General features: G+C 43.1%; 1 protein-coding gene across 1 annotated transcript; it reads left to right on the top strand.

Moving 5' to 3' along the window:
* Positions 1-33,943: 33,943 nt before the first annotated feature.
* KCMF1 (potassium channel modulatory factor 1) lies at positions 33,944-109,503 on the top strand. Its single transcript, XM_075861489.1, has 7 exons — positions 33,944-34,059; positions 84,142-84,309; positions 87,518-87,657; positions 89,662-89,763; positions 105,369-105,543; positions 106,910-107,192; positions 108,399-109,503. The coding sequence occupies exons 1-7, from the start codon at positions 34,044-34,046 to the stop codon at positions 108,658-108,660; spliced, it is 1,146 nt and encodes a 381-aa protein (XP_075717604.1). The 5' UTR covers positions 33,944-34,043; the 3' UTR covers positions 108,661-109,503.
* The last annotated feature ends 34,676 nt before the right edge of the window (positions 109,504-144,179 follow it).

The following is a 144,179-nucleotide window of genomic DNA, read 5'->3' as shown; positions in this document are numbered from 1 at the left end:
ATCCAATCCATTAAAGAAACCTCCTCCTCCAGTTCTAGTAGAGGGAGATATGGAGTTTGAGGTTCAGAGGATTGTGAATTCTAGAAGGGTCCGGGGTATTCTACAGTACTTGACACTGAAAGGGGTATGGGCCAGAAGAACGTACTTGGGTTCCTGGCCATTCAGTACACGCGAGTTGTTCGGTAAAAAAATGTCATTCGAAGTTTCCTTTAAAACCTAGGACAAGGCTTAAGGGCCCGGAGGTCCCTCGTAGAAGGGGGGGGGGGAAACACCTGCCAGGAAAACATCTGCTCCCTTAAGATCGCTATGACGACTTCTCTAGCTTCTGGGCAGTTCTTCTATTGCCTTGAGCCTATCTCTTTTCCCTGTCCATCTGCCAATCAGCTGTGGGGTTGTATTTATGCCTGTCTTTTCCACCTGTCCTTTGCTTGTGAATTTCCTCCTTTGATTTCTGATCAAGCTTCTGACATCACCTGCACTTCTGATTCTGGACCTCGTGTACACTGACCTCGGCTTGTCTCCCGTTTTACTCTCTGCTTACCGATTTTGATTATCCACCCCAGCCGGTTTTGACCTTTTGCTATTCCTGTTATCTGCTTGCCTTCTGTTTTGAACTCTCAGTTACCCTCTGGCTGTCTGGTTTCCAGCTCGAGTTTTCCTGCATTGCACCTCTCGCCACTGACTACCCTCTGCTAAGACAACCTAGGTTCTGAGCAGCAAAGTCCATCCCACCTTGCGGTCGGCTCTGGGGAACACCTCGGAGTAGCCTTATATGCTGTCGATCAGAGTGGTTGCAGATTTGAGGTTGTGGTTTACGTGCATGCTCTCTCCCAGCAGACTCCAGCATCCTTGAGGTAATCGCTAACATTTCAGCAGAATCCCCGGTCCGATCGGCAACGGGGATTCCGCTCTATCAGTAACCACTGACGTCACTTGACAGTGACGTTAAGGGCTTCCCCGAGCACAGCGCTTAAATTAGTGATGTGCCCTCTACTCCTCCACTCTGAACTAATTCTGAAGCAGGGAGCTGATGGTTCCTTGCTTCAGTATTGGGTTCAACTGTATCTGCATCCTGAGAACGCAGATACAGTGGACAGCGGGACATACCCCCGGCCGCCCACGACAGTGGGACACGGCCCAGAATCCCGGACTGTCCCGCTGAATCCGGGACGGTTGGGAGGTATTCTGAACCCCCAAAAGCTAGAATGGAGCAGCGGTTGTGCCTGCTGGTAATGTCTATAGGAATGATGGAAACAGCCGAGTGCTGTAAACCATTCACAATAATGAATGGCATAACATTATTGGATTGTTCAAGATCAGTATGGAAATACCAAATATGTATTTGTTTTTAACCCCTTCCCGCTGCAGCCATTTTTCAGATTTTCATTTTAATTTTTTCCTAGCCACATTCCAAATTTTTTTTTTTGTGGGACAATATGTAGATTTGGTAGTTAATGTAGTTAATGGTACCATTTTGGGGTGCATGAGAGTTTTTAATCACTTTTTATTACATTTTTTGTGGGAGATGAGGTGACTAAAAAACAGCGATTCTGGCATTTAACGTTCTTTATGGCATTCACTGTGCATGTTAAATGTTATGTTGTAATAGTTCTGACTTTTACGGATGCGGCGATACCAATTTTGTTTTTGATGAATTTTTTTTTACAATTAATTAGGGGGAAATGGGAAAGGGTATTTTTTTTTAACTTTCATTATTTTTTTGTACATAAAAAAAATTAAAAAATCTGTTAAAGTTTTTTTTTATTAGTACCAGCTATCGTTGTATCGCCAGCACTTTATACTGCAATAGTAATGTATTGCAGTATATCGTGTTTCTTACAGGCTTCTACTAAGCCCTTCCGGAGGCAGGGCTTAATAGGAGTACAAAGATGGCAGACCTGGGGGCCTTCATTAGGGCCCCAGTCTGCCATACCAACCATTGGCACCCTGTGATCGCATTGCAAGGGGGCAATGGACTGTTAGAGGGGGGTCGCCCTCCTCTTTCTAATGTTTTAAATACCATGGTTGCTATTGACTGCAGTATCTAAGGGGTTAAACTAGCGAGACCGACTCGAGCGCGATCCTGCTCATTACAGTGAAGTGTCAGCTGTAACATACAGCCGACCCCCGAATTGTATGGAGTGGGCTCAGCCTGGTAGCTTGCTCTATGCTTCCCCTAGTCGGCAATGACGTAGGTAACTGCGTATTTACTTTTATTGAATAAAACTAATTTTTTTTGCTTATTGTATTTCTTTGTGTTGCATTATTTTTTTGTAATCAAAATCTTTGTTTAATTATTTGTAACATAATTTTTACATCTTTGGGGACTTTTAAACTTTTTTTTAACTATAATATAATGCCATATATCTATATTACATTATTGCCTCTGCATATAAAATGTCACGCACCTGTAGGAGCGGATGTTGATCTACTGTATTTCTTTGGATTTGTGGGGGAAGTGTGGCATGAGTCGCCATGAAGCCTGGAGCACAAGTGCATAGGTTAAGACAGGTGCAAGTAACGAGCACTGGCCCTTTAAGAGGCTGGGAGCTGCACGTGTGCGTGACCAGTAGAGGAGAGATGCATCTGCCAAGAACAGCAGCAACTCAGAAGATTGGTTGAGGATAAGAGACTTGAGTAGGGAGACATGAAACAATTGGGTATGCGCAAAGATGCTGGAAGACACATTTTATAGCACACCAGATTGATCTGTTTCAAAACCGGTTTAGGACCCAGGAATCATGGAACAAGTTTGTAACAAGAAGTCTTGAGATGGATCTGCTTTGTGGAGAGGAAGACTTTATCTCCTGGCAAAAACTGAGGAGGAGAACAAAGCTTCTTGTCCGCATTCTTCTTAAGTCGGGATATGGCTTTACTTAAAGAACTCTTGGTTCTGTGCCAAATCTGAAAGGAGTCCATGAGAGTAGAATTGGCTGCAGGTTCAGTACCTCCATAGGCGAGGAGTAAGGAAGAGGCACACTGGAATGTTGTCCATACACATTGAAGAAAGGCGAAGCCTCAGTGGATTCTTCGGTGAATATTGTAGGCAAACTCCGCCCAAGGAAGAAGACTAGCTCAATTGTCCTCCCGAAAGGAGACTAAATTTCTAAGGAAACGCTCCAAAATCTGATTTATGCGCTCAAATTGACCGTTGAACCGTGGGTGGTAGGCAGAAGAAAGATTCAGTTTAACCTCCAACAAGCTCACAGAGCGCCCACCAAAACCTGGAAATAAATTCAACCCCCTCTGTCAGAAACTATGTGCTTTGGAAGCCCATGCAAGTGGAAAATGTACTTAATAAACAAGGAGGACAAGCAGGTTGCAGAAGGAAGCCCTGATAGTGGAATAAAGTGTGCCATTTTAGGGAAACTGTCCACAAGTACCTAGAGAACTGTACAATGGAGGAACTTGGTAATCCTGTTATGAAATCCATTGAGATATGGGTTCACGGAGAATGTGGGACTTGCAAAGGTAGTAACAAGCCTGCTGGTCTTTGGTGTAAGCCCTTGTTTTGGGCACAAGATGGAAAAGATACCATAGTCCTTAACATCTCAAGCCAAAGAGGGTGACAAATAATTACGGGAGATCCAAAATCTTTTGTATCCCCGAATGACGAGCAATTTTGGAGGAATGCCCCATGTAAGTATCGGCTTTCTGTGGAACGAAAAGCTTTCCTGGAGAAACATAACTGAGTGGGGCGGAACTGAAGGCAATATGGGACAGGGATTAATTATCTGTAGAATCAAAAGATTGGAATAAGGTTTCTACCTTCACATTCTTGAGCGCTGGGCGATAATGAAGGTAGAAGTCAAACCTGGAGAAAAACAGTGACCAGCAATACTAGCAGGGATTTAACTGGTGTGCAGTCTGCAAGTAAAGCAAATTTTTGTGGTCTGGTCCCCCTCCAGCAGGTGTCTTTACTCCTTCAAGTCCAGTTTGATAGCCAGTAGCTTATGGTCGCCGATACTGTAATTTTTCTCCGCAGGAGAGAAGGCCTTGGAAAAAAAAACACAGGTCAAAGTCTTTCCCTTAGTCCCTTTCTCTGAGTGCACTTCCCTAACTCCCACAGATTAAGCATTTACCTCCAGGAAGAAAGGCTTAGTGGTGTTGTGTCAATGAAGGAACGTGGCAGAGGAGAAAACTTGCGTTAACTCCAGAAAGGAAGCTTCAACCTCGGGAGTTCAGTTCTTTGCATTAAATCCCTTTTTTTGTGAGTCAGTAATGGGAGCAAACAGGGAAGAAAAATTAGGGATAAATTATTGATAATAATTGACAAAGCCCAGAAAGCGTTGGATGGCTTTCAAACCCTGGGGAAGAGGTCACTTCATTTCCACAGAGTGCTTGTCTGGATCCATCTAAAGACCTTTGTCAGTGATCACATATCCCAGGAAGGGCAAGCGAGTCTTCTCAAAAAGACATTTCTGTAAAGGATCTGCCAGACACAGCTTCTGTGTCGACGCCCGTGGTTAGTCAGTCTGCACCTGCTCCTAAGTCTGATAGAGTGACTCCTTCTTCTACCACTCAGGCTGCGAGGCTGAGGAGTGGGAGAGCCTATCACAGCCTGGCCAGACGGAGCTAGCTCCCGCCCTCTGTCTATTTATACCTTCATTTCCTGCTTCTTCTTTGCCTGTGATTCTGCTTGTTTCCTGGCTCTGCTGCTGCTGCTTGTACTATTTGTCCTCTGCTTCATATTGACCCTGGCTTTACTGACTACTCTCTTGCTCTGCGTTTGGTACCTCGTACACTCCTGGTTTGACTCGGCTCGTTCACTACTCTTGTAGCTCACGGTGTTGCCGTGGGCATCTGCCCCTTTTCCCTTAGCTTCTAGGCAGGGGCTGAGTGGCGGGTAGATTAGGGCTCACCTGTCTGTCTCCCTACCCCGTCATTACATAATCACAGGCAAAAGAGAAGCAGGAAATGAAGGTATAAATAGACAGAGGGCGGGAGCTAGCTCCGTCTGGCCAGGCTGTGATAGGCTCTCCCACTCCTCAGCCTCCCAGCCTGAGTGGTAGAAGAAGGAGTCACTCTATCAGACTTAGGAGCAGGTGCAGACTGAGAGGAGGAAACCTTGTCTAGGGTAGCCTGTCCTACCAAGGCACTGGAGTTTTTCTGGCTTCTGGACAGTCCCTCAAGGACAGTCAGTCCCTCAAGAAATTACTCTTGTCGCCACAGTAAAGGCATAGAATGTTGGTCCACCTGCATTGACATTCCACATTAGAGAGCTTGACCATTCACAGCTGCGAAGGTTCTTCATGGGAAACAAGTAAAGAAGTCTGTAAAGGCCTTTGAAGGTAGGTTCAAGCCTGGGAAAATGGCAAACTCGGTCAGATTCTCTCAACCTCTCATGGAACCTGATATCAATCTGATTAGCCATAGAAATTAGGTCATCCAGTCGTGGAAATTAGTGGCCAGCCAATTCATCTTAAATTGGCCTGCTGGTCCTTCCCAGAACAAGGTCACCATCGACTTGTTATTCCAATTTAGCTCCAAAACCAAAGTGAAAAATTTAATGGGATATATGCCCACTGTGGAGGTACTCTAATGTGGCCAGCCAATTCATCTTAAATTTGGCCTGATGAACCTTCCCAGAACATGGCCACTGTAACGTCTCTGGCCGCGGACCGTTGTTCTGACTTACCCTCTGATGGCCGCGGCCATGGACGTGTGAGTTCTCGGCGGCATCTCCCTCCTGAGAGACGCCGGCACTCACTTCCTGGTTCAGACACTGTCTCCCGCAGGGCGCGCGCACCCGCACGGCCTTAAAGGGCCAGTACGTGTTCAGTTGCAGTGAATCTGCAATTAGCCCAGAATGCTGCTGGACTATAAAAAGGGCTCTGCCCTCTTGTCATTGCCTGAGCGTTGTTGTGTTACCTAAAGTTTGTCTTGCAAGTAGTCTCCTAGTGTTTTCCAGTTCCCAGTGTTACCGGTTCCTGCTGCCTGTACCCTGTATCCTGTGCTACCGTGTGTAAAGGATCTGCCAGGCACTACGTCTGTGGAGACTCCCAGGGTTAATCAGTCGACACCTGAGGCCAGACCTCTTAGACTGACACCGGCTCCCACCAATCAGGGTGGCAGGCTCAGGAGTGGGAGAGCCTATCGCGGCCTGGTCAGTCAGAGTTAGCTCCGTCCCCTGTCCATTTATACCTGCAGTTTTCTCTTCCTCATTGCTTGTTATTCTTTTGGATTCCTGGCCCCACTGCTGCTTGCTCCAGCCTGCTTCTGCCGTGCTTCTGCCTTGCTGCAGTTCTCCTTGACTTGACTTGCTTTGCTTTGCCCCTGGCTTGCTTCTGTCTCCGTGCCCGCTCGGGTTACTCACTTCGTCCTGGTCCTGACTGTTCGTTCGCCGCTCCGTTTCCTCGTGGCGTTCCGTGGCTACTGCCCCTTCCCTTGCGTGTTCCCTGTTTGTTTTCCTGTGCACTTAGACAGCGTAGGGACCGCCGCCCAGTTGTACCTCGTCGCCTAGGGCGGGTCGTTGCAAGTAGGCAGGGACAGGGCGGTGGGTAGATTAGGGCTCACTTTCCCTTCACCTCCTTCCTGCCATCACAGAATAACAAGCCCTTACCTAGTCTACCATTTCTCCTACGCTGTCGCTATCATGGACCCCCTTGAGACCCTGACCCAGCAGATGCAGGGCCTCTCCCTACAGGTCCAGGCCCTGGCCCAAAGGGTTGGGCGCACCACCTCACCTCTAGAACCCGACCTCAAGTTACCTGACCGGTTTTCAGGGGACCGTAAGACGTTTCTCTCCTTCCGGGAGAGTTGCAGACTATATTTCCGCCTTAAGCCCCACTCCTCAGGTTCCGAGAACCAGCGGGTGGGTATCATCATATCCCGACTCCAGGAAGGGCCCCAAGAGTGGGCCTTCTCCTTGGCTCCTGACGCCCCTGAACTTTCCTCTGTTGATCGTTTTTTCTCTGCCCTCGGACTCATTTACGACGAGACTGACAGGACTGCTTTAGCCGAGAGTCAGTTGGTGACCTTACGTCAGGGTAGGAGACCGGTTGAGGAATACTGTTCTGATTTTAGGAAGTGGTGCGTAGCTTCTCAGTGGAACGATCCGGCCCTAAGGTGCCAGTTTAGGTTAGGATTATCTGACGCCCTGAAGGATCTGCTGGTTAGCTACCCCTCGTCTGACTCCCTTGACCAGGTTATGGCCCTAGCAGTACGACTTGACCGACGTCTCAGGGAACGTCAGCTAGAACGCTTCAGTGTGCTCCCCTCTGACTTTTCTGCGATCCCCCCCGAGGTCCCGCCTCCTCGCCCCTCCACGGAGGACTCGGAGGTACCTATGCAACTCGGGGCCTCCATGTCCCCTCGACAACGTAGGGAGTTTCGCAGAATGAACGGTCTCTGCTTCTACTGTGGGGACGACAAGCATCTACTGAACACCTGTCCCAGGCGCAAGAATAAGAAGCCGGAAAACTTCCGCGCCTAAGTGATCATCGGGGAGGTCACTTGGGCGCACAGGTATTTCCCGTTAATGTGAAACGCAATAAAATTTTGCTTCCCTTTCAGGTCTCGTTTGCTGGCCGGTCTGCCACGGGCAGTGCTTTCGTGGATTCTGGCTCATCTGCTAATATCATGTCTGTGGAATTTGCTATGTCTCTAAAGATGCCTTGTATTGATTTACCTTATCCTATCCCTGTAGTAGGAATCGACTCTACTCCCCTTGCTAATGGTTATTTTACTCAGCATACTCCTGTTTTTGAACTCCTGGTTGGCTCCATGCATTTGGAGCAGTGCTCTGTACTGGTAATGCAGGGATTATCGTCTGATCTGGTTTTAGGCCTTCCCTGGTTGCAGTTGCATAATCCCACGTTTGATTGGAATACTGGGGATCTCACCAAATGGGGTAATGAATGTCTTATGTCATGTCTTTCTGTTAACTCTATTTCTCCCCGGGAGGAGGTAAACACGCTTCCTGAGTTCGTTCAGGACTTCGCCGATGTGTTTTCTAAGGAGGCCTCCGAGGTGTTGCCCCCCCATAGAGATTACGATTGCGCTATCGATTTGGTGCCTGGTGCCAAGCTTCCTAAAGGTAGGATATTTAATCTTTCATGTCCTGAACGTGAAGCCATGAGGGTGTATATCCAGGAATGCCTGGCCAAGGGTTTCATTCGCCCCTCGACTTCTCCTGTAGGTGCTGGCTTCTTCTTCGTGGGGAAGAAGGATGGTGGTCTTAGGCCGTGCATTGATTATCGTAACCTGAATAAGGTCACTGTAAGGAACCAGTACCCACTTCCTTTGATTCCGGATCTTTTTAATCAGGTTCAGGGAGCCCAATGGTTTTCTAAGTTCGATCTACGGGGGGCATATAACCTTATCCGCATCAAAGAGGGGGATGAGTGGAAAACTGCGTTCAACACACCCGAGGGTCATTTCGAATACCTGGTCATGCCCTTTGGGTTGTGTAACGCCCCTGCTGTCTTCCAGAATTTTATTAATGAAATCCTGAGAGAGTACCTGGGTAATTTTCTTGTTGTGTACCTTGATGACATACTGGTGTTTTCCAAGGACTGGTCCTCTCACGTGGAGCATGTCAGGAAGGTGCTCCAGGTCCTTCGGGAGAATAATCTGTTTGCTAAGGCTGAAAAATGTGTCTTTGGGGTACAGGAGATACCATTTTTAGGGCAAATCCTCACTCCTCATGAATTCCGCATGGACCCTGCCAAGGTTCAAGCTGTGGCGGAATGGGTCCAACCTGCCTCCCTTAAGGCGTTACAGTGTTTTTTAGGGTTCGCCAACTATTACAGGAGATTTATTGCCAACTTCTCGGTCGTCGCTAAGCCTCTTACGGACCTTACCCGCAAGGGTGCTGATGTCCTCCATTGGCCCCCTGAGGCCGTCCAGGCCTTTGAGACTCTCAAGAAGTGCTTTATCTCGGCCCCCGTGCTGATTCAGCCCAACCAAGAGGAGCCATTTATTGTGGAGGTTGACGCTTCCGAGGTGGGAGTGGGGGCCGTCTTGTCCCAGGGTACCAGCTCCCTCACCCATCTCCGCCCCTGTGCTTACTTCTCTAGGAAGTTTTCGCCCACGGAGAGTAACTATGATATTGGCAACCGCGAACTTCTAGCCATTAAATGGGCTTTTGAGGAGTGGCGGCACTTCCTGGAGGGGGCCAGACACCAGGTAACGGTCCTTACGGATCACAAGAATCTGGTTTTCCTAGAATCGGCCCGGAGGCTTAATCCTAGACAAGCTCGGTGGGCACTATTCTTTACCAGATTTAATTTCTTGGTTACCTATAGGGCTGGGTCCAAGAATATTAAGGCTGATGCTCTGTCACGTAGTTTCATGGCCAATCCTCCTTCCGAGAAGGATCCCGCTTGTATTTTACCCCCTGGTATAATCATCTCTGCCACGGATTCTGATTTAGCTTCTGATATCGCGGCTGATCAGGGTGCAGCTCCCGGGAACGTCCCTGGGGACAAACTGTTTGTTCCCCTGCAATACCGGCTGAGGGTACTCAGGGAAAACCATGACTCCGCTCTATCTGGTCATCCTGGCATCTTGGGCACCAAACACCTCATTACCAGAAACTATTGGTGGCCTGGGTTGCCTAAAGATGTTAGGGCTTACGTCGCCGCTTGTGAGGTTTGCGCTAGGTCCAAAACACCTAGGTCCCGACCTGCGGGCCTACTACGTCCCTTGCCCATTCCCCAGAGACCTTGGACCCATATCTCCATGGATTTTATCACCGATTTGCCTCCATCTCAGGGCAAGTCGGTGGTGTGGGTGGTAGTCGACCGCTTCAGCAAGATGTGTCACTTTGTGCCCCTTAAGAAGCTACCTAACGCCAAGACGTTAGCTTCTTTGTTTGTGAAACACATCCTGCGTCTCCATGGGGCCCCAGTCAATATCGTTTCGGACAGAGGGGTACAATTTGTTTCCTTATTTTGGAGAGCCTTTTGTAAAAAGTTGGAGATTGATCTGTCCTTCTCCTCCGCCTTCCATCCCGAAACTAACGGCCAAACGGAAAGGACCAACCAATCCCTGGAACAATATTTAAGGTGTTTCATCTCTGACTGTCAATTCGATTGGGTCTCATTCCTTCCCCTTGCTGAATTTTCCCTGAATAACCGGGTCAGTAACTCGTCAGGGGTCTCCCCGTTTTTCTGTAATTTCGGGTTTAACCCAAGGTTCTCCTCCGTCTCCCCTGGTTGTTCCAATAATCCTGAGGTAGAGGATGTTCATCGGGAACTGTGCACTGTCTGGGCCCAGGTTCAGAAGAACCTAGAGGCGTCCCAGAGCGCACAAAAGATTCAGGCGGATAGTAGACGTTCTGCTAACCCCCGGTTTGTCGTCGGGGATTTGGTCTGGTTGTCGTCCAGGAACTTGCGCCTTAAGGTCCCGTCCAGGAAGTTTGCTCCCCGATTTATTGGGCCTTATAAGGTCATTGAAGTCCTCAACCCTGTATCCTTCCGTCTGGAGCTGCCCCCATCCTTCCGCATACACGACGTCTTTCATGCTTCCCTCCTTAAACGCTGCTCCCCGTCCTGGTCCCCCTCTAGGAAACCTCCTGTTCCCGTTCTCACCCCTGAGGGGGTGGAATTCGAGGTGGCCAAGATTGTGGACAGTAGGATGATCCAGGGCTCCCTCCAGTACCTGGTCCATTGGAGAGGATACGGGCCGGAGGAGAGGACTTGGGTACCTGCTCGAGATGTTCACGCTGGGGTATTGGTCAGGAGGTTCCACCTTCTCTTCCCCACTAAACCGGGTCCTCTTAGTAAGGGTCCGGTGGCCCCTCATAAAAGGGGGAGTACTGTAAAGGATCTGCCAGGCACTACGTCTGTGGAGACTCCCAGGGTTAATCAGTCGACACCTGAGGCCAGACCTCTTAGACTGACACCGGCTCCCACCAATCAGGGTGGCAGGCTCAGGAGTGGGAGAGCCTATCGCGGCCTGGTCAGTCAGAGTTAGCTCCGCCCCCTGTCCATTTATACCTGCAGTTTTCTCTTCCTCATTGCTTGTTATTCTTTTGGATTCCTGGCCCCACTGCTGCTTGCTCCAGCCTGCTTCTGCCGTGCTTCTGCCTTGCTGCAGTTCTCCTTGACTTGACTTGCTTTGCTTTGCCCCTGGCTTGCTTCTGTCTCCGTGCCCGCTCGGGTTACTCACTTCGTCCTGGTCCTGACTGTTCGTTCGCCGCTCCGTTTCCTCGTGGCGTTCCGTGGCTACTGCCCCTTCCCTTGCGTGTTCCCTGTTTGTTTTCCTGTGCACTTAGACAGCGTAGGGACCGCCGCCCAGTTGTACCTCGTCGCCTAGGGCGGGTCGTTGCAAGTAGGCAGGGACAGGGCGGTGGGTAGATTAGGGCTCACTTTCCCTTCACCTCCTTCCTGCCATCACACCGTGCCTCTGTGCCGTCTAGAGTTGAAGTCGTGTTGTGTCTTCCGCTGCATTTACTCTGTCACACCTACCGGGTGTCTGTCTGCTGCCGGAGCCTCATCTTAAGTCTGAATCACTGCTACTGTCTACATTGCCACTGGTACCCTTTCTGGACTACAGACATTGTATTGTACCTGGTTGGCCAGCTGCCTTCCCGCTACGCGGTACGGCCCAGTGGGTCCACACCCTGCATCGTGACAGTACGCTCAGGCCATGGACCCCGCTGGTCAATTCAAGGCCTTGTCGCCCTCCCAAGCCATGAAGGCGGACCTGCAGGATCTGCGAGCACGACAGGATCAACTTCTTGTGGCAGTAGACTCCATGGCACAGCAGCTAGGGACGCTAGCTGCTTCCTTCTCTGCTACTGTGCTCCTGTTCAAGCTCCTCCGATTGAACCTCCTGGCAGCTCCGGTTCTGATCCTCGATTCTCTCTGCCACTGCTACCTCGTTTCCATGGAGACGCAAGCGCATGCAGGAGATTTCTTAACCAGTGTCATATCCACTTCACCCTGCACGCCAGAGCATTTCCTTCAGACGGAGCCAGGATTGCCTTCATTATCTCCTTACTTGCAGGCAAAGTCCTGGCATGGGTGAACCCAATCTGGGAACGACAGGGACACGAGACACAAGATTTCCAGGGGTTCATGCGGTTATTCCGTACGGTGTTCGAGGAGCCTGGACGAGTCTCGTTGGCAGCCACTGCTATGCTGAACCTTCGCCAGGAGGACGCCTCCGTGGGTGAGTACACCATCTAGTTCCGGACCCTGGCAGGAGAACTGTCCTGGAACGAGGCATTGGTAGCTTCCTTCTGGCATGGCCTATCTTGCAAGATCAAGGACGAACTTGCTGCTCGGGATCTACCATCTACCTTGGACAACCTGATTCTACTTGCCACTCGAGTGGACATAAGGCTCAAAGAAAGATCTCAAGAAGTTCGATGAGAGACGGCTTCCTAGACTGGCGCCCAACTTCCAGAAACCCCTCTTGCCTTCTTCTACTGCTCCACCCGAGGTCCCAATGCAGGTGGACTGGCTTAAATTGTCAGTCCAGGAGAAACCGCGCAGGCGCACATCTCGGGACTCTGCTTATATTGCGGCCATGCTGGCCATGTCGTGCGTCTGTGTCCCCAGAAGCCAAAACACCCCAACGCCTAGGATTGGTTGGAGAAACAACCCTGGGCGATACAGCATTTAATAGAGAACTCTCCTCCAAACTGTTCATTCCTGTGACCATCATCGCTGGCGAGAGGCCCCATTCGGTCTCTGCCTACCTGGACTCTGGCTCTGCAGCCAATTTCATCTGCCAAGACCTTTTGGACCTGCTTCCCTTGCCCACTGTTCTGCTGGAAAGGCCGTTGACCATTGCCTCGGTAGATGGACTGCCGCTGCCTGACCCAATGTTTGTGACCAAGCCGTTGAGGCTTCAAGTGGAAGCCCTTTACTCCGAGCTCATCTCCCTGTTTGTCCTGCCGAAGGCCGTCAACCCCGTGCTGCTGGGTTTGCCTTGGCTCCGCCTACATGCCCCAGTCCTGGATTGGAACTCCGGAGAGGTTCTCCAGTGGGGCTCCAAGTGTCTCAACCGCTGTCTGGGGCATATGCATCCGCCTCATTCTCCTCCACATCAGTCATTGGCAGAATTGCCTCCTTGTTACTCTGTGTTTTCTGATGTCTTAGACAAGAAGGAAACAGAGATGTTGCCACCACATCGAGCGTATGATTGTCCTATCGACTTTGTTCCTGATTCGTTCCCTCCTCGCGGTAGAGTATAATCCTCTCTCCTTACCTGAGACCCAGTCAATGTCGGCCTACATTAAGGAGAATCTTGAGACGGGCTTCATACGTAAATCCTCATCCCCGGTCGGAGCCGGGTTTTTCTTTGTCAAGAAAAAAGATGGATCCCTTCAACCCTGCATTGACTACCGGGTTCTCAACCAGATCATGGTGAAGAACAGATACCCATTACCTTTGATCTCGGAACTGTTTGATCGCATACGGGGGGCAATTTTTTTTTCTAAACTGGACCTGCGGGGGGCCTACAATCTAATCCGGATTTGTCAAGGTGATGAGTGCTTTTAATATACGTGATGGGCACTACAAATACCTGGTTATGCCTTTTGGCCTGTGTAACGCCCCCGATGTGTTTCAAGAATTTGTCAATGACATTTTTCGTGATCTCCTCTGTCTGTGTTGTGGTGTATCTCGATGACATTTTGATTTTATTTCCCCAGATCCAGTAACTCATCAGAGACATATCCGCCAGGTTTTGCTTCGTTTAAGGGAGAATCATCTTTATGCCATGCTGGAGAAGTTCGTGTTTGAAAGAAAGTCTCTACCCTTCCTATATCCTCTCCAATCAGGGTCTCAAAATGGACCCTGAGAAGATAAAGGCTGTCCTGGAATGCCCACGCCCTCAAGGTTTAAGGGGCATATAATGCTTCCTGGGATTTGCCAACTTCTACCAGCTGTTCATTCCCAACTTCTCTTCTTTGACAGCTCCCATCTCTACTCTCACCAAAAAGGGCATGATTGCCAAGGAGTGGACTCCAGAATCATAAGCCACATTCAAAACCTTAAAAAGGGCCTTAACGTCAGCCTCTATTCTTCATCACCTTGATGTATCCCTACAGTTTTCCTTAGAGATGGACGCCTCCTCTGTTGGTGCTGGCGCACTTTTGTTCCAGAGAGGTTTGAAAGGCAAGACTGTGGTATGTGGCTACTACTACAAGCTTCTTTCTCCCGCAGAGCGCAACTACTCGATTGGGGATCGGGAGTTACTGGCCATCAAGCTGGCCCTGCAAGAATGGAGACACCTACTATAAGGCGCAGCTCATCCTATCCTGGTCTTCACGAACCACAAGAACCTGACGTATCTTCAGACAGCTCAACGGCTGAATCCTCGTCAAGCCAAGTGGTCGCTGTTCTTTGCTCGGTTCCAGTTTGAGCTCCACTACCGACAAGAATGTGAGGGCTGATCACAGCCCTTTAGTATTCAGGGAGGAAAATCTAAGCACCATAGTGAAAGACAAAAAGAAGATATCTCAAAACACATACCCTGCGGATTAGTAGCACCGCATCTGCTCTCAGTGTGGTAGTAAGACATATTAAGGTATGACCCGTGAGCTTAGCTAACAAAACAACCCAATCCAATATGTGGACAAGGAAACAAAAAACAAAGTAAAACAATCTAGGCCGCACCCGACAGTCCGACAGTGCAATCCTAGAAGGGAGGGAAATCTGCATCAACAAATAACAGACATGACCCCACCCTAGGCCATAATAATGAGAGAGCTCACCAGACCTAAATAGGAGGAGAAAAGAATGAAAAAAACAATTACAGCATATATCTGCCTCCATGAAGGCACCTCATATGCAACAAACTATATTTCACCAGTCTAAGTGAAAAACTGAATGAAATATACCGCATTCCAAATTATTATGCAAATTTTATTTTTCGCTGATTTTCCTAAATAGTTGGAGTATAATACGAATTTTATTGAACAAATCTCCTAATGATAACAGATTATTTTTTAGAAGTAAAAAACTCAAAATGCACTGTTTCAAATTATTATGCACAACAGAGATCAAAACATTTTAAAGGTTGTAAAGAGAACTAAAATGGTAATTTGTTGAATTTGCAGCATCAGGAGGTCATATTTACAGAAATCAAAAGCTCTTTCAATAAAAGAAACTTAACAGGCCAAGTTACATGTTAACATAGGACCCCTTCTTTGATATCACCTTCACAATTCTTGCATCCATTGAATTTGTGAGTATTTGGACAGTTTCTGATTTGAATATCTTTGCAGGATGTCAGAATAGCCTCCCAGAGCTTCTGTTTTGATATGAACTGCCTCCCACCCTCATAGATATTTTGCTTGAGGATGCTCCAAAGGTTCTCAATAGGGTTGAGGTCAGGGGAACATGGGGGCCACACAATGAGTTTCTCTCCTTTTATGCCCATAGCAGCCAATGACACAGAGGTATTCTTTGCAGCATGAGATGGTGCATTGTCATGCATGAAGATAATTTTGCTACGGAAGGCATGGTTCTTCTTTTTGTACCACGGAAGAAAGTGGTCAGTCATAAAATCTACGTACTTTGCAGTGGTCATTTTCACACAGTCAGGGAGCCTAAAGGGGCCTACCAGCTCTCTCCCCATGATTCCAGCCCAAAACATGACTCCGCCACCTCCTTGCTGACGTCGCAGCCTTGTTGGGACATGGTGGCCATTCACCAACCATCCACTACTCCATCCATCTGGACCATCCAGGGTTGCATGGCACTCATCAGTAAACAACACGGTTTGAAAATTAGTCTTCATGTATTTCTGAGCCCACTGCAACCGTTTCTGAATGTGAGCATTGTTTAGGGGTGGCCGAATAATAGCTTTATGCACAATTGCAAACCTCTGGAGGATCCTACACCTTCAGGTTCGCGGGACTCCAGAGGCACCAGCGGCTTCAAATACCTGTTTGCTGCTTTGCAATGGCATTTTAGCAGCTGCTCTCCTAATCCTATTAATTTGTCTGGCAGAAACCTTCCTCATTATGCCTTTATCTGAACGAACCCGTCTGTGCTCTGAATCAGCCACAAATCTTTTCACAGTACGATGATCACGCTTAAGTTTTCTTGAAATATCCAATGTTTTCATACCTTGCCCAAGGTATTGCACTATTTCACGCTTTTCGGCAGCAGAGAGATCCTTTTTCTTTCCCATATTGCTTGAAACCTGTGGCCTGCTTAATAATGTGGAATGTCCTTCTTAAGTAGTTTTCCTTTGATTGGGCACACCTGGAAAACTAATTAACACAGGTGTCTGAGATTGATTACAATGATCCAAAGAGCCCTAAGACACAATACCATCCATGAGTTTAATTGGAAAACTAATAATTTAATGTTTATGACACTTAAATCCAATGTGCATAATAATTTGGAACACGGTGTAGATAGCGCCACTGTAGCTCCCTGAAGGAGCGGAATCCCCATGTGGCCAGGGATTCCGCTCCTGGAGCGCTCCTTGAGGTCTCTGTCTATATATGGACAGTGACATCAGGGGAAACTCCTGAAGCGGAATCGCCGTCCACAGCCCTGCCGACGTTGTGACCATCGGTCGTCTGTGTCCATGACATCATTGGCTTCTCCTGGATTGGAATCCCTGTTCACAGCGGGGATTTCGCTTCAGTTTCCCCGGCCACATGGGGATTCCGCTCCTTCAGGGAGCTACAGTGGCGCTAGTAGATGGCAGAGCAGGGAGATACCTCCCTGCTCTGCTATAGTGCCGTCGCTACTGCTATAGCAGCAGCAGCGGCTGCTAATGGCGCCACCGCCCTCATGCCCGGTGTCGCCGCTAGCAGCCGCTTCAGCGGTAGCGACGGCCACTAAGTGAAGAAGCGCCCGGGCGACTGCCTAAGGCCGGCCCTGGGTGCAGTTAGCGAGTGGCACCTGACCCGCTTGTAGTTGCAACGGCGCAGGGATACACACACCCGCTGGCGCCCCTCTTGCAGTGTGGCGGCTGGCGCACTGTGCGACAGCACTGGTCGACCGTATCTAAGGCCGGCCATGTCTGTAGCAGACACTTTGACAGGGCTACTCAGTTGAACGAGAGGAATAGTAAATTTTTTGCAACTTGAAAATCCCAAATATTTGCCGCAGAACCACAATCTACGAAAGCCTGATCAGAAATACAAACATTATTAAACAATACATTAACAGGCAAAGGGATTTTTTGAGAAAATGTGGGGAAAAACCTGACTGCCCAGATGGCATTCCCGGGGACAATCTAGGCTCTGAAGTTTTCCGGAGCTGGAAGTTTGGAGCAGTTCTTGAGTGTCCCCGCAATAGAAACACTACCCTCTGCGTTTCCAGAAAAGTCTCCGTTCTTGAGAAGACATCGTGGAGCCCAACTGCATGGGCTCCTGTGCATCAGATGAAGGGATCTCAGCGCAGGGAAGGGGAGAGACCATTGCTGATTTTTCTTTTTTGCGCTCTCATAGACGTCGGTCAAGACACACAAAAGTCATGGTATCCTCTAAAGTCGAGGGCGGAGGGTAATTTACTAGGAGATCTTTCAAGGTTTCAGAAAGGCTCGGCGGAATTGACATCGGAGCGCTGCATCATTCCACTGTGAAGAGACGGACCACCGTCTAAATTCCGAACAGCAATCTTTGACAGGACACCGTCCCTGCCGGAGAGATAACAGATTGGCCTCAGCCACTGCAGTGATATCTGGTTCACCATATATTAAACCTAGGGCAGCAAAAAAGGTCTCAACCGAAAAAAAGTTCAGGAACATCAGGTCTCAATGAAAAGGCCTAGGTTTGAGGATCTCCCTGCAATATGGAAAAGACGAGACCAACTCGCTGCTGCTCAGTTCCAGAGGAAAAATGTCTTAGCCGAAAATACAAATTACAACTCTCATGAAAATTAATAAAAGACTTACGATCACCAGAAAAAATATCCGGAAAGCTCATTTCTGGTTCAACCGGAGTAGCAGCTGGAACGACTGCTTGGAGCTGTGCAGTCTCATGGTGTTCAATCTTTTTGGCAAGATCTTGTACCAGCTGAGTCAGACCGTGCATCTTTTCCACTAGGTTGTGCATGGGTTCCATAGTGGAAAGATAATTTTTTAAATGGCTTGTGAATATGTTATGGAATTATTAGTTGAGCAATTTCCCAGAGTGCAATTTATGGAATTGCTCTGTAAACGATTCCCCAAAGGCAGCTGGAGACCGTCTGGATAAAGCGTGCAGGTAATCTGCTACCTCAAGTCCGTCACTACTCTGACCAGCAGAGTCTAAGACTACTCTATGGTCTTCACCAGAGACAACCGCATGGCAGGTTGGATTTGGCTGCATAGAACCCAGGTTGCATTAACAGAATACAGTGTTGGACAGGAGGTGCAATGCAGGCAATACCAGAACGGAAACCAGAAGACAGAGGGTAACAGCAAACAGAGTACACAAGCAGGAGAACTGACCAGACTTAAATACTCCACCCTAGAATCTGATGGGAAGAAGACAGAGAAATGACATTGGCTCTGCAACTCAGACCAGAGCAAACCAGAAGCTAGGCTAGTAGTCATGACAATTTTAAAGAGACGGACGTTTCATAACAGCTGGTTTCCCACGGGACAGATACGCTGCGTAAAAACCACGCAGCGTATCCGACCTGGAACCCGCAGTACATTCCGTCCGAAAAACCGCAACACAATGTGGTGCGGTTTTTCGGACGGTATTTCTGCTACGGAAGAAAGCTCTTCATACTTACCCTCTCCCTCCTCTGATGTCCGCTCCTGCCTCTCTGGATGACGTTGCAGGCCATGTGATGCTGCAGCCTGTGATTGGCTGAAACGGTTACAAGGGATTCAGCGTCATCCCAGGAGGCCAGACTGCAGGAAGGAGGAGGGTATTCTGGGTAAGTATGTTTTTTTTTTCCATAGTTGCGGTTTATGCGGCGTAATCACTGCGAATACGCCGCAAAAGTCGCAACACTTGGCTTTCTGTTGCAGGTTTTGCATCCCCATTGAATTCAATGGGGAAAATCTGCAACGGAAAATCAACAAAAACGCAGCATATGTTGACATACTGCAGAATTAAATTCCGAACCTAAGGACAATTTATTAACGTTTACGCTGCTGTTTTTTTCCGCAGTGTGGGCATGAGATTTTCTAAATTTCATCCACCTTGCTGCTACTGTAAATGCTGCGGAATTTCAGCATAGAATTCCGTTGCGGAAATTCCGCAGCATTTACGCTACGTAGGAGCCCGGCCTAATTCCTCTAACAGAGGACTCACAAATCACAAATAATTTATCCCATCTGAATAGCAAATCAAATACTACCATCACAAAATATAGGCAGGATAACCAGTATAGTGCAAAATACAACATCTTTATTAGATACAAAACAAAATATAAAATGGAACAACAAACCCATGATGCAAGAGATCCCCACACGTAAAAACGAAACACCTCCTATAGAAAGAAATGCATAGGTAAATACAGCAAAGTGCAAGTGCCTGAACAATAAATGCAGCAGCCCTATACTGACGAGTGTCGCGTTAGGGAAAACAATTAGACTAGACAGGCACAAAACGGGGGACAGAATACAAAAGAGGGGGACCGTAATCCCCAACATGTGTTTCACCAATAACAGCGCTCAAAATGTCTGAATAATACTGCTATACAATTAAAGATTGGTAGTGGTCACAAGCATTGTCGGCAGGCCATCTGAGGTTGCCCCCTTATCTCAAAAATGCTTGAAATCATCTCATTGTAACTATGTGAAATCCTGCCTTTTACACTGTAAAAATATAGGCTTGAAAAGTACATTTTCAGGCCAGTCATAAGATACAAAGCATCAAACATTGCATGAAGGAAATAATTAGCTTTTGGCATTCTTTAATATGTTGTGTTTGCTGTATAAAATCTATTTGGGTCAAAGTCATGCTTTTCTAAGCATACATTTTGGAAAAAGCAATCACAAGTGAACATTTCAGTGTGCTGTAATAGTGTATTGCACTATACTATAAAAGCAAATGTCGGTTTGTCTGTCCTCTATAGGCATCCAAACGACTTAACCATTTCACCCCAAATTTGGAACATAGCTACATTGGGTTCCGGGAAGGCTTGCGTAAAGGTCCCGACCTTGCTTTTGTTCTCTGCTATCAGCCATAATCACAGGATTACAATCCAATACTATTAAAAATGAATACAGACATTCACGTTTTATCTGGCAGTAGATAATCCTAGATAATCTTAGATGGGAAGGTACAGTGGAGCAGATGCCCATATCAACCAATCAGATTACTGCTTTCATTATGAAAAGGGCCTTGGAAAAATAAGAGCTGGTATCTGATTGGTTGATATGGGCAACTGCCTCATTTTTCTTTTTACACCAGTTTAGATAAATCATCCCCAATTGCATCTTATTCTTTTTGGGCACATATTAAAGTTCTTAGTTATAAATCTTGAAGAGGACGGCAACTGCCAGCTGTTCTTCTTGGCTTTAGTGGGATCCTTTGGAGGAGTCTTAAAACATAAAACCAAGGCCAGTGGAGGTTTAAAGTCACTCTGGCTGTTAGATTTTGATTTCACGTTTCTGAAGTGTATTGCACATGGCCTCTAAACCAGACACTATACCTTTCAGGATCTAAACTTCGCAAATTTGAACTCAACTAAATTGGCAGAAAATCTCCAATGGCCAGGTGAAAAGCTGCATCACAAGCTGCAGAGATTCCTCAGCAAACTCTTGCCCGACTTTGAGCTGATCACATGCCTAATACTGCTGCTCGAGCTGCTGAAACTCCTCAGCAAACTCAGGCCCAGCTTTCTCAGCAACAGATCAGACAGGTGGCTCTCAGAAGCACAGATACTCCTGTCCAAACCCAGGCCAGAAAACAAGCTGATAGAGCAAATCATGTTGTTCAGCATGCTAATGAGTGGGCTTTCATGTACTATGCTGCTTTCAATTATGATCCAACCATAGCCTATGGCCAACATATATTGCTTGTAATTGTTAAAATGGAAATTCCATGTATTTTCTGTGGTGCCTTAAAGTTTTGCGAGGAACCAGGTATGTACTGCTCTGGAGGCAAGGTAGAGATACCACACTTGCCAACTCCCCCGTAGTCACTCAAGTCATTGCCAACATGCAATAGCCTTGAATCAGGAGATTTTCTTAGCAAAATACTTTATTTGGAGCAACTGAAGTCAGAGAGAGAGAGTGATTTCATGCCCACATTCAAGATACAAGGGCAGATATCCCATCAAATTAGATCTCTATGCCAGTATAGAGTCAGGAAAATGCACTCCTACTTCATGGGTGATGATCAGGTAGAGGCAAATACCCATCATGGAAATTTCCCAGCTACCAAGCAGGAAACAATACTTAAAGGAATAGTGTCGCCAGAAAAACATGTTTTTTTTTTTTTAATTAAACATTTAGTGTGTAGGTGATTAAACATTGTTCAAATTTTTTTTATTTTTTTCACGAGTCAGGAAATATTAGAAATTGGATTCAATTGGATTCAAATTTATAGTATTTACCATTTCTGGTCACTAGATGGAGCCATTCCCAAAATTGCAGCATTGCATGTGGTAAAGCAACCACATAGCTTTTCTGCTGCAAAATTGGGTAAAAAGCCCTCGCTCTAGTGAGCTCTCAGCATCCCCCCCTCCTTTATCCTGGCTAGTGCCGGGATAAACGAGGGGTTTGAACGGTCTAACCTCCTACACTGTGTGTCGCCATTTTTTGGGCTAACACACAGTGTAGTAGGTTTACATACAGTAGTAAACGTACACAAACACGAACATACATTGAAATCTCTTACCTGCTCCTGCCGCCGCGGCTCCCTCCGGCCCGTCCGCTCCGTCTGCTGCCGCTGGTCCAAGTGCACAAGTCCGGAAGCCGCGACCGGAAGTAGTAATCTTACTGTCCGGCCGCGACTTCCGGTCCACAGGAAAATGACGCCGGACGGCGCCAATTTCAAATTGGACTGTGTGGGAGCGGCGCATGCGCAGTTCCCACACAGACGGCGTACATTGAAGTGGATGGGACGGGAGCCGTTCGCAGTCCCTATGGGACTGTGGCTGCCGTATTCCATGTCTGTATGTGTCGTTAATCGACACACACAGAAATGGAACAAAAAATGGCAGCCCCCATAGGGAAGAAAAAGTGTAAAAATAAGAAAAAGTAAAACACAAACACACAAATAAATATAAACGTTTTTAATAAAGCACTAACATCTTTAACATATCAAAAAAAATTTTGTGATGACACTGTTCCTTTAAATTACAGGACATCCTACATCAGCATAATCCTTATGTCAATCTGTTTAAAGAGGCTCTGTCACTACATTATAAGTGGCCTATCTCCTACATAAGGAGATTGGCGCTATAATGTAGGTGACATGACACACACTGATAGCAACACCGCAGAAGAAATGCCTCCCGATCTGACCCCCCTAGACTTTTATCTTTGGGGTCATCTGAAGGCAATTGTCTATGTTGTGAAGATACGAGATGTGCAGCAACTGAAACTACGGATACTGGAAGCCTGTGCTAGCATTTCTTCTGCGGTGTTGCTATCAGTGTGTCAAGAGTGGGAGAAGAGGGTTGCATTGACAATCCAACACAATTGGCAGCACTTTGAACACATTTTATAAGTGGTCAGAAACTTGTAAATAACTCATGAAAGAATAAAGTAACGTTAAAACCAAGCACACCATTCTTTTTCTTGTGAAATTCTCGATAAGTTTGATGTGTCACATGACCCTCTTCCCATTGAAAAAACTAAAGTTGGATACAAAATGGCTGACTTCAAAATGGCCGCCATGGTCAACACCCGGCTTGAAAAGTTTCCCCCCTCCCATATACTAATGTGCCACAAACAGGAAGTTAATATCACCAACCATTCCCATTTTATTTAGGTGTATCCATATAAATGGCCCACCCTGTACTGCTGTATCAAGGGCATAGCTAGAAATAGCTGGGTCCCATAGCAAACTTTTAAATAGGCCCTCCCTAGATCATGAACATTTACCAGCTCCATGTGAAATTAGGGCAAAGGACACACTTTCCTGCCGATTAGCATTTAATTAAAGATACAACAAGGCTGCCAAGTGTGCCCTTACCCTTACAGGTTTAGAACTAACGTAAAAAAACAGTTAGGCACTGATATGGTAGAATTTTATTTATCACTTATTAATACCACTACACAAGGACCTAAATGATATCTCCACACCATGACCACATATTGTGTATCTACCACAAAGACCAATATAACCAATTATATCACCATACAGTGGTCACATACCAGGACTACACAGGCGCTCTGCAGAGTATAATCAAGTTATGAATATAGAAGAATGATATAAAGTGACTCACAGGTGACGTAGTCTCCGATTGGAGTCGGTCATTCTCCTTTTTCTCTCCATCCGAGCCAGGCTGCCATGATAACTTCTCCCAGCCACGACTCGTTTTTGCAGAGTTTGATGCCCAGATGTCTTTAGCTCTTCGCTTTACCAGCACATCCTCACCCTGTACAGAAACTAACCATCCAGCTGCCGCCTTTAACAATGTCCGAATGCTGCAAAAATAGTGCCACACAGATGGTGCCTCCAAAAATAATAGTGCCACATATAGTGCTATTAAAAATAACAGTGGCAAACAGCTAGTTTCGCATGCTGTAATAGTGCTTCCTTATTGCCCTACAGAGTAATAGTGCCCACTTTTGGCCTGACACAGTAATAGTGCCCCTTCATACCCCCCAGACTTTCATAGTGCCATCTTTGTGTGGCACATAGTAATAGTACACAGTAGTCATGCCCCCTTAGCTCCCAACTCACATTAATAATGCCTCCTTAGTGCCCCATGCAGTAATGATACCCTCTTAGTGCCTCCCTAACAGTAATGATGCCCACTTAGTGCCCCCCACAATCAGGATGCCCTCTTAGCTACCCACTCAGAGTAATAATGCCCCCTTAGTACCCTTCACACAGTAAGGATTCCCCTTAGTGTCCCCACATAGTAAGGATGCCCCCCATAAAGTAATGATGGCCCCTTTGTGCCCCCATACAAAAATATTGTCCCCTAAAGTAATACACACCTATTCCCACCATGTCACTGAATCGAGCCGGCTTGCGTCAGCTGATGGCTCCCTGCTCCACCATTGTACTGAACTGTATCTGCGTCCTAAGGGCGAAGATACAGTTGAAGGTGGTGCTGGACCATATGGCCTGTCATCCTGAGACCCTGCAGCAACCGGTATGGCTGCTACGGCGGTAATTACACCAACGAGCAGTATGCATGAGAAGGGCCTAGCTAAAGGCTCATGGGCCCCAATGCAAAAGTTCTTATTGGGCCCACCCTGCAAACTTTTCATGGCCGACGGTCCACAGCTTTCAGCTGCATCGCTGGGTCTCCTAAGTGACCCAACAATGCAGCACTAGCAGCCAGGGGCGCCACTAAGGACTTAAAATGTCAGGGGAAATAGCCCAAATACATATGTGTCCGCCCCAAAAAAATGTATGTGTGTATAGGAGACAGCATATCTATAGCACTACGACCCTATCAACTATGGATAGGATTAGATACATTGGCTCAGCAGACAGTATCACACAGGATAGGATTAGATACAGTGGCACAGCACACAGTATCACACATGATAGGCTTAGATACAGTGGCTCAGCAGACCGTATCACACATGATAGGATTAGATACACAGCTCAGCAGACAGTATCACACATGATACTATTAGATACAGCGGCTCAGCAGACAGTATCACACATGATAGGATTAGATATAAGGCCCAGCAGACAGTATCACACATGATAGGATTAGATACACAGCTCAGCAGACAGTATCACACATGATAGGATTAGAGATAGGGCCCAGCAGACAGTATCACACATGATGGGATAGATACAGTAGCTCAGCAGACAGTATCACACATGATAGGATTAGATTCAGCGGCTCAGCAGACAGTATCACACATGATAGGATTAGATATAAGGCCCAGCAAACAGTATCACACAAGATAGGATTAGATACACAGCTCAGCAGACAGTATCACACATGATAGGATTAGAGATAGGGCCCAGCAGACAGTATCACACATGATGGGATAGATACAGTAGCTCAGCAGACAGTATCACACATGATAGGATTAGATTCAGCGGCTCAGCAGACAGTATCACACATGATAGGATTAGATATAAGGCCCAGCATACAGTATCACACAAGATAGGATTAGATACACAGCTCAGCAGAAAGTATCACACGTGATAGGATTAGATACAGTGGCTCAGCAGTAGAGTATCACACATGATTGGATTAGATACAGTGGCTCAGCAGACAGTATCACACATGATTGGATTAGACACAGTAGCTCAGCAGACAATATCACACATGATAGGATTAGATACAGTAGCTCAGCAGACAGTATCACACATGATAGGATTAGATACAGTGGCTCAGCAGACAGTATCACACATGATAGGATTAGATACAGTGGCTCAGCAGACAGTATCACACATGACAGGATTAGATACACAGCTCAGCAGACAGTATCACACATGATTGGATTAGATATAGGGCCCAGCTCGCTGACATTGCGGCTCCAGTGCTGGACCCAGGAAAGGTAAGAATAATAATTGTTTTGCTTCTTTATGTGTTACTAATTATTTTTGTGTGTTGAGCACAACAGCTAGCTCCGATTCCTGCCATTAACCCCTTCGATGCAGCGATCCAATACAATTGCTGCATCTTAGTGGTTTGTAGCAAATCGTCAGCCTGCCATGCGATGCAAGGCTGGCGACTGCTACTATGGCAACAGGAGGCCTAACAACGGTCTTCTGTCTGCCATTACGGAAGCAGATTAGGCCCCGTCCAGAGGCGAAGCCTGATCGGCTTGCTGTCAGTGAACAACTGACAGTTCTAATACATTGCACTACATAGGTAGTGCAATGTATTAGAACATCAAACAAACAGTTGGAGCTTAAAGCAATACATATTTGGTATAGCTGCGACCGTAACGAACTGAACTATAAAAATATTATGTTATTTATCCCGCGCAATGAACGCCGTAAAAAAAACTAAAAAATACTGCCATAATTGCTGTTTTTTTGGTCACTTTGTCTTCCAAAAATTGGAATAAAAAGTGATCAAAACGTAGCATGTATCCAAAAATGGTACCTATAAAAACTATAACTCGTCTTCCAAAAAACAAGCCCTCATATAGCTCCGTTGACGAAAAAACTTGTTGTTGTAAAACATAAAAACTGCTATAAATTAGGTATCGCCGGAATCGAACTGACCCGCAGAATAAAGTTAACATGTAATTTATTATGCGTGGTGAACGCTGTATGAAAAGAACTAAAAAAATATGCCAGAATTGCTGTTTTTTTGTCACCTTGCCTCACAAAAAAAACAGTGATCAAAAAGTCGCTTGTACCCCAAAATGGTACCAATAATAACTACAGCTCATCCCACAAAAAAACAGCCCTCATACCACTACGTCTATGAAAAAATAAAAGTAGTTAAGGCTCCAATAAGTCAGAAAGTCACCACCTGAAAGAACGATTAAAATATCTCTTTATTTGTTAAATTCTAAAACTGGCTCTTGAAGCCCAAAAATATCAAATACAGGCAAAAGCAAGTGGTCAGAGGTATGGGAGGCGTCGATGGGTGATAGGATGTGAATCCACCCATAGACCGCAATCTCTCCTTAGGTTATAAAGATTTCCTGAACCCTTGCCAAGAAGTAATCCAATAAGTCAGGAAATAAAAATATCCAGTTGTACAGTCCGAGGGGAACATTTCTTCTGTTTCAAGAGGCGAATTATCAAGGCACTAAAATTAGGGAACCAGAAAGGGGAGGGCCCAAATATATCTGCTGGAAGCGAGGGTGCCTGTATTATACCAGGACAACACTGCCCAGCAAAATTACCCAAACTGCAAAGGTGCGAAGTGTGGACCAAAAGGGGGATAAGTAAGGACATAATTTATCAGTGCGACACTGGCCTGTGCAGAAAGGATTGTGTCACAGCGTAACACACATATATGGATTATTTTCTTTACCTTGTTATTATACCACCTGACTATGCCCCTGATGTACTCTGCCCAGCTTACATTTGCCCCCACATTATAAACTGAAATACCAGTAAGACTCCAAACAAAACTACTACCAAGCAAAATCCACGCTCCAAAAGCCAAATGGAGCTACCTCCCTTCTGAACCCTACAGCGTGCCCAAACAGCTGTTTACTTCCACATATATGGCATCGCCATACCCGGGATAACCCTTTTAACAATTTTTGCGGTGTGTTTCTCCAGTGGCACAAGCTGGACACGACATATTTGCTACTGAAATGGCATATCTAGGGAAAAATTTTAATTTATTTTTTTGCCCCTTCCGCAGCGCAATCATTTATGGAAAAGACACGTGGGGTGAAAATGCTCACTACACCTCTTAATAAATGCCTTGAGGGGTGCAGTTTCCAAAATGGGGTCACTTGTCAGGGGTTTCTTTTATTATTTCACATCGGAGCCTCGGCAATTGTGAACCAATACTGTGTAAATCGCCAAATTAGGCCTCAATTTTACGTGGTACTCTTTCACTCCTGAGCCTGGTCGAATGCCCAGGCAAAAGATAAGGGCCACATGTGTTTCTAAAACCGGGAAACGCAGCATAATAATTAGAGAGCTGTCTTGTTATGGTGGCACAAGCTGGGCACCACATATTGGCAAATCTATTTTAAAAAAATCCCATTTTCATTCTGCAACATCGAGTGCACCCCAATTTCTGCCAAACACCTGCGGGGTTAACATGCTCACTACAACCCTAGGTGAATAACTTGAGGGGTGTTGTTTCCAAAATGGGGTCACTTCTGGGGGGATCCACTGTTTTGGTCCCACAGGGACTTTGTAAATAGCACCCAGAAACCAATCCAGCAAAATCTGTACTCCAAAAGCAAATGGTGCCTTCCCTTCTGAGCCATGCCGTGTGCCCAAACAGCAGTTTATGATCACGTGTGGTATATTGCCGTACTCGTGAGAAATTGCTTTACAAGTGTTGGGGTTCTTTTTTTCCTTTATTTGTTGAGAAAATGAAAACTTTTGAGCTAATACTACGTCTTATTGAAGAAAAAGGATTTTTTTTATTTTCACTACCCAATTCTAATAAAATCTATGAAACACCTGTGGGGTCAAAATGCTCACTACACCCCTAGATGAATTCTTCAAGGGGTGTAGTTTTGTGAATGGAGTCACTTTTGGGGAGTTTCCAATGTATTGATACCTTAGGGGCTTTGCAAAAGCGACATGGTGCAGATAAAACAATCCAGCAAAATCTGTACTCCAAAAGCCAAATGGCGCTCCTTCACTTCTGATCCCTGCCGTGTGCCCAAACAGCAGTTTATGACCACATATGGGGTATTTCCGTACTCCAGAGAAGTTGCTTTACAAATTCTGGGGTTCTTTTTTTCCTTTATTTGTTGAGAAAATGAAAAATTTTGAGCTAAAACTACGTCTTATTGGAAAAAAATTAGTTTTTTTATCTTCACTGCCCAATTCTAATAAAATCTATGAAACCCCTGTGGAGTCAAAATGCTCACTACACCCCTAGATCGATTCTTCAAGGGGTGTAGTGTCCCAAATGGAGTTACTTTTTTGGCACTTTCACTGTTTTGGTCCCTTAGGGGCTTTGCAAATGCGACATGGCCGCCGCAAACCATTCCTGCTAAATTTGAGCTAAAAAAAACAAATGCCGCTCTTTCCCTTATAGGCCCTGCCGTGTGTCCAAACAGCCGTTTATGACCACACGTGGGGTATTGTTTAACTCGGGAAAAATTGCTTTACAAATGTTGCGGTGCTTTTTCTCCTTTAGTCCTTGTGGAGATTTGAAAAAATTAGCAAAACCTAAATTTTCTTTGAAAGAATGTCGATTTTCATTTTCACAGCCTACTTCCAATAATTTCTGCAAAAAACCCGCAGGGTCAAAATGTTCACTATAACCTTAGATAATTTCCTCAAGGGGTGTAGTTGCCAAAATGGGCCCACTTTTGGGGGATTTCCACTGTTTTGACACCGCAAGAGCCCTTCAAATCGGACATGGTGCCTAAAATATTTTTTAATAGTCGCATGCACCCCATGAAAACTAGAATGAATTCCACAAGGGGTCTAGTTTCCAAAATAGGGTCACTTTTAAGGGGTTTCCCCTGTACTGGTATCTCAGAAGCTCTGCAATTGCAACATGGCGCTCCGAAACCAATCCAGCCAAATAGCGCTCCTGCCATTCTGAGCTCTGCCGTTTGTCCAACCAGAAGTTTCTGACCACATATGGGGTATTGCCGTAATCGGGAGAAATTGGTTTTCAAATCTTTGGGTTCTTTTTTTCTTTTATTTCTTGTAAAAATAAAAAATTTGCATGTTTTATCAGAAAAATAAGTGATTTTCAATTTCACAGCCTAATTCCACGAAATGCAGCAAAAAAACCTGTGGGGTCTAAATGCTCACTATATCCCTTGATAAATTCCTTGAGGGGGTGTAGTTTGCCAAATGGGGTCACTTTTGGGGGGTTTCTACTGTTTTGGCACCACAAGACCTCTTCAAACCTGATATGGTGCCTAAAATATAATCTAATAAAAAGGAGGCTCCAAAATCCACTACGTGCTCCTTTGCTTCTGAGGCCGGTGCTTCAGTCCAGTAGCACACAAGGGCCACATGTGGGATATTTCTAAAAACTGCAGAATCTGGGCAATAAATATTGAGTTGCATTTCTCTAGTAAAACTTTCTGTGTTACAAAGAAAATAGATTACAACTGAATTTCTGCAAAAAAAAATGAAATTTGAACATTTCACCTCTACTTTGCTTTAATTCCTGTGAAACGTCTAAAGGGTTAAGAAACTTTCTAAATGCTGTTTTGAATACTTTGAGGGGTGAAGCTTTTAAAATCTGGTGACTAATCGGGGGTTTCTAATATATAAGGCCCTCAAAGCCACTTCACAACTGAACTGGCCCCTGTAAAAATAGCCTTTTGAAATTTTCTTGAAAATGTGAGAAATTGCTGCTAAAGTTCAAAGTCTTGTAACGTCCTAGAAAAATAAAAGGATGTTCAAAAAATGATGCCGATCTAAAGTAGACATATGGAGGATGTTAATTAGCAACAATTTTGTGTGGTATTACTATCTGTCTTACAAGCAGATACATTTAAATTTAGAAAAATGCTAATTTTTGCATTTTTTTGCTAAATTTTGGTGTTTTTCACAATTAAATACTGAATGTATCGAGCAAATTTTATCACTAACATAAAGTCCAATGTGTCACGAGAAAACAATCTCAGAATCGCTTGGATAGGTGAAAGCATTCTGAAGTTATTACCACATAAAGTGACACGTCAGATTTGAAAAATGAGGCTCTGTCCTGAAGGTCAAAAGTGGCCAAAGAGGGAAGGGGTTAAAGGGAATGTGTCGCTAGAAAAATATTTTTTTTTATTAGTTAAACTGTTAGTCAATAAATGATTACACATTGTTCTAATTTTTTTCACAAGTCAGGAAATATTATAAATTAGATTCTAATTTATAACATTTCCATGTGCTCGTCACTAGAGGGAGCAATTCCCAAAATTGCAGCATTGCAATGTGGTAAAGCAACCTCATTGCTTTATGCTGCAAATTTGGTGTAGACACACACGCTCTAGTGTGCTCACACAATACCCCCTCCTTTCTCCTGGCTAGTGCCAGGAGAAAGGAGGGGGTTGAATGTTCAAACCTCCTACACTGTGTGCCGCCATTTTTTAAACGAATGCAGTGTAGGAGGATTAGATACAGTGTAATCACACAGTATAACACGCACAAACACAAACATAACTTACCTGCTCCTGCCGCCGCCGCTGCCTCCGCTCCTAGTCCTTGCTTCTGAACATATGGACGGAACCCGCGACCGGAAGTAGTCATCTTACTGTCCGGCCGCGGCTTTAGGGCCACATGAAATTGGCGTCAGATGTCGCTCGGCCAAAGACCTTCCTTTTGGACTGTGTGGGAGCGGCGCATGCGCCGTTCCCACACAGATGGCGTACGCTATAGTGAATGGAACGGCTCCCGTTCGCATTCACTATGGGGATGTACGTGCCATATTCCATCTCTGTATGTGTCGTTAATCGACACATACAGAGATGAAAAAAAATAAATGGCAGCCCAATTAATTTTAATAACATACTAAAATCAAAAGCATTTAAAACACCTGTCCTCTAAATACTCTCAAGATGCTGGGCACAACCATTTCAGAGGACAAGCAAATCTGGCCATAGACACCAAGATTTAGCTACAATAAGGCCGTTTTTACACAAGTGTAACACGGGCGCATTTCTGTGCCCATATTACAGCCTCAAATCCCGGGCTCACCGTGGGTCTAATGACTTGAGCTAAGTCTTAGGCCGCATTCAAACGGCTGTGTTCGTTCATACAGACCGCGCGTCGGCCATATTTCCTGGCACGACCACGGTTCAGGGAGCCGGGCTCCTAGCATCACAGTTATCTATGAAGCTAGGAGTCCCTGTCTAACTGCGGGAATACTGTCCCGTACTGAAAACATGACACCACTGAGTTATTACATGCGATGCTACCCTACAGAGGACCCGCCAGCCCATTTGCCTGACAACCCCCTAATGACGTTATTAGTAATGATGTTGCCCGACCTCACGCCTGAAGATTCATTAACAGAAATGGACCCTTAAGGTGATACACCATGCCTCCCGCATGGTCCACCTTTGCTCCCAGGTACAGCCTTCACATTGTCTGGCAGCAACGGGTCCCATTATCCTATTCATTTACATAGCCACCACCCCTTAACGCACACCTTTCCCCCCCATTATGACGTCACCACTCGTTATTTCCCCACATGCACATGATGTCATTGTGGGTGATGCCACCAAGAAAGTGACGTCAGCATCCACAATGTCATTTTGATAGACACACAACACTCCTCCACCTAAGATATTACCATCCATTCTGTGACCTTAAAGGAGCACTCCAGGGAATTTTTTCCCCCCCCTCCATCTTTAAACGGTTAGGTTGTGTCATTTTTCCTATAATCGATGGCTTTTAGCAGCTCCGTTCTGAACCGCCATTAGGTCATGTGACCCACACTGTGTGGACCGGAAGTCAGTCTCTATGCAAGCTTATGAGAGCCTCGTGTTTTTCATAGACTTGCAGAGACTAACCTCCAGTCCGCACAGCAGATGCTGTATGATTCTAAGTCACGTGATCGAACAGCGGACCGGAACAGAGTGGCTAACTTTGAAATAAAGCCAATAATATTGCACCTAGAATATTGAGCCATTGAGGTTATCATTTTAAAGCTAATATGCTGAGCTTTAGGCTGGATTCACACGAGCATGTTCGGTCCGTAATGGACGGAACGTATTTCGGCCGCAAGTCCCGGACCGAACACAGTGCAGGGAGCCGGGCTCCTAGCATCATAGTTATGTACGACGCTAGGAGTCCCTGCCTCTCTGCAGGACAACTGTCCCGTACTGTAATCATGTTTTCAGTATGGGACAGTAGTTCCACGGAGAGGCAGGGACTCCTAGCATCGTACATAAGTATGATGCTAGGAGCCCTGCTCCTGCCCTGTGTTCGGTCCGGGACTTGCGGCAGAAATACGTCTGTCAATTACGGGCGTAATGACCTCGTGTGAACATACCCTAATACTAAAGGGGTGAGAAGATCAGTAATTGAACATCTTATCACCACCCGCACCTTATCGGGGCATTTATCCACTGTGTGATGGTTTCTGGCATATGAATCTTGGAGATTTTCTATATATTTAATTCTGGTGGATATAAAAAATATGTGCATGTAGACATAGGCATAAGTGACATGTATGAACGCTGCACATCCTGAAATAACATTTTTTGTAGGTTTTGTGCTTCTCAGGCTCCATTAAGTTCAAACAAGGGATGGGAGAAAGAACTTTGTTTTACCTTGATTGATCTAGAGGAAGATTAACCCCTAACGACCGCCAATACGCCTTTTCACGGCGGCCATTAAGGGTACTTATACCAGAGGGCCGCCTTTTCATGGCGCTGTGTCATAAGCCCGGCACAGGTGTTGGGCGGTCTAAAGACAGCTGGACACCTGCTCTAACGGGCAGGATCGATTTCAACATCGATCTCACCCGTTTAACCCTAGATGCGGCGCTCAATAGCGAGCGCCGCATCCAAGTGGTTTTGGAGAGAGCTCCCTCTCTCACCCCACCAGCACCCTGCAATGGCAATCGCAGGGTGCCGATGGCTTCTATGGCAGCCGGGGGCCTACCAAAGGCCCCCAGGTCTGCTTGTAGTGGATGCCTGCTAGGCCATGCCTGAGGCATGACCTAGCAGGTGCCTGTCAGGTTTACACTGAGAGGCAATAATACGCTGCAATACAGAAGTATTGCAGTGTATTATAAAAGCGATCAGAAGATCGCATAGTGAAGTCCCCCCCCCCCAATGAGAGGCCGAGACTGTTGCGTCAAAAACGGGCAGGAGTAGAGAGCGTAGGACATTTATCAAAACCAGTGCAAGGCAGGAGTGGAGGAGTTGCCGGTAGCAACCACATTGTTATATAGGCCATTTTGAAAATGAAAGGAGCGACATGGTTGGTTGCCATGGGCAACAAATCACTTAACCTTTCACTAGCTTTAGTAAACCTTTGCCCTAGCTTTAACAAATCCTCTCATTCAATGTTATTTCTGATTAATTCAATAAAAAAAAGGTTGAAAAAAAACCCCCTACTATAATCAACTGTATATACAAGTGCGGCAGTCTTTGCAAAGACTATACACATATCCATGTGTTTTGTCTCCGCAGAGCTGCATATCTATATATACGTGTGTAAATATATGTACGACCTGCCATCCGCATATGACAGATGGATCCGTGTTTATTGTAGACGTATATCCATAGTTGAGCCCTGTATATGTGCGAGTATGGTAGAATAGTAGAGGCACACATGTGACTAGCGCCCCGTACAGGGAGGGAGACGCGTTGCCCGCAAGCACTCGGTTGCAGTGTCAGGCGGAGGAAGAGGAGGAGGGTGAGGAGGAAGCAGCACACACACACACTGCTCTCTCACTAGGAGGAGGAGTCGGAGCAGCAGCTGCAGCGGCGGCGGCCTGAGCGATAGGATGTCCCGACATGAAGGTGAGAGCCGAGGGGAGGACATTGGCGAGGAGCCGGTCTCCGTGCCCATCTCCAGGGTGTAGACACACGCAGGCAGAGGCACAGCCAGGGCCTTGCTTTATAGACACACTTAACACACTGCTCTGCTTCCAGGCCTGGGCCTCCTCCCCCCGGTGCAGCCGGCTCCTGTCCCCATGTCCGGGTGGCCTTGTGGTCGCGACATGTCGCCACGTCCTGTTCCTTCCTGTCTATGGCTGTCACCTTGTCAGGTGCCCACCTCGCACAGGGTCTGCTACTCCGCTGCACGGGGCCTTCCTTCCTTGCAGGCCGAGGCTTGAGGCCCGGCACCGGAGAGCGGTCGCCCCTGTGTCCCTGTACACACGTGTGGCGTCTGCCTCCGCTACATACATACTCGTGTAGATGTACGTGTGCTCGTCAGGTGACTGCCCGGTGGGGTGACTGGTGGCTGCGGAAAGGAGGGAGAGGCCCGGGAGGAGGGATTGCACTGTCATCCGAGGGAGGAGGGGAGCCATGTACACACCGGCACAGGAGCCTCTTCCTCACATCCATTACTGGTGTGTATACAAGTGCTGTGTGGGCCTCTATACATTCGTGCTGCAGGTGTACGGTCTATACCATTTTTGCTGGCTCTCCGTTGGCCCTTACGAAATACTGTGCCTGTCACCTGTGTCATGTGGATAAGCTTGTGGAGTCTGAGGTGTCAGGCAGGCGCCTCCATATACTACCCGTCCTGTATTACCACTGTCATAGCATTTCTCAAAGAGGTTGGTGTTGTCCATAGTGACCAATCAGACTGCAGCTCGCATTCTTCCGAGGCATGTTGAAAAATGAAAGCAGTGACCTGATTGGCTAATATGACAATACCTTCATTTTTCCTTTTCACCTAATGTTAACAGGGCACTCAGGCTGGCCATAGATGCGGCCATTAGAGTGTGAATGCATTTTTTAATGCCATCTTCAATATGGTTATGGTAGACTGTAAAGATCGCAATACACGTTAAATAACAGTCTGATGGACACTATATATGATCATCGGAATGTGCAAAGTTTCCACGGTGTAAGAATGAGGCCTAAAATTTAGGGGCCGATCAGGGTGGACAAAATACTAGAGCATGAATAGTGCATTGGCCTAATAAGCAACTTTCAAAGTCCATTTATAGGAAACCTTCTAAAACGTTGGCTACCGCAGCCATTTTCTAGAGGTATTGACTACTGTAGCTCCTGGAACTTGTCAGCCGTGGTTTAGATAATGTTATAAGAACCATCACCTACTTCTTATAATAAAAACCTTCAACCCAGTGCCAGCCAATGTTGTTATTGGAGATGAGCGGATTTTTCGTCCAGGTTAATCGATTTTTAAGACCATAATAGACCCTGTTTCTCCCATTGTGTTCTATGAACTGGTGTATGAGGTGAAGCGATTCACTCATCTCCGCTTGGTATGTATTTCTGATGGAGGAGAGTAATGTTGTCCGTTACAGTCTGACACCTGCAATACTGGAAAGACATGGTCGCTGTGCAAATCAATGCATTTCTTTTTGTAGTCAAACTTTGATTTGACAGTTACTTATAATCGATCTGTCAAGATAACACGTCTTGCTTATTTTTGATCTGATCCTTGTGATAGTTTGTTCCTGCGCTATTTGACATTGTGGCTGAGAGCAGCGCTGTATCTGGTAAAACTCCATCCACAATTGCAGCCCCTTCGTTCTTGTAATCCATAAGAATCCCAGCGTTCAGACCCTCCCCCCCCACCGATGACACGTTAAGATGTCATGAATATTTAAAGGTAAAAATGTGGATAACAAATCTCATGTCAGAAAATGTTATTGGTGGTGGACTGTGCCCTGTGAGTCTCCTCCGAGCGCTGTGCTCCTTACGTGTTTTCAGAACAGTCGCATTACACTCCGAAATATGCCTTGAAAACGCCTGCAAACAACTTACCGTTGTTTTCAATGGTTAAAATCTGGGTAGTGCATACGAAGCATAATTTTATGCCGCTGTTCGAAAAAACGTGGCGTAAATATACGCTTCTTAAAAAAGAAGTGTCACTTGGCAGATTTAGACCATCTCCTATGGGCAATGCCAAAAACGATTTAAAGAAACACGTAAAAAAAAAAAAGTTAATATGTTAAATACGCCTCAAACGCCTGGTTTTCAGAGGTTGTTTTTTCTCGTATTTATCTCATCTGCACAGAAGCAGTGTGAGGCCCTGTTCACACTGAGTTTTTTGCCGCGGAAACCACGGCAAAAAACTGCCGAAGTTGACTGCCATTGATTTCAATGGGAGGTGGAGGTGTTTTTTTACCACGAGCGGAAAAAAGAAGCGACATGCCCTATCTTGAGGCGGTTTCTGCCTTAAAAAGCCCATTGAAATCAATGGGAGACGGACTTAGTTTTGGATCTCTAAGTCTATGATCAGAAATTTCTAGTCATAGTATCCCTTTAAACAGAGTACAGATATACCTTCATTTTAAATGAACACTATTCAAACAACTTATGGAAATCCAATAGTCTACCTGATCTAAAATAACTTGGTCATTTACTTACTATTAAATCTAGTTATATTATCCACGCGAATTCTGTGTGAAGTTACTGCCACTAGGCGTCTCCCTTCCTGTAATCTACTGTGCACCCCCTGTTCTCAATCAAATTCCGTCCATGGTTAGGGCTGCAGACGGTGGGTGTGCTTCACTTCCTGCCAATAGAAGTCTGTAGAGAGCGAAATGGGGAGCAGGAGCGGATGGGGACACAGACGCCACATACAAGTCTATGCAGAGGGGAGGGGGAGCAGGAGGAAGGTGTAGGAGCAAAGAGAGGGAGACAGATACACTGCCCATACAAGTCTATACAGAGGGGAGGTGGAAGCAGGAGCAGAGTGAGAAAGACACTGGTGCGCTGGTAAGATTTATGTAACCAGTGCTGGATTCTCCGCTACAGTGCTCAGTACTACTGTGTAATGTCCTCCATGTTGCTGCTTCTTTTATTTATTTATATATATATATATATATATATATATATATATTTCTATAGAAGAGCAGGATTCTTCTCTGTGTGCTGTGTATAGAAGACATGATAGCCATTAGGCTCCACCCGCTAGCTGAGACCACTGAGAATTAGGCCTTGTTCACGCGGCGCTCAAAAAAGACGTGTAAATGCATCAAAAACGCTAGCGTTTTTGCAAATCACTTTTTAAAGTACAGGCATTTTGATGCGTTTTTGGGCGCGTAAATAGGACTCCCATTGACTATGGGAATTAGGTGCATTTTATGCACTAAGAATTGTCCTGATGCTGCTTCTTTTACACAACGTGTTTTTAAACGCATCATATGCACCAATGCGTTTTTGAATTGATGCCAATGGGAAGCTTAAAACGTGTTTTTGACGCATTTTCCGGCGAGAAAAACACGTAGAATGCTGTGTGAACAAGGCCTTAGAGGGAGAATCCGACCCCCCCCCACCCGAATTTCTCATGCATCATTCAGGCATCATCATCATCAGTCATCATCCGTTCATGACGTATACATTTAACATACACCATTACACTCTACGGTGGTGGATGCCACTGTTAAGGCATCTGTCACGGCCTGCGTATTTAAGGTATGACCAAAGCTTTTCCAGGCGTATATGTTAAACAGGCCAAAACGTGATGTGCACAGATCCTTAAAGGGGTTGTCCACTACCGGACAACTGATGACCTATCCACCGGATAGGTCATTAATATATCATTGGTGTGGGTCCGACGCCGGAAGCAGATGTCTCCGGCCACAGAATACCTGCCGTACTGCAGCTCTGCTCCTAGTCAAGTGAATAGGTGCAGATCTGCAGTTCTGCAGCACGGCCGCTATGCAATGTACAAAGCCAACTCCTTCTGGCTCCGTACACTGCATAGTGTGCAATGACATCCGGTGCCCGCTGGCAGCCGAAGCAACTGATCGGTGCGGGGCGCACCAATGATATATTGATGACCTGTCCGGTAGTGTACAACCCCTTTAATATGAGGGAACCCTTAGCTCTGCTTTAAAGCAGCAGAATATTCTGCACTATTTAGAGGCTGCATATCGTGACAGGTCCCCTGGGTATAGTATACCAAACTACATAAACAACCATATGCTGTTTCGTGTCATGGCCCAGTGCACCTGTCATGATAATGTACTGCCTTTAAAGAGAACCTTTCACCTCTCCATACATGTGCAGCATTATTTAGATAGCGGTGACGTCATATTTGGCGCCCGATATTTAAATAACCCCCAGAACTGTCAATCTGGCGTGTAATGGCAAGGAGGCGTGTTACTATAGCTGGGACACTGTCCAATCAGATACGGACAGTGTTACAGCAGGAGCGAGGATAGAGGAGAGAGTGCGCGCACGCTCTCACTTTTCAGCTGTCAAGATCAGTGTTCTGCCGAGCTGGCAAGGGGGCGTGTCACTGCTACGGACAGTGTAAGGCCTGATTCACACGAGCGCTGCGCATCTTGGATGTGAAAATCCCCCATAGATTAGAGTCTATGGAGGGATGCGCGAAGCGTTAAAAAATAGGACATGTCCTATTTTCTTACGGACCCTTCACACGGTCCGTTGAAACAACGGCCATGTGAACGGCCACATTGGATTATATAGGTCCGTGTGGCGGTCGTTGTTTCAATGGCCGGCATACGGACGTTTAATACGTTCGTGTAAATAAGGCCTAGAGCTGGAGAGAGGAGATGCGCGCTCCCCTCTCTTCAGCTCTAGCGAGAGATCAGTCTTGTGCTTTGTCTGCCGAACTGGCAAGGGGGCGTTCTGTGCTACGGACAGTGCAAGCGCTGGAGAGAGCGCGGGACCGTAGCAGTGGTAGTTCGGCCAGACCAGACTGATCTCTCGCAAGAACTGAAGAGAGGAGAGCGCGCATCTCCTCTCTCCGGCTCTTACACTGTCCGTAGCGGTGACAAGGGGGCGTGCCAGTTCGGCAGAAGACTGATCTTGACAGCTGAAGATCGTGAGCTGAAAACATGTTTTCAGTACGGGACAGTTTTCCCGCAGCGAGGCAGCGACTCCTAGCGTCATAGATGACGATAAGAGCCCGGCTCCCTGTAGTGTGCTCAGTCCGGGAAATACTGCCGACATACGGACCGTATATCGCGGACTGAACACGCTCGTGAGAATCCGGCCTAAATATAAGCTTTTATGTAAATTTAATGAAGATATTAACAATGAAGGGTTAGCTATTTTTATTTCAACATTATTAGGTGACATATGCTCTTGCTAAAATGGATGTCCCTAAGAAAGCGAAGGTAATGTGCTCTATCCTTCTCTACCAACTTGTAATTAAAACGGGCAGCACCCGCTCCTTTGTACCCATTCCAGCATTGTAATATGGATATAAAATGTTGTGGGCATCCTAGAATACGCAGACATATGCATGCCCTCATATCTTGTATTGTCAATCTGTGCGGTATACTGCATGGGTGCCATCTGAGATGTGCAGGTGGCTGAGCTGGGCACAGGGGTGTACAGAGACATAGGTCAGCTCTTATTACAGCACGGAGATATGTATATATTCCACCTGTATTACATGACTGAAACTCCCTGGGCTTAACCGTTTTCTGTCATTTTCCACATCGCAAATGTTTTACCCATCAGTTATCGGATTTTTAACTGTGCAGCATGTATGCGTGTGTGTCTATAGTAATCTACAATACCCCAATAGATTATATTAGTGACTGTGGTTGCATCCTATAAACAGACCCTTAAAGGGATATTCCAGTTTTTATTTTTGTAATTTGTTTATAGAATAAGGAAATCATGCATTTTTCCAATATACGTGTATTTCACATTCTACGCACATACATTTCTTATATCAGTGCAGTTGACCCGTTTCTGAACAGTAGAATGTTATATCCTATTGATTAGCCCTCGGTATTGCATCCATGGGTTAGGCCTCATGCCCACTTCAGTTTTTGCCTTCAGGGTGCTATCCGTTTTTTTCACGGATGGCACCCTGACCCATTCATTTCAATGGTCCCATGCACACTTCCGTTATTTTCACGGATCCGTTGTTCCGTTCCCTCAAAAGTATTGCATGTCCTACTTTTGTCAGTGATTCCGTTATCGTGGGGCCCATAGAAGTCTATGGGTCCGTGAAAAAAACGGACGGCACACCGAAGGCTTTCGTGTGCCGTCAGTATTTGATGGATTCGTTGCCCTAGCAACGGCAGGGCGTGCCAAAGTTCACAGACTACAGTACACATTCATTCCTGAAGATGAATGTTCACTGTTAACGGATCTGTGAAAAACGGAAGCACAACGTCCGTTTAAAACGGAAACACTGAACGGACACGGAGTACACACGGATACCTTAACGGACACACGGATCCGTAAAAACGGTGATGGAAGTGTGCGTGTGGCCTTACCTGTGTAAGACTAAGCAGGGTGTCATGCCAAACAAGGGGTTTAAAAATAAAAGCACTTCATGGTTCTGTAGAATCACGTAAATCTTCATAGCCAGTCAGCCGCTCTTAAAATGATCATGTGACATAACCCCCATTACTCAGAAACTAGAGTCACGTATTCCATCACTATTGATGACTTTTCAGCGGCTGAGAGGAACCATGTGATAAAGTACCGGGAAGTCGTTTTTTAGGCGCCTTGTTTGACACTTTTGGGGCACATGGTTAGTTTTTGTATTTGTACCCCCTAGTATAATATAATATAGAATTATTAGAGTATCCTATATGTGTGCTTATGTTAAAAGATCTGTCATGGACACATTACTTTATGTTGAGTCCATTATTTAAAGGGGTTTTTCCATCAGAAACTTTTATGACATATCCACATAAATGTCACCTCTGGGACCCGCACCTATCTCTAGAACGGGGCCCCCTAAACCCTGTTCTGCCGATCTGTGTTGTGGCAGAAGCCGGTGAATTCTGACCATGAATTAGGAAACGGCGTAGCTCGCATGCTCTGCTGCTTCCGTAACTGCCATTCACTACTATGTGACTTACGGAAAAGTTGCGTTGTTTTCGTAACTCCCGACCATGTAGTCAGGAAGTGGCCGGCGAGGCAGTGGGAGCAGAAAAAGGTAGAACGGGGTTAGGGGCCCGTTCTAGAGATAGGTGGGACCCATATCTATATGACATCCTGTGGATAGGTCATAAATGTCTCGGATGGTAAAAACCATTTAAATTCTTTATACAGGGAAAAAAAAGTAATTGGAATATGGTTAGGGGCTACTGCAGGAGCCAGGCAGTTCATGCACCTAGAAATGTATTGCTGTGACATAAGGCTACGTGCACACATTGCAGGAATTCCGCATCAAAATTGCAGCTAAACGCAGGTTATTATGCAGGTAAAATCTGCTCTTAATATTGCATTTTTAGGTGCAGGTTTTACATTTTGATGCAAAACAGATGCAGATTTTGTTTTGCTAATATTGGCGCTTTTTTTTTTTTTTTATAAACTTGTCAGCTACAATTCTACAGAAACGCAAGACCTATTGGCGTACTGTGGATTTTAGAATCCGCACCACAAGTCAATTTCTGTGCAGAAAAATTCTTCAACATGTAGATGAGATGACTTAAAATGTAATTCACTTTGCTGGTACCGTATTAAGCTGCAGATTTCTGTGCAGGAAATCCGAATGTAATACACATTGTGTGCATGTGGCCTTACTGTTTGAGTTATTTCCTATCTATAAAATGTTCTCCTTTCCTAAGCTGGCCTAACATTAGTGATGTCAGGCGGCCGTTTTCTGGATGACTTGTCATTCGGTCGTGGAGGTTGTAATTTTGGACCACAACTCCATAAGTTAATATGACAATTCGCCGGTCAATCTCTGCCTCGATCTGGGCTTCTGGTGATGCGATACAGATCTGTAGTTCGGCATGTACAACATTCCAAGGACTGGACCCGGCAATAACTGAAAAACATGGCAGAGCAACTTTTCCACAGATCTGTTGCTTCGGTCGGCGTCTGTCAGGCTCGTTCATGACAGTTGGCAGGAAATCGTGTAAATCTGCCTCTTGTGCCATCTAAAACCTCTAGTGTTGTCCCCTGATCTGGTTGACTTTCTGAATTAAATCAGTAGATTGGGTGTGATGTCATCCTGCTTGAAGTTGAGCGACAACGTGGGTGTGTAGCCTCCGCTGTATGGTTACATGGCTCCCGGGTTTTGCCAGCCCTTTATAGGGCCCGTGTAGGAAAGGGTAAAAGCATTTATGTGCTCCTCTTCTGTATGTCATGGCTAGATTTGATGCTGGGCCTAGTTGAAAGGCTCCTATATTTATTTTTTGTGCTGAGTAAAGCATGAATCACAGCTTTTAGTCCAACCCTGTCTCGTCCGTTTCTAAACATTTCCTGCTTGCTCCTTCCTCCTCTGCAAGTGTTTCTTAACTTCATAATGCGCCTTACTTTGTGTAAACGTTATTGAGAAGTCATTTCTGTGGCTGTCCATAATGTTGTCCAGGCAGGGGACGATTTTTCATATTGATCACCTATCTGCAGGATTTTTGTGTATGATTTTTGGGGCTCTGACACCAGGACCCCGCACCGATCAGCTGTTCCGGCTGCCTCCGGGCCCCGGAAGTTATGCAGTGATCGGTGCCGGAAGCAGATAGCTCCAGTCACTGTATTCCGGCCGTGCTGCAGAACTGCCGCTCTGTTCCTTTTTTAGTGAATAGGAGCAGAGCTGTAGTACTGCAGCACGACCGCTGTACAGTGACTGGAGCCATTTGCTTCCGGCACCGACTACTGCATAACTTCCGGTACCCGGAACAGCTGATCGGTGCGAACCCCCACCAATCACATACTGATGACCTGTGGATAGGTAATCAAGTTGAAAATTGTCCCCTGCCTGGACAACCCCTATAAAGTATAAAGGCAGCATAAGGGTATGTGCACACACACTAATTACGTCCGTAATTGACGGACGTATTTCGGCCGCAAGTCCCGGACCGAACACAGTGCAGGGAGCCGGGCTTCTAGCATCATAGTTATATACGATGCTAGGAGTCCCTGCCTCGCTGCAGGACAACTGTCCCGTACTGTAATCATGTTTTCAGTACGTGACAGTTGTCCTGCAGCGAGGCAGGGACTCCTAGCATCGTACATAACTATGATGCTAGGAGCCCGGCTCCCTGCACTGTGTTCGGTCCGGGACTTGCGGCCGAAATACGTCCGTCAATTACGGACGTAATTAGTGTGTGTGCACATACCCTAAATGTATACAGATTTGCTAGTTGCTGTATGTAAGCTGTCCGTGTTTTAAAAAAAACCATGAAGGTTCCCAGACCCTAAAATGTAAAAATAAACCTTTTCAATATAAATTACGTTATCGATTTCACATTGGACCTGTGAAGACGTGTCGCCCATAGTGAAGACACCTTAACGCAGTTGCAGATTGCTGTCGAGTGACGTGTTGTCAATTGCGTAGAGTAGGGTTGTCACGATACCAGAATTTGGACATCGATACCGATACTTCGTGTAGTATTGCGATTTTCGATGCCAAAACGATACTTTGCCAATAGTAATAAAATAAAAAAAAAGTTCTTCCGTTTTCTGATGTGAGGCGCGTGGTGTGATGATGAATTTTAGACGTGCCGCACATTAATAGTAATCCCATCACGTTTCTCAGTTATAATGGACAACATTGGGTTAATGTGTGAGGTACATGATGGTGTTAATTACTATGAGGGTATGTTCACACGAGGTCATTACGTCCGTAATTGACGGACGTATTTCGGCTGCAAGTCCTGGACCGAACACACTGCAGGGAGTCGGGCTCCTAGCATCATAGTTATGTACGACGCTCGGAGTCCCTGCCTCTCCATGGAACTACTGTCCCGTACTGAAAACATGATTACAGTACGGGACAGCTGTCCGTTAGCGAGGCAGGGACTCCTAGCATCGTACATAAGTATGATGCTAGGAGCCCGGCTCCCTGCAGTGTGTTCAGTCCGGGACTTGCGGCCGAAATACGTCCGTCAATTACAGACGTAATGACCTCGTGTGAACATACCCTTAATGTGAAGTACATGGAGGTTAAATTCATCACACCTCGTGCCTCACATTAATAAGTGAAAGAAAGCAGTTTTTATTTTTACAGCGTACACATCATAAATGACACGAAAAATTTGTTGTGCAGGTTATTACGAGCGCGCCAAAACCGAATATGTGCTTATGTATTGAGACTTTCATATTAGTGTTTATTGTAAACAATGTGTTGTGTTTTTTTTTTTTTTTTAATTTAACGTTACTTTGTTTTTACTTTTAAACGTTAATGTACTGGCATATATCTATGCCGTTAGAGCGGGGCTGTGGATGTGTAATACAGCCATTGCTCCACTCCTGGCAAGTGTGTGCGCGCGGTCAGCATGAGGTGATGCGGCCGGCTCTGCACTAATGAGAGAAAGGCAGTGGAAACAGAACATGGAGATGGTTTTGTAGTGCGCCCGCCATGTTCTGCCTTCAGTGGCGCTGCTCATTAGTGCAGCACTGGTGGCATCACATCATGCTGACCGCGCGCACACACACTTTCCAGGTGCGGGGCAATGGCTGTATCACACAGCTGCAGCCCCACTCTCATACATTCATGTCTTTCAATGTTAAGATGTGCGGCGGCACAGCTTAGTATCAAAATACATGAATTAATGGTATCGAACCATTTGAGGGTGCACGGCATCTAAATAGTATCGATATTTTGATGCATCGTGCATCCCTAGCGTAGAGTTGTAAAAAGAAAAAAAGTGGAACTTTGCAAATAAGTATTAGGCATCATTTACACGAGCGTAATATACGCGCGTGCTTTTCACGCGTGTCGTACGCACCTATATTAGACTATGGGGCAGTGCAGACAGTGCGTGAATTTTGCACAGCGCGAGTGCGTTGTGTAAAACTCACGACATGTCCTTTTTGCGCATCACGCACCCATTGAAGTCAATGGGTGCGTGAAAACCACGCAGGTCGCACGGAAGCACTTCCGTGCGAACTGCGTGATTCGCGCAACAGCTGTCAAACTGAACGTAAACAGAAAAGCACCACGTGCTTTTCTGTTTACAAACATAAAAACGGAGTGTCGTAATGATGGCGGCTGCGCGAAAATCACGCAGTCGCGCATCATACACTGATGACACACGCAGCTGTTAAGTGCCTTTTGCGCACGCAAAACGCAGCATTTTTTTGCGTTCGCAAAACGCACACACTTGTGTAAATCAGGCCTAATGGTTATTATTTCAACATTTTTGAGCCAGGGAACATTTAACCCCTTAGTGACCAGCCCATTTTAGGCCTTAATGACCAAGCTATTTTATTCGTTTTTCTATAGTCGCATTCAAAGAGCTATAACGTTTTTATTTTTTCGTCTACATAGCTGTATGAGGACTTGTTTTTTGCGGGATTAGTTGTGCTTTTTAATGGCACCATTTTTGGGTACATATAATTTTTATATTAACTTTTATTAACCTTTTTGGGGGGATTATAAAAAAAAACTGAAATTCCGCCATTGTTCTATGCGTTTTTAAATTGACGCCGTTCACTGTGCGACGTAATTAACATGTTACCTTTATTCTATGGGTCGGTACGATCACGGCGATACCACATATGTGGAGGTTTTTTTATGTTTTACGACTTTTGCACAATAAAAACACTTGAACCAAAATTATTTGTTTTTGCATCGTCGCTTTCCAAGAGCCGTAATTTTTTTATTTTTCCATCAATGTAGTGATTTTTTGGGCTTGTTTTCTGCGGGACAAGACGTAGTTTTGAATGGTACTGTTTTGGGGTACATGGGACTTATTGATTCATTTTTATTATGACTTTTTTGGGGGGCAATGGAAAAAAATTGCAATTTCGCCATAGTTTTTGGCGTTTTTTTTTTACGGTGTTCACTTTGCGGTTTAAATTACATGTTAACTTTATTAATGGAGTCATTACGGTCGCGGCGATACCACATATGTGTACTTTTTTTTTTTTTTTACACTTTTACTAAATAAAACCACTTTTTATGGAAAAAAATGGTTTTATTTATTTTTTTACTGTACTTTTTATTAATAATCTTTATTTCACTTTGATGACTGATTTTATTAGTCCCACTAGGGGACTTTACTGTGCGATATTCCGATCGCTGCTATAATGCTCTGGTATACTTCGTATACCAGAGCATTATTGCCTGTCAGTGTAAATCTGACAGGCAATCTGTTAGGACGTGCCTCCGGCGCGTCCTAACAGGCATATGTCCAGGGCAGACCTGGGGGCTTTTATCAGTCCCCCGGCTGCCATGACACCCCATCGGAGACCCGCGATTGCATTCGCGGGCCGCCGATGGGTGAGAGAGGGAGCGCACTCCCTCTGTAAACAAAGTTAAATGCCGCGGTCGCTATTGACGGCGGCATTTAACGGGTTAAACGGCCGCGATCGAGGTAAACTTCGATCGCGGGCGTTGGAGCAGGAGCTCAGCTGTCATCAGACAGCAGAGCCCCGGCACCAGCCTGCACGGGAGACCCGTGCAGGACTTAGACTAGGCTGACGTGAAAAGGCGTCAGCCTAGCCTAAAGCCCAGTAGTGAATGACGTTAAAAGGCGTATTAGTGGTCACTAAGGGGTTAAAGAGACCCTGTCGCCTCTCCTAACACGTGTGTTTGAGTGAATAATTGTATTCCTATGAAATTACAGTTCTGGAATATGTTGTTTTTTTTTGAATTTTGTGTTTTGCCAATACTCGGTTATTCCTCTTAGAACTATATGAATAAATTTAAAACTGGGTGTTACCATTCCCCCCGTCAAAGGGCGTGTCCCTACTAGGGTTGCTTGGTGCATCGAAATTTCGATGCCGTGCACCCTCAAATGGTTTAATACCGTTAATTCATGTATTTCGATACTAGCTGTGCTGCTACAAAGCTTTAGTATTGTAACACATGAATTTAGTTAGTGTGGTTGCGGCTGTGTAATACCGCCATTGCCCCGCTTTTGACAAGTGCATGCGTGGTCAGCATGATGTGATGGGGCCGACGCTGCACTAATGGGCGCCTGCACTGCAAATCACCCCCATGTTAGTGCAGCGCCGGCAGTATCACCTCATGCTGACCGCACGCGCACTGTTTGTCAAAAGTGGGGCAATGGCTATATTACACAGCCACAGCCCCACTATTCCCTTAAATGCGCAATCAAAGCTGACCGCAGCATTCAAGGGGAAAATAAGAAGGGGGGATGCCCCTTTCATCCACTCTAGATTCCCTGTGGAGCAATCTAGGGACATGCCATATATGGGCAGACAGCCATGGGTCCATTGAAGGACCCCAGGGCTGTCTGACCATATTTCCTCTTTACAGCCATGTGCAGGGGGCTTGATTATGTCCTAGTCATAATTACGGTCCGTGATTCCGAGCATGGGCGGCTGCGGACAGTCACCCGTATAAAGTATAGGAGCACGGTCCGTAAAATAAAAAAAAATAGGACGTCCTATTTTTTGAGGATGCTTTTTACAGCCCGGACACCTTCCCGTCAATATACAGGAAGGTGTTTCCGTGGGCAATAGAAATGAATGGATCTGTAGTCTGATCCACAATTACGGATCCGTAATTGCAGATCAAAGTTAGTCATGTGCATGGGGTCTATTGTATATTCTAACAACTTGCTGTGTACTATCAGTGCACAGGCTAATGTACTGGCATATAGATATATGCCTGTGTACTATCTGTATATAGATATATGCCAGTACATTAAAGTTTAAAAATAGAAGAGTAAAAAAGTAATGTTAAATAAAAGAAAAAAATAATACACCCATTTTTTACAATAAACATAAAAATAAGTCTCAATACATAAAATATACACATTCTTTATCGTTGCGATCGTAGTAATCTGTACAACAACATTTATAGTGTCCTTTATATGTGCACTGTAAAAAAATAAAATAAAATCTGCTTTTTTTTTTCCATTTATTAATGTGGTATTATGAATTTCCATGTGCCTCACATTAATAGTAATTAACCCCATCATGTACCTCACACATGAGAGGCTCTGTCACCACTTTATCTCCTACCTAATTTAATAGGCGCATTGATGTAGATAACAGTTTTGTTTTAGTTTTTTAAACGTTTATTTTTGACCAAGTTCTGATCATTTTTGTCCTAAATGCCCAACCTGAGCGTTTTTCTACTTTTCACCAAGTGGGCATTGCAAAAAAAAAAAAGTGTATGACGCGGACCAATCGGCGCCATACACTTCTTTTCATTCATGCCCAGCTTTATTCACAGCACAGCGTGATCTCGTGTATCATTGGTCAGCGTCCTACACTTTTCTTTACAACGCCCACTTGGTGAAAAGTAAAAAAAACGCCCAGTTAGGCATTTAGAGCAAGTCCGCATAAAACTATAAATGATCATAACTTGGTCAAAATTAAGTGTTTTTAAAAAACAAACAAAAATAAAGTTTTCTACATTAACCCCTTAATGACCAGCCTATTTTAGACCTTAATGACCAAGCTATTTTTTACGTTTTTCAATCGTCGAATTCCAAGAGCTATAACTTTTTTATTTTTGCTTCGACATAGCTGTATAAGGTCTTGTTTTTTGCGAGACAAGTTGTATTTTTTAATAGCACCATTTTGAGGTACATATTATTTGATGAACTTTTTTTGGGGGGGGGTAAAGATAGAAAAAAATCTGACATTTCGCCACTCTTTTTTTTGCGTCCTAAATCTACGCCGTTTACCATGTGGTATAAATAACACAATAACTTTATTCAGCGGGTTGTTACGATTGCAAAGATACCAGATTTGTATAGTTTTTGTATGTTTTACTACTTTTACACAGTAAAAACGCTTTTTTTTCAAAATTATTTGTTTTTGTGTCTCCATATTTGAAGAGCCGTAACGTTTTTATTTTTTCGCCGATGCAGTTGTATGAGGGCTTTTTTTTTGCGGGACGACTTGTAGTTTTTATTGGTACCATTTTGGAGTAGATGTGACTTTTTGATCACTTTTTATCACATTTTTTTTAAAGTCAGGATTCACAGAAAACAGCAAATTTTCTGTCGTTTTTTATTTAATTTTTTTACGGCGTTCACCGTGCGGGTTAACTAATGTAATAGCTTTATAGTCGGGGTCGTTACGGACGCGGCGATACCAAATATGTGTAACTTTTTTACTTTATTTTGGTTTTATAATAGTAAAGCATTTTGTAAGGGGAAAAAGGTGGGTTTTTCATTTTTTTTTCACATTTTTTTTTTATTAACTTTTTCTTAAACTTTTTTTTTAAACTTTTTTACTAGTCCCACTAGGGGACTTTAATATGCGATTCTGCGATCACTATTATAATACACTGCAATACTTCTGTATTGCAGTGTATTGTGCCTGTCCGTTTAAAACGGACAGGCATCTGTTAGGTCATGCCTCCGCAATAGCCTAGCAGGTATTCATTACATGCAGACCTGGGGGCCTTTATTAGGCCCCCGGCTGCCATGGGAGACACAGACACTCGGTGATCGTATCGTCGGGTGTCGGTGGGAGAGAGAGGAGCTCCCTCCCTCTCTCCAAAACCACTCAGATGCGGTGCTCGCTATTGAGCACAGCATCTGAGGGGTTAAACGGGTGAGATCGATACGAATATCGATCTCACCAGCAGAGCAGGGACGCTCCCAGCCCTCAGCTGCCTCTGGCAGCCGAGAGCAGGGAGATTTGACAGCTCCCTGCTCTGTTTACTTATTCCGATGCTGCGACGTAAAAAGTCTATGGCATCGGAATAAGGCCCGTTAGTGACCAACGTAAAAACACGATGGGTCGGTCACTAACGGGTTAAAGCACCTATTAGATTAGGTAGGAGATAGAGCAGTTATAAACTGCTGACCGAGCCTCTTTAACCCAATGTTGTCCATTGACTGTGAGAAACATGATGGGGTTAATTACTATTAATGTGAGGCGCATGGACGTTCAAAATTCATCACACCAGGTGCCTCATATCAGAAAATGGAAGAACTTTTTTTTATTATTGTTGGCAAAGTATCGTTTTGAGTATCGCAATACTACATGAAGTATCCGTATCGAAGTCCAAATACTGCTATGGTGACGTCCCTAGTCCCTACACAGTCTCACTTTCTCAGCACTGATTGGACATTGTCAGTTTGTGCAGGGATACACCCCCCAATACGTAATACCCGGTTCATAAATTTCTAGTAGGAATAACACAAGAACAGCCTGACTGAGTTTTTAGAAAAGATGCTCAAGAATTGTTGTTTCATGGGGGATACAGTTATTTACTAAAAGACCTGTCCGGAGAGGTGACCAGTCCTCTTCAATCAGGCTTGTTTTGGGAACCCTCTCTCAAGTGGATCAATGTATACCTAAGCATATGCACGTCATACAAAGACTAATAGATGCGCAATATCCATAGTCCTAGCACATTATGAAATAGTCTATATCACATAGTGTTTCTACATGATAAAAGCTTTGTGTTTTCTTATGTGTTGGTAACATGGTGTGTACGTTGTAGGGCTCATTCACATAGGTATATTGCCGATTCAGGTTGTATTGAGCCATAATAGGGTTTCCATAGAGGTTCATAAGCTCTGTACTGTACTTCTGTATGCCTCCGATTTCATAAGCAGGTGCCATGAAGCTAGTTGTGGTCCATTCATGGTCCATGAAAATTATAGAAGTGATTTATTAAATCAATATCAATGCATTCATACTCTGTATGTTTTTTGTTTATATATATATATATATATATATATATATATATATAATGTGTGTGTGTTTGGTATGTTGAGTGTTTGCTGCGGACTAAGTGTAAGCCCGGTGGTGGAAAATATTTGGAGATGATGTGACTTTAACAAGCAATTAGTTGGCTTGTGTTTGTAAAATAATTTAATTCATAAGTAAGATTCTGCGAGAGTAATAGCAGGGAAAAAGGGATGGGAGGAAACTTCCAGCTCCACGCTCCTGTGTTCCAATATCGCCCGGATCTTCCGCGACGGCACACGGTAGGTAATCGTAACAAAAGAAAGAGAGGATCCAGCGATGCGTGGTATAAGTGGGGAAACTCGGTTTCCACTTTATTGAAGTGTAAGCAGACAAAGCTTTACAGGACACCAGGAGGGATGACAAGGTGGTAAGAATGGCAGATAAATGAAAGCCTACGCGTTTCAAGCACTGGCCGTGATCTTAATCATGGCTGACTCGACTCAGCCATGATTAAGAGCACGGCCAGTGCTTGAAACGCGTAGGCTTTCATTTATCTGCCATTCTTACCACCTTGTCATCCCTCCTGGTGTCCTGTAAAGCTTTGTCTGCTTACACTTCAATAATGTGGAAACCGAGTTTCCCCACTTATACCACGCATCGCTGGATCCTCTCTTTCTTTTGTTAAGAATCTGCGAGGCTTGAAACGCATAAGCGTCATTCAATATGCCAACTAGGGATGCACGATTCATCGAAACTTCGATACTCTGCATCTCCAAACGGTTGGATACCGTTATTTCATGTATTTCGATACTTAGCTGTGCGGCCCCACAGCTCAGTATAGTAACACATGAATGTATGAGCGGTAGCTGCGGCTGTGTAATACAGCCATTGCCCCGCTCCTGAGTCCTGATAATAAGTGCGCGCCGTCAGGATGATGCGATGCGGCTGGCGCTGCACTAATGAGCGGCGGCACTGAAGACAGAACAAGGCGGGCGCACTACAAAACACCCCTATGTTCTGTCTTCAGTGCCTGCGGCTCCGCTCATTAATGCAGCGCCGACCGCATCTCTTCATGCTGACCGCACACGCACTTCCTGTCAGGAGCGGGGCAATGACTGCCGTTATTCCCGTGAATGCTGCGATCACAGCGGACTGCAGCATTCAGGGGAAAATGAGAAGAGGGGATGCCCCTTGGATCGTGTCTCAGGGAATTCCTGTGACGCAATTGAGGGACATACCATATATAGGCAGACAGCCCAGGGTCCATTGAAGGACCCCAGGGATGTCCTACCATATTTCCTGTTAGGGCATACTTAGGTATGTCCTAACAACTGCCTGTGTACTATTAGTGCACAGGCTAATGTACTGTCATATAAATATATGCCAGTACATTAAAGTTTAAAAATAAAGTAAAAACAAAGTAATGTTAATGTTAAATTAAAAAATACGCATACACCTTTTATACAATAAATGTTAAAATAAGTCTCAATACACAAAATATACACACATTCAGTATTGGTGTGGCCGTAATAACCTGCACAACTATATTTTTTTTTGCATCATTTATGATGTGTACGATGTAAAAAAAAAACAAAACTGCTTTCTATCACTTATTGTGGGGCACAAGGTGTGATGAATTTAACCTCCATGTGCCTCACATTAATAGTAATTAACCCCATCATGTACCTTACTTATTAACCCATTATGACTGAGAAACATGATGGGGTTAATTATTATTAATGTGAGGCACGTGGAGGTTAAATTCATCATCACACCACGCGCCTCACATCAGAAAATGGAAGAATTTTTTTTTATTATTACTGTTAGCAAAGAATCGCAATACTAAACGAAGTATTGGTATCGAAGTCCAAATTCTGGTGCCAACATTATTTTAAATGAAGAAATAAAAGCAGTTTTAATTTAAGTGGTGCTGGACTTTTCCTGAAAGACATTGGAGTTAGGCCTCATGCACACGGCCGTGATTTTCGGATCGGCTGGCAGCGGACTGCAAGCCGCCCGCAAATCGCGGGCAATGCACATGGCCGCGGTCATTATTTTCAATGAGCCCGGGCCATGCACAGACCGTAAAAACTACTAGAAAAGAATAGAGCCGCAATTCTCCCGTGGATTTTCGGGGGAATGGCGGCCGCAAAAGCACGTTCGTGTGCATGGGGCCTTAGTCTATGGCTTGTAGTTGTCCATGCGGCCCTCCCCTTATTATCTGGACACCGATGCAAATGTCAAACACCTCCTTGGGTGAGCTGCGTTTTATATTTATTATGTTTTATACATGCTACGTCAGACACACGAAGTCCGATTAGAGCTTGTACTGCAGTGCACTGAGGTGTCTGTATGGCTTTATATTAAAGGGTAGCTAAACGTTTAACAAACTTCTTACATGTCATAGTGACCTGTCAGAAGTTTTAATTAGTGGGGGTCCGAGCACGGAGACCCCCACCAATCGCTAAAGCGAAGCAGCTGAAGCGCTCGTGTTCGTGCTCAGCCGCTTCATTTCTGTTCGGCTTTTTCCGCAATTCAATGTATCGGAGGACGGACTCAATATAAAGTCTATAAGCCCATACTCCGATACATCGGATTTCCGGAAAAAAACGAACAGAAGCGGCTGAGCGCTCACTCGAGTGCTTCAGCTGCTTTGTTTTAACGATTGGTGGGGGTCTCCGTGCTTGGACCCCCACTAATCAAAACTTCTGACATGTCACTATGACATGGCAGAAGTTTGGTAAACATTTAAGGCTACACTTTAACGCTCCATGCACACGACCGTAAAAAATCTCCGTAATTGCGGACCGTAATACAGTCCATAATTGCGCACCCGCCCGGTTCTATTGGCCGCGGACACCTTTCCGTATCGCTACAGATAGGTGTCTGTGCTGTAGATCTGTGCCGTGAAATATGGAGCATGTCCCACTTTTCGTTTTTTACAGGCCATGCTCCCATACTTTGTATGGGAGCATGGCACGAAAATGCGGCCGGCCATTCCCGCAATCGCCTAAATTCTTCCTGCCATAGCCAATTAAAAAATTGTAATTCCCGTGTTTTTTTTATCTCCGCCTTCTAAGAGCTATAAGTTTCTTATTTTTCCATTGTTTTAGCCATAAGAGGGCTTGTCTTTTGCAGGACGAGTTGTAGTTTGTCATGGCAACATATAATCTACTAAAAGACAAAAATAAATAAATTATTGGGTGGAGTTCAAAATAAAACCACAATTCCTTTTGTTTTTACAGCGTTTCCCGCACTGGGAAAATGACCTGTTCTCTTAATCCTGCGTGTCAGTACGATTACGTTGATATTAAATCTATATAGTTTTTTTTTGGTTTAAAGAAAAAAAAAAAGTTTTGACATATTCTGAGACTCGTAACTCGTACTATGCTGCCATGTTATGATAGCTCTGAAGATTCACACGGTAATGGCTGAGCAGCACTTTTTGCAGTCCTATTTTGTGTCAACACTCACTTGCTTTGCCCCCCACCCCGCTTTGACATTGTGGAGTACTGTATTACAGACTCATTCTCTTGTAGGAGAATTGCTTGTTGGAATGGATATGATGCTTCACAGAAGCGGCACACGGTGTGCATGAGCCCTAAATACATACTTCTCCTTTTTGTTGTATCCACTTATTGTTTTGACTAAATAAGATGCATAGAAAATGGCACCGTGTAAACCTGGTCTTAGGCTATGTCACACGGCCGTTTTCAGAACAACACAGTTCTATGGGTATCTTCACATGGCTGTTTTTTTAACGGCCCCTGAATATTGGCTGTCAAAAAATAGGACATGTCCTATTTTTGTCCGTTTTCACTTGGACGGCTCCCATGGAAGTCAATGGATCCGTTTTTACCGTCAGTTTTCCAGGAAACAATTCTTGTAACGGCCGGTAAAAACTGATCTTGGCCGAGTACTTCCCGCACACGGCGCTACTTTGAGCGCTGAGCCTGGGGAAGCCCTTGACATTACTGTCCATATAAGGACAGTGACGTCAGGGCTTTCAACAATGGAATCCCTGGCAAGAGCATTGCAAGATCTCTGGCTGGGGACTCCAGTCTTGTAGATTGCACCCCCCCCTGCCTGAAGATAGCAACCCCCCCCCAACTTCCGTAGATAGCGCCACTGTAGCTCCCTGTAGTAGCAGAATCCCCAGGGCGTCACTATCAATTTATGGACAGTAACGTCAAGGTGTTACTCCTGGAGCGGAATCCTCAGCCCGCTCTGGCAGGGGATTACGCTCCTGGAGAAGCCCCCAGCATCACTATCCATATATAGATAGTGACGTCAAGGGGTTACTCCTGGAGCGCAATTCCCAGCCCGCTCTGGCAGGGGATTCCGCTCCTGGAGAAGCCCCCGGTGTCACTGTCCATATATGGACAATGATGTCAAAATGCCCATGAAGAACTGATCCGTTTTTAATGGCCATTTTTTTCCGCTGTCGTGTGAATGTGGCCTTAGGCCACAACGTAATTCTGTGCGGAGATTCCGCAGCATTTACAGTAGCAGCAAAGTGTATCCAATTTAGAAAGCGTTCCGCAGAGAAAACTTTGGTAAATTGACCTGCGGCGTGGATTTTGTGTGTTTTCTGTTGCAGGTTTTCCCCATTGAATTCAATGGGAATGTAAAACCTGTAACAAATAGCCAACTGTTGCGACTTTTGAGGCAGAATCCAGTCGGGAAAAATAAATCATACTTACCCAGAACTCTCTAATAGTTCGTCCAGCCCGGCCTCCAGAGATGACATTTCATCCCATGTGACTACTGCAGTGGTCACATGGGATGAAAGGTCATCCCAGGAGGCCAATCTTCAGGACGTCAGAGGGAGGAGTCGCCAGTATGTATGAACTTTTTTTTTTTTCTGTCTGCTTTCCGCAGCGGAAATTCCACCTGAAGAACCGCACCACAATGCGGTGCAGTTTTTTGAACGGAATGTGCTGTGGGTTCTAGTACGGTCACACCTTTGTAAAAAACCGCAACATTGCTAAAGCAATATGTGCAGCAAAAACGCACTATTTGCGGGAAAAGCTGTGGTTCTTCAGCGGTTTTACCTGTGAATTTAGTGTTAAGCATTGATTATAGTAAAGTATATGTGCATCTGCAGATTTCCAGCGGTTTCCACTGTGTTAACGCTGTATAAACCACAATAAAACTGTTACGTTATTTATACTTCCCGTTCAAGTCTATTGTCAAACACGCTGCGTTTCCGATATGAACCCACAGAATAAGGGCTTGTCCACACACAATGGAATTACCTGCAGAAAATTTCTACAGCAATTCCGTTGAAAGTAGCAGACTTTACGCGGTGGCAAAAACGCACCATTTCCTCCGTTTTTTACGGCAGAAAATGGTGCGTATATTGCAGAATTTTTCACAATGCTGGGAGATGGTGACATCTCCTATGAAAAACGCAGCAGTTCTGTCCACTTTCCGCAGCAGGAATTGACATGCTGTGGTCCGAAAATTTTGCCCCGCAGGTCAACTTCAGTTCGGAATTTTTACACAGCACATGGATTAAATTTGTTAAATCTCATCCACTATGCTGCTACTGTATTCTGCTGCTTTTTCCATCTGCAATTCTGGACGGAAAATGGCAGCAATTCCGCTGTGTGGGAACGAGCCCTAAATTGACGTGCTTCAAAATGTAAAGATACTGGCCGCTTAAATTTTCTGCACTTTTTTTCCCTCAACGTGTGGCTGAGATTTGCCAAATCTCATTCACTTTGCTGCTAATGTAAATGCTGCAGAATTTCTGTACGGAATTCCAGCAGAAATGTAATATTTTGTAGAAATGTAATATTTTGCCAATAACATACTTCTTGTTCATTTTGGGGGGTGGGGTGATATTTTAGGTATAAAAAATAATTTTTTGTTTGTTTTAAAACTATGTTAAATACAATCCGCTTTTTTAGAAATTAAATTGTGTTTTTCAGTTGCCTTCAAATTTTTTCTTTTGCAGCAGAATCACGTTTTGGTTTTTTAAAAAGGTATTTGTCCGACTTGTCTAGCCTTTAACATTACATGGCGGCCAATTCATCAAATGAATGGTCATCCACGTAATTCATAGATGGGCCTGTTCTGCCAGGGTTGGGAGGCCCTCTTAGGACTTATTTACACGACAGGGTCCCGACCGAGTCCGAGTGTCGGCCGATAAAATCGTCCGTTTTTCCCGGCCGGTTTGCATCTTTTTTTTTTTTGCATCCGTTCCGTGCCGGGCATATCTAGACAGTGACATCAGGGGCAACTCCTGAAGGGGAATCCCCATGTGGCCATTTGTGGACACTGAACGTTACTGGCTTCGCCTGGTGTGGAATCCCCGGTCACAGAGTGTTCGGGGATTCCGCTTCAGGAGTTTCCCCTGATGTCACTGACCATATATTGTCAGAGACATCAAGCGCTCTGCGATAGTGGCGTCGCTACAGCAGTAGCTGCAGCTGCTAGCGGCGCCATCGGCCATGGGGGGTGTCGCCGGGCCAGGGCGCTTTTAAAACAAGCAGGGGAAGGGAACCAGCGCAGTGCTCCTTTCGAACTGCTGTACACCTGGGCCCTGCCGCACAGTACCCCTGTATACAGCACCCCCACATTGTACAAACTTACCTCTAGCGTACAGCCATTCGTTCGAATGGCATAAACTCCTCCTCCTCACATGCACTCTGCGCTGTGAGGAGGGAGCGAGTGACGGTAGACACGGCCGTCACTCGGGACACATTCCGGTGATGGCCGTGTATTAACCGGCCCCATAGACTTCTATGGGAGCCGGCCGGCCGGGTGAACGGCCGAAAATAGGGCATGTCCCTTTTTTTGACGGCCGGTTTTCCCAACCCGTCAAAAAATCGGTCGTGTGAATAGCCCCATTAGGGGTCTATTATTCCTAATGCAGCCGGGTGACAGCCGTTTTATGAACGGCCGTCACCTGGCCGGGAAACCCTGTCGTGTGAATAATGGCTTAGAGCATAACTCCCTTCTGGCTCATAGAAGTGGGACGTTCCTTTTATGACGTTCATTTCCCCGAAAAGGGAAAACGAACAGGGTGTCCTTATGAAAAGTAGCAATAAAAGGAAATTCCACCAGCACACCCAAGCAATGCTCCACCGAACCCAAGGGGTTTACTCCAAGGTGCTCAGCAACAAATTAGGTCACTTGTAGCATAATCCAACAGTAGAGAAGAGAAAAGTTGCGGAACTCTCCAGGAATTTCTTAAAAGCACTTTACTTTATTGGTATCATTAAAAAGATACAGCGTGGTTGATCCTATGCACCGATAAGGCAACTACCATTTCACTCTTTCCATGCCTTATCGGTGTATAGGATCAACCACGCCGTATCTTTAATGATTTACGAATAGGGCTTGTCCACATGTAACAGAATTGCTGCAGGATATTTCTGCAGCAATTCCGTTGAAAGTAGCAGACATTCCGCTGCGGAAAAAAACGCACTATTTCCTGCAGTTTTTTTTACTGCAGTAAATGGTGCGTATTTTGCTGCGTTTTTCCCAATCCTGGGATATGGTGACATCTCCTCTGAATAACGCAGTAATTCAGTCCGCTTTCTCAGCAGGAATTGACACGCCGCGGTCTGAAAAATACGCACTGCAGGTGAATTTCTGGACAGAAATTTTACGCAGCGTGTGGATGAGGTTTGTTAAATCCCACCCACTTTGCTGCTACTGTATCCTGCTGCGTATTTTCCGTCTGCACTTCATAAAGTGAAGTGCTTTTAAGAAATTCCTTGGGAGTTCCACAACTTTTCTTTTCTCTACTGTTGGTTGTCTTTAAGAGACAATCCCTTTAAAGAGACTCTGTCACCACATTATAAGTGCCCTGTCTCCTACATAAGGAGATCGGCGCTGTAATGTAGGTGACAGTAATGCTTTTTATTTAAAAAAACGATCTATTTTTACCACGTTAGGAGCGATTTAAGTTTATGCTAATGAGCTTTCTTAATGCCCAAGTGGGCGTATTTTTACTTTCGACCAAGTGGGCGTTGTACAGAGGAGTGCATGACGCTGACCAATCGGCATCATGCACTCCTCGCCATTCATTTACACTGCACTAGCGATATAGATATATCGCTATGTGCAGCTACATACACAAGCCCTAACATTACTACAGTGTCCTGATAATGAATACACATGACCATCCAGCCTGGACGTCATGTGTACTCAGAATCCTGACACTTCTGAATCTTTTTTGTGAGATTCTGGCAAGTGAAACGAAATCTCGCGAGAATGTCTGAACGGCCCCATTGACTAACATAGGTCCGTGCGACACGTGTGATTTTCACGCACGTATCACGGACGTTAAACACGTTTGTGTGAATAAGGCCTAAGTTCCAACATGACAGGCAAGATATTCAGCAGAAATCTGTTGGGTGTTGGCCATCACAAAAGATTATTTGCATAATTTCATACAAAATGGTATAAATCAACCGAGTCTTTCAATTCTTTAGGCTGGTTTCACGCATTTTCAATAGCGTTTTTCACAGCAAGGTTTTTTTATTTAACTTTTTTTTTTTTTTTTTGGCGGCGATATGTTTGTTTAAAGTCTAAAGTACAATTTTGAGGATGTCTACATACAAAAGCATTTTGGTCTTTGGTGCATTTTCTGGATCAGTGGCATGTTTGTCAAAATGCTGCACGCTCTAGGTGTCGTTTTTCTCCATAGACTTCTCTATAGAACTTTGAAAGTGCCAAGAAAACAAGACAAATCTAAAAATGATTGTAAAAACACTATAGAAATACATGTTCCATTTTAAGGCAAGAATCACCCACAGGGGTTTTGATGCAGTTTTTTTAAGCCAAAGCCAGACGTGGATTCAAAAGGAAGGAAAGGCAGAGGTGTAGCTAGGTTCTTCTGCACCCGGGGCAAAGATTAAGATTGGCGGCGCCCCCCCCCCCCCCAACATCTCCTTCCCCCTCGCCATGTTTGCCTTCTCTACCAATCAATGAGGTGTAATTGTCTTTCCAAAATTTTTTCTATGTAACTTGAGCAATATAAAAATAACTTGAGCAATATAAAAATAAATTAAAGAGGCCACACACAGCCCCCTGTAGATAGCGCCACACACAGCCCCCCTTGTAGATAGCGCCACACACAGCCCCCCTTGTAGATAACGCCACACACAGCCCCCCCTTGTAGATAGCGCCACACACATCCATATATCATATATACTGTACATACATAAAGACAGATATTTAGACATACAGGCAAATATACATACACATATTCTGGAATACATACATACAGGTAAATCTCGCCGTGATAACTCTCTGAGTACAGATAATGTAGTAGATGTTACCTGCAGTCCTCATGCAGAGAAACACACACACGCACACACACGCTCACCATGTCTCCTTGCTGACAGGATCACAGATTTCTTTAAGGACGGGCTGTGGGCGGAGCTTCCTCCTATTCTTCTCGGCTGTTATTTACTCCGTGTGTGTAACAGCAGAGCACAGAGTAGAGGCAGAGCCCAGTGGCGCCCCCTACATGCTGGGAGGGTGCAGCACGGGAGTGGACCAGTCCAGCCCCCTGACCTGAGTCATCTGACCTCATGTCACTGACGTGAGGTCAGGTGACAGGTAAGGTAACTGGACTGGTCCTCTCCCTGGCCAACACAGACAGAACGCCGCTGCGTGATTTCCTGGCTCTTCCTAAAGCTTCTGCAGGTGTCCGACATACAGGGCGCCTATTATCAGCGATCAGCTGCTCTGCGGCGCCCCCCTTCCCTACCACCTAGTTGCGCCCGAGGCACATGCCCCGCCTGCCCCCCCTAGCTACGCCCCTGGGAAATGTATAAAGAAAAAACTGATGCATCCCCTTTCTTTTCTGTTTACTTTTGTGTTTGGCTCAAAAGATGCCAAAATCAACACAAAAAACTGCATCAAAACTATGTGTGAGATCCTGGCCTTAAAGAGCTGACATACTTCATGCAGTTTAAAACCTCAGACACAACTCCTGTGACGCCTTAATGAGTGCTTCCTAAGGCCGGGGTCACACAAGCATTTTCGGTCTGTAAAATACGGGCCGTATGTCTGCCGCATTTCCTGGACAGAACACACTTCAGGGAGCTGGGCTCATACCATCATAGTTATCTATGACGCTAGGAGTCGCTGTTAATTCCCTTCCTCATCATTCGGCACTTTCTTGTGGCGCAGGCGGCGCGATTACGTCATCGCGCCGCCTGCCTTGGTTCCGCTGGAGCAGGCCTGATCAGAAAAGAACAGGCCTGCATCAACTAAAACTTTATTGCTGAGCCCTGCGAATGCTAGTAACTCCTAGCGTGGGCACTCCTTTCTATCCGAAGGAGTCCCCGCACTAGGTTTATAATGGCGCACGCACCCGAGATGCACGGAAATTTTGGCTCATCTCAGGTGATCCTGCGCCTTTTATAAGGCTTAGTAACTAAGCAGTGACAACTCTAATCTGTCATTGGTTAGTTTACATCACATGGTCCCTGGTTATCTCAGTTCATTGGGCTACTTTGAATAGTTGGACAATGAACTGAGGAAACCGGCAAGGCGTAATTTGTTCCATAATAATAAACTGACATGATCAATAGTGGAGGAAATGGGCCCCGGTGTTTATTTGGGGGGCCGGGAGGTAATGTTAATGGGGTATCACTGAGCATTTATTTTAGGGTATGTCCACACATCGCGTAAACACACTGCGATTTTCGCGGCGGAAAGTCTGCTGGGCGTTAGCCCTAAAAGTGCCTAGGGCAGTACCAACTCTAAATACGGCCTTGCTGAAGGCAACCTATCATGCCCATACACAAGGCAGATGCGGCCTGTCATAACAACCCATTTGGAGCCCCTACTACTGTCTAACCGCTTAGATGCCGCAGTCAATATTGACCGTTATATGCTATATGCTACACCTTACACCCACTGCTGATGATGCAGTCTCCGCTGCTGAGCCTGCGGCTGTATGGTTCAGGGTGGAAGAGGCTTTTTATTTAATCAAAGAAATAGGGCTGTTTTTATTTTGAAGTCATGTCTGTTATGCGGGATTATAAATGAAAAAAGGTATCCATATAATGTTGCGGATAATAGTTTAGCACTGTAAGGCTTCGTTCACACCTACGTTGGAGGAGTACTGCGCTATTGTGTCCGGTAAAATTCCGGACTCCCTGACGGAACCTATTAAAGTCAATGGGTTCCGTCGGCCGCCGGCGGTGTCCGTTGTGCAATGGAACTCTTTCTTCCGTCGTTCCCTTGGTCTTCTCCTCTGAAGGAGCAGAACAACGGAATGTCACAACACAGATGTGTAAGAAGCCTAAAAAAAGATAATTCAGCCTTCAGTTTTAATTCTGTTTATTTTAGGAAATATTTTCAACTGTATAAATTGTACAAGGAAACATTCAAGAAAGAGCAGGGGGCCAAACTTTGGTAGTCATGTTTTCTGTAGTCACGGTAATGTATGTGCTCTGACCAGTGAAGTAGAATACTCCTGTTTTTAATTTTTTCAGTTGCTTGGTTCAAAGTTTTACTGGCAATTATTCCGCCAGCCGGCTTTGTCAAGTTCTCTGAAATGAACCCGACCAAATCAGTCACACGCCTGGTAGGACACGGGACCTTCTGACTGTAGAAAGATGACGCAGTGTGTACTGTACAGCTGGAAAAAGCATGGATGTCGTTTTAAAAGAAAATATATTTTAACGTGCAGTCACACGTGGCGTACTTGCCTCGTATATTTAAGGTAAAAAGTTTTACGCAACATAAAGGGGGTCTGCCTTCTCGGTTCCTGCTGCCTCCCGGGCCTAATCTTGATTACATGGTCGGATATTACGGAAACAGCGTAGCTCAGCGAGCTACGCTGTTTTCTTGTTTACATGGTCAGAAATTACGAAGTGGCCGGGGAGACAGTGGGAATCAAGAAAGGTAGAACGGGGTTTAGGGGGCCCCCTTCTAGTGATAGGTGTGGGACCCGCATCTGTGGATATGCCCTAAATGTCCCTGATGGGCAAACCCCTTTAATCCTATGGGAAAAAGATTCCGTAACTCTAGAGAGATTTATCAATTTCTCACGTTGCAGAATATTTTCTCCCATAGGATTACGAGGCAAATACGCCACGTGTGACTGCACCCTAAAGTCCTTACATACAATGGTTTTGAGTGTTAGCACTTGCTTACTGGTCCACACCAGCAGGCACTAAAGACAGACTGCTGACAGACCGAGGGAGACAATCCTTGTCCACACCCTGAAAACTCTCATGGCCGAGTACGCTGGAATGTATGTATCGCAAATCTCCAGCACAGGCACTGCTGGTGTGTGAAAATGGCTGAACTGGATCTCCTTGCTGGGACGATCATGTTGTGAAACGCTCCATAAAAGCTGTTTACAGCATGACCTTGTAGAACTCCAACAGGCAAGAATCATAGTTCTTTCTTGTGATTAGATTGGGGGAGACTTAAAGAGGCTCTGTCACCAGATTTTGCAACCCCTATCTGCTATTGCAGCAGATAGGCGCTGCAATGTAGATTACAGTAACGTTTTTATTTTTAAAAAACGAGCATTTTTGGCCAAGTTATGACCATTTTCGTATTTATGCAAATGAGGCTTGCAAAAGTACAACTGGGCGTGTTTAAAAGTACAAGTCCAAGTGGGCGTGTATTATGTGCGTACATCGGGGCGTGTTTACTACTTTTACTAGCTAGGCGTTCTGATGAGAAGTATCATCCACTTCTCTTCAGAACGCCCAGCTTCTGGCAGTGCAGATCTGTGACGTCACTCACAGGTCCTGCATCGTGTCGGCACCAGAGGCTACAGATGATTCTGCAGCAGCATCGGCGTTTGCAGGTAAGTCGATGTAGCTACTTACCTGCAAATGCTGATGCTGCTGCAGAATCTAGTGTAGCCTCTGGTGCCGACACGATGCAGGACCTGTGAGTGACGTCACAGTGCTGCACTGCCAGAAGCTGGGCGTTGTGAAGAGAAGTGGATGATACTTCTATACACAACGCCCAGCTAGTAATAGTAGTAAACACGCCCCGATGTACGCACATAATACACGCCCAGTTGTACTTTTACTTTTCAGCACGCCCAGTTGTACTTTAGCAAGCCTCATTTGCATAAATACGAAAATGGTTATAACTTGGCCAAAAATGCTCGTTTTTTAAAAATAAAAACGTTACGGTCATCTACATTGCAGCGCCTATCTGCTGCAATAGCAGATAGGGGCTGCAAAATCTGGTGACAGAGCCTCTTTAATAAGCAAAATGCTCTAGAATTCTGGCACAAATTGCGACAAACAGTGATGTTCGCCAAATTTATTATGTGTTTTATACAGTTTTTGCACCTTCAGGCTTTGAAAAGTGCCTCGAAAAAGGGGTGTTTCTGAAGCTCTGTCCATCTTTCCGTAAGGTTAAAACGCTTCATATGTCAGAAAATGTGGAGTAAGTGCATGGATAAATATCGCCCAATGCTTACTGAAATGTCCTAAACAAAATTTGTTTATTAATGGTTTGCAACCTGTTACTAACCAACTAACTAAAGAGAGACCAGGAAAATGTGAAAAAGTCTCCGTCACAAGGTTGGAACACAGGTGACAGATTTCTGTAATAGTACAGCTTCCCAGGCGTCATTGGTGCAGCTAACACTAGGTGGAAAATCTCGCACCCCGCTTATGCCGAATTTGCAAAATTTTCAGAGGTTTACTACCGTTCAGTAGGAATTCCCTATGAGGTCATACACTGAAATAACCATAATGGTATTTGTTTGCTTCTGACCATGGTTCCATAGAGCTCAGCGTTCTAACACGCATATCCACTAAGTGAAGGGTGTTTGGATGTAACTATTTCTTGAAACTACTGATGAACGAGTGGTTTGAAAAATTGTTGCGAATCACCGATGGACATTTTTTTGATTACAGTCAACTGCTAAATGCACCAGATTTCTGGCTCAAAAATTCTGGCAAAAAACTGGCATACATGGCTAGCACGTCACTCGAAGTTTTAAAAAGTGGCTAGAAAATGAGGTGTGGCTTATTAAAGTGGGCTTGGCTTAAAATATTCAAAAGTGCACCAAAATTTTGGCCTAAAGTAAAGCAGCCAAGAGGTAGCGTAGGGAAAAGAAAAAAGTCTAACATGACTAGCAAATCTTCCACCTGCCTTGTCTAGTTTTAAACGGTCTTTAAAAAATTAAGAACGAAATAGTAAATCTCCCCCATTTTAAATAATTTTTGTCAACATACAATTTTGCAGCCACCAGTTGGGTCGCCAACTCTAGGTGGTGAATGGGTTTTATTCCACTGTACTTTGGCCAAAAAATTAAAATAATCGAGGTTCTGTTTTAACTTTTTTTTTTTATTATTTGTATATAGTTTTGCGTTCTGTCAGAACTTGAAAATCCTAAAAGTCAGGCCGCATAAGGACTAAAGATGGTTGATTTCTGAATTCTACTTTTTTACTACACCAGCATTGTACAATCAGTGAGGTCTATTGATCTGTATAAACCACACAGGAGGGAGAAATAACCTAAAAGGTGTTGCCGCTGGTAATGAATCAATCATTCTACCGATTGCCACTAGAACAGATGGAAGACCAAGTGCTTTTTTCTGTAGCACGCTTCCCTTCGATCAGTGACTGTGAATCTTTCTGAGTAGATGAAGACTTAAAATCCTGAATGTATGTTTGGCAGCTAAAAGATATATTCGTAAGAGAATGATTGAGAAATGATTTGCCACGTAAGGAAATAAGCGACCACAACATCTAAGCTGTTAGAGGGCCCCCCCCTGCCACCCCATCGTGCCAATGGGTTGTCATGGCAGCTGTGGGCCTAATGAAGGCTCCCCCCCCCCAGCTCTGCTATCTTGTTCCACCTATTAAGCCCTGTAAAGAGGCGGGCCTTAATAGGAGAATGCTAAATGCGCAATACACTGCAAAACCATACAGTGATAGCTGAAATTGAGGATTTTTGTATGCTTCTAGAAAATGTTATGTTTTACTCAATGCAAATGTTTAAATATCAATTGAAAGAGAACTTAATGTGGAATTTAATAAAAAAAATTACAATTTGCTGTACAAAAAAAATGTATTCTTCAATCGTGATCAGTCTAAACTACAATCTGATATCTATTCGTAGGGTAGCCTTTTTTTAATTTTATTTATTTTTATTTTTAAAAACCGTATTACAATAAGATTTCATTGAGCTAGGTTTGTCACGATACCAGAATTTGGTATTTTGATCTCCACCGTTAGAGCGGGGCTGCGGCTGTGTAATACAGCCATTGCCCCCTACTGACAACAAGTGTGTGCACGGTCTGCGACCGGTACTGCACTAATGAGCGCAGGCACTGACGACAGAACATGGGGGTGTTTTGCAGTGCGCCTGCCATGTTCTGTCTTGAGTGCCAGCCCTCATTAGTGCGGCGCTGGTCTCATCACATCATGCTGACGGCGCGCACTTGTCAGGACTCAAGAGCGGGGCAGTGACTGTATCTCACAGCCGGAGACCCGCTCTTATACATTCATGTGTTACAATGCTAAGCTGTGTGGCCGCATAGCTTAGTATCGAAATACATGAATTAACGGTATCGAACCATTTCAGGGTGCACGGCATCTAAATAGTATCAAAGTTTCGATGCGTCGTGCAACCCTACGTTGAGCCAACAAGTGTTTGAAGCTCTTCCTTCGTATTCCGTGCTGCCAGAAAGCAATTATAGCCTGAATTCATTTCCTTTTATTTGATGGGCGCATTATTCGGTCAAGGTTTGTCAAACGGTGCCACAAGCCGTTAAAAAAAGTCCTGTTAAAAAAGAAATGATACATTTTTGGAAAAGAGATCCCTGATGGAATGTAGCAGGTTTTTTCCCACCATGATGTCAATGTATTTTCTTGCGTTCATCGTATTATCTGTTGACATGCAAAATCATAGTGCCTCAGGCAAACGACAGTGTGCGCAGGCCGGGTCCCGTCAGTGATCTGTGGACGTGTCCTATCTTTCCACGGATGGGCGCATCAGGTCAGTTTTTACTGACCTGATTCATCCGCTAAAGTGAATGGGTCTGTGAAAACGGGTGCCACTGCACTAAGACTTGTTGCTTCCACTGATCTTCTGTCCATTCAGTGTGTTCTTTTGCCCGTTAGTCGTTTCTGGGACTGCTGTAGATTCACATATGGCTTTTTTTCCCTCTGAAACCTTCCTCTTTGGCCTTGTTCACACACTGTGGATTTGCTGCAGATTTTGTATGCATCACTTAAGCCAAAACCAAAATGAAATCTAGGAGAGCAGACCTATAAGTCCTTTCCTTTACATAGTCTCTTTAGGTTCCGATCCCGATTTTGGCTTAAAAAATACTTCCAAAATCTGCTCTGTGTGACCAAGGCCTGCAACAAATGATGTCTTGGGCCCCATGCACACGAACGTAAAAACGCCCGTAATTACGTGCCCATAGACTTCTAATATCCACGCGTACCTCCCCGTATGCTTACGGGAAGGTGCCCGGGCCGTTGAAAAATATAGAACATGTCCTATTTTAGGCCGTAATTACGGCACGGGCAGGCCCATAGAAGTCTATGGGGCTCCCGTAATTATGGGTGACTACGTGTGTGCACCCGTAATTACGGGAGCGTTTCTAGGCGACTTCAGTGGATAGTCACTGTCCAGGGTGCTGAAAGAGTTAAACGATCGGAACTCTTTCAGCACCCTGGACAGTGATTTCCGATCACAATATAGATCAACGTGTAAAAAAAAGCTCATACTTACCCAGAACTCCCTGCTTCTTCCTCCAGTCCGGCCTCCTGGGATTACGTTTCAGCCCATATGACCGCTGCAGCCAATCACAGCCTGCAGCGGTCACATGGACTGCCGCGTCCTCCAGGGAGGTCGGGCTGGATGTCGAAAGAGGGACGCGTCACCAAGACAACGGCCAGGTAAGTATGAATTTCTTTTACTTTTACTACGAGAAGGGGCTGCCGATTAGTGCAGTGCAATTTTGCAGTGAAAACGTGCCCGTAAATACGGGTGGAATACTGGTGACACCGGACCCGTATTTACGGGCACGAGTCCGTAAATACTGGTGCAATACTGGTCGAATACGTGTGACCAAGGACCCGTATTTACGGGAGGAAAAAAATACATTCGTGTGCATGAGGCTTTAACCTAGCCTTAGTCCAAGTCTTCTGCATATCATCCTTGAACTGACAAAAACACAAGTTGCACCCAGTTCACTTTAGATGAAATTCTTCTGTCCTTGAGACTGTGTCTCTTTATTCTTCTGTCATCTACAGATTTGTTTTTTAGGGACTTTGTTTCCTTATAGTGTAAACAAAACCTTCATACTTCAAATTTAGTCATTGTCACACAGAGTTTTTTGCTGTGGAGACTGCGGCAAAAAACCACCGGAATTGCCTCTTATTGTTTTCAATGGGAGGTGGAGACATTTTTTTTTCCCCCATGAGCAAAAACAAAAAGCTCACGGGAAAAAGAAGCGACATGCCTTATCTTGAGGAGTTTTCCGCCTCAAAAGCCCCATTGAAATCTATGGGAGATGGAAATAAACGTGTTTTTTGCCGTGTGTTTTTGCCACGATTTGACTCGTTTTTTGGCAAAAAATGTGTACGGTTATTCCATCATTGAAGAAATAGCTGAAAAAACATATAAAACAAATGCGGCAAAATAACGCTTCGCAAACCGCGACAAAAACGTGTGTGGTGCAAACCACTTAAAAACGAACAAACCGGAGCTGATTTTTCCAGGCAGACTTTTCTGCCTGCAAAAAACTCTGTGTAAACATACCCTAAGGCTGGATTCACACGACCATGTTACGTCCGTAATGGACGGAACGTATTTCGGCCGCTAATCCCGGACCGAACACCGTGCAGGGAGCCGGGCTCCCAGCATCATAGTTATGTATGACGCTAGGAGTCCCTGCCTCGCTGCCGGACAACTGTCCCATACTGTAATCATGTTTTCAGTACGGGACAGTAGTTCCACGGAGAGGCAGGGACTCCTAGCGTCGTACATAACTATGATGCTAGGAGCCCGGCTCCCTGCACTGAGTTCGGTCCGGGACTTGCGGCTGAAATTCGTCTGTCAATTACGGACGCAATGTGCTCGTGTGAACCCAGCCTAAGGCCTCGTTCACACTGAGTTTTTTGCAGGAGGAAAATTCTGCCTCAAAATTCAGTTTGGGATTTTGTCCTTCCTGCACGTCGTTTGCCGCGATTTTCGCCGCGTCTTGGGAGTTCAGAGGCGTAAACACGCGTAGATAGGGCATGTCCCTTCTTTCTCCCGCGAGGCGGTTTTACCGCTCGTGGGAGAAAACCGCCCCCGCCTCCCATTGAAATCAATGGGAGGCATTTTCGCCCGCTTTTTGACGAGTTTTGCGGAGCGGTTTCCACTCCCAAAAAGCTTGTAAAAAAAACTCAGTGTGAACAAGGCCTTACTCGCCTTGCAAGTTCAGCATAGGAAAGACCAGATTCATGTAAGGCCTTGTAAACACGGCATGTATTCCGCATCAAAAACATGCTTTAAGCTTCCCATTAACATCAATGGGGAAACGCATTGTAGTGCATACGATGCTAGTTTTTTTACACTCGCGTGTTTAAAAAATGCGTTGTGTAAAAAAAAGCGTCAGGTTAATTCATGCCGAAAACATGTCTAATTTCTATAGTCAATGGGAGTATTGATTCTGCGGACATAAAACGCATCAGAAAATGCCTGTACTTTAAAAAGCGCTTTGCAAAAACGCTAGCGTTTTTGACACATTTACACGTCTGTTTTTTTGAGCACCGTGTGAACAAGGCCTTATACAACAATCCTGCTTTTTGTAGGTGTTCAATGAACTCTATTCTTTGTTGTCATCGCTCTATTATCTACACTAAAATTGAGGCGTCTATTAAATAATAGGCAATTCATTGATACAGTAATTATTTCCTGGCACCACGTAATACGAAGAGTTCACGTTACGGCTGAAATTACGGAGCTGTTTTCAGGAGTAATGGCATGTGCAGGCGCTTTTCGCTGCGTCCATTACGGACGTAATTGGAGCTGTTTTTCCATGTCCGTGTCAATGGAAAACGGCTCCAATTACGTCTCAAGAAGTGACAGACACTTCTTTGACGCTGGCGTTTTTTTTTTTTTTACGTAAAAATGACCGTCGGCACAGAACATCGTAAGACCCTTTCAAATGAATGGGTAGATGTTTGCCGACGCTTTGGAGCCCTATTTACGGACGTAATTCGAGGTTAAAACGCCCGAATTACGTCCGTAAATAGTGTGTGTGAACCCAGCCTTATAGATATCAGATTGTAGTGTAGCTTGATCATAATCAGTGGCCACCACTCTAATGTTGCAGTGTATTGTGCAAGCAATCTTTAGCGGGACTAAAAAAAAGTTTAAAACTTTATTAAACAAATTTATAAGAGGTATATTTAAAAAATTTTAAATTCACAAATTCGAAAAAAAAAATAAACCCTTTTCTCATTTATTTTCTGTCAAATAATGTAAATAAAACATAATAGAACCTGCCAGAATTGCTGGTTTTTGGTCACCTCGCCTCCCAAAATAAGGAACTTAAAGAGGCTCTGTCACCAGATTTTGCAACCCCTATCTGCTATTGCAGCAGATACCGTGTTTCCCCGATAGTAAGACACCCCCGATTGTAAGACGTATCGGGGGTTTCAGGGGGGTCGGCTAATATAAGCCGTACCCCGAAAGTAAGACATATGTCTTACTTTCGGGGAAACACGGGGGTATTGCCGCCTCCTGCCCACTTCCGCGCCGCCCCCCTCTCCATACGTCACCGCGCCGTCCCCTGCACTTGTCAATGCCGCCTCCTGCTTAAAATACGGTAATGCACACAGTATTAACTCCTTAACGCCGAAGGACGGATATATCCGTCCTCAGCAGCTGCTAGTTCGCGCAGGAGGACGGATATATCCGTCCTGTGATGGCGCGGGTACTGAGACTGTACCCACGCGATCAGCGGCAGGAGCACGGCTGTTATACACAGCCTGGCTCCTGCTGCAACTGCCGGAATCGAAGCGCGCGCCGATTCCGGCAGTTTAACCCATTAAATGCCGCTGTCAATAGTGACAGCGGCATTTAATGTGTTTGACAGAGGGGGGAGCTCCCTCTGTCACCCGATCGGCGCCCCCGCAAACAAATCGCGTGTCGCCGTCGGGTTTCCATGACAGCCGGGGGTCTAACAAAGACCCCCAGGTCTGCCTTCAGCATCTGCCTGTTAGGCGATGCCGGAGGCATGACCTAATAGGTTGCCTGTCAGTTTTACACTGACAGGCAATAATGCTTCCGTATACTAAGTATACCAAAGCATTATATATGCGATCGGCACATCGCATAGTGAAGTCCCCTGGTCGGACTAAAAAAAAAAATGTAAAACAGTTAAATAAAGTTTGTGAAAAAAATAATAAAAATAATTCGACAATTTTTTTCCAATATAAGACATACCCCGAAAGTAAGACATAGTGGGGCTTTTGGGGATAAAAAGAAAGTAAGACACTGTCTTACTTTCGGGGAAACACGGGTAGGCGCTGCAATGTAGATTACAGTAACGTTTTTTATTTTTTTAAAAACAAGCATTTTTGGCCAAGTTATGACCATTTTTATATTTATGTAGATGAGGCTTGCAAAAGTACAACTGGGCGTGTTTAAAGTAAAAGTAACAACTGGGCGTGTATTATGTTTGTTACATCGGGGCGTGTTTACTTATTTTACTAGCTGGGCGCTCTGACGAGAAGTATCATCCACTTCTCTTCGTTAACACCCAGCTTCTGGCAGTGCAGACACAGCGTGCTCTCGAGAGATCACGCTGTGACGTCACTCACTTCCTGCCCCAGGTCCTGCATCGTGTCGGACGAGCGAGGACACATCGGCACCAGAGGCTACAGTTGATTCTGCAGCAGCATCGGCGTTTGCAGGTAAGTAGCTACATCGACTTACCTGCAAACGCTGATGCTGCTTTTAAAAAAAAAACAAAAAACGTTACTCTTTAATCTACATTGCAGCGCCGATCTGCTGCAATAGGAGATAGGGTTTGCAAAATCTGGTGACAGAGCCTCTGTAAGTGATGATGAAGTCCTATGTACACCAAAATGGTAGCTTTATCCCCTTCCCGCTCCTGGACGTACTATTAAGGTAATGATGAGCTCATCGTTCGTGCTCCATGACCTAATAGTACATCTTGCACTAAACACAGCGCCGTTCCTGCTGGTCGCGTTCATGAGCTGTGAGAACGGCAGTTGTCACAGCTCCTTCAGCAAGGACCGATCACGGTGGTCCCCGCTGATTAACCCCTTAGAAGCTGCATTCAATAATGATCGCGGCTTCTTAGGGGTTAAAACACAGTCAACGTCCCGCTACATGATCGCGGGCACTGGTTGATATGGCAACCAATTTGCCATCTACGGAAGCCTAGACAAAAGCAGGGCCCACTATGCTTGCTGTCAGTGAGTAGCTGACAGTTCAAATACATGCATGTAGCGCAGTGTATTAGAATAGCGATCAAGGCCTCCTGCGTTCAAGTCCCCCCAGTGGGACCAAAAAAATAGTTTAAAGCGTAGCTAAACTTTCGCAAAAAAAAAAATATTTGAACTGCTATTATGTCCCTCTATGTGACTTCATTACTCCTAGCAATTATTTTCTCTTCAAAGTACCTTTTTTGCAGCTTTTTTTCTTGTGAAACCCTCCACATCTATTTTCTCACACTTCCTGGTTCTGGCCAGTTGCTAGGGGCCTGGCCGCCGCGTCACTCCGGGTAGGGAGGAGCTTAGTACTATTTACGTCCGGCATTTCACTCGGCTCGTGTTCGACCAGCTGACCAGTGTCGTACACGGGCCGTGTGAATGTAATGAGACACGCAATAGGTGTCTCCCGGCCATACAAATTCAATTTGGTGTGTTGAAATCACATCAGTGTACCCCTGATGAAGCACTGTGACAATAACGGTGCGGAAACGCGTAGGGACACGTGTTAGTGGCACGGATTGACCAGGTGTTATATCATAGTACAGACAGGGGGAATCGTTGGTTGGCAGCAATGGTGCTAACAATAACATAATAACCGCTCCTCCTCTGTCTGGTCTACCGTGCTTACGCCTTTATAGTACAATTGGCTATTCAGCCCTTATTTTAGTAAGGTTTTCTATAATAAAAATCAATTTTAATCGTTCATCTAGGCAGTGATATAATTCAACTCATTAAGTGAACGGATACCTATCGCATATCAATGCAACAATTGTTGCTTAACCCCTTCCCCCTGCTGGCATTCTGGGCCCTAATGTCCAAGCCATTTTTTAGATTTTTCCATTGTCACATTCGAAGAGCTGTAACTTTTTTATTTTTGCGTCGGCATAGCTGTATAAGGTCTTGTTTTTTGCGGGACGACTTGCAGTTTTTATTGGTACCATTTGAGAGTAGATGCGACTTTTTGATCACTTTCTATCACATTTTTTTAAAGTCAGGATTAACAGAAAACAGCAATTTTTCCATTGTTTTTTTATTTGATTTTTTACGGCGTTCACAGTGCGGGTTAAATAATGTAACAGCTTTATAGTCGGGGTCGTTACGGACGCGGCGATACCAAATATGTGTAACTTTTTTGCTTTATTGTAGTTTTTTTTAATAGTAAAGCATTTTGTAAGGGGAAAAGATGGGTTTTTCATTTTTTTTTTTTCACTTTTTTTTTTTATTAATTTTATTAAACTTTTTTTACTTTTTTACTAGTCCCACTAGGGGACTTCACTATCCTCCGATCGCTATTATAATACACTGCAATACTTTTGTATTGCAGTGTATTACTGCCTGTCCGTTTAAAACGGACAGGCATCTGCTAGGTCATGCCTGCGGCATGATCTAGCAGGCATTCGCTGCAGGCAGACCTGGGGGTCTTTATTAGACCCCCGGCTGCCATAGAAGACACAGACACTCGGCGATTTTATCGCCGGGTGTCAGTGAGATGAGAGGGAGCTCCCTCCCTCTCTCCAAAACCATTCAGATGCGGTGCTCGCTATTGTGCACCGCATCTGAAGGGTTAAACAGGTGAGATCGATACTAATATCGATCTCACCCGGCAGAGCAGGGACGCCCCCAGCCCTCAGCTGCTTCTGGCAGCTGAGAGCAGGGAGATTTCACGGCTCCCTGCTCTGTTTACTTTATTCTACAGCAGCGACGTAGTTTGGCGGCGCTCTAGAATAAAGCCCACTAATGACCGCCGTAAAAAGACGTATCGGCGGTCATTAAGGGGTTAAAGGGAATGTGTTGCCAGAAAAACATGTTTTTTTTTTTAAAATTAAACATTTAGTGTGTGGGTGATTAAACATTGTTCAAATTTTTTTTATTTTTTTCACGAGTCAGGAAATATTATAAATTAATTCTAATTTATAATACTACCCATTTTTGGTCACTAGATGGAGCTCTTCCCAAAATTGCAGCTTTGCAAAATTGGGTAAAAAGCCCTCGCTCTAGTGAGCTCTCAGCATCCCCCCTCCTTTATCCTGGCTAGTGCCGGGATAAACGAGGGGTTTGAACGGTGTAACCTCCTACACTGTGTCGCCATTTTTTGAGCTAACACACAGTGTAGTAGGTTTACATACAGTAGTAAACACACACAAACACGAACATACATTGAAATCTCTTACCTGCTCCTGCCGCCGCGGATCCCTCCGGCCCGTCCGCTCCGTTTGCTGCCGCTGGTCCAAGTGCACAAATCCGGAAGCCGCGACCGGAAGTAGTAATATTACTGTCCGGCCGCGACTTCCGGTCCACAGGAAAATGGCGCCGGACGGCGCCAATTTCGAATTGGACTGTGTGGGAGCGGCGCATGCGCAGTTCCCACACAGACGCCATACACTGAAGTCAATGGGACGGGAGCCGTTCGCAGTCCCTATGGGACTGTGGCTGCCATATTCCATGTCTGTATGTGTCGTTAATCGACACAGACAGAAATGGAACAAAAAATGGCAGCCCCCATAGGGAAGAAAAAGTGTAAAAATAAGAAAAAGTAAAACACAAACACACAAATGAATATAAACGTTTTTAATAAAGCACTAACATCTTTAACATATAAAAAAATAATTTGTGATGACACTGTTCCTTTAACGTCAATTCCATGTATGTAAACCTTCTACACTGTGTGTTAGCTCAAAAAATGGCGACACACAGTGTAGGAGATTTGACTGTTCAATCCCCTCGTTTCTCCCGGCACTAGCCAGGATAAAGGAGGGGGGGATTCTGAGAGCTCACTAGAGCGAGGGATTTTTTTCCAATTTTGCAGCATAAAGCAATGTGGTTGCTTTACCACATGCAATGCTGCAATTTTGGGAATTGCTCCATCTAGTGACCAGTGCTGGGAAATATTATAAATTCGAATCTAATTTATAATATTTCCTGACTCGTGAAAAAAATAAATAAAATTAGAACAATGTTTAATCACCTACACACTAATTGTTTAACTAAAAAAAAAAAAATACATTTTTTGCTAGCAACACATTCCCTTTAACTAATAAAAGTAAAGCTCGTGCTTTTTCCCTTATCCGTCCTTTATTACTTAAATAAATTCTATACATAATTGGTATTGCCATGTCCGTAACGGCCTCAACTACAAAAGTATTTAGTTATTTATCCCGCATGGGGAACGCCGTAAATGAAAATAATAATAAACCATATCAGAATGACTATTTTTTTGTCACTTCACCTCCTAAAAAATGTAATAAGTCACATATACCTAAAAATGATTCTGATCAAAACTACAGTTCGTTATGCAATAAACAAGTCCTCACACGACTTTCTTGATGGGAAAAATAAAAAAAAGTTCTGTCTCTTAGAATAAGGCAACACAAAAAGTAAATTATTTTTTATAATAAGTATTTTATTGTGCAAACGCCATAAGACATTAAAAAAACTATAAACATATGGTATCGCCGTAATCGTATCGCCCCGCAGAATAAAGCAAATATGTCATTTATAGAGCATGGTGAACGCTGTAAAGGTATAAAAGAACAATAGTAGAATTGCTGTTTGAAAACGACAATGAATTCCACAAGGGGTCTAGTTTCCAAAATAGGGTCACTTTTAAGGGGTTTCCCCTGTACTGGTAGCTCTGCAATTGCGACATGGCGCTCCAAAACCAATCCAGCCAAATAGCGCTCCTGTCATACTGAGCTCTGCCGTTTGTCCAACCAGAAGTTTCTGACCACATATGGTGTATTTCCGAAATTGGTTTTCAAATCTTTGGGTCCTTTTTCTCCTTTATTTCTTTTAAAAATTAAAAATTTGCATGTTTTTTTCTGAAAAATAAGGGATTTTCAATTTCACAGCCTAATTCCACGAAATGCAGCAAAAAACATGTGGGGTCTAAATGCTCACTATATCCCTCGATAAAGTCCTTGAGAGGTGTAGTTTGCCAAATGGGGTCACTTTTGGGGGGTTTCTACTGTTTTGGCACCACAAGACCTCTTCAAACCTGATATGGTGCCTAAAATATAATCTAATAAAAAGGAGGCTCCAAAATCCACTACGTGCTCCTTTGCTTCTGAGGCCGGTGCTTCAGTCCATAAGCACACTAGGGCCACATGTGGGATATTTCTAAAAACTGCAGAATCTAGGCAATAAATATTGAGTAGCGTATCTGTGGGTAAAACCTTCTGTTTTACAGAAAAAAATGGAATAACAAGGATTTTCTGTATAAAAAAAAAAACAATACATTTTGTAAATTTCACCTCTATTTTGCTCTAAATTCCTGTGAAACCCCTTAAAGGGTTAAGAAACTTTCTAAATGCTGTTTTGAATACTTTGAGGGGTCTAGTTTTTAAAATGGGGTGTTTTATGGGGGTTTCTAATATATAGGCCTCTCAAAGCCACTTCAGAACTGAACCTAAAAAGAAACTAAAAAGGCTTTTGAAATTTACTTCAAAATCTAAGAAATTGCTGCTTATGTTCTAAGCCTCGTAACGTCCTAGAAACATAAGTGTTTAAAAAATGATGCCAGCATATAGTAGACATATGGCAAATGTGAGCTACTCCCTATTTTGTGTGGAATTACTATCTGTCCTACAAGCAGATACATTTAAATTCAGAAAAATGTATATATTTTTTTCAAATTTTCTCAAAATTTTGCTATTTTTCACAACTAAACACTGAATATATCGACCAAATTTCACCACTAACCAAGTCCAATGTGTCATGAGAAAACAATCTCCGAACCGCTTGTATAAGGGTATGTTGACGCGGCCTATTTTTGGCCGTTTTCGGGCCGTAAACGGCCGAAAAATCGGAAGCTTCCGACGGAGCGTTTTTCGCTGTGTTTTTTTACGCGTAAAAAAACGCCCGCGAAAAAAGTGCAGGTCACTTCTTGGGACGTTTTTGGATCTGTTTTTCATTGACTGTCGAAAAAAGCTCCAAAAATAGCCGTAAAAAACGCAGCGAAAAACTCGCGAGTGGCACAAAAAACGTCTGAAAATCAGGAGCTGTTTTCTCTTAAAAACAGCACCGTATTTTCTGACGTTTTTGAGTTTGCGTGTGAACATACTCTAAGCATTTCGGAGTTATTACCACATAAAGTGAAATATGTCAGATTTGAAAGATGGGCTCTGAGCCTGAAGGCCAAAACTAGGCTGCGTCATTAAGGGGTTAAAAACTACAGATTGTCCCGCAAAAAGTAAGCCCTCACACAGCTCCGTAGACAGAAGAGTAAGGGTATGTTCACTCGCAAACTCAAAAACGTCAGAAAATACGGTACTGTTTTTAAGAGAAAACAGCTCCTGATTTTCAGACGTTTTTTTTAAGTTTTTCGCGGCCGTTATCTGCAGTTAAATGAATGGAGAGAAGTGTATGACGCTGATTGGTCAGCGTCATACACGTCTCTCCACAACGCCCACTTGGCCATATAGTAAAACACGCCCGGTTGTCCATTGAGAAGCTCATTAGCATAAAGCTAATATAGGTCATAACTCCGTCAAAAATGATCGTTTTTCTAAATAACAAACACTGCTGTAATCTACATTACAGCGCCGATCAGATTATGTACAATATAGACCACTTATAACGTGGTGACAGAGCCTCTTTAAGGCCACATGCACACTATGTATTAGGTGCGGATTTGCCGTGCAGATTTATCTGCAGCAAATCTGTATCGTTACACAATACCAGCAAAGTAAATGAGATTTCAAATCTCATCTACGAGTTGCAGAATTTTTCCGCACATAAATTGACTTGCGGTGTGTATCTTAAAATTTGCAGCATGTCAATTGATCTTGTGTTTCTGCTTGCAAATTTTATCTAACAAGTTTATAAGAACAGATGGACCAAATCCGCAGCATAAAACTGCACCTATTTCCGCATCAAAATGCAAAAAACACGCCAAAAATCACTATTGGGTACAGATCTTACCTGCGGAATTACCTGCGGTTTTGATGCGGATTGTTTGCACCAAATTCTGCAATGTGTGCATGTAGCCTAAGGTTAAAGAGGCTCTGTCACCAGATTTTGCAACCCCTATCTCCTATTGCAGCAGATCGGCGCTGCAATGGAGATAAGAGTAACGTTTTTTTTTTATTTTTAAAACGAGCATTTTTGGCCAAGTTATGACCATTTTTATATTTATGCAAATGAGGCTTTCTTAAGCACAACTGGGCGTGTTTAAAGTTAAAGTACAACTGGGCGTGTATTATGTGCGTACATCGGGGCGTTTTTACTTCTTTTACTAGCTGGGCGTTGTGAATGGGAGTGTATGATGCTGACGAATCAGCATCAGCCACTTCTCTTCACAACGCCCAGCTTCTGGCAGTGCACAGACACAGCGTGTTCTCGAGAGATCACGCTGTGACGTCACTCACTTCCTGCCCCAGGTCCTGCATCGTGTCGGACGAGCGAGGACACATCGGCACCAGAGGCTACAGTTGATTCTGCAGCAGCATCGGCGTTTGCAGGTAAGTCGATGTAGCTACTTACCTGCAAATGCTGATGCTGCTGCAGAATCAACTGTAGCCTCTGGTGCCGATGTGGCCGACACGATGCAGGACCTGGGGCAGGAAGTGAGTGACGTCACAGCGTGATCTCTCGAGAACACGGCTGTGTCTGCACTGCCAGAAGCTGGGCGTTCTGAAGAGAAGTGGATGATACTTCTATACACAACGCCCAGCTAGTAAAAGTAGTAAACACGCCCGATGTACAGACACATAATACACGCCCAGTTGTACTTTTACTTTAAACACGCCCAGTTGTACTTTTGCAAGCCTTATTTGCATAAATATAAAAATGGTCATAACTTGGCCAAAAATGCTCGTTTTAAAAATAAAAAACAAACGTTACTCTTATCTCCATTGCAGCGCCGATCTGCTGCAATAGCAGATAGGGGTTGCAAAATCTGGTGACAGAGCCTCTTTAAGTCCACACGGAGGTTTGAAAAATAAAAATCTGCCTCAAAATTCCTTTAGGATTTTTGAGATATTTTGAAATGCCAGCATTTTTGCCGCAATTTTTAGGCCAAACCCGCACACAAAAAAAAAACGCTTCAAATGAGTGGCACGTTTTTTTCCTGCCTCCCATTGATTGCTCCAAGATTGGGCATGCTCCTTTTTTTTCTTCCGCCTCTGCCTCCGTATGCCCATTTAAATCCATGATCGGAGATTCGGTGCATTTATCTGCATTGATTTTGACGCGATTTCAGCATCAAAATCGGCGGCAAAAAACGCACTGTGAACTGAGCCTGAACTGTACCATTGGTTAATAGACCTTGTCCCGCAAAAAACTCGTCTCATGCGGTTATTTTGACTGATAAATAAAAAAGTTATGGCTCTTGGAAGGTGGAAAAATGTAAAACGGTCTTAACCCTTAAGGGGATAAAGTAAGATTCAGGATTGTTTGCTGCTGTGGAGCTGGCCTGGACTTGTTTCCTTGCTCAGAGGTGTCATTATAGCAAGATCTTTTGTCTGTTACCAAGTTGCTTGTTTCCATGGTCTTGGCTGAAACAGACTCTACCTTCTGGTCAATATGTTAAGAAGCTATTCCTGTCCCACCAGGTCCAGAAACACGTCCGATACTTCACGTGCAGAATGGGAAGTGAAATCTATTTACATAATATCGAAATATTACTTTTAATAAAAAGATCCTATAAACCTCAAAATAAACTAATATACATTCGTTGGTTTTTTAATGTTTTCTCTTTTTCTATTTTAGGACCTGTTCACATCAGCATCGGGTTTCCATTCATGGGTTCCGTGTGACCTTTGTCGGAGGAACCGATGAACGGAATGCCAAATGGAAACCGTAGCTTCCGTTTGCATTACCATTGACTTCATTGGTAATTCTTCCGTTGCATTTGGTTTCCATTTGTTTCCGTTCCGTAAGGTTTCAGATTTTTTTTTAGCGGATACAATAGCGTAGTCAACTACGCTATTGTTTCCACGAAAAATATGGAACTGAAACCAATTGCAACGGAAGCATTACCATTAAAACGGAAGCTATGGTTTCAGATTGGCTTTCCGCTCATCGGTTCCTCCGACAAGATCGAACGGAACCCATAATCGGAAGCACTATGCTGGTGTGAACAGCATCTAAGCATCTTTTTCTTTTTTTTTTCTCCTCTTGTGTGTGGCTTTTTTGAATGCAGCTCCCACCAATGTGCAGTAACCTCTCTCAAGGCATCCACATTCAGAGGTGGTGGATACTGCAACAAATTACAGTAGAATACATGAAAACCTAATTCACATGTAGCAGAAAAAAATCTGTGTGGAATTCAAGGCATCATAGGCTATGATGTTAGGGAATTGCAAAGGGTAAATAAATTGGTATTTTCTGCAGACTTGCCGAAGGTAATTTCTGCCACATGCACATGTCCGTAATTACGGTCCCATTCATTTCTATGGCCGACGGACACCTTCCCGTAAGTCTACGGGAGGGTGTCCGTGCCGTAGAAACCGGCCGAAAAAAATAGGACATGTCCTATTTTCTTATTTTACGGACCGTGCTCCTATACTTTATACTGTAATTACGGGCACGGTTGTGTACATGGAGCCTTAGATGGAGGACGTGCAGCAAACTTGTTCAGTGCCCCTCGTAACAGTACTGACCGCAGTGATTTTACTTCTCTACACTCCTGCTGGTTTAAGATCTCCTTGTTACTAGGAAGTTTTTTCACCTATGAATTTTGGGTGCATCACCTACAAGATCTATTTTATGATTTATATATGTAGTTAATTTATAAATATTTCTACATTAAATTTAGAAGAAATGCATAGTATGTTGAGTAACCCTATAGGGAGGATGTCTAAGGCGTTATGCACGCGGCCGTATATTATCCGCAGTTGCGGATTTGATAGAACTGCTATTTTATGGGCCAATGCACACAGCCGTGTTTTCCACAGTCCGTGCATTGCCCGGACCGCAAAAAAAAAGGAAATGTCCTAATACGGTCCGCAATTGCGGTCCGGACTTAATAAAATGAGTGCACATCTTGTGTGCGCGCGGTCCGTGATTGCAGACGCCCCGCGGATGACGCTCCGCTGCCCGTCCATGCCTAAATCAAGGACTGTTCACATAGCTAGTGTGCAGGAGGCTTCAGTAAAACTAAAGCAATTGTATTATGCCTTTTATCTTTGTGTGTATTCATAAAAGTTAGTATTTAGTGATTTATTTATATTTATTGTGAGGACGCTGCAAATGGATTTATTCTTTCCAGGGAAAATAAATTTTTCCCCTCCGTTCTTGGGAACTATGGCATGATCTGGCATACTCTAAGCTTCTTAACTTACTCCCAGTAGTGCCAAATGCTATGTACCATTCCTCTTTTTAATGGTGCCACTACTTTGTTTAACAAGGCCAATGGTCAAATATACAAATATTCTATGCAATGGTGGTGGATATGCCAGATGGCAGGCATTCAGTTTGGGCATTTTTTGTTTCACAATGTTCTGTTTTATATGGAGTAGCTGGCGATTTGAAGATAAGCATCCGTTACTAAATCATGTAACCTGGGCAGTTTTGCTATGGGAGTTCAAGTTACAAGGGTTTATTACTGTAAACAATACATTCACGAGGCCTAAAGCCTTGTAATCTAACCCCTCAGCTAAGGTATTGGTTAGGCTCTGTTCACATCTGCGTTGTGGTCCCGTTCTGACGTTCCGTCAGAGCTTTCCGTCAGAGCGGGACAATGAGCAGACAAACTGACACCGACGGAAACCAATTTGTGTCTGCTCCGGGTCGACTACGTTATTGCTTCCGGCAAAACGACGGATATGATGCACAAAAGAGACAAACGGAAACCATGGGCACCGGATCCGTCACCGTTGAAATCAATGGTGATAGAAACGGAAACCTCTGGTTTCCGTCGGTGTCCATTTGTGTCTGCTCATGGTCCCGATCTGACGGAAAGCTCAGACGGAACGCAGATGTGAACAGAGCCTTAGTTGAACTCTTTCTACCCCATTTACGATTACCAATGGCACCAGGCAAGGCTGCCCATTGTCACATTTTTATCTTTGTACTATTTATGGAGAAAATTCGATCTTCCAGATTAAATGGGATTAGAAAATGCAATTAATCTCCTCCAACAGCGTATTATGACACTCTGTTTTTATGTTTGTAAAGCACGTGGTGCTTTTCTGTTTTCATTCATAGTTTTGACTACTGTAGCGCGCATAAAGCGCGGCACACGAAAGTGCGTCCGTGTGCCGTGCGCGGTTTTCACGCACCCATTGACTTCAATGGGTGCATGATGCGCGAAAAACTGACAAATATAGGACATGTCGTGAGTTTTACGCAGCGGACATATGCTGCGTGAAAATCCCTGCCAGTCTGAACGGCCCCATTGACTAACATAGGTCCGTGCGATGCGCGTGAAAATCACGCGCCTAGCACGGACCTATTATACGTTCGTCTGAATAAGCCCTGAGACTGCTTTTTTCCATATGACCAATTTGGACATATGTTCACACGCAAATGCAAAATACGTCTGAAATTACAGAGCTGTTTTCAGGCGAAAACAGCTCCTGAATTTCAGACGTGTTTTTCGCGGCATCTTTTACCGACGAAATTGGAGCTGTTTTTCATTGGAGTCTATGAAAGACGTCCCAAGAAGTGTCCTGCACTTCTTTGACGCGGGCGTATTTTTACTCGCCGTCTTTTGACAGCGACGCGTAAAATTACACCTCTTCTGAACAGAACATCGTAAGACCCATTGCAGGCAATGGGCGGATGTTTGCAGACGTATTGGAGCCGTCTTTTCAGGCGTAATTCGAGACATAAAACACCTGAATTACATTTGAAAATAGGTCGTGTGCATATACCCTTAAAGAGGCTCTGTCACCAGATTTTGCAACCCCTATCTGCTATTGCAGCAGATCGGCGCTGCAATGTAGATTACAGTAACGTTTTTATTTTTAAAAAACGAGCATTTTTGGCCAAGTTATGACCATTTTTGTAGTTATGCAAATGAGGCTTGCAAAAGTCCAAGTGGGTGTGTTTAAAAGTAAAAGTCCAAGTGGGCGTGTATTATGTGCGTACATCGGGGCGTTTTTAATACTTTCACTAGCTGGGCGCTCTGAAGAGAAGTAACATCCTCTTCTCTTCAGAACGCCCAGCTTCTGACAGTGCAGATCTGTGACGTCACTCACAGGTCCTGCATCGTGACGGCCACATCGGCACCAGAGGCTTCAGTTGATTCTGCAGCAGCATCAGCGTTTGCAGGTAAGTAGCTACATCGACTTACCTGCAAACGCCGATGCTGCTGCAGAATCAACTGTAGCCTCTGGTGCCGATGTGGCCGTCACGATGCAGGACCTGTGAGTGACGTCACAGATCTGCACTGTCAGAAGCTGGGCGTTCTGAAGAGAAGAGGATGTTACTTCTCTTCAGAGCGCCCAGCTAGTGAAAGTATTAAAAACGCCCCGATGTACGCACATAATACACGCCCACTTGGACTTTTACCTTTAAACACACCCACTTGGACTTTTGCAAGCCTCATTTGCATAACTACAAAAATGGTCATAACTTGGCCAAAAATGCTCGTTTTTTAAAAATAAAAACGTTACTGTAATCTACATTGCAGCGCCTATCTGCTGCAATAGCAGATAGGGGTTGCAAAATCTGGTGACAGAGCCTCTTTAATGTAATGGAGGAGGCGGGCTGTTTGGGATCACCCTCTATTTCCAGAGTGGGGAGCCCAGAACAGCAGCTGATCACGGGGTTACAGCAGTTCATGAGATCAGGTAATTGTCCACGAGGAAGCTTTCATATGAGAAAAGGACAATTCCTTTAACCCCTTCCCGACATTTGACGTATCCATACGTCATAGCCGGGTAGGGGAAATATGGAGTGAACCTGCTCCATACAATGCGGGTGTCGGCTGTATGTTACAGCCGACACTTCACAGTAACCAGCAGGATCGCGGTTGATTCTTTATTAGTTGTTTACATTTTCCTTTTGTTCTTAATTCTCTTTAAATGCCTGACCTAATTTGTTTGTATTTCATAGGTGTCAGCTGCGATGCATGTTTAAAAGGAAACTTCAGAGGCCGACGATACAAGTGCTTAATTTGCTACGACTACGACTTGTGTGCATCTTGCTATGAAAGTGGTGCAACAACGACAAGGCATACAACTGACCATCCAATGCAGTGCATATTGACAAGGGTAGACTTTGGTAAGAGTGATTTATTTTTCTTTTTTTCTTCTTTGTTGGAAATCCATCTATAGTTGGCTATTCCACTTTATTGCCTGGTTGTTTTTTGAAGGCACCAGAGGAGAGAACCACTTCATGTGGCTGAAACCGATGGCTGTGCATACCTAGTTTCTTTTGTTCAGGCTGTGGCTTCTACTGTATAAAGACTGGTTTACATGGGCATTTCTGCTCTTAATGAGCGGCGATCGATGACATCACAAGATGATCTGCATTCTTTAACAGACCCATTTACACGGGCCAATGATTTTTGTAACGAGACAATCGTTCGATACCTATCCGTTTGCATTATTGTCGGCAGCACATACCCTGTTTATACTTGGATATGTACTGCCGGCGATGATGATTTTATAGGCTGCATAAACGGTGATCAGCTGACGATCGAGCATATGCCCGTTTGTCGGCTGATCGCTGTCAAGTTTACAAGGGCTAATAATCAAGAACAAGCTTTGGTAAAAACACTTGTTCGGCCAGTTTTAGGCCCGTGTTAATGGGCCTTTACTCAGTTAATTTGTTCCTGGTGCTGCAAGGATTGTTGGGAGAGTAGGTTTATCCGGGTGGTCACATGGGCACCACCTGTAAAAACACCCATTGGATATTGCTCCTATGCTTGGATAGATAGGAGTTTACAGTTATATACAGGTCATGTTTTCAGCATTTAATTGGTATCGTATCGTACGGTTCAGAAATTGCCACGTGTTCTCTCTACGGGGTACCCTCAAACTGAGACCTGTTGGAGGTACTTGAGTACTCCAGTTGAGAAACCGTACTGTTTTATTACAGTAGGCTTAACCGCCCTTTGGCGGTTTTAATATTGGGTACATTTTGTAATATGTTATTACTTTGACGAGATATCACAGATTGAAGCTCCAGGCCGATTGTCTGCTACAATTATGTGTCTGTGTCCTAGACCAGAACCATTTGTCTGCAGAGACGTAACGTTTTGTCTGCCATTAACTAGTTTCGCTTGGATCTTTTTTTGGCTAAAATAGTTATGTACCGCTCAGTTTTTGGAGCAATGTGCTTTTACCCCTTGTGAGACTGTAAAGTTCAATAGAAACATTTAATAAAATCATTCAGTTTTATCTCATTGAACACCAAATATAACTTTTCCACACTCTCTAATTAATAATGTCTCAGATGCGCAAATAGCACATGTCCACTCCACTTCTTGACAATGTGACCCAGGACAGACAGTGGTTCTCTGAGCTTGTTGTCACGGTCATGGAATACACAGTACCAGCATTTTTGGTCTCGGCTGTCAGGGAGAAAGGAAAAGTGTTTTATCATGCAGATGCCTGCTGCACTGCTTCTATCCCGCATGAATCCAGCCTTACAATGCATTCGGAAAGTCTTCAGACCCTTTCACTTCTTTTGTTATGTTGAGGCCTTCTGCTAAAATGTAAAAAAAAAAAATCACGTTTTTCCCCATCATTCTGCACTCAATACCCCATAATGACAAGGTGAAAACCAGATTTTAGAAATTTTGGCAAATTTATTGAAAATTATTTTTTTTTTGCATGGACATAAGTATTCAGACCCTTTGCTACGCCACTTAAAATTTAGCTCTGGGGGCCTCTCATTTCTCTAGATCATCTTTGAAATGTTTCTACACATTGATTGGAGTCCACCTGTGGTAAATTCACTTTATTGGACAAGATTTGGAAAAACACACCCCTGTCTATATAAGGTCTCACAGATGACAATGCATATCAGAGCAAAAACCAAGCCATGAGGAAGAAAGAACTGCCTGTAGAGCTCAGAGACAGGACTGTGTGGAGGCACAGATCTGGAGAACGGTTAAAAAAAAATTCTGCACTGAAAGCTTCCAAGAGCACATTGGCCTCCATAATTATTAAATGGAAGAAGTTTGCAACCACCAGAATGCTTCCTAGAGCTGGCGGCCCCACCAAACGAAGTAATCAGGGAGAAGGGCCTTGGTAAGAGAGGTGTCCAAGAACCCAATGGTCACTCTGGCTGAGCTCCAAAGATCGTGTGTGCAGATGGGAGAAACTTCCAGAAGGTCAATCATCACTACAGCACTCCACCAATCTGGCCTTTATGGCAGAGTGGCCAGAACGAAGTCTCTCCTCAGTAAAAGGCCCATAAAAGCCCACCTGGAGTTTGCAATAAAGCATCTAAAGGACTCTGACTGTGAGAAACAAGATTCTGTGGTCTGAAACCAAGAATGAGCTTTTTGGCCTCAATTCTAAGGATATGTTCACACGCTGTGTTTTCAAGCGTAAATCCCCAGAAATATGCCTGAAATAACGCTAGCTTAACGCCTACAAACATCTGCCCATTGAATTCAATAGGAAAAACAGAGTTTCATTCAGGCGGGGCACGTTTTTACAACGTCGTTTTAAAAAAACGCGCTGTAAAAAGGAGCATGTCACTTCTTGAGTTGTTTTTCATTGAGTCAATGGAAAAACCGCTCCAGAAACGTCTAGAGAAAATGCCTCAAAAAGTTTTCAACTTAAAAAACGGCTGAAAATCGGGGTGTTTTTTCTAAAAACAGCGCCGTACTTTGTAGCCATTTTTGACTCAGTGTGTGAACATACCCTTAGCGTCATGTCTGGAGGAAACCAGGCACTGCTCATCTGCCCAATACCATCCCTACAGTGAAGCATGGGGGTGGCAGCATCATGCTGTAGAGGTAGTTTTCAGTGGCAGGGACAGGGAAACTGGTCAGGGTTGAGGGGAAGATGGATGGAGCAAAGTACAGGGATATTCTTAATGAAATCCAGAGTGCTCTGGACCTCAGACTGGGCCGAATGTTTAACCTCCATAAAGACCATGACCCTAAGCACACAGCCGGGACAACTCTGTGAATGTCCTTGAGTGGCCCAGCCAAAGCCCTGACTTCAACCCAATAGAACGTCTCTGGAGAGACTTGAAAATGGCTGTCCACCGATGGTGCCCAACTGCAGAGAAGAATGGCAGAAAATCCCCAAATTCTGGTGTGCAAACCCGATCGCTTCCAAAGGTGCATTAACTAAATCCTGGGTAAAGAAACCGAAGACTTTCCGAATGCATTGTGTGTGTGTGTGTATGTATGTATGTGTGTGTATGTATATATATATATATATAATTTCTCAGTATCCTGTTTTAAATATATTTGGACAGAATATATTTCTTAAGTTTCTATAGCACATCTCTCTTTTCTTCATAGATTTATACTATGGTGGGGAAGCGTTCTCTGTCGAGCAGCCACAGTCTTTTACTTGTCCTTATTGTGGTAAAATGGGTTATACTGAGACCTCTCTACAAGAACATGTGACTGCAGAACATGCAGAAACCTCAACAGAAGTGGTAAGTGAAAGCAGAATTGTGGGAATATCATAACACTGTTGCCTATTTCCAATTTGTAGCATCCCCGCTGGCTATGTAAGTACCTTCATTCCTGTCTTTTCTATTTTGCTTATATCATTTCTTACACGTTGCTTCTACTCTACAAGCAAATATTGCAATCCAGTAAGTAAATGGTTATGATTAATGTAGAGAACACAGTAAAGCAATGCATCAAATTCTGTGTGTGTCATTAGAAAGGAGATGGACTACGACTGCTGACTCTTGTGGCTCTAGTTTGAGTACCCATGGATGCTTGTCGACAAAGGACCCATCTATGTACAGTGACACACTATTATAGGCTTGTTCACCGTTTAGCTATAACCGTAAAACAGGTGAAGTGAATAACATTGATAATCTTGTTACAATGGCACCTCTTAAGGTGTGCGATATATTAGGCAGCAAATGAACAGTTCGTTCCTGAAGTTGATGTGTTGCGATGGGCCAGTGTAAAGGATACGAGTGACTTTAATAAGGGCTAAATTGTAATTCGAGACTGGGTCAGAGCATCTCCAAAACGGCAGGTCTTGTGGGGTGTTACCAAATGCAGTGGTTGGTATCTACCAAAAGTGGTCCAAAGACAACCGGTGTACTCGCAAAAGGCTCATTGATGCTCCCATCTGGTCCTATAACACAGAAGCACAAACGGCTGAAACTGTTAATGCTGGCTATGCCAGAAAGATGTCAGAACACTGCATTGCAGCTTGCTGTGTTTGGGGCTCCCTGTTCACCTTTTGAAGTTGCCTACAATGGACATGTGAGCATCAGAACTGGACCATGGAGCAATGGAAGAAGATGGTCTGATGAATCACATTTTGCATCATTTGGATGGTTGGATTAGTGTGCGTTGCTTACCCGGGGAAGAGCGCACCAGATGCAGTATGGGAAGAAAGCAGTGTACTGCTCTTGGCAATGTTCTGCTCGGAACCTAGGGGCCTGACGTTAATGTGGATGTTACTTTGGCATGTACCACCATCCTAAACATTTCTGCAGACCAAGTACACCCCTTCATAGCAACTGTATTCCTCGGCGGCAGTGGTATCTTTCAGCAGGATAACGCACCCTGCCACACTGCAAAAATTGTTCAGGAATGGTTTGTGGAACGTGACAGAGTTCCAGGTGTTACACCATACAGGATTTAAAGTGGTTACTTGGAGAGTTAAAAAAAAATAAAGTATAAAACGCAATGACACCCCATTATACATCGTCCCATTGGTTTTAAATTAGAAAATTGTGAAGATTTCATTTCTTACCTAACCCCTTTTGGGCGCCCACGCTGCCACTCAACTTCCTTCTATGAGGCGGGACTGAGTCTTTCAGCGCACACTGGATGATTACAAGTCCCGGCAGCCTCCATTTTCCGCTGCGCTGCTTCGTTCTTTGCCTCTCAGACTAGGCATGCGCTGCTAGGGAGTTACAAGATTGGGTATGCAGACGTGATGGCAAGCTATGCTTGGTTATACAGCAAAGCCTCCCCCACCTGTTAGTGTAGGGACGTCCTCACGTGACCGCAAGGGGCTGGCAATCTTCAGTACTGTTCACACAGAGTTTTTTGCAGGCAGATAAAATCTGCCTCAGAATTCATTCAGGAATTTTGATGCAGATTTTGACCAGCTTTTTTGTTGCTGTTTTCGCTGTGTTTTTCAACCACAGTTATTGACGCTAATGCAAGGACCGCAGGCAAAAAAATGCCGCGAAAACTCTCTCGGAAACTAGCGCCGCAGGTTTTTTCGGCATCCCATTGATGTCAATGGGAGGTCAGAGACGGAGCCGCGGCAAGAAAGGACATGTCGCCCGGGGGGAAAAACGCCTGTGCCTCCCATTGAAACCAAAAACCTTAAAACATTAGGCAGGTGGTTTTACTGTTATGGCTGAATGGTGTATGTGTCCTGCTTTGCTATACTGTTTTTTTTGTTTTGTTTGTTTTTTTAAGTGTCAAGTTCTATCTTTCTATTTGAATCTTCACAGATTTGCCCAATTTGTGCAGCGTTACCAGGGGGAGATCCAAATCACGTCACAGATGATTTTGCTGCCCATCTTACACTTGAACACAGAGCTCCCAGGGATCTAATATCCTTTTGATCTAACATTTTAAATATGTTTTTCTTACATTTGCATATTTTTCTGAAACTTGTCTGGTGTGTTTTATTTTTAATAAGAATTCATAGTGCAACACTATATTGAAATTCTTTGTCAAATTTTAAGAATCTGTTTACATCTGCATCGTGGCTTCCGTTCATAATTCTAGACACGGCGCTGTGTTGGATCGTGTCCAAACTGGGCTCAGTGACGGTTCCCACCATTTTCCAGCTAGAATATTGCTGCATACTGCACTGTTTTTACGGACGGAGGCCTTGAACCACCGAAGAGCAGTATGAACATGGCCTAAGTTTTGTTATTCCATCAATGCATTGGTTGTAATAGAAGTGAATAAGTGAAAAACATATATTGTGTAATGAAAAGTCTTGCAACTTTATAATATGCTTGTGTTTTTAATTCCTCATGATTTTCAAGACCTTCACTTGCTGTCAGTGATTGGGCAGTCATTTTTACATCCAGAGGCTAAGGCCCTGTTCACACAGAGTTCTTCGACGCGGAGTCGGTGCCAAAAAACGCCAGAAACTGCCTCCTATTGATTTCGATGGGAGGCGGGGTGGTTTTTTCCTAGTCTGGGTTTTAGCGACATTGCTCCTTCCCATGGTTCGATCTCTGACCTCCCATTGAAATCAATGGGGGACAAAGTTTTTCACAGCATTTTTTGCCCGCGGCAGAAAAAACACTTCAAAATCCGCAGCAAGAAAGTTCAGGCAGGTCAAAATTAGCACTTTTTTATTTTTCTGCCTGGAAAATACTCCGTGTGAACAGGGCCTTAGGCTGGGAATACTTAACCGGTTAAGGACTAGGCTGTTTTACAGCTAAATGACCAGAGCAAATTTCACAATTTTGCTATGCGCTTCTTTAGATGACTATAACTCTGCAGGTGAATAAAGTTCATCTTTGAATTTTACACTCTTTTTAAAGGACAGATAGGGCTTTGTTTTAGTGGCATTTGTCAGTATATATCATTTTTATTTTTTTCTCTAAAGTGGTCAAAATTGGAAAAAAATGCAAGAATTTAGCAAATGCGTCAGTTTAGGCTAGCATTTATCACACACAGTATGGACCACGGACAAAATTAATCTCCTCTCACATTCTTCCACTTCTCCCGTGCATGGGGATACCAAATATGTGTGCCTTATTCACTGTGCGGGCATGTGCCAGGGCTTGGCATAAAAGGAGGCTTTTTGGTCCAGGAATTCTGCATTTGACTTTATAGCAGCATACTGTTTTCTGGGGGGCCTAATGCTGCTGAAACATTAGAAACACCCCATAAATGACTTCATTCACACAAGTAGACCCCACAAGGTTTCCTTCAAGGGATTTATCATATTTTTAGACAGTCCAGTTTTCTTCTGAAAGTTTCTTGAATAAGATGGAACAAAATAAAATTAGCTTTTTTTTTAACAAATGCGTCAGTTTATGCTAGCTTTTTCACACACAGAATGAACCACGGACAAAATTCATCCAATTTCACATTCTGACACTTCTCCTGTGCATGGGGATACCAAATATGTGTGCCTTATTCACTGTGCGGGCATGTGCCAGGGCTTGGCATAAAAGGAGGCTTTTTGGCCTTTTCGGTACAGGAATTTTGCATTTGATTTTATAGAAGCATACTGTTTTCTGGGGGGCGTAATGCTGCTGAAACATTAGAATCACCCCATAAATTACTTCATTCACACAAGTAGACCCCACAAGGTTTCCTTCAAGGGGTTTATCATATTTTTAGCAAGTCCAGTTTTCTTCTGAAAGTTTCTTGAATAAGATGGATCAAAATAAAATTAGCAATTTTTTAGCAAATGCGTCAGTTTATACCAGCATTTTTCACACACGGTATAAACCACGGTCAAAATTAATCTCCGTTCACATTCTGCCACTTCTCCCGTGCATGGGGATACCAAATATGTGTGCCTTATTATCACATAGAGATGTAGGAGGGCGGACGATAGAAGAAGCTTATTTCACAAATCGCTTTTTTTCAAAGCTGTTTTTACAAAACTCAACAGAGTTTCTATAACACTTCCAAAATATCTGCTCTTGAAGCAGAAATCCCAAAATATTCATCTAGGGGTATAATGGGATTTATTTTTTTGGGTTTTCTAAAATAAGAAATTGCAGGTTTATGCAAATGGAGCTCTCCAGCAGATGAACTTTAGAAAACATCAAACATGACATCCACCCCCCACCCACCCATTCCCCCCCCTCACCCTTGGAGTAAAATCAGGGGAAAAATAAAAACCTAATGTAGGGCAAATATATTTTCAACGAATTAACTAAAATCTAATAATTCAGAACAGTGTGGTATTTTTTAAAACATGGCTCAATGCACAGGCCTGGTTGCGAGGGACATGAGGGACAGAAATATCGGGAATCTTTGCGGTGCCCGTCTTTTCTGCAGACGCGGCACTTTTTCTGGGGGTTGCTTCTGGTTGGTGTTGTGGGAATCCGACTGATGAAGTGTCTTTCAGTCAGTCGCGTGACATCCTCAGACTGGGGGCATTCTCGGGTGTCCTGAACATCAAAAATGAGGCCTTCAATAATTTTCTCCTGGAAATCCAGGTATGTGTCTCTGCCTCTGTTTTTTTTGTAGAGCACAAATGAATTGTGGATGGCCACCTGTAACAAATAAATGGCCACTTTTTTTGTACCAGGTTTTTGTTTTTGCTTTACTAAATAGGGCTGTAAAACCTGGTCGCTTAAATCCACCCCCCCCCCCCCATGTACTTGTTATATTCGGACACGCTCACTTGCTTGTGCTTGTCCGATGTTGCCCCTCTTTCCCTCACTGCCACTGTTCCTGCGGTATGAATCGTGCTTAGCACATACACATCTTTGCGATCCCTGAACTTGACCGCCAGCAATTCCTCAGATGCATAAGCACAGGAGTCCCCCTTTACCATGCGCTTCCCCACTAATTGCTGTGGAAAACCAATTCTGTTTTTGCGCATGGTACCACATGCCCCAGTCCTTGCAGCATGCAAATGCCTAAACAGGGGCACACTGGAATAAAAATTGTCGCAGTACAGGTGGTACCCCTTGTGAAGCAGAGGCTGCATTATCTCCTACACAATTTTGCTGCTGGTGGAAAGATCAGGGGGGCATCCAGGAACATTTATTGAGCGGTCCCGCCCTTCATAAATCCTGAAGGCGGTGGTATATCCTGACCCGCTTTCGCACAGTTTATAAAGCTTAACGCCATTACTTGCCCTTTTGGAAGGTAGATATTGGCGAAAGCTAAGTCTGCCATGGAAGTTGAGGAGGGATTCGTCCACACTTACATTCTGCTCAGGGGTGTAGAGTTGCAGAAATAAATTATTCAGGGAATTTATTAGCGGTCTTATTTTGAACAACCGATCCCGCTTTGCATCGGTACTTGGGGGGGCCTGTGCATTGTCGTTGAAGTGGAGGAACCTCATTATTGTCTCATAACGAGACCTGGGCATTACTGCAGAATATACTGGGGTGGCTTGGGCGGGTCTTGTTGACCAGTAAGACCTAATGGAGGGCTTTTTGACAATACCCATATTTAGGATGAGCCCCAATTTTTTTTTAATTCCTGCAAATTGGTGGGCGTCCAATCTCTGGCATGGGTGGATGAAGGTTTCTGCCTTATATATTGAGTGGCATATAAATTTGTTTCTTGGACAATCTGATTTAGGATGTCGTCCGTTATAAATAAATGAAAGTAATCCATTTGGACAAAATTTGTATTGTCCACGGTTATGCCAGGAGTGGCTGTAAATCCGTGGATTCTAGGCCCAAAAGATGGGGCAGGTGCCCATACAAAAGCCTGGACTGGAGGGACCAGGCTGTCCCGTGCTACAGCGCTACTTGGCCCTGCGCTTTCATGTTCTGCAGTTTCAACTGCATCAGGGACAACGTCCCCTGAAGATGAACCTGAAGTGACGCTGTCATCGTCACTGCCCAAAACAGGTTCCATCTCTGACGCCATCTCTGATGCGGTCTCCGACTCTGACCACAGCATGGCGTATGCCTCCTCGGCGCTAAACAACTTCCTCGCCATAACGTCACTAACACTAGCTAAACAAACTTTCTTTTTTAATAAAACACACAAACTAACTGCTATATATATCTACAGTACCGCTAACAAAAAAATAAACCGCTATTGCTATATATATTATATATATATATGTGGATATATATATAATTATATACTCCCTACCTGCCTATTCTAATAGAATAAAAGAAAGAAAGGTAGATAGATTGTATAGATAGATAGAAATCTATCTATACAGAGAATGTTTTAGAGTGTAACTGTATTTTTTTTCACTGTAATCTTCTGGCAGCAATTCTCTCGAGTCTCTTCTTCTCCTCAAACTGAAACAATGTTTGAGGAGAAGAAAAGAGGCAGGAGATTTACTGCCAGAAAAGTCAAAATAAAACAAATGTGGTCGCTGTGTTTTCACAGCGACCACATGTTCAGGGACCATCAGATTGGTCCCTGATACTCTGCCCAGAGCTGTTGGTAACAGCGTGCACACTGTTTTATACGCAGAAATGCATGTGATCGCTGTGATTGGTGATTGGTTGTCACAGCGATCACATGTTCAGGGGCCAAAGGATTGGCCCCTGACCTTCTGCCCAGTGCCCATGGCTGTTCGCAACAGCCAGGGCATAGAGCTGTGTGCACGCGATCGCGCGTGCAGTCTCTGAAGTGCCGCCGTAATTAGTCTATACGGCGGACTTCAGAGACCCTGACCGCTGGCCGTATAAATACAGCCAGCGGTCGGGAACCTGTTAAAGAGGGTCTGTCACCAGATTATAACTTGACTAACTGCTACATAATCTGATCGGCGCTGTAATGTAGATAATAGCAGTGGTTTTTATTTTGACAAATGATCATTTTTGAGCAAGTTATGAGCTAGTTTAGATTTATGCTAATGAGTTTCTCAATGGACAACTGGGCGTGTTTTTACTTTTTACCAACTGGGTGTTGTACAGAGGAGTGTATGACGCTGACTAATCAATGACCAATCAGCGTCATACACTTCTCATTCTTCCAGCCAAGCTTCTTTCACTGCACAATCACACTGGGCTGGAACAATGAGAAGTGTAGGTCACTGATTGGTCAGCCTCATACACTCCTCTGTACAACTTTTTACTTTTACTGTTTATGAGGAGTTTTTACTTGGTAAAAAGTAAAAACACGCCCAGTTGTCCATTGAGAAACTCATTAGCATATATCTAAACTAGCTCAAAAACAAACATAACTTGCTCAAAAATGATCGTTTTTCAAAATAAAAACCACTGCTGTTTTCTACATTACAGCGCCGATCAGATTATGTAGGAGATAGGGCACTTATAAGAGACATTAAAGAGGCTCTGTCACCAGATTATAACTGCCATATATTCTACCTAATCTAATAGGCACTTTAACCCCTTAGTGTCTAAGCCTGTTTTGGCCTTCAGGACCAGCCCCATTTTTGCAAATCTGACATGTCAATTTATGTGGTAATAACTCCAGAATGCTTTTGCCTATCCAAGCGATTCTGAGATTTGTTTTCTCGTGACATGTTGTACTTTATGATACTGAAAATTTTTTGTCGTTAAATTCAATATTTATTTGTAAGTAACGCCAAGATTTAGAGAAAATGAGCAAAAATGTGCATTTTTCTAAATTTAAATGTATTTACTTGTAAAACAGATAGTAATACCACACAAAATACTTACTAGTTTATATTTCCCATATGTGTACTTTGTTTGCGTCGTTTTTTGAACATTCTTTTATTTTTCTAGGACGTTACGAGGCTTAGAACTTTAGAAGCAATTTCTCATATTTTCCAGAAAATTTCAAAGGGCTATTTTTTCAGGGACCAGTTCAGTTCTGAAGTGGTTTTGAGGGCCTTATATATTAGAAAGTCCCCAGAAGTCACCCCATTTTGAAAACTGCACCCATCAAAGTATTCAAAACAGCATTCAGAAAGTGTTTTAACCCTTTATGCGTTTCACAGGAATTAAAGCCAAGTAAAGGTGAAATTTACAAATTTAATTTTTTTTCTTCGAAAATTCATTTGTAATAAAAAAAATTCTGTACCACAGAAGGTTTTACCCAAGAAATGCAACTCAATATTTATTGCCCAGATTCTGCAGTTTTTAGAAATATCCCACATGTGGCCCTAGTGTGATAATGGACTGAAACACAGGCCTCAGAAGCAAAGGAGCACCTAGTGGATTTTGGGGCCTCCTTTTTTTTAGAATATATTTTAGGCACCATGTCAGGTTTGAATAGGTCTTGTGGTACCAAAACAGTAAAGACCCCCAAAAAGTTACCCCATTTTGGAAACTATACCCCTCAAAGAATTTATCTATGGGTATAGTTAGCATTTTGAACCCACAGTTTTTTTGCTAAATTTTATTTGAATTAGTATGTGAAGATGAAAATCTTCTTTTTTTGTGAAAAAACTTAGACATTTTAAATTTTTACAAGGAATAAAGTAGAAAAAACACCCCAACATATGTAAAGCAATTTCTTCCGATTATAGCAATACCCCATATGTGGTAATAAACTGCTGTTTGGACCCACAGCAGGCCTCAGAAGAGGAGCAGCACCATTTGGATTTCTGATTTTGATGGAATAGTTTTCAGTGCCGTGTCGCGTTTGCAATGCACTGGAGGGATGAAAACCGTGGAAACCCCCCAATAGTGACCCCATTTTGGAAGCTACACCCCTTAAGGAATTTTTCTAGGGGTAAAGTTAGCATTTTGACCCCACAGTTGTTTTGCTGAATTCATTGGAATTAGTCTGTAAAGGTAAAAATCTACTTTTTTTCTGAAAAAAGGTAGCCATTTTTAATTTTTAAAGGAATAAAGGAGAAAAAGCACCCCAACATTTGTAAAACAATTTCTCCTGATTACGTAAATACCCCATATGTGGTAATAAACTGCTGTTTGGACCCACACCGGGGCTTAGAAGGGAAGGAGCGCTATTTGCCTTTTGGAGCTCAAATTTAGCTGGAATAGTTTTTGGGTGTCATGTCGGATTTGCAAAGCCCCTGAGAGACTGAAACAGTGGAAGCCCCCCAAAAGTAACCCCATTTGGGAAGCTACACCACTTAAGGAATCTATCTAGGGGTATACTGAGCATTTAGGCCCCACACGCCCCACACGTCTTTTGCAGAATTTATTAGAATTAGGGCGTGAAAATTAATATCAACATTATTTCCACTAAAATGTTGAATTTTTTTCAATTTCACAAAGGATAAAGGAGGAAATGCTCCCCAAATGCTCCCCAAAAGTAAAGCAATTTCTCCCGAGTACGGCTATACCCCACATGTGGTCATAAATGCTTTTTCATTAGAAAGTAATTAACCCTTTACGAACTGATTCATGTTTTGCTTTTTCGTTTTTCCTCCCCGCTTTCCGAGAGCCACAACTTTTTTATTTTTCTGTCAATAGAGTGGTGTGAGGGCGTATTTTTTGCGGGATGAGCTGTAGTTTTTATTGGTACCATTTTTTCGTACATAAGACTTTTTGAGCACTTTTTATTACATTTTTTGGTAGAGCCAGGGTGACCAAAAAACTGCGATTTTGCAGTTTAAAATTCTTTATTTTTCACGGCGTTCACCGTGTGAGTTAAATAATGGTATATTGTAATAGCTTGGACTTTTACGGACGCAGCTATACCAATTTTGTGTATTTTTTTAATTTTTTTACATTACTTTAGAGAAAAAATGTGAAAAGGGTTTCTTTTTGGACTTTAAATATTTATTAAATTTTTTCCACTAATAATAACTATTTACTTTTGTTTTTACATATTTTATAAGTCCCCCTGGGAGACTTGAACCAGCGATCGTTAGATCACTGGTAGAATACACTGCAATACTAATGTATTGCAGTATATTGTGATTTTTACAGGCTCCTGTAACAGCGTGATCGTTGTTTCTGTCCGTTAGTCACGGGTATCAGCTGTAATACACAGCTGACACCCGCAGCGTATGGCGCGGGCTCAGCGCGTGAGATGCTCCATATATCACCCCCCACACCACGACATGCTATTAAGTCATGGTGCGCAAAGGGTTTAATGCGCAGCGGATGGTGCAGAGTGAAAATTTTAATTTTCCACTGATGTCATTTTAGTGCACTATATGTTGTGCCCAGTTTGTGCCACAAATATCACATAAAATATTAACAGGGTTCTCCCGGGTATGGCGATGCCATATCAGTGGACGTAAACGGCTGTTTGGGCACGCTGTAGGGCTCAGAAGGGAGGGACGCCATTTGGCTTTTGGAGCGCATATTTTGCTTGGTAGTAGCTCTGGCGTTTTGCTGGTATTTCAGTTTATAATGTGGGGGCACATGTAGGCTGGGCAGAGTACATCAGGGTTATAATAAGCGGGTATAATAATGGGGTAAATAAAATATAGATATGTGGCCAGTGTCGCACTTATAAATGGCACCCGATCCTATCCGCTTTTGGAACGCTCTGTACATTTTACATCGCCATAATCTGGGAGCCGGAACTTTTTTAATTTTTTCACCACCGGAGCCGTGTGAGGGCTTATTTGTTGTGGGACAATCTGTAATTTTCATTGGTACCATGCGATTTTGTTGATCACTTTTTATTCAATTTTTCAGCAAGCCAGGTGACCAAAAACCATCAATTCTGACAATGATTTTTATTTATTTTTGACGGCGTTTACCCTGGACTATAAATGACTATTATACTTTAATCTGCGGGTTGGTACGATTACGGCGATACCATTTGTATATACGTTTTTTTATGTTTTGCATCGTTTGCGCAATAAAATAACTTATTTAGAAAATAAATTATTTATTGTGTCACCATATTCTGAGAGCCATAACTTTTTTACTTTTCAGTCAAAAAAAGCTTTGTAAGGGCTTGTTTTTTGCGGGACGGGTTGTAGTTTGTATCGGTACTATTTTGGCGTACGTGCGACTTTTTGATCACTTTTTATTACATATTTTGGGAGGGGTGGTGACCAAAAAAGTGATTCTGGCATAGTTTTTCGTTAATTTTTTTTGCGGTGTTCACCGTGCGGGAAAAATAATATTATAGTTTTACAGCGGAGGTCGTTACGAACGCGGTGATACCAAATATGTGTAATTTTTTTTTACGTATTCATTTTTTTTCCTATAATAAGTCTTTTATAATAGGAAAAAAAGCAGTTCTTGTTTATATCACTTATAACTTTTATTTTTACACTTTTTTTTAAAAACATTTTTATTCTTTTTTTTACTTTTTTCACTTGTCCCACTAGGGGACACTTGGACTTGCAGCTCTGATCGCTGCTGGAATACATTACACTACACACGTAGTGTAATGCATTCCAAATGTCATTGTGACGTAACAGTCACACTGACAGGAAGCCTAGGACGACCACCCTCCGGGGGGTCCTCATAGGCTTCTGTACATGGCAACCCGGAAGCCATTGTCTGGGTACCATCGCCAGCCCCCGGGGGCTGGCGATCGTCGCTAAACACCTTAATTGTGGCGTTCAAAATCGAGTGCCGCAATTAAGGGGTTAACTGCCGATATCAGCGTCGATGGGCCGCTGATCGGCAACGGGGAATGCAGGGCAGACACCCTACACAGTTAACCGCCGCTGCGGTGTAGCGCCGCGCGGCGGTTAACTTTCAAAGCACAGACGTAACTGCACGTCAAGGTGCGCAAACTTACTGCTCACCTTGACGTACAGTTACGTCATGGTGCGTTAAGGGGTTAATGTAGATAAGTAATGTGTTTTTTTTGTTTTGTTTTTCACGCTGTGCAGTGAAAGAAGCTGGGCTGGAACAATGAGAAGTGTATGACACTGATTGGTCACTGATTGGTCAGCGTCATACACTTCTCTTCACAACGCCCAGTTGGTAAAAAGTAAAAACACGCCCAGTTGTCTATTAACCCCTACCCGCACGAGGACGTAACTGTGCGTCATTGCGGGAGGTTACTTCCCGCACGAGGACGTACAGTTACTGAGTTTTTCCCGGTGCACACTGTCGGCGACAGTGTGGACCGGGAGGTCAGCTGTCGCCGACAGCTGACACTCCACTCTTGCCGACCAGGGGTCCTTTGCCGCTGATTTAGACGAATTAACCCCTTAAATTCGGCGATCTGTTTCAATCGCCGAATTTTGGGGGTTTCTAACATATCGGCAGACCCCGGTCCGAAATCGCGGGGTTTGCCGATAGTATGGCAAACGGAAGCCAAACGGAAGCCAAACAATGGCTTCCGTGTCTGCCATGGACGGAAGCCCATCAGGACCAACCTTCGTCTGGTCCTGATAGGCTTCCTGTCAGAGTGACAGGAAGTCACTGTGTCGTTCCCGATGCACACTGTTGGCGACAAGGTGTGCATCGGGAACTTGGAGATCAGCTGACACTCCAGTGTTGCCGATCATCGCCGCTGATTTTGGCAATTAACCCGTTACATGCGGGGCTCGATTGCGATCTCCGCATGTAGCGGGTTTGTAGCGCATCAGCAGCCCCCATGCAATCGTGGGGGCTTCTGATGCTTGTGATGGCACCCGGGGGCCAGACAACGGCCCCCGGGTCTGCCATGTATGTCAGCCTATGAGGATCAGCCTCTGCTAATCCTCGTAGACCAACTGTCAGAGTGACTGTGACGTCACACTGACAGTTGGAATACATTACACAACCTAGGTAGTGTAATGTATTCTAGCAGCGGTCAGAGCTGCAGGTCAAAAAAAATAGTGTGAAAAGTTAATAAACAAAAAAATAAAGTGTAAAAAGCAAAAAAAAAGTTAATGTTTTATAAAAGTGTAAAAATAAGTTTTTGTTTTCCTATAATAAGTCATTTATTATAGGTAAGAAATGAAACAGTTTAAAAAAAAAACAAAAAAAACCAGTACACATATTTGGTATCACCGTGTTCGTAACGACCCAAACTATGAAACTATAATGTTAATTTTTCCGCACGGTGAACGCCGTAAACGGAAAACTATGTCAGCATCGCTATTTTTTTGGTCACTACCCCTCCCAAGATATAGAATAAAAAGTGATCAAAAAGTCGCATTTACCCCAAAATAGTACCAATAAAAACTACAACCCGTACCGCAAAAAACAAGACCTCCCACAGCTTTTTTGACGAAAAAATAAAAGTTACGGCTCAGAATAGCGTGTCTCAGAAAATATATTATTTTATAGAAACGTAATTTTATTGTGCAAACACTGCAAAAGTAAAAAAAAACTATACACATATGGTATCGGCGTAATCGTACCAACCCGCAGAATAAAACTTAATTTATTGCGCACGGTGAACGCTGTAAGAAATAAAGAATTTAAAGCGCCAAAATCTTTTTTTTTTTTTTGGTCACCTTAGCTCTAAAAAAAAAAAGATCCTGTGGGGTCAAAATGCTCACTATACCCCTAGAAAAATTCCTTGAGGGGTGTAGTTTCCAAAATAGGGTCACTTTTGGGGGGTTTCCACTGTTTTGGTCCATCCGGGGCGTTGCAAACCCGACACGGCACTGAAAACAATCCAGCAAAATCTGCGCTCCAAAATCCAAAAGGCGCTCCTTCCCTCCTGAGCCTTGCTGTGGGTCCAAACATCCGTTTACGACCACAAATGGGGTATTGCTGTAATCGGGAGAAATTGCTTTACAAATGTTGGGGTGCTTTTTCTCCTTTATTCCTTGTAAAAATGAAAAAATTCTATGTTTCCACAAAAAAATAGGTGATTTTCATCTTCACAGACTAATTCCACTAAATTCTGCAAAAAAACTATGGGGTCAAAATGCTAACTATACCCCTAGAAAAATGCCTTGAGGGGTGTAGTTTCCAAAATGGGGTCACTTTTGGGGGGGTTTCGACTGTTTAGGTACCACAAGACCTCTTCAAACCTGACATGTTTCCTAAAATATATTCCTAAAAAAAGGAGGCCCCAAAATCCACTAGGTGCTCCTTTTCTTCTGAGACCTGTGCTTCAGTCCATTAGGACACTAGGGCCACATGTGGGATATTTCTAAAATCTGCAGAATCTGGGCAATAAATATTGAGTTGCGTTTCTCTGGTAAAACCTTCTGTGTTACAGATTTTTTTTTTTATTACAAATGAATTTCGGCAAAAAAAATTAAATTTGGAAATTTCACCTCTACTTTGCCTTAATTCCTGTGAAACGCCTAAAGGGTTCAAATACTTTCTGAATGTGGTTTTGAATACCTTGAAGGGTGCAGTTTTCAAAATGGGGTGATTTATGGGGACTTTCTAATATAGAAGGCCCTCAAAACCACTTCAGAACTGAACTGGTCCCTGAAAAAATGGCCTATTGAAATTTTATTGAAAATATGAGAAATTGCTGCTAAAGCATTGTAACGTCCTAGAAAAATAAAAGTACGTGAAAAAAAATGATGCAAACATAAAGTAGAAATATGGTAAATGTTAACTAGTAACTATTTTGTGTGGTATTACTATCTGTTTTACAAGCAAACACAGTTAAATTTAGAAAAATGGTAATTTTTGCACATTTTTGCTAAAATTTGAAGTTTTTCACAAATAAATATTGAATTGATCGACCAAATTTTTTCACTAACATAAAGTACAATATGTCACGAGAAAACAATCTCCGGAACGCTTTTACCTATCCAAGCGATTCTGAGTTATTACCACATAAAGTGACACATGTCAGATTTTAAAAAATCATCTGTGTCCACGAGGCCAAAGCAGGCTGTGTCCTAAAGGGGTTAAGAAACTAATTCGCATAAATCTGAAATTTTTGTTTATAACTTGGTCCAAAATTATCGTTTTTCAAAATAAAAACCACTGCTGTTATCTACATTACAGCGCCGATCAGATTATGTAGGAGATAGGGCACTTATAATCTGGTGACAGAGCCTCTTTAAAGGGAATGTGTCGCCAGCAAAACATGTTTTTTTTTTTATTTTGTTAAACAATTAGTGTATAGGTGATTAAACATTGTTCTAATTTTTTTTTTTTTTTCCACGAGTCAGGAAATATTATAAATTAGGATTCAATTGGATTCTAATTTATAATATTTCCCAATGCTGGTCACTAGATGGAGCCATTCCCAAAATTGCAGCATTGCATGTGGTAAAGCAACCACATTGCTTTATGCTGCAAAATTGGGTAAAAAGCCCTCGCTCTAGTGAGCTCTCAGCATCCCCCCCTCCTTTATCCTGGCTAGTGCCGGAAGAAACGAGGGGTTTGAACGGTCTAACCTCCTACACTGTGTGTCGCCATTTTTTGAGCGAACACACAGTGTAGAAGGTTTACATACAGTAGTAAACACACACTGAAACACGAACATACATAGAAATCACTTACCTGCTCCAGTCGCCGCCGCTCCCTCCGGTCCATCCGCTTCGTCTGCTGCCGCTGCTCCATGTGCACAAGTCCGGAAGCCGCGACCGGAAGTAGTAATCTTACTGTCCGGCCGCGACTTCCGGTCCACAGGAAAATGGCGCCGGACGGCGCGCATTTCAAATTGAACTGTGTGTGAGCGGCGCATGCGCCGTTCCCACACAGCGGCGTACATGTTAGTGGATGGAACGGGCCCCGTTCGCAGTCCCTACGGGACTGTGGCTGCCGTATTCCATGTCTGTATGTGTCGTTAATCGACACATACAGAAATGGAAAAAAAAATGGCAGCCCCCATAGGGAAGAAAAAGTGTACAAATAAGAAAAAGTAACACACAAACACACAAATTAATCCAAACGTTTTTAATAAAGCACTAACATCTTTAACATATTAAAAAAAAAAATTGTGGTGACACTGTTCCTTTAAATAAAGATTTTTATAATGTTCCAAAAAAAATTAAAAGTTCTAAAAACCCTCTTTTTAAAAAAAATTCCCTGATGGACGCCGTAAAAGCAAAACCCCCCAAAAAATTGTGTAATCTCTGTATTTTGCCCATTTCACCCCACAAATTTTTTTTTTTAGATTCCCACTACATTATGCGGTACAATAAATGGTGCAATAAAAAACTACAACTTGTCCCGCACAAAACAAGCCCTCATACGGCTATGTCGACGAAGGAATACAAAAGTTATGGCGTTTGGAAGGCGGGGAGGAAAAAAACTAAAATGAAAACCTCAAATTGGCCTGGTTTTTAAGGGGTTAATGGATACGTCATGACCGTTCATGCTGTATCCGTTAAAGCATTAAAGGGAACCTGTCACCAGAATTTCATTGAACGTTACTTATCCCTCACTGGCCACTGCTATAAAAAGTTAATTGCCGTTATCCCCTCTCTTAAACTCCTCCGTAAATAACGGTCTGGAAACATTTTGCGCCTTTTATCGTAATAATCCGGTGTCCCTTTGCGCACACACCAGAATAGGGCTTCAATGCACAAGAACGGGATTTGTTGTGCTGGGGGAAGGTAAGGAGCGGTCAATCAAAATAAAGGAGGCGGGGTAAACTCAAAGACTTGTGGAATGAAGATTTGACTCTTTTCAAACGAAGATATGATTCTTTTCTGCTCATTAGCATACGGTGTGGGAACACTAAAAAACTGAATATTAAACTACAGAGCCGACTAAGAAGACAATTCTAGTTTATATAGAAATGATTTTTCACCCACTACCACCTGGTATTGCTGGTTTAATAGGTGAAATCCCTTTAAGAACATTTATGACTACTGAACTAAAATTGTTTTCATCTCTTGTCAGTCTATTTTTAGTCTGCTAGTTGTAGTTCGCATTTTCAGGCACATAAAATAAAAAGCTGTGTTTGGCATAAAATAAGAAAAAAGCACCAATTCACCTTCCGGTCGGTCTCTGTTTACATCACTACTGGAATTATGTGCCATACCAATGCTTTTCCGGTGCTGCCAGTGATTGTCATGTGCTGTAAATACTGACATGACTGCTGTTGCCATTGATCGAAACCGCATATCATGATCATTGCAGTGATGTAAACTAAGAGGGACCTCTAGCCGATCGGCAAGGCATTTAAAAGGTGCGTAGGTGCTTTTATGTTTCTTTATGCCATAAGCAGCTAACATAGGGATATTTTATATACGATTTATAATGTACTGCTTGTGTTTATCAGCTAAAACAGTTGCTTAGACATTTATTATGCATACCTTAATGTTATGGCATAAGAACGTATAACCGAACACTGATCTCTCTACAGCCCAGGGTACAGTCATCTAGAAAACCCCAGGTCTTGTCTGTGTTAAAAGGGGGGGGAGGGAATGAATCCTGACTTAAAGGTGTTGTGCCAAGATTGACATTTATCACCTATCCACAGTCTAGGTTGATGTCCTGATCGTCAAGACTGGTGTTTGACGCCAATGCTAGCTTGGCCGAGAGTGACGTCAGTCCAGGCGGAATGGTAGTAATAACCGCTAACTCGCCACGACTTCTCAACCCTCCAGCACCACCCAGATGACCACAGGAAATGGATTTACGTACAGCGCATGACCAAATATAACTTCTTTTTTTCACAAATAGTACACCAGACAATTTCTACAGGGGCATGTCTGCAAAGCTATTTGGAAACCTAACAGCAGCAAGTTGTCCGTTTTAATTACGTAAAATCTGCTGACCGATTCCCTTTAGCTTCCATATATAATTTTTGTAGGATTATGACCTTGTTTCCCTTAACTGTTGCTTATGATGAATCCAGTGGCGTTCGACATGTACGAAGGATGTTTCACCCTGGCCGAGGTTTGGGTGGTCCACGAGCTCGCAGATCAAACATGCACTTTACTAGCAGTTCCACTGGAGGGCTTTCATCCTCACAGAGCTCATACTCACCAAGCAATAGGGAAGCCATGGATCCCATAGCTGGTATGTTATCTATCTTTTTAAATGGTTAAAACGAAAGCAAAAGTATATCAAGGAGAGCGGGGATCATGATGTTAGGTTAGAGATGGGGATGTTTTAACACTCACAACTAAGTCCTGTAATATGAAACGACTATTATCGTCATTTTAGGGGTGTCCTCCTTTAAAGAGTACATGTCACGTCCTCTGAAATATAAAATGCAGCGCTGTTTTATTTCCTGCTAGCCACCTGCGTTTCCCTGCAATTGGCCCTGATCGTTTCAGTGCCCTGTAAGAGTAGACGGTCAAGTGGGTGTATCCCTGCTCTGTGTCAATCTCGGTCACAGACGCTGAGCACTGGGGACAGCCCACTTGACAGTCTACTCTTAGAGGTCACCAAAACTAACGGGACTGATTGGAGAGGAAGTCGCGGGTGGCTGGCAGGAAAAGAAAATCGGCGCTGCAGTGTTTCGAAAGCTGAACAGCTGTTTTGTTTGTTTGTTATAGGATGTGACTTGTCCTTTTTAACTTCTCTCTAAACTGACACATCTCGAGATGTATGGCATGAGATGTTAAACAAACCTGTAAAAAGAAAGAAACTATGCTCTTGATAGATACCATTCGTTACCCATAGACTCCTATGTTAAAACAAAAAAACATACACGTTTTCTTTTAGCGAATGGCTGTGAGGCATGTCTCTGAAGGATGCCATTGCGGCGTTCAAATGGAAAGCGTTAGGACTTTATGGAGCGGGCTCACTGGCGGAGTACACTAGTGTGTAGGCTGTGTGTAACAACCGGCACTTCAATGTAGGGATCCCGCCCGTCCAACCCCTGAGGTGTCCATACAAACCAGAAGCTTGATTTTCCCCAGTACATTATATGGTACAATAAATGGTGCTGTGAAAAACTACAACTCGTCCCACAAAAAACAAGCCCTCATATGGCTATATCGAAGGAAAAATAAAGTTATGACTTTTGGAAGGTGGGGAGGAAAAAGCAAAAATTAATATCTGGAAAATGGCTGCAGAGGGAAGAGGTTAAACAGTGGGCAGTAAGCTCCCTTTAAGGGTGGCCAAAAGCAGCCAAAATGTCATCAAAGCGAAGTCTTTGCAGGGATTCGGAGCTCGCTAGTTGGAAAAAAAAAAATGGCATTGATGTTTTGGTACTATCTTTTTCATTGCTTCTCACCATCAGTCATATATAAATGTACACACACTAACTATATCAATCATTGCTAGTTGAAACTTACAAAAATACCTCCTACAATAAGTCTAGGAAACCATTCCCATTCAGAATCTACATTTTGCAAGGTAATAATCTGTGAAATTAGGATATTTGTATTAAACGTCATAAGATTATATGTTCATATTTTGTTTTCTTTTTATGTAGAGCTATTATCCCAATTATCTGGGGTGAGACGCTCAACGGGTGGTCAGCTTAACTCCTCGGGTCCTTCTGCCTCTCAGTTGCAACAGCTTCAGATGCAGTTACAGCTCGAGAGGCAGCAGGCACAGGCAGCACGGCAACAATTAGAAACGGCACGAAACGCAACTAGGCGCAACAATGCAAGTAGTGTAACCACCACCATCGCCCAATCCACAGCAGCAACCAACACATCCAACATGGAAAACAATCAGCAAACTATACAGAATTCACAGTTTCTCCTCACAAGGTAAGGCTTCTTTATAGACCACATGTATTGGGCATGGTTTTAAATCTCCCAGTATTCAGTAAACAAGTGCAGTTTCCCCCTTTGAAATTCTTCAAAAAAGATCCGCTGGCTTGTTAAAGGGGGTCAATCCTGGTGGCACATTCCCTTCAAAGGCAGATCTTTGGTCCAGGTGCTGGAAGGTCAGGCCTAAAGTGTCTATATAGAAACTCACATTACATCAGACCAGCTATACAGGCTTTGGGTTGGTCAATTGTATCCTCTTCATTTGGTCATTGTACTGTGTCCTTATATCCAGTCGGGTAACATAGAATTTCCAGGATTTTTATATGATCTAACATGGCCACACAATAGCAAAACCAGATTACAAATAAAACACATTCTTTATTACACCATTGCTCAAGATCTGTTTTAGGGTATGTGCACACGTAGCGTTTTCAGAGGTTTTTCGGGCCGTAAACGTTCCGAAAAAAGGCTGAAGAATGGGAAGCAGAACGCCTCCAAACATCTGCCCATTGATTTCAATGAGAAAAACAGCGTTCTCTTCCGACTGGGCGTTTTTTACACGGCCGTAAAAACCGCAAGTTGCTAAAAAAAAAAAAAAGGCTGAAAATCGGTATCGGTTTTCCCTTTGAAAACAGCTCTGTATTTTCAGACCGTTTTAATTTTGTGTTCGCACATACCCTATGTAATTGAAAGCGTTAGGCTCTGTTGACATGTGCACGGTGGTTTCGGTTTATGACGGAAACCGCACTACAGTGTCGTACAACAGATACCACCAACGCCAAATGAACCACATTGACTGGATTCGGTCGGTTTCTATTGTGGTATGCGTTGTTTTGGCAGGAAGAATAGTGCTGCATGCATAGCTATTCTACTCGCCAAAAATTATGGAATTTGGGCAAATATGAACAGTGCCTTCCCTTATATTTTTTTTTAATGTGTATAAAACAATCCGGTATAAAACCCCCTCATGCAGAACATCTAATAGACTTTGGCTGTAGCAACCAAGCAGGATGACTTCTTTCATTTTCTAATCCATCTTAACATGAAAGATGGATTCTGGTTGCTATGGGCAAATGCTCTGCCTCTTGTTTCCACTAGATTACCATGTGAACTGACCCTATTCATTGTCCATATGCAATCTGAAATTGTTACATTTTTCCACCTCTCATTTGATTGGATCTTGTTAATTTAACCCATTTGCAGGTTGAACGACCCTAAGATGACAGAAGCTGAGCGACAGTCATTAGAAAGTGAAAGGGCCGATCGTAGCCTATTCGTCCAAGAGCTGCTGCTTTCTACATTGATGCAGGAAGAAAGCTCCTCCTCCGATGAGGACGAGCGGGGAGAAATAGCCGATTTTGGGGCAATGGGTTGTGTAGATATAATGCCTTTAGATGTTGCTTTAGAAAACTTAAATCTAAAAGAGAGCAATAAAGGAAACGAGCCTCCGCCACCTCCTCTTTGATGACATCCCCCTTTGCAGACAATGTCCTCTGTGCTGTAACTGCCAATGAAAGTGGACAAACAACTATCTTTGGGTTTGTTTTGGTGATTGTAATTTCCGGTCTGTCACTCTTGTTACATTGTGTACATTCAAAAAAGAAAAAAAAAAATGTAAAAAAAAAAAAAAAAATTTGAAGAGACACAGAGGCAAATATATATGACAAAATCACGTAACTAATTTTTACTTCTAGCAGATATACATAGGTAGCAGTACCAGAGGCAGCTGTCTGCTTCCTGTACCTTGACGTACAAAAAAAAAAGCTCTCCTAATCTCCCACGTTCAAACTGAAAAAGGAAAACAAAGTATATGGAAAAATCTCTAATGAAGCTGCTGTGTGTATTTATGAATATTAATTAATAAAACTGCTTGGATGGTTTACCATAACTACTGCATGAGGTTTTTTGCAGCGTGCATGAGGTTTTAGTGACATTGTCATTAAGAAAAGTAAAACTGGCTTAAATTTTAAGACTATATTAAGCCATAAATCCCAAAGCTTTCCTAAACATTATTCAAAAGGTTACAGCACCTGACGACATGCAACGTTACCCTGGACTATTCTAGTGGATTGTGGCTTTGGATCTTTTGAATAATGTGTGACTGATTTATTTTATGCAATTTCTACACTGGCATTTACTAAATGTCTACTTGCCCTAAATCAAAAATATATACGTAAAAACAATTAGAATTTCCCACTGGATAGCGTTTGTTCCATGTCTGAGAAATTTTATTGGCTAGTGTAAACCAAATATTTGGTCTTCTCTAAAAGGACTCCTCTAAAATAAAGCTGTTAAAAAAAAAAAAGAAGGAACATATGCAAAAATAGATCCATCTCAATTGTTCTAGTCTTCGAAATGACATTACAGGTAACAACTCACTGTTAGAAATTGCACAATTTGTGATCCCTTAAACCAATCCAGTTCTGTGTTTAAAAGTTTTTGTTTGCTTATTTTTCTTTTATTTTTATGTGGTTGTTTTTTTAAGTAAAAAAAAAAAAACAAAACAAAAAGTTTTCAACTGTTCAACTTGTTTTATCCAGGTGTAGGCTGATTCCTTTAAATGCTGTTTAAAAACAAGTTAGCCCAGATTATGTTGTCTTCGTTTTAAAGAAGCCTTTTTTTCACTTTCTGAATCGTTTTTCTGAATTCTCTTATTTATGTATTTGCTTAATAGCTTGCAGAGACTTGTCCGCAGAAGGAGAGCTTAAGGATTCCGCCCCTCAGATTTTTGTCAATATACTATACGTAATTCCTAATGCTAATGTTAGCACTTTTTTATTTATTGTTACTTGATGATTATTCTTTCGGCAGCCTTTGATTAAAAATCATGCCACCTACATGCCTATACTATTAATCCTATTTGTAAAAATATGTACAGTGTTCTTTTTGTGCATAGACTTTCATAAAGGGCCTGACACAGTGGGTAACCGTTTTTGGTTTTCTTTTTAGTTTTGCAATGTAAAGTTAGAATATAAAGACAATAAAAAAAAAAAGAAGAGTACGCACAGCTTTCTGATGACTTTACAAATATACTATCACTTGATAATGTATGCGTTTGCTCCTCTCTTCCCTTTCCCTCACCTAATTTGGAATTGGACAGTTTTTGCAGCATCACATTGTGTACAATAAAAAAAATATATATAAAGAATTACAGTGGTGTATGTAAACAACAGTTACACTGAGTGTTAGTGCTCGTTTCCCTTCACTTTTGCCCCATTATTACGTATTTCTGCTCATTCTAGCACTTGAATGTTTTATCCCATCCATGAGAGGGTTATGGTGCTAAAAGGGTTAAGAGGAGATACCGCTTAGTTATTGTCGTTTAGACAAGGTTTTTTTTTCCGTTTCCTTTTTGTTTTATATTTTGTTGAGGATTTCTGAAAAAGACAAATTAATCCACCAAGTCTATTTAAGCTGTAGTCCTTTCAAACACATTCTGCACATTACAGCTATTCATTCGGTTCAATAAAGTATTTTCAAGACTGTTGCCCATGTGATTTTCTTTTCGATCCTTTGATCAAAAAACTTTGGCGGTGGCAGATTTTATAGGTGTTTTTGGCTTACCAGACAATTTGTTTCAAAGGATAAGAATGAAGGCTTCATTCTACTGACATAGTTATTAGTCTGATTTTCAGTTTACAACTTGTACTCAGTGAAATCTGACTTACAGCCTATAAAAAGCTTTGAAGCCTTGTTGTTTTTATGTAATGTATGTATTTGGGCATCCTAAAATATTTCTAATATAGTTTTATTAAAAATGTTATTTTGTTTTTGCGCTGCAGCTTCTAGGTATAAAATATACATAAAAGCTGCACAACGACCTTGTAAGCCGAATCTCAAGGTCAGCTGGGCTGACAGTGGCTCCTGTGTGCCGCTGTCAATATAAACCTAATACAGATCAAATCGAAGTCTATGAACATTTGATTAGTATTCGGGTTAGATTGTGTGTCAGGGACACACGAGCCGCTGTGAGCTGAGCCGTCAGTCCAGCTGACCAGACAGACTTGGCTTGCAAGGTCGTTGTGCAGCTTCTGTGCATAGTAGATTCATAGAAGCTACAGAGTAAAAAAGAAATATATTTTTTTACTAAAACGATTTTAGGAAAATGTTTAGGATGCCCAAATACATACGTTACATATAGCTTCAAAGGTCCTCATAGCCTTCAAAATGTTTTAAATGCACATTAATCATTTTCATGATTACTCATAATGGGGAAAGTGGAACTGCCTTTAAACCTACTGCAATGTGTGGGCACTGTTGGCTTTAAGTGACAACTGCTGCTCTATTAACTTCCCGTCCATGGCTCCTTTAGACGGCAGTACTATAGAAGGTTTTCACAAAGGGGCTCAATCATGGGGATAAATTTTTTTTTACTTTACGTGAGTTAGGTTGAAAATCAAGAAATATTTGTCAGCTGTTTTAGTAGTGATTTTGTTTTCTTTTTTTTGCCAAGCCATCTCAAATGGAGAAGTTGGGCCAGTAGAAGGGATCTAGAGGTCTACATAATGACACTCTTTCAGAGCTTGGAGGGATTACATACATAATACAAAGTTTTGAAATAATACATTTATGACCTATCATCAAGGCAAGACCTTTCCAATTCTCCAACAAATTATGTTTCTACTTCTTATAAGTTTTAGTATATTTATCCATTTTATTACTGTTGGTATAGAATGTGCAATCTCAACTGAATAATAATTTAGAGATGTGCGTAAACCTTACTTAGAGGGCTTGTCAAATATAAATAAACCATTTCTATGTATGCCCTTTTAGGAGAAAATATACATCATAGAAGAAAGTGGCACTCTTCTTCGGCCTCTCTTAGTCCCATAATGGAAAGCTCCTATAAAGAGGCTCTTACCCTGGTGGACTTAATGTGACCTCGTATAACATGGTTGCCTATTCATTTCGTTGGGCGCTGTGTAATATATTTCCTGTGGAGCGGCCACTGAAGGGAATTGAACGGCCATTCACTGCTATCCTTGGCAAGATTAGCTGATCACCTCCGGACAGAGAATTTCGTCCCACGACAAACAGATGATCACTGGGCTGGCTACAGAATGTGAAAGGGTTGTCCAGTTAGACAACCAAAACAACTGCCGAATTTGCGGTTTCACTGAACTTGGTGTTTCTAAATTAGCTCTAGTGGAATTAGTTTATGTAAATGCATGAATAATTGTGGTACTGTCAATCAGTATGTGAATTTTACACATGCTTCATTTCTTTAGATTTATTTTTTTGGTAAATATAAAACAGCAGGATTGCAGTAAAACAAATCTGCATCATCTTGTCTAAATCTAAGCAAGAGGACCGTTTCATTCAAAGCCGTTCATACCAGGGCACAATTTTTTGGTCATTAAAGTTATATAACCGTTTATCACAGATACATTTTGGTTCCTCGTAAGGTATTGTCTAGGAAAGCTATCCTTAAATGTTATTTGCCTTCTTAATACTTTTGTCTATTCAATACTTTTAAGGAAGAATTAATTATTAGGGAATTTAGGTGGAATGATTTCAGGTAACAAAGACGTATGAGCGGGGGTTGTGTGGAGTCCTCACGTAAGCAATTCTGTTAATGCAACTAAGCACTGATACTTGCTGGAGCTTGGCGCATATGGCTACTTATTATTGTCCAATCATATTGCAAAGTTTTAGTTTCATCAGTCTATAAGATTCTTTATACTCACATGTGTACAATGTTATTTTGGTGATATTGGGGATAAGCTTTGTAGTACTTTTTAGTACTGTAGTTATTTTTCATCTCTCTCTGCCCCTCTTAGGGTATGTTCACACGCAAACTCAAAAACGTCTGAAAATCCGGAGCTGTTTTCAAGCAAAAACAGCTCCTGATTTTCAGAAGTTTTTGTAACAACTCGCGTTTTTCGTGACCGTTATTAGAGCTTTTTTTCAATGGAGTCAATTAAAAACGTCCCAAAAAGTGTCCTGCACTTCTTTTTCGAGGGCCTCTTTTACGCGCCGTATTTTGACAGCGACGCGTAAAATTAAGCCTTGTGGGAACAGAACACCGTAAATCCCATTGCAAGCAATGGGCAGATGTTTGGAGGCGTAATGGTGCCGTTTTTTCAGGCGGAATTGGAGGCGTAAACGGCTCAAATTACGTCTGAAACCACTGCGTGTGAACATACCCTCGTTCAAACAGTTTTTTTTACGCGTTTTATACTTCGGAGTCCATGTAAAAAAAAAATCTCCAAATCTGCCTACAATTGATTTCAATGGAATCCGTTTTGGGTTTTTTTTAAATTTCAGGATGGATTATTTATTTTTTTGCTCGCTGAAAAATAGTGTCCTGCTCTATCTTGAGCAAATTGCGCTCTTAAACTTCTCATTAAAATAAATTGGAGGCAGAAAAAAAAAAACGTGCCGTGCGGCTAACGGTGGTTTTTTTAAATGTTTTTTTTAAGCCAAAACCAGACTTGGATCCAAGAGCGGAGACCCTTTTTAAGGTCTTTATATATTTCTTCGGTTTAGGTTTGGTTCCTGCTTTTGGCTTAAGAATTACATGCAAAATCTGCATCAAATCTGCACTGTGTGAACAAGGTGTAAGGATGAATTCACAGGCAGCTGTTTTATTACAGAAATTTCGTTGACTGTCCCATTTATCTGAATGGACTTTGGAATTGATTTTCCGTAGCAGTTATTTCTGCAACAAATCTGTCACGTGTGAATTCACCCTTAACTGCACCATGCCTTATCCTTGCAGATTTGCTGTATTTATTTTTCGCTATGGACCTCAATGGGGTAAAATTGTGGCATTGCTGGCGTGATCTTATTACACAGTGTTCAGTGAGGGTTTATTGATGAGTTTCTTTATAGTTAACACATGATTCTCAAGTATCTCCATAAGTGATTCTGCTGCCACCAAGTCACTATTGCTAAAGGGAACAGTACTTTGTGCCACTAAAACTGAGCTATCTCCCCAAGCATCTTACTAAAAATATGTAATATTCCACTTCTCATTAATTGCTCAACTGACCCAACCTGTAATGTTCATACAAGGATCTTCTTCCTGTGCATTTGTACCTGGTTTCGAATAATGTAAGTGATCGGGATAAATTATTCCTTAAAGGGGTATTTGAACTGACTACATTTGTGGCATAGCTGTAGGATATAAAATGTCATTTGTTGGAATACCTCTTTACATTAGTCTGTTACAAAAGTTAGAATTACTCTGACCAGAATTAATTTTTAGATGTTTATTGCTCTGGTACTTCCCACCTTTCACCTTTTTGAGTAACATCTTTTTTTTAAAAAACTGCACGGAATGAAACCAAAACAGCGAAAAGGTCATTTAAGATTCATTCCAAAAATAAAATTTATGTTCGCGATGTAGCCAGCGTTAGGTCTGATGCACAACCACTGTATAACGGCTCTGCACAACCTCCTACTGTACCTCCCTATACCTCTGATGTCAGGCGGGCTCCATCAAATGCTGTAGTATGAAACTATTCTATGTAATCTGGTGCTGTATGGAGGCCCCACATGGTGTACCTAAGGCTTTGTAGCCTGTAGCCAAAGGACTCCATATATCTCCACAAAGTCCATGTGCATAAGGCCTAAATCAAAGATGGAGCTTCATTTCAAATATGTAGGAAGATATACTTGTGTTTACAGGCAGCAAACACAAGGACAGTTGGTTGGACCATAAAACATCTCTAAAATCTAGCGCAGAACGTCCATCATGTGATGTGTATCTAGCTGGCCATACACATTAGATTGATGTTGGCCAATTTTGGCAGTCTAATATGTATGCGGGGGGCACCTCGAGGGTAGAAAGGATTTGGCACGTTGGATTTTTAACATGCCCAATACTTCATTCAGCTGGGAGGTCAGCTTAATTTTTTGCCTTGTTTTCTCTATACCTTGACTTTGAAAAATTAAAAACATCTGTGCCCCTTTTTCCTAAAACAGAGAATAACTACAGATATAGAGTGAATACTGTGTATATGGTCTTAAATTTATAGGTAGGATGATTATAGTTTAGGTAACCACAGGACACAATGGGTCACTGTGTTATGATTTATATAGCCGTGTCACCCACGACACATGCCACCAGCACTTCCACTAGCAGCAAGAGGAAGAATGCTGACAGACCCCAGCCCTGGATCATGAATTCTTCAGCAAAATTTATTTTTAACATGACATCTTTGGGGGGCTATAGGTGACTGTGCCTAGGTTAAGTTTCAGAAATTGCGCATTGTTCAATTAAGAGCTGTCCGGGACTAGTTTAAAGGCTATGTAAAATAAAATGTACTTTTTATTTAAACTTTTTGAGATGCAGCTGCTTTGTATCCTGCATTCAGAGCAGCTGTATCAAGCGCTGAGACCTGTATCTGTCAGGTCAGCGGGACTGACTGGTTCAGTGTCAACGGGTCCTGCATGTCCGATACCGATCAAATCTAAGTTTATAACTTAGATGTGATAGATTACAGGTGGATCCTGCATGTCAGACACGCAGGACCTGCTGACACTGAACCCGTCAGTCCCGCTGAGCTGACTTATTCAGGTTTCAGCGCAAGATACAGCTGCTCCATATACAGAATACAAAGCAGCTGTATCTCAAAAAGTAAAAATAATTTTTAATAAAAAGTAATTACAAAGTTGCACCAAATACACTGATACACATTTTTATTAAAAAATAAACTTCTTCAAAGGTGTACATAGCCTCTAAGTTACGTATTGAAAGCATTCTGTAGGATGATGAGATTTTCTAGTTTCACACCAGTCACCTGTTTTTTTTTTTTTTTTATTCAATCCACAATTATTAGCTCTAACTGCTGACATTTTTTATTATGGCTTTTTATTTTGACAAGACTTAGCCTTTGGAAGTGTTCTGTCTGCCTATAACTATCAGAAAGAGTAGAGCATAGGACTCCGTTCTACCTGGAAGCAGACCCAAGGGACACTTTATGAGCTACACAACCGTTTATGAATATGGAGCCACCTTCCATCCTTCCCTTACACATTTTTTCTGTCTTGATGTGTATTAGGCCTTATTCACGTGATCGTGATATACGGACCGCATGTCGGCCCCATTTCCCAGACCGAACACCGTTCAGGGAGCCGGGCACCTAGCATCATAGTTATGTATGACGCTAGTTGTCCCTGCCTCCCCACGGAAATAGTGTCCCGTACTGGACAGTATTCTCGCGGGGAGGCAGGGACACCTAGTGTCATACAGAACTATGATGCTAGGTGCCCGGCTCTCTGAACTGTGTTCGGTCCGTGTATCACAGACCGAACACGGTTGTGTGAATAAGGCCTAAAGATGTATTTACACTATGCGGTTTTGCTGCGTTTTATAACTGTGTGGCCGAAATTCATTTTTTGATGCGGTTTTCAGCCGCCTGCCATAAAACGCGGCAAAACTGACCGCACCGTGAGAATACACCCTAAGTGAATGTCCTCAATCTCTTTCATCTTTATCTAATACATTTAGATGTCATACCCAAAATAGTCCATACATCCTGTAAACACATATTTGAGTCCAAATAAAGTTGATATACTATATGAAGTATCCTAAGGGGGGGGGGGGGCGCATAGATTTTTCCTAAATCCTATAAAATATTCAACTTTCCATTTAGGATGCAGCTCTTTCTTGATCTCTCCTGTAGCTTCAGTGTATTATATGTGCAGTTTCAGAAATTACACTTTTATTCCCACATTCTCTATATGTGACCTGTCGACCTCGATCACTTGAATAGCTTTGCTGTAAATAATTCTGAACTAATATGTGTTTGTGTAAATCAGTATAGACTGTAAGCTCCCTGGGGCAGGGAACTGCCTTATGTCTCTTCAGTTCTCTGTGAATACACTTGTACTTACTTCCGTATTGTACATTACTCACTTTACTGTATTCCTGTAAATTTTGCTATATAAACTTGTACATACACCCATTACATAAACTATATTAAAAGCATATGAATTTTCCCTGTGGCTTTGTCCTCAGGTGGAGTGTTAGCAATTGGTATTCATGCTTGATTTTATTAGTCCATGTACGGAGGGCCAATAAACTATAGTAAACCTTTTTTACATGTGCAGTTGAATACAATCTATTGGTCCCTGTAATCGGCTATTCAGGCTGGAGAAAGACTGACCAATGTTATTCAATTACAGTGTACCTCTTGTTATCATTGCTGCTGTGTTATCCCACTACTAGGTCAACTGGATCGCCCACTCTTAAATTGTTGACAGATGCAGAAAAATCATTGCCCCATGATCGCTACTTTATCTTACGTATGCCTAATTCTGATATCTCCATACTTATGCCTATGAATGAGATGATAATAAGGTTAGCTTATTTAGTATACACTATGAAAACTGTTCAAGAAAACAAACCAAGAAAATATTTCAACTGTTAGTCAGTTCACATGGTGGATTTTGCTGGGCGTGTGCCGCGGCGGCATTATTCCTGCCATCAGCAGGAAGATTCCGAGATTCTTTTTCCCGCTAGTTGAAAATATAAGCTGGCTGGAAACAGAAGCGTCCGGCTTCCAATAAGATGGTGGAATTTTGCGTCTGATTCCCCTCCAAAAATAGCGCCATGTGAACATACCCTATTATGGATAGTTTAAATATAAAAATAAAAGAATATAAGCTTAACCAGTAGCCCACAGCTATAGGAGATGTTTTAAAGGGGTATTCTCGTCTTAAGCGTCTGAAATGCCATTCTTAATAAATTCCCCCCAAAGTGTTTAAAGGCTTTGTCTGATTTAGAAAACTCATTTTCAGATACATATTTGGGAATTTGGAAACCATAGAGGGAGGTCCCTCGTTCATAAGCACCATCAACTAGTCAGACCAACGACTGACTACAAAGAGAGTTTCTGCCTTAACCCCTTCAGGACTGAGCCTGTTTTGGCCTTCAGGATTATTTTCAAATCTGACGTGTTACTTTATGTGGTAACAACTTCGGAATGCTTTTACCTATCCAAGCGATTCTGAGATTGTTTTCTCGTGACATGTTGTACTTTGTTAGTGCAAAAATTTGGTCGATAAATTCGGTATTTATTTCTGAAAAATACCAACATTTTGCAAAAATTAGCATTTTTCTAAATAAACGTATCTGCTTGTAAAACCGATAGTAATACCACACAAAATAGTTACTAGTTAACATTTCCCATATGTCTACTTTATGTTTGCATCGTTTTTTGAACGTCCTTTTATTTTTCTAGGACGTTACAAGACTTATAACTTTAGCAGCAATTTCTCTTATTTTAAAGAAAATTTCAAAAGGCAATTTTTTCCAGTTCTGAAGTGGCTTTGAGGGCCTGAAATATTAGAAAATTCCAATAAATCACCCCATTTTGAAAACTGCACCCCTCTAGGTATTCAAATCAGCATTCACAAAGTGTTTTAACCCTTTAGGCGTTTCACAGGAATTAAAGCAAAGCAGATGTGAAATTCACAAATTGTATTTTTTTTGCCGAAATTCATTCTAATAAAAAAATGTGGTAACACAGAAGGTTTTACCCAAGAAATGCAACTCAATATTTTATTGCCCAGATTCTGCAGTTTTTAGAAATATCCCACATGGCCATAGTGTGCTAATGGACTGAAGCACAGGCCTCAGAAGCAAAGGAGCACCTAGGGGATTTTGGGTCTCCTTTTTTTTTAGAATATATTTTAGGCACCATGTCAGGTTTGAAGAGGTCTTGTGGTGCCAAAACAGTGGAAACACCCCAAAAGTTACCCCATTTTGGAAACTACACCCCTCAAGGATATTATCTAGAGGTATAGTTAGCGTTTTGACTACACAGGTTTTTCGCTAAATATTTTGGATTTAGTCTGTAAAAATGAAAAGACATAGACATTTTTAATATTTACAAGAAATAAAGGAAAAAAAGAACATTTGTAAAGCATTTTCTCCTGATTACGGCAATACCCCATATGTGGTAATAAACTGCTGATTGGACCCATGGCAGCGCTCAGAAGGGAAGGAGCGCCATTTGAGTTTTGGAGTACGGATCTTGCTGGATTGGTTTTCGGTGCCATGTCGCGTTTGTGACGCCCTAGAGGGACCAAAACAGTGGAAACCCCCAAAAGTGACCCCATTTTGGAAACACCCCTCAAGGAATTTTTCTAGGGGTATAGTCAGCATTTAGACCCCACGCATCTTTTGCAGAATTTATTCGAATTAGGCCGGAAAATGAATATAACAGTTTTTTCCACTAAATTGTTGAATTTTCTCATTTTCACAAGGGATAAAGGAGAAAAAAAAACAAAACAATTTTTGTAAAGCAATTTCTCCCAAGTACGGAAATACCCCACACGTGGTCATACGTTTTGTTTTTTTTCAATATAAATGAATTAACCCTTTCCGGACTGATCCATTTTTTTGCTTTCTTATTTTCGTTTTTCACTCCCCGCCTTCCAAGAGCCATAACTTTTTTCTTTTTCCGTCAGTAGAGCAGTGTGAGGGCTTATTTCTTGCGGGAGGAGCTGTCGTTTCTATTGACCCCATTTAAAGTACCATAAAATGTACTGGGAAACTAAAAAAAAAATTCTTTGCAGGCTGAAATTGGAAAAAAAATCTGATTCAATTTTTTGGGGGTTTTGTTTTTACAGCTTTCGCCGTGCGGTAAAAACGAACACTTTACTTTATTCTGTGGCTCAATACAATTACGGTGATACCAAATTTATATAGTTTTTTTTTAGATTGTACAAAGAAAAATCGTATTTGTTAAAATAAAAATTGTTTTGTTTCAAAACATTCTGAGAGCCGTAGCTTTTTTTTTTCCGCTTGATTGAGCGGTGGGAGGTCTTATTTTTTTGCGGGACGAGCTGTAGTTTTTATTGGTACCATATTTTTTGGTACATAAAAAGTGATGAAAAAGTTGTATTAAATTTTTTTTTGAGAGCTTAGGTGACAAAAAAACAAAACGATTTTGCCGGTTTCAATTATTTAAGCTTTTTACGGTGTTCACCGTGCGAGTTAAATAAGGGTATATTGTAATAGTTTGGCCTTTTACGGATGTAGCGATACCAATTTTGTTTATTTTTTTACATTACTTTAGAAGAAAAATGGGAAAAGGTTTTTTTTTTTTTAACTTTAAACTTTTTTCTTTCTCACTACTAATATCTTTAATTCTTCTACACATTTTATTAGTTCCCTTAGGAGACTTGAACCAGCGATTATTGGATCGCGGGTACAATATGCTGCAATACTAATATATTGCAGTAAATTGTTATTTTTACAGGCTTCTGTAACCGCACGATCGCTGTTCCTGTCCGTTAGTCTCGGGTGTCAGCTGTAAAACACAGCTGACACCTGCAGCGTATGGAGCAGGCTCAGCACGTGAGTCCGCTCCATACATCAACCCCCGCACCATGACGTGCTATTAAGTCAGTGCGCATAGGGGTTAATGCACAGCGGATGGTTCAAAGTGAATATTGCAATTTTCCACTCATATGCCATTTTAGTGCATAATATGGTGTGCCCAGTTTGTGCCACTGAAGATAAATACCTCATAAAACGTTAAGCGGGTTCTCCCGGGTATGGCGATGCCATATATGTGGACGCAAACTGCTGTTTGGGCATGCTGTAGGGCTCGGAAGGGAGGGAGCAACATTTTTCTTTTAGAGTGCAGATTTTGCTTGGTAGTAGTTGTTTGGGGTTTTACTTGTATTTCAGTTTATAATGTGGGGGCATATGTAATCTGCGGAGTACATCAGGGCATATGTAAGCTGTGCGGAGAACATCAGGGCATAATAAGAGGGTATAATAATGCGGTAAATAAATAATAATTCATAGATGTGTGACCAGTGTCGCACTGATAAATGGCGCCCGATTTTATCCGCTTATGGAACACTGCACATTTTGCATCGCAATATTCTGAGAGCCAGAACTTTTTTTATTTTTTCACCACCGGAGCTGTGTGAGGGCATATTTGTTGCGGGACAATCTGTAGTTTTAATTTCTACCATTTTGGGGTACACGCAATTTTTTGATCACTTTTTATTCAAGTTTTTTTGCAAGCCGGGTGATCAAAAACAAGCAATTCTGACAATGTTTTTTAGTTTATTTTTTTTGCGGCGTTCACCGTGCGCTATAAATGACAATTTTACTTTATTCTGCGGATTGGTACGATTACGGCGATACCATATGTATATAGTTTTTTTAAAATTTTTTGCAGCGTTTGCGCAGTAAAATCACTTTTTTTTATAAAATTTATTTTCTGTGTCACCATATTCTGACAGCCATAACTTTTTTATTTTTTAGTCAAAAAGGCTGTGTAATGGCTTGCTTTTCGCGAGACGGGTTGTTGTTTTTATTGGTACATACGACTTTTTATTCTCTATTTTGGGAAGGGTGGTGTTCATCGTGCGGGAAAAATATTTTAGTTTTATAGTTTGGATCGTTACGAACGCGGTGATACCACATATGTGTACTTTTTTTACCGTGTTCATTTTTTTTTTCCTATAATGAAAGTCTTATTATAGGAAAAAAAGCACTTTTTGTTCATATAATGTATAACTTAAAAATATTTTTATTACCTTTTTTTTTTTACTTGTCCCACTAGGGGACATTTAGACTTGCAGCTTTGATTGCTGCTAGAGTACATTACACTACCTACGTAGTGTAATGTATTCTAACTGTCATTGTGACGTGACAATTACACTGACTGGAAGCCTAGGAGGACCAGCCTCCGGCTGCTCCTCCTAAGCTTTCGTACATGGCAACCCGGAGGCCATTGTCTGGCCTCCGATTGCCACGACAAGCATCGGCCCCCAGGCTGCCGATGTGCTTCAAACCCCTTAAATGCGTCGATTATAATCGGTTGCCGCATTTATGGGGTTAATTGCCGAAATCCGCTTCGATGGTCCGCTGACCGGCAAGACTGGAGTGCCAGCTGTCGGGGACAGCTGTCCTCCTGATTCCCGGACACTGTCTGTTAGGACAGTATGCGCCAGGAACCGCCCCGCAACTGTACGTCCTGGTGCAGGAAGCAAGCCCTCTCCAGGACGTACAGTTGCGGCGCAGCGCGTGAAGAGGTTAAGAAAAATTGACATGTCTGTGCATTACACAGGCAGCCCACTGATTTCAATAGAAGGTGTGTAATACTTTTTTTTTCCCCTGTGGTGACTACAGGGAAATTGAACACTAGGTGTTGTGTTCCCCCATAGACCACAGCTAATCAGTGGATGCTGATTGTGGACACCTTTAATTAAAAATATAATAAAACCTATCATAATAGAAATAATGAAGACTGATGCAAATGGATGCTCTTAGGCCTCGTGCACACTTCAGTCTTTTTCTTCAGGGTGCTAGCCGTTTTTCTGATGGCTAGCACCCTGACCCATTCATTTCAATGGGGCCATGCACACTTCAGTTTTCTTGACGGTCCCGTTGTTCCGTTCCGAAAAAAGTAGAGAATGTCCTACTTTGGTCCGAGATTCCGTGACAGTTAGGCCCATGCAAGTCAATGGGGCCGTCAAAAAAACTGAAGGCACACGGAAGGCATCCGTGTGTGATGGAGCCGTTGCCTAGCAACGGGCGGGCAGAAGTCCATTACAGATATATTACACTAATCGGCAGCCACTTCTCTATCAATCACTGATAGAGAAAAGAGGCTGCTGATAAAAATAAAATAAAAAGCAGTTCATACGTACCCCTGTCGTTGTCTTGGTGACGAGTCCCTCTTCCTCCAGTCCGACCTTTCTGTATGATGCGGCAGTCCATGTGGCCGCTGCAGCCTGTGCGGTCACTGTCCAGGTTGCTGAAAGAGTTACCGCCGATCAGTGCAGCCCATTAACTCTTTCAGCACCCTGTACAGTGACTAGCGCTGAACAACCCTGATCTTTCAGCACTACCTGGACAGTACCATGCTCGGAAACACGGAGTGGACACGGGAGTGCACACGAAAATCACACGGCCGTCAAAAACGGTGATGGAAGTGTGAACGAGGCCTTAGGCCGAAACTGCCTCCTATGGATTTCAATGGGAGGCGGAGGCGTTTAGCCTCTCGTGGAGAAAAAACAGCATGTTCTTTCTTGCTGCGGTTCCACCTCTGACCTATTGAAATCAATGGGAGGCAGAGAAAGCATTTTTAACTGCGTTTTTTGCCCATGGGCAGAAAACGCAGCGAAGACCGCTGCAAGAATGTGCAGGCAGGTTAAAATCTGCCTCAAAATTCCTGAAGGAATTTTGAGGCAGATTTTTTCTGCCTGCATATTTGTCCATCTGAAAATCACGTGCGTCACACAGACCTATGTTAGTCTATGGGGTCGTTTAGACATTCCGTGATTTTCACGCAGCGCGTGTCCGCTGCGTAAAACTCACGACATGTCCTATACTTGGGTGTTTTTCGCTCATCACGCACCCATTGAAGTCAATGGGTGCGTGAAAATTGCACACAACACACGGAAGCACTTCCGTGTGTATCGCGTGATTCACGCTACAGTTGTTAAAAAAATGAAGGTAAAAATAAAAGCACCTCATTCATTGCAGTTTCTCAACCTCAAAACCGCGTGTCATATGGATGGTATATGCGTGAAAATCACGCAGCCACGCACTTATGACACACGTAACTGCAACGCTCGTGTGAATTTCACCTAAGTGTGAGAAAGTGTTTAAGTAAAACTCAGGGTATGTTCACACTGCTTATTTTAGCCAGTTTTTCGGGCCATAAACAGCAGAAAAATCAGAAGCAGAACGCCTCCAAACATCTGCCCATTGATTTCAATGGGAAAAACGGCAATTAGACACGTCGCACTTGTCCCAGAGGAAGCCGGAAGGGTGAAACCCAGGGTCGGGCGAGAGTGTTTCGCGTGCTGCCTAGAAATTTTAAAGATTTTTACTTACATTGATGCTTTTATTTCTTGTTACTTCTAGACATAAGATCCTTTTCCTACCAGGAGTTCTTTGAACGTCGAGTGATGATACAGAGCTCTGTGGGACTACAGGGATAAGAATTACTATCCACACCCTCATTGGATTGCGGACTGTCCACTGCATTTTTCTGGGAGAGTGTCCATACTGAATGATATTGGACTGTTACCAGTGCCGTCTGAGCGGTAAACGTAACTGTACTTTATATTGAAAAACAAACTGAAATCTTTTAGGGGGGAAAAATAAAGAACACAAATAATGTGGTTGCATAAATATGCACACCCTTAACCCCTTCAGGACCCAGCCTGTTTTGGCTTTCAGGACCCAGCCGATTTTTTTCAAATCTGACGTGTTACTTTATGTGGTAATAACGTTGGAATGCTTTTACCTATCCAAGCGATTCTGAGATTGTTTTCTCGTGACATGTTGTACTTTATGTTAGTGAAAACATTTTGTCGATAATTTTGGTATTTATTTCTGAAAAACACCACAATTTAGAAAAAATTTGCAAAAATTTGCATTTTTCTAAATTTAAACGTATCTGCTTGTAAAACAGATAGTAATACCATACAAAATATTTACTAGTTTACATTTCCCATATGTCTACTTTATGTTTGCATCGTTTTTCGAACGTCCTTTTATTTTTCTAGGACGTTACAAGACTTAGAACTTTAGCAGCAATTTCTCATATTTTAAAGAAAATTTCAAAAGGCCATTTTTTCAGGGACCAGTTCAGTTCTGAAGTGGCTTTGAGGGCCTTATATATTAGAAAATTCCCAGAAGTCACCCCATTTTGAAAACTTCACCCCTCAAGGTATTCGAATCAGCATTTACAAATTGTTTTAACCCTTTAGGCGTTTCACTGGAATTAAAGCAAAGTAGAGGTGAAATGTACACATTTTATTTTTTTTGCCGAAATTCATTTCTAATACAATGTTTTTTTTGTAACACAGAAGGTTTCACCAGAGAAATGCAACTCAATATGTATTGCCCAGATTCTGCAGTTTTTAGAAATATCCCACATGTGGCCCTAGTATGCTAATGGACTGAAACACAGGCCTCAGAAGCAAAGGAGCAGCTAGTGGATTTTGGGCCTCCTTTTTTTTAGAATATATTTTAGGCACCTTGTCAGGTTTGAAGAGGTCTTGTGGTGCCAAAACAGTGGAAACACCCCAAAAGTTACCCCATTTTGGAAACTACACCCCTCAAGGAATTTATAAATTTTTAATATTTACAAGAAATAATAAAGAAAATGCACCCCAACATTTGTAAAGCAATGTCTCCCGATTACGGCAATATCCCATATGTGGTAATAAACTGCTGATTGGACCCACAGCAAGGCTCAGAAGGGAAGGAGCGCCATTTGAATTTTGGAGCACGGATTTTGCTGGATTGGTTTTCGGTTCCATGTCGCGTTTGCAACCCCCTGGAGGGACCAAAACATGGGAATACCTCCAAAAGTGACCCCATTTTGGAAACTACACCTATCAAGGAATTTATCTACGGGTATAGTTAGCATTTTGACCACACGGGTTTTTTGCAAAATTTAGTGGAATTAGGCAGTGAAAATGAAAATCAACTTTTTTTCTGAAAAAGCATAGAAATTGTACATTTTTACAAGGAACAAAGGAAAAAAAGAACCACAACATTTGTAAAGCATTTTCTCCCGATTACGCCAATACTCCATATGTGGTACTAAACTGCTGATTGGACCCATGGCAGCGCTCAGAAGGAAAGGAGGGCCATTTGGATTTTGGAGCACGGATTTTGCTGGATTGTTTTTCGGTGCCATGCCGCCTTTGCAACGCCCTGGAGGGACCAAAACACTGGAAGCCCCCCAAGTTACCCCATTTTGGAAACACCCCTCAAGGAATTTTTCTAGGGGTATAGTGAGCATTTAGACCCCACGGGTCTTTTGCAGAATTTATTAGAATTAGGCGGAGAAAATTAATATCACAATTTTTTTCCACTAAAATGTTGAATTTTCTCATTTTCACAAGGGATAAAGGAGAAATAAACAACCAATTTTTGTAAAGCTATTTCTCCCGGGTACAGAAATATCCCATATGTGGTTATACATTTTTTTTTCATTAGAAATTAATTAACCCTTTCAGGACTGATCCATTTTTTGCTTTCCTATTTTAGTTTTTCACTACCCGCCTTCCAAGAGCCATAACTCTTTTCTTTTTCGTCAGTAGAGTGATGTGACGGCTTATTTCTTGCAGGAGGAATTGTAGTTTCTATTGACACCATTTAAAGTGCCATAAAAAGTACTGGGCAACTGAAAAAAAATCGGAAAATATAGTAATATAGGAAAAAAATCTGATTCCATTTTTTGGAGTTTTCGTTTTTACAGCTTTCGCCGTGCAGTAAAAACGAAAACTACAGCGATTTTGGCGATTTAAATTATTTAATTTTTCTACGGTGTTCACCGTACGAGTTAAATAATGGTATATTGTAATAGTTTGACCTTTTACAGACGTAGCGATATCAATTCTGTTTATTTTTTTACATTACTTTAGAAGAAATATGGGAAAAGGTTTTTTTTTTTAACTTTAAACTTTTTTCTTTCTCACTACTAATAACTTTAATTCTTCTACACATTTTATTAGTCCCCTTAGGGGACTTGTGCCAGCGATCATTGGATCGCGGGTACAATATTCTGCAATACTAATGTATTTTTACAGACTCCTGTAACAGCGCGATCGCTGTTCCTGTCCGTTAGTCCCGGGTGTCATCTGTAATACACAGCCGACATCCGCAGCGTATGGAGCGGGCTCAGCACGTGGGCCCGCCCCATACATCAACCCCCGCACCATGACGTGCTATTAAAGGAAAAGTGTCACCCAAAAAAAATTTTTAATATCAGTTTGATGTTAGTGTTTTATTAAAAACGTTTGTATTAATTTGTGTGTTTTGTGTGTTACTTTTTTTTATTTTTACACTTTTTCTTCCCTATGGGGGCTGCCATTTTTTTTTCCATTTCTGTATCTGTCGATTAACGACACATACAGACATGGAATACGGCAGCTCCAGTCCCATAGGGAATGCGAACGGGGCCCGTTCCATCCACTATGGTGTACGCCGTCTGTGTGGGAACGGCGCATGCGCCGCTCCCACACAGTCCAACTTGAAATGCGCGCCGTCCGGCGCCATTTTCCTGTGGACCGGAAGTCGCGGCCGGACAGTAAGGTTACTACTTCCGGTCGCGGCTTCCGGACTTGTGCACATGGAGCAGCGGCAGCAGACGGAGCGGACGGACCGGAGGGAGCGGCGGCGACTGGAGCAGGTAAGTGATTTCTATGTATGTTCGTGTTTCAGTGTGTGTTTACTAGTGTATGTTAACCTACTACACTGTGTGTTAGCTCAAAAAATGGCGACACACAGTGTAGGAAGTTAGACCGTTCAATCCCCTCGTTTCTCCCGGCACTAGCCAGGATAAAGGAGGGGGGGATTCTGAGAGCTCACTAGAGCGAGGGATTTTTTCCCAATTTTGCAGCATAAAGCAATGTGGTTGCTTTACCACATGCAATGCTGCAATTTTGGCAATTGCTCCATCTAGTGTCCAGCACTGGGAAATGTTATAAATTAGAATCCAATTGAATCCAATTTATAATATTTCCTGACTCGTGAAAAAAATAAAGAAAATTAGAACAATGTTTAATCACCCACACACTAATTGTTTAACTAAAAAAAAAATACATTTTTTGCTAACAACACATTCCCTTTAAGTCATAGTGCGCAATAATAATAATTCATAAATGTGTGGCCGGTGTCGCACTGATAAATGGCGCCCGATCTTGCATCGCCATATTCTGAGAGTCAGAACTTCTTTATTTTTTCACCACTGTAGCTGCGTGAGGGCTTATTTGTTGCGGGACAATCTGTACATTTCATTGGTTACCATTTTGGGGTACATGCGATTTTTTTTGATCACTTTTTATAAAAAATGTTTGCAAGCTGGGTGACCAAAAACAAGCAATTTTGACAATGTTTTTTAGTTTATATTTTGCGGCGTTCACCGTACACTATAAATGATAATTTTACTTTATTCTGCGGGTCGATACGATTACGGCGATACCATATGTATATAGTTTTTTTATGTTTTGCAGCGTTTGCGCAATAAAATCACTTTTTTATAAAATAATTCATTTTCTGTGTCACCATATTCTGAGAGCCGTAACTTTTTTATTTTTCAGTCAAAAAAGCTGTGTAAGGGCTTGTTTTTTGCGGGACGGGTTGTAGTTTTTATCGGTATTATTTTCGGGTACATGCAACTTTTTAATCACTTTTTATTCTCTATTTTGGGAAGAGTGGTGACCAAAAAATAGCGATTCTGGTGTAGTTTTTTATTGATTTTTTTTTGGGGTGTTCATCGTGCGGGAAAAATAACATTATAGTTTTATAGTTGGGGTCGTTATAAACGCGGTGATACCAGATATGTGTACTTTTTTAACGTGTTCATTTTTTTCCTATAATGAAAGACTTATTATAGGAAAAAAATGCAGTTTGTTTATATCACTTCTAACTTTTATTTTTACACTTTTTTAAAACATTTTTATTACTTTTTTTTACTTTTTTCACTTGTCCCACTAGGGGACACTTAGACTTGCAGCTTTGATCGCTGCTAGAGTACATTACACTACACACGTAGTGTAATGTACTCTAACTGTCATTGTGACGTGACAGTCACACTGACAGGAAGTCTCGGAGGACCTGCCGGAGGCTGCTCCTCCGAGGCATCCATACATGGCAACCCGGAGGTCATTGTCTGACCTCCGATTGCCACGACAAGCATCGGTAGCCCCCACGATCACTTTGTGTGGGCTGCCGATGTGCTTCAAACCACTTAAATGCGGCGACGGCAATCTGTCGCCGCATTTATGGGGTTAATTGCCGAAATCAGCGGCGATTGTCCGCTGACCGGCAAGGCTGGAGTGTTCACTGTCGGGGACAGCTGACCTCCCGGTTCCCGAATACTGTCCGTTAGGACAGTGTGTGCCGGGCACTGCTCCGCAACTGTACGTCCTGATGCGGGAACTAACCCCTCTTCAGGACGTACTATTGCGGAGCAGCGCGGGAAGAGGTTAAACTAATACTTTGTTGAATTACCCTTTGACTTTATGACAGCATTCCTTCATTTTGGGTAGAAGTCTATCAGCATGGCACACCTTGACTTGGCAATTGTTGCCCACTCTTCCTTGCAAAAGCGCTCCAAATCTGTCAGATTGCGAGGGCATCTCCTGTGTACAGCCCTCTTCAGATCACCCCACAGATTTTCAATGGGATTAAGGTCTGGGCCATTCTAAAACTTTGATCTTCTTCTGGTGAAGCCATTCTTTTGTTGATTTGGAGGTACAGTATGCTTTGGGTAGTTGTTGTGCTGAAAGATGAAATTCCACTTCATCTTCAGCTTTTTAGCAGAGGCCTGCAGGTTTTGTGCAAATATTGCCTGATATTTGGAACTGTTCATAATTCCCTCCACCTTGTCTAAAGCCCCAGCTGCAGAAAAATAGCCCCAAAGCATAATGCTGCCTCCCCCATCCTTCACTGTGGGTATGGTGTTCTTTTGGGGATGTGCAGTATTGGCTTTGCGACAAACATACCTTTTGGAATTATGGCCAAAAGTTCAACCTTGGTCTCCTCAGACCATAACACGTTTTCCCACATGCTTTTGGCAGACTTCATGTTGGTCTTTGCAAAACATAGTCGGGCTTGGATGCTTTACTTTGTTAGAAAAGGCTTCCGTCTTGCCAAGGGCAGTGGTCTGTTTGACGACGTCTATTACTAAGGCTGGGGCTTAGTGTTAGGTTAGCACTATCCCACATTATTACTAATTATTACGGTTTCCGGGCGGTGTCCCACTGTCCCGCTATCAACCCAATTCTGAAGCAGGGAACCATCAGCTCCCTGCTTCAGAATTAGTTCAGAGCGTAGGAGCAGGGGGAGCTGCTCCGCTCGCCGAGGACTCCCCGGGCACAGCGCTACTTTAAACGCTGTGCTCGGGGAAGCCATTGACGTTACTGTCCATATATGGACAGTGATGTCTGCTACTCCTGGAGCAGAATCCCCGGCCAGAGTTGGCAATGGGGAGTCTGCTCAAGGAGTTGCCACTGACGTCCCTGTCCATATATGGACAGTATCGTTAAGGGCTTCCCCAAGCACAGTGCTTAAAGTAGCGCCGTGCCCAGGGAGTCCTCGGCGAGCGGAGGAGCTCCCTCTGCTCCTCCGCTCTGAACTAATTCTGAAGCAGGGAGCTGATGGTTCCCTGCTTCAGAATTAGTGGCTACTCCTTGAGTGGAATCCCTGTTGCCGATTATCTGGCCGGGGATTTCGCTCCTAGAGGAAACCCCTGAGGTCTCTGTCCATATATGGGGCATTATACTGTATGGTGGCAGCTAGAGGGCATTATACTGTGTGGGGGCAGCTATCTGGTATTATACTTTATGGGAGGAGCATGATATTGTGTGGGCTGAATCGGGTGTGTTTAGGTGAGGATTGGGTGGGATTAGAGGCGTGGCTTAAAAGAAGAAAAAATTGTCGCGTATCGGTTGTCCCTCTTTGTGATACTTGAAAGTTGGGAGGTAAGGCTAAGCCCCAGCCTTAGTAATGGACGTCGTCAAACAGATATCTGCCATTACTAAGTCGCTAATAAAGTATTAAAAAAACAGAAACGTAAGAAAACATTTTTTTATTGAAATAAAAACTACCCCACACAACACTCTTTCACCATTTTATTTATATTAAAAACGTAAGTCATCGAAGTAGTCCAACGAATCTACAGTCACCAAACAAGGAGAAGTTATCAGTATGACATTTTTTTTTTTTTTAAATAGTTATAATTTTTTGGTTTCAATTTAGAAGTATGAATGATCCAACAGAGGTTGGCTACTTGGATTTCCTATGATTTTTTTGCAGATGGGGAGGGGGCGGAACCATTTAAATTTTCGCCTTAGGCAGCAGAAAAGCAGGAATCGGCCTGGGTATGTGATATATAGTGTTTGGGACTATATTTGGCAAACTATGGTCAATTAATATGTGGGCTTCTAAAATCAACAAAATAGAAGAGCTGGCAAGTTGGGAAAACAGCACACATGAAAAATCATTTCACATTGGCAACCCTGGCAATTATACTTCTCCTCTGCACCAAATGATTCTTACTAACGAACAATGTAAAAATTTCACCCTTCAAGTTTACTAATTCTAGGCTGACCCATATGGACATTTCAACCTATTCAATATCGCATGGACCAAATACTTACTTCTATGGACCTAGGAACTCCTTTTGTTGTACAACTATTTCCCTTCCCCCCTATAAGTTCTATAAGTTTACCTTATGGTATTATGATGTACCATTGTCCAGCTCTTACCAGAATTCTTTTACTTGACAGTATCCACATGATGCATCACAATCCTGAGTCTGCAAACCCGACATTAACCGCTACATGATGATTGTTATTCTAATGGACCTTTGTTCTCTCTTCAATGAAAAGATAACTGCTAATAAAAAATAAAAAAAAGTTATTTTTTTTATTGATGCCATTCTGTTGAGTAGTCTGGACTAAAAGGTGTAAGTTAATGTTTCTGTATTATAGAACAAAAATTTTTTATTATGCAGAACATAAAAAAATTATGTGCATTGTAATAAAAGCATGCTTCCTTTTATTCAGAAGCATTGGCTCTACCTTGTGGTATATTAAGGGAACTGCAGGGGCTCCGTCACCAGTTCATCATTTCCCTATCTCCTACCTAATATAATAGGTGCTTTAATGCTGATAAACGTTTTTTTAAACAAAAAAAACCAGTAGTTATTATTTCAGAAGTTACAGATGTAGCCGTCTTCATTTTGACTTTTAACGTATTAAATACACAGTGATAAAATCCTTTATCTTGACTTTTTCAATGACTTTTCAATGGCTTTTGTTGTGTGATATCCCGCTGCAGCAAGTCATTAGAGTCAAGATAAAGATGGCTACATCCGTATGTTCTTTTTTTATAGTTATGCTAATTCTCCCTCAATGGCCAACTGGGCGTTTTTTTCTTTTCACCATGTGGGCATTGTATAGAAAATTATATGATGCCAACCAATCATACACTTCTCTTCAGTCCAGCCCAGCGTGATTAACAGCCCAGTGTGATCTTAGCTAGAATCGCGAAGATCACGCTGTGACGTCACTTACTCATCGGAGCGACGGAAGACGGATCAGACATCGCCTCCAACCGTGCCAGGACGAATATCCTCCTCAGCAGCAGCTGTGGTGCTGATGCTGAGGAGGATGATCGTCCTGGCACGGCTGGAAGCGTGCCAAGAAGCCTGAAAGAGGTGGGTTTTTTTTCTCATAATTTCTTTAGCAGCTGGTGCGTGAAAAACACGGACACCACACGGATGACGTCCATGTGCTATCCGTTGTTTTCACGCACCCATTGACTTCAATGGGCTGCGTGGTGCGCAAAAACGTACAAAAATAGGACCTGCAGAAAAATAATGTGAAAAACAATTGCCCCATTGAATTACATAGGTCCGTGTGACAGCCGTTGTTTTAATCACAGCAAGAAATGAAGATGAGTACTCTATAGAACTCTTTCATTCCTAAAATCAGTCCCAGATCACCGGTGATCTTCTCACGTGTATCATTCAGATCATTTTCAAAGACGAACTAGCAGCCCGCGATCTTCCTTCCACCCTGTTTGCTCTTGTCCTGTTGGCCACTCGGGTCGAAATGAGGATCCAAGAACGTGCTCAGGAGGTTCGGCGGAGAGACGTTTTCACAGGCTGGGGCACCCTCGTTCCAGAGACCCCCTATTGCTTCCTTTTTTTAATGCACATAATTGTGTATTCTTTGTTATTCATATATATATATATTTCTCTATAGGTCTGCATTGGCATTGATAACGCCTCATCGACTATGGCTCAGGGCATCAATATTGATTTCTTTTGGAGGAAGTTGGATGATTCTGTAACAATATTATTACATTTTTGGTTTGGATATGCTAGTTTTGGCGTTTATATGTACAATTGTATGGCTGTGTTCACACAGAGTTTTTTGCAGGAGGAAAATTCCTCCTGCAAAAACTGCTCCAGACAGTTTTTGCACAGTGGTTTGACAAAAACTCGTTAAAACACTCGTTGAGGCATTTTTTTCCTCTTTCTGACTGATTGAAATGGGGTTTTGGAGGCGGAAACCGCCTCAAGATGGGTCATCACGCTTCTTTTTACCGCGTCGCGTTTTTTTTACTCGCGGTAAAAAACTCGTCCAACTCCCATTGAAATCAATGGGAGGCATTTTCAGGCGATTTTTGAGGAGTTTTGCGGCGCGGTTTCTGTGTCAAAAAAAACTCAGTGTGAACAGGGCCTATATGATATGCACTATGCGCTTTAAATAAATTAATATAATTTTTTATTATCACGTCAGCTTTTTCAAGGGGTCTTTTGAACCACATTGGTTCTTTGTTCACTATTTGACTCTTCAATTTGATGGGTCCTTATTCAATTTAATTTAATTTTATTAATTGTATGTTTTTTGTTTTTCTGCACAATTATGATTTAATATTTTTATACTTGTTATTTGTATGTTTGGCTATAGCGGCTGTATACATTTTGTGTATGTGACTAATGTTGTAGGAATATTGGCTATATTATGGCATAATATATATGTGTATATGCATGTTATTTTTACATGTAAGTATGGTTGGGTATGAATATGGTGATATGCATAAAGCAGTATAGACATGGGGATAAGCTGATATAATTATACTGTGCACATTATTTTCAGATTTTCTTTGAGCACGTGTGCTCTTTGAGCAGTGTCATATGTACACAGTGACGTCACTCACTCGTGTAGCGGAATCCCCGACCCTGTGGCTGGGGATTCCGCTACAGAAGAAGTGAGTGACCACACTGTCCATATATGGACACAGTGACGTCACTCACTTCTGAAGCGGAATCCCCGACCCTGTGGCTGGGGATTCTGCTACAGAAGAAGTGAGTGACCACACTGTCCATATATGGACACAGTGACGTCACTCACTTCTGAAGCGGAATCCCCGACCCTGTGGCTGGGGATTCTGCTACAGAAGAAGTGAGTGACCACACTGTCCATATATGGACACAGTGACTTCACTCACTTGTGAAGCGGAATCCCCGACCCTGTGGCCGGGGATTCCTCTCCAGGAGAAGTCAGTGACCATATATGGACATTGAAGTCAGTGACTTCTCCTGGAAGGGGGGGATCGGTGCAACCTACAAGGGGCTGTGTGGCATTACCTACAGGGGGCTGGGTGGCATTACCTACAGGGGGCTGTGTGGCATTACCTACCAGGGGGGCTGTGTGGCATTATCTACAGGGGGCTGGGTGGCATTACCTACAGGGGGCTGTGTGGCATTACCTACCAGGGGGGCTGTGTGGCATTACCTACCAGGGGGGCTGTGTGGCATTACCTACCAGGGGAACAGAATCGTAACGGATGCAAAACGGCCGGGGAAAAACGGCCCAAAACGGCGTGGGACTGTGTGTGGAGCTATCTACAGGGGTGCTGTATGTGGCGCTATCTACAGGGGGCTGTGTGTGGCATTATCTACAGGGTGCTGTATCTGATGCTATGTACAGGGGGCTGTATCTGGCGCTATGTACAGGGGGGCTGTGTCTGGCGCTATCTACAGGGGGCTGTATCTGACGCTATGTACAGGGGGGGCTGTGTGTGCAGCTATGTACAGGGGGCTGTGTGCGGCGCTATCTACAGGGGGCTGTGTGTGTAGCTATCTACAGGGGGGCTGTATCTGGCGCTATCTACAGGGGGGCTGTGTCTGGCACTATCTACAGGGGGCTGTGTGGAGCTATCTACAGGGGGGCTGTGTCTGGCACTATCTACAGGGGGCTGTGTGTGGAGCTATCTACAGGGGGGCTGTGTCTGGAGCTATGTATAGGGGGGCTGTGTGTGGAGCAATCTGTAGGGGGCTCTGGTGGATGATTTTTCCATTGACCTGTAGCAGAGTTACACAACTGGAAAAAAAAATCCCCATCGTGTAACTCTGTTACCTGTCAATTGAAAAATCATCCACCACAGGGTCTCCCTCTTGACTTTCATTGTTCTCAGCCGTTTGGTTTGTCCTGCAGTTGCTGCCGCCGTGATGAGCAAATGTTATACCCAAGATAGGAAAAGTAACACAAAGACGATATAACCGGATCCATAATATCTGTGATATCCAGACAGTCTAGAGATCCGCAGTGAGAATGTGCGCTTGTTATTTGCAGAAGGATCTGGCCGTGATTTGATGTGTTTATGGGCGTGGTTAGGGGGCGTGGCTTAAAAATGTCCCTCTTTTCTTAATTCAAAAGTTGGGAGGTATGCTATATTTGTGACAGATAAAAATCAGACCACATTTTATCAGTAATCAATGCCGAAATCCAGTGATTCCAAAAGACTCAATTACCTTTTCTTGCAACTGTAGTGGTGATTCCTGCTCAGGTCATCCCACCTATCCACTGGATCACAATTTTTGTGGGTGTGTAAACTAGGCGGTTGCTAGAAGTAGTTATAGTTTTCATTACAGACAAACTTTTAGTGGGTGTCAGTTGCACAAACTATCACTTACAAAACTTGATATTTTACACTGCCATTACTGCTGAACAAAAAAAATAGCTCTCCTCCAGATGGAAGAAAATAACTGTCTCTATTTTGCCACCTATAGATGACAACCTTGTAAGTCATGTCTGACCCTTTATAGAATCTTGAAACATGACTGGTTTGGCTTTTAAAAGCCAAACCAGATACACCCATCTTTAGACAGAACTGTTTTGCAGTTTTTGCTCCCCATCAGTACATTGTAGGGTTCTAGTTGGCTAAATGAGATACCTTTTGAAGGATGCTTTTCGAAGGTATTGATTTACGTTGAAGAGATCCAGAAGGTAGAGAGTCTGAAAGGGGTTTCCTGAAGAGAGAAAATGAATGTCCTTTCCTAGTAGTTTAACAAGTTACCCTATGTAACGTCTGTGGTCGCTGACCACGAACTCCTTCCATCCGGTCGACGCCCTTCTCTCCAGAGAAGATGTCTGCACATGCGGCCGTCCTGTTCCACAGTGACCACCAGGGTGCGCTCACGAGCTCAGTCCAGCCTTGGAGCACACACAGGTGTGAGAATGAGCTGATTGCTTCCCGAGCACCCTGGACTATAAGAAGGGCTCTGCCCCTTCCTGCTTTGCCTGAGCCTTGTTGTCGTTATCCTAGTATGTCTATGCAAATGGTCTCCTATGTGTTTTCCAGTTCCCAGTATTCCCCGTTCCTGCTACCTGTAACCTGTATTCCGTGCTATCCTGGTCAAGTGCCGTGTTGAGCTGAAGTCGTGCTGTGCTGTGTACCATGCCTGTCCTGCTACGCCACGCCTGGCGCCTGCCTGCTGCCTAGTCCCAGCCGAGCCTGTCTTGCTACTGTCTGAGCTACCACAGGTACACTATACGAACTATAGACTGTGACCTGTGTCCTGTTGGCCAGCTGCCATACCGTCAAGGCGGTACGGCTCAGTGGGTCCACATACCCAACGTGACACCCTACCTAATCAGAGTACTGCCCCTACTCAAGGTGAAACCCCGAACTTCAACTTAACTCTAGACGCCCTGTTAATGGCCATCTATCAGCGGTGACATGTCAGAACCTGGAACTTTGCAGTTGTTTTTGCTTTATCTTTTTGCAGCATTGGATACTATTTTGTGGTCCAATCTAAGTGCTGTTTTTTTGTTTTTTCCTGTTCTTACTGTGTGGTTATACACCACCTCACCTATTCGTTAGATTCTTTCAACAATCAATTGACTGGGCCATTAACAGGGTATCTAGGGTTGGGTTGGAGGTCGGGGGCACCACTTGAATAGGAGTGGTGCTCCAATTAGCTATGGTGACTTGTTAGGGTACATTAGGGTCTGTTTTTTGCTCTTTTATCACAACTATCACCCCCTTGAAAGGATAGTTCCTTTCTTTTTATCCTTAAGAGAGTAGTAAAGGTTGTGTTTTATTTTGAACTTATTTTGATCAGTTGGTTTTCTCTGTAATAAGACGTTTGTACAATAACCGCTGGCTACTATGTAGTCCACCAAAGCCTTTGCATCTATTTGGCTTTGTGAAACGTGTAACATGCCTAGCAAGTTATGGCAAATATGTCGTGCCATGTACACCATTTTGATACAAATTGGTGCAATTTGAAGTTTTTATCTCTATCACAGATGCATTATATTTTTATAGCACCAATGTATTCTGCAGTGCTGTACATAGATTGTGACCATACACATCAGTCCCTTTCACCAATGAGACTCACAATCTAATGTCACCATAACATGTCTACTTCATCAGACACATTTAAAGTTAAATATTTAATGGTTCCTTTCATTGCTTAACTCATAGGTTCAGGATTTTTACTATTATTACAGTGTAGGGCACAAAACCTTAGGGTCTGATTAAATGGTAGTAAGGCAATTTTGCACTTGCAAAAGTGACTCGTAAAATCTTTGTAATATCTTTGTGCATATAATTGTCCTTGTCACTTTACATTTCAACACATCCCTTCCATTTAAAACATACATTGCAGATAACTGTAGCAGTCTGTGCTGTATAAATACCAAGGAAAGCACATGATGGTTTAAGCATGAGCTGTGCATTCTAACACTTGATGGTAAGATCATAAGTTATGGTGTCAGTTTCACACACTTCTTAAATAGAATCCTTGTTCCTGCATTAGCAGACATTCTAAAAGTATCTGACCTACCTGCTCTTTCAGATTGTATCTTGAACATTCATTTACTTTAATTTAATGATGCTGAATGGAATGGCTGTCCTTTTAGGGGTTAATGTTCTGAACACAAAAACAATAGTGTTGGATGTGTGACTGTAAAGTCATCTAAATGATGACTTTGGTTGTGTCATCTGCAGCACAAAACAAATGTGATCAAGTGATATGACTGACTGGTGCAGTAGTGTGACTGCCTTGGCCGACATTCATTTCTCTTTGAGTTCGATTGTCACGCCAAAGCTGCAGTTAAGTGAATTATAAAGTGCTGTGGAATATGTTGGCACTGTTTAACCCCTTAATGACCAGCCTATTTTAGGCCTTAACCCCTTCAAGACACAGCCTGTTTTGGCCTTCAGGACACAGCCATTTTTTCCCAAATCTGACATGTTTCAATTTATGTGGTAATAACTTCGGAATGCTTTTACCTATCCAAGCGATTCTGAGATTGTTTTCTCGTGACAATTTGGACTTTATGTTACTGGCAAAATTTGCTCGATACATTAAGTATTTAATTGTGAAAAACACCAAAAGTTAGCGAAAAATTTCAAAAATTAGCATTTTTCTAAATTTATATGTATCTGCTTGTAAGACAGATAGTAATACCACACAAAATTGTTGCTAATTAACATCACCCATATGTCTACTTTAGATTGGCATCGTTTTTTGAACATCCTTTTATTTTTCTATGACATCACAAGGCTTAGAACTTTAGCAGCAATTTCTCACATTTTCAAGAAAATTTCAAAAGGCTATTTTTACAGGGGCCAGTTCAGTTGTGAAGTGGATTTTAGGGCGTTATATATTAGAAACCCTCGATAAGTCACCCCATTTTAAAAACTTCACCCCTCAAAGTATTCAAAACAGCATTTAGAAAGTTTCTTAACCCTTTAGATGTTTCACAGGAATTAAGGCAAAGTAGATGTGAAATTTTCAAATTTCTTTTTTTTTTTGCAGAAATTCATTTTTCATCTATTTTTTTTGTAACACAGAAAGTTTTACCAGAGAAATGCAACTCAATATTTATTGCCCAGATTCTGCACTTTTTAGAAATACCCCACATGTGGCCCTAGTGCACTTATTGACTGAAGCAAAGGAGCACCTAGAGGATTTTGGGGCCTCCTTTTTATTAGAAAATATTTTAGGCTCCATGTCGGGTCTGAAAGGCTCTTGCGGCACCAAAACAGTGGAAATCCCCCAAAAGTAACCCCATTTTGGAAACTATACCCCTTGAGGAAATTATCTAGGGGTATAGTGAGCATTTTGACCCCGCAGGTTTTTTGCAGAAAGTAGGCCGTGAAAATGAAAATCTACATTCTTTCAAAGAAAATGTAGGTTTAGCTAATTTTTTCTAATTTCCACAAGGACTAAAAGGAGAAAATGCACAACTACTTTTGTAAAGCAATTTCTCCCGAGTAAAACAATACCCCGCATGTGGTCATAAACGGCTGTTTGGACACACGGCGGAGCTTAGAAGGGAAAGAGCGCCATTTGGCTTTTGGAGCTCAAATTTAGCAGGAATGGTTTGCGGAGACCACGTCGCATTTGCAAAGCCCCTAAGGGACCAAAACAGTGAAAACACCAAAAACACCAAAAAAGTGACTACATTTAGGAAACTACACCCCTTGAAGAATCCATCTAGGGGTGTAGTGAGCATTTTGAACCCACAGGGGTTTCATAGATTTTATTAGAATTGGGTAGTGAAGATAAAAAAAAATCCTTTTTTCCTAATAAGACGTAGCTTTAGCTCAACATTTTTCATTTTCTCAACAAATAAAGGAATAAAAGAACCCCAACATTTGTAAAGCAACTTCTCTGAAGTACGGCAATACCCCATTTGTGGTCATAAACTGCTGTTTGAGCACACGGCAAGGATCAGAAGAGAAGGAGCGCCATTTGGCTTTTGGAGCACAGATTTTGCTGGATTGGTTTCTTGACACCATGTCACTTTTGCAAGGCTCCTAAGGTACCAGTACAGTGGAAACTCCCCAAAAGTGACTCAATTCACGAAACTACACCCCTTGAGGAATTCATCTAGGGGTGTAGTGAGCATTTTGACCCCACAGGTGTTTCATAGATTTTATTAGAATTGGGCAGTGAAAATAAAAAAAATCCTTTTTCTTCAATAAGACGTAGTTTTAGCTGAAAATGTTTCATATTCTCAACAAATAAATGAAAAAAAGCACCCCAACACTTGTAAAGCAACTTCTTCTGTGTACGTCAATGCCACATATGTGGTCATAAACGGCTGTTTGGGCACAGAGTAGGGCTCAGAAGGGAAGGAGCGCCATTTGGCTTTTGGAGTACAGATTTTGCTGGATTGGTTTCTGGTCGCTATGTCGCATTTGCAAAGTCCCTGTGGGACCGAAACAGTGGAAACCCCCCAGAAGTGACCCCATTTTTGAAACTACACCCCTCAAGGTGTAGTGAGCATATTAACCCCACAGGTGATTGGCAGAAATTGATGTGCACTCGATGTTGCACAGTGAAAATGGTTTTTCAATAGATATGCCAATATGTGGCACCCAGCTTGTGCCACTGGAGATACACACCCCAAAAATTGTTAAAAGGGTTCTCCCGGGTATGGCGATGCCATATATGTGGAAGTAAACTGCTGTTTGGGCACACGGTAGGGTTCAGAAGGGAGGTAGCGCCATTTGGCTTTTGAAGCGTGGATTTTGCTTGTAGTAGTTTTGTTTTGAGTCTTACTGGTGTTTCCGTTTATAATGTGGGGGTACATGTAAGGCGGGTGGAGTATATAAGGGGCATAGTCAGGTGGTATAGTGGGGTAAAAAAAAACAATAAAATAATTCATAGATGTGTGTTATGCTGTGACACAATCCTTTCTGCACAGGCTGGTGTCGCACTAATAAATGGTCCTTACTTATTCCCCTTTTGGTCCACACTCGGCACCTTTGAAGTTTGGGGAATTTTGCTGGGAAAGTGTTGTCCTGGTATAATATGGGCGCCCTCACTTCCAGCAGATATGTTTGGGCCCTCCCCTTCCTGGTTCCCTAATTTTAGGGGCCTTGATAATTCACTACTTGAAACAGAAGAAACGTTCCCCTCGGGCCGGCACAACTGCATATTTTTATTTCCTGGCTTATTGGTGCCTTGACTAATTTTATTTTTTCATAGACGTAGTGGTATGAGGGCTGTTTTTTTTTTGTGGGACGAGCTGTTGTTTTTATTGGGAGGCAAGGTGACCAAAAAACAGCAATTCTGGCATATTTTTTAGTTATTTTTATACAGCGTTCACCACGCATTATAAATTACATGTTAGCTTTATTGTGCGGGTCAGTCCGATTCCGGTGATACCTAATTTATAGCACTTTTTATGTTTTACAACTTTTTGCACAATAAAATAACTTTTGTAAAGAGAATGGATTTTTTCTGTCGCCAAGTTGTGAGAGCCATAACGGTTTTAATGTTTTCGTCGATGGAGCTGTGTGAGAGTTTGTTTTTAGCGAGATGAGTTATAGTTTTTATAGGTGCCATTTTTGGGTACATGCGACTTTTTGATCACTTTTTGATCACTTTTTATTTCAATTTTTGGAAGACAAAGTGACCAAAAAATAGCAACTATGTCAGTAATTAACATTATCATTTTTATAGTTAAGGTCGTTACGGTCGCAGCGATACCAAATATGTATGGCTTTATTATTTTTTTCAATAATAAATGACTTGATAAGGGAAAAAGGGTGATTGTGTTTTATTTTATTACTTGAAACTTTTATTGTATGTTTTACAACTTTTATTTTTACTTTTTTTACACTTTTTTTTTTTACACACTTATTTAGTCCCACTAGGGGACTTGAATGTCCAACTGTTTGTTTGATGTTCTAATACATTGCACTACCTATGTAGTGCAATGTATTGGAACTGTCAGTTGTTCACTGACAGCAAGCCGATCAGGCTCCACCTCTGGGCGGGGCCTAATCAGCTTACGTAATGGCAGACAGGAGTCCATTGTTAGGGCTCCTGTTGTCATAGTAACAGTCGCCAGCCTTGCCATCGCATGGCAAGGCTGCCGATTTTCTGCAAACCTCTAGGATGCAGCGATCACAATGGATCGCTGCATCGAAGGGGTTAATGCCAGGAATCGGAGCTAGCTCCGGTTCCTGGCGATAAATCGGGGTGTCCGCTGTAACATACAGCGGACACCCACTGCTGATGACGCCGGCTCAGCTTCTGAGCTGGAAGCTGAGCCGGCGCCATCTTGCCGATGGTACCGGAAGCCTCCTGGGCCCCGCCGACGACGGGACAAAGGAGGATTCCGTTACAGGCTGATCGGGAGGTAAGTATTAGCACTCCGATCGCCTTTGCAGCCACCGGCAACCCAGCGATCACGTTGCTGGGGTGCCGATGGCTAAACTCCTCATATGCTGCGATCTCTATTGAACGCAGCATGTGAAGGGTTAATCGGTCGGATCGGAGGCTAGCTCTGGTCCTGGCCGATACCTCAGGGTGCCAGCTGTAACATACAGCTGTCACCCGGCGGTGATGTCGCTGGCTCAGCTCCTGAGCCAGCTCCATCTTTTTCACGTACAGTTACGTGGAATTGCAGGAAAACACCATCTCCCATCACGTAACTGTACGTGAAATTGCGGGAAGGGGTTAATGACCAAGCTATTTTTTACGTTTTTTCCATCGTCTCATTCAAAGAGCTATAACTTGCCACACTTTTTTGCATCTTAAATTTACGCCGTTTATCGTGTGGTATAAATAACACAATAACTTTATTCAGCGGGTTGTTACGATTGCAACTATACAAAATTTAACCCCTTCAGAACCCAGCCTGTTTTCGCCTTCAGGACCCAGCCGATTTTTTCAAATCTGACATGTGTTACTTTATGTGGTAATAACGTTGGAATACTTTTACCCATCCAAGCGATTCTGAGATTGTTTTCTCGTGACATGTTGTACTTTATGTTAGTGAAAAAATTTTGTCGATAATTTGGGTATTTATTTCTGAAAAACACCATAATTTAGAAAAAATTAGCAAAAATTAGCATTTTTCTAAATTTAAACGTATCTGCTTGGAAAACAGATAGCAATACCACACAAAATAGTTACTAGTTAACATTTCCCATATGTCTACTTTATGTTTGCATCGTTTTTTGAACGTCCTTTTATTTTTCTAGGACGTTACGAGGCTTAGAACTTTAGCAGCAATTTCTCATATTTTAAAGAAAATTTCAAAAGGCTATTTTTTCAGGGACCAGTTCAGTCTGAGGTGGCTTTGAGGGCCTTATATATTAGAAAATCCCCAGAAGTCACCCCATTTTGAAAACTGCACCCCTCAAGGTATTCGAATCAGCATTCACAAAGTGTTTTAACCCTTTAGGCGTTTCACAGGAATTAAAGCAAAGTAGAGGTGAAATTTACAAATTGTATTTTTTTTGCAGAAACTAATTTCTAATACATTTTTTTTTGTAACACAGAAGGTTTTACCAGAGAAATGCAACTCAATATTTATTGCCCAGATTCTGCAGTTTTTAGAAATATCCCACATGTGGCCCTAGTGTGATAATGGACTGAAGCACCAGCCTCAGAAGCAAAGGAGCACCCAGTGGATTTTGGGCCTCCTTTTTTTTAGAATATATTTTAGGCACTTTGTCAAGTTTGAAGAGGTCTTGTGGTGCCAAAACAGTGGAAACACCCCAAAAGTTACCCCATTTTGGAAACTACACCCCTTAAGGAATTTATCTAGGTGTATAGTTAGCAGTTTGACCGCACAGGTTTTTCGCTAAATTTATTAGAATTAGTCTGTAAAAATGAAAATCTACGCGTTTCTGAAAAAACATAGAAATTTTTAATATTTACAAGAAATAATAAAGAAAATGCACCCCAACATATGTAAAGCAATGTCTCCCGATTATAGTAATATCCCATATGTGGTAATAAACTGCTGATTGGACCCACAGCAAGGCTCAGAAGGGAAGGAGCGCCATTTGGATTTTGGAGCACGGATTTTGGTGGATTGGTTTTCGGTTCCATGTCGCGTTTGCAACCCCCTGGAGGGACCAAAACAGGGGAAACCCTCCAAAAGTTACCCCATTTTGGAAACAACACCCCTCAAGGAATTTATCTAGGTGTATAGTTAGCATTTTGACCGCACAGGTTTTTCGCTAAATTTATTAGAATTAGTCTGTAAAAATGAAAATCTACTTTTTTTCTGAAAAAACATAGAAATTTTTAATATTTACGAGGAATAATGAAGAAAATCACCCCAACATTTGTAAAGCAATGTCTCCTGATTACAGCAATATCCCATATGTGGTAATAAACTGCTGATTGGACCGACAGCAGGGCTCAGAAGGGAAGGAGTGCCATTTGGATTTTGGAGCACGGATTTTGCTGG

Source organism: Rhinoderma darwinii, chromosome 1, assembly GCF_050947455.1.
Source record: "Rhinoderma darwinii isolate aRhiDar2 chromosome 1, aRhiDar2.hap1, whole genome shotgun sequence".
In the NCBI taxonomy this organism is placed as follows: Eukaryota; Metazoa; Chordata; class Amphibia; order Anura; family Rhinodermatidae; genus Rhinoderma; species Rhinoderma darwinii.
This window is presented reverse-complemented; position numbering and strand designations above follow the sequence as displayed.

Bases quoted from the DNA above. Each gene is read 5' to 3' on its own strand.
- KCMF1 (XM_075861489.1), top strand. The intron at 87,658-89,661 runs GTAAGTGAAAGC...GAATCTTCACAG, and splicing joins CAGAAACCTCAACAGAAGTG to ATTTGCCCAATTTGTGCAGC. The intron at 107,193-108,398 runs GTAAGGCTTCTT...ACCCATTTGCAG, and splicing joins TCACAGTTTCTCCTCACAAG to GTTGAACGACCCTAAGATGA.